The sequence below is a fragment of the Diadema setosum genome, chromosome 4, assembly GCF_964275005.1.
Source record: "Diadema setosum chromosome 4, eeDiaSeto1, whole genome shotgun sequence".
NCBI classification, from domain to species: Eukaryota; Metazoa; Echinodermata; class Echinoidea; order Diadematoida; family Diadematidae; genus Diadema; species Diadema setosum.
The window spans coordinates 9,525,640-9,658,832 of NC_092688.1; the positions used below are offsets into that span (position 1 = coordinate 9,525,640).

The 133,193-nt window shown below is 38.7% G+C and overlaps 5 protein-coding genes across 5 annotated transcripts; 2 read left to right on the forward strand and 3 right to left on the reverse strand.

Moving 5' to 3' along the window:
* The first annotated feature begins 47,287 nt into the window (after positions 1–47,287).
* On the forward strand, positions 47,288–50,156 carry LOC140227460 (uncharacterized). The gene is made up of 3 exons (XM_072307863.1): positions 47,288–48,389; positions 49,053–49,146; positions 50,042–50,156. Exons 1-3 carry the CDS (start codon positions 47,288–47,290, stop codon positions 50,154–50,156), a joined length of 1,311 nt encoding a protein of 436 aa, XP_072163964.1.
* Positions 50,157–52,128: 1,972 nt separating this feature from the next.
* LOC140227546 (phosphatidylinositol transfer protein alpha isoform-like) lies at positions 52,129–81,353 on the reverse strand. Its single transcript, XM_072307952.1, has 10 exons — positions 81,268–81,353; positions 72,965–72,995; positions 65,212–65,384; positions 64,315–64,414; positions 62,175–62,252; positions 60,997–61,077; positions 59,866–59,943; positions 58,857–58,952; positions 57,865–57,987; positions 52,129–55,787 (listed from the first exon to the last, which is right to left on the reverse strand). Exons 1-10 carry the CDS (start codon positions 81,285–81,287, stop codon positions 55,728–55,730), a joined length of 840 nt encoding a protein of 279 aa, XP_072164053.1. The 5' UTR covers positions 81,288–81,353; the 3' UTR covers positions 52,129–55,727.
* A 10,836-nt stretch (positions 81,354–92,189) lies between these two features.
* Positions 92,190–104,451, reverse strand: LOC140226844 (phosphatidylinositol transfer protein alpha isoform-like). The gene is made up of 10 exons (XM_072307273.1): positions 104,039–104,451; positions 103,279–103,309; positions 101,393–101,580; positions 99,902–100,001; positions 98,454–98,531; positions 97,375–97,455; positions 96,141–96,218; positions 94,785–94,880; positions 94,121–94,243; positions 92,190–92,823 (listed from the first exon to the last, which is right to left on the reverse strand). Exons 1-10 carry the CDS (start codon positions 104,182–104,184, stop codon positions 92,782–92,784), a joined length of 963 nt encoding a protein of 320 aa, XP_072163374.1. The 5' UTR covers positions 104,185–104,451; the 3' UTR covers positions 92,190–92,781.
* Positions 104,452–110,555: 6,104 nt separating this feature from the next.
* Positions 110,556–121,858, reverse strand: LOC140226845 (salivary peroxidase/catechol oxidase-like). Its single transcript, XM_072307274.1, has 14 exons — positions 121,634–121,858; positions 120,999–121,153; positions 120,331–120,472; positions 119,131–119,324; positions 118,436–118,606; positions 117,177–117,410; positions 116,262–116,502; positions 115,370–115,622; positions 114,229–114,404; positions 113,680–113,847; positions 112,908–113,077; positions 112,498–112,618; positions 111,518–111,669; positions 110,556–110,742 (listed from the first exon to the last, which is right to left on the reverse strand). Exons 1-14 carry the CDS (start codon positions 121,792–121,794, stop codon positions 110,561–110,563), a joined length of 2,520 nt encoding a protein of 839 aa, XP_072163375.1. The 5' UTR covers positions 121,795–121,858; the 3' UTR covers positions 110,556–110,560.
* A 2,179-nt stretch (positions 121,859–124,037) lies between these two features.
* Positions 124,038–131,087, forward strand: LOC140227547 (elongin-B-like). Its single transcript, XM_072307953.1, has 3 exons — positions 124,038–124,203; positions 125,709–125,949; positions 127,936–131,087. Exons 1-3 carry the CDS (start codon positions 124,201–124,203, stop codon positions 128,052–128,054), a joined length of 363 nt encoding a protein of 120 aa, XP_072164054.1. The 5' UTR covers positions 124,038–124,200; the 3' UTR covers positions 128,055–131,087.
* Positions 131,088–133,193: the final 2,106 nt, after the last annotated feature.

The window sequence follows — 133,193 nt, forward strand, 5'->3', positions numbered from 1 at the left end:
TTTTGCAATTAATCGCCAAATTTGATTACCGAGTTAAGGGACCTTAAATCCTACCTAAAATTACACAAAAAAATGAAAAACTTTAAACATACACAACACAAACAAACAGTTTCACGAAGTTTTACGACATGCATGGTGCCAATTCATCGGTAGGTGGCGAGCTATTTGTGACTAGTTGTATCAACGCTTGCATATCACATACAATCTAAGTTTCATTTCTCCTCTTCGTCAAAATATCGTAATAATTCGATGTTTCTTTACTTCTTGAAGCAAAGATTCAGTATGATAAAAGTGATCACACTGATTCTCACGTTTTGGAGCATTCAACCTCCATTTTCTATAGCTTCAGTCTACAAAATACCTGAGACGCTGGTTACCATGTAGCTCAGATTCGTCAAACTTAAAACATTGTTAAAGGGAACCAAAGCCAAAATAAACAAAGTGAGTGAAAGCAGTAGAACACATCAGTAAAGGGTTGAGGAAAGAAGGATAATCAAGTCAAAAGTTATAAGAAAAGTTTTGGTGTCGTCATCGCTAGACGAGCAGATTACTATTTCCTTCCTTTATTTTATTTATTCATGTCTTAAAATAAATGACAGGGTAGGTGCATTCAGTTTAATAAACTGCTTTACAAAGCACGTACATATAAATACGAAGTAAAATACAATATGACATAGTACATAAGTTTAAAAAAAAATAATTGTATCATTGAAAGTGACAAATGAACAACACAGGAATGGACTACAAAAGGAAAGATTAACCAACAGTAGTACATCTTCACCTCGCCCCAAACATTATATCTCTCTCCCTCACCCCCATCTGAAGTCCATGTACTATAAATTTCATGACGTCACTATGGACAACAATGTATAGAAGGTATAAGGAAAATTCAACATAAATTTCCGCTCTTCTTGCATATCAAAATAGCACGTAACTTACCTCTTTCAGAAAGCAAGAGGAACAGTATTACCCTCAACATAGTCAGTGGCAATTATAAGTTGATTGAATGTGTACTTTTCATGAAAAATGACATTTTGTGGAATACTATTCATATTTTCTTTATTTTTTTTCCAAATTGGCGTCATAAGCTGCAGTAGTATTCTCATCCAGTAATGACGACACTGAAACTTTAAGAATTCCTAACGTTTTCATCAATAATTGTCCAATTTTCCTCAAACTTTCACTGATATATTCTACTAATATTTCTGCTTTCACTCAATCCACATTTATATTTGGGTTATGATTTCCTCTAAATTGGTCCCAATGTCTTTATATGCTTTTTCTCTGCACTGCTTATAAGCAGTATCTAAATGTTTCCCCTTGTCATATCGGCAAGAATACCAATACTAAGTATTCACCCATCCCGGATGCCACTCGATAACTGTCTTGTTTAAGTGCAGGCGCATCCGTAGTTGGTACAGGTATACAGATGGGACTATTAATCCGTCGAGACTGAGCCCTTGCTAAATGATGAACATTTGCGCGTTTCCTATACATGGAGTCGATTGCATTTTGATTTCCGCTTTGCCAAATACTATTACTACTATCACACCAATATCCAGATTTTGGATTCACCTTTTGCTCAAATCACCAGGGACAACATATGAGTTTGGACTACTGTATAATGTACGAGAATCATGAGACAGTAAAATCCCAAACTCACTTTCATCATGCATCCTCCGATGTTCCTCTTGCTTCTGATCGCTCTGTTACCGTGTAGACAATGGAAATCATGAATGTTGATATCGATAGGTTTTTTATCACGGTTTAGACTGTGTATACTGCTTGTTTCACTGGTGAGAAATTTGTATCTGATTAAACAGTGCACGATTTTATTTTGAGGAAATCGTACATGTCGTTATAAGATGGTGGGCAGGAGAAAGCAATTCCCTGTAGCTCTGTTCTGAAAAGGACAATAATGCGACTGAGACAACATTGAATTCATTTTGGATGACAGTCATGATTCCATAATGATTACTTTTGCCCCGTTGCAGCATGTCAAAATATGAACGTTGATATTGGCAATGACATAAAAACATTTCCAAAATCAATTCTTTATGACTACAAACACGACAAAGTCCGCTAATATGTATCACCTGCCAAGATGCTTATAAATTGTAGAATTAACCTTTTTAAGCAACTTTCTTCGTTAGTGAGTAACCACAGGATAATGCGCGCAATTTCCCTGTATTTTCTGCACTTCCGCTCTGTTCGTAGTAGACTATGAGGTCATGATATCTTCACACACCACCTCGACCACACGACGTGAGACGAAACCCCATGATCGATCGATATCTCTAGGCAATATCGGTCATTCATTGCACAATCGGTATATTATACACTGTGAGAGGATGAGGATTTTCGCTATGAGCAAGCAGTCGTCATGAGTGAGTTTCCGTCATCTATTCAAAAGGAATCGACCGATCATGATTTGTTTTGACATGCAGACTCTTGGTGTGTGTGTGTGTGTGTGTGTGTGTGTGTGTGTGTGTGTGTGTGTGTGCGTGTGTGTGTGTGTGTGTGTGTGTGGATGTGTACGTGTAAGTGTGTTGTACCTCTTCAAGACAAGAAGACAAGAAGATTATTCGGCAGTTTGTGTCCTTAATAGCTAACCATATCTTCTCTTGACGGTGGGCTTGTAGACTGTCTGTGAGTAATTGGCTCGTCGCACGGTTGCTTTACATTGTACTTTATCTTCTTCACAGAGAGAGAGAGAGAGAGAGAGAAAAGACCCACAATTTGTTGTCATGGAGAAGAAATGCCTATGTAATGTAAAAGTATGTCATGTACTTCTATTGCACAGAATTTAGCACGCGCGCACACATAAAAACGAAAAATACTTCTGTCTGATGAAAGCAGTCTTTCCGCGTGTATAATGAAGCCAGAAATGATAGGCCTAATAATGAAACGAAAGATAGAAATATTTATACATTTATTTGATATTGCAATATTTCAGCTTAGTAAATACTTGCGTCGAGTTATTTTTAGTGCAACTGAGTGACAAGTCCCTTCATCACCCTAATCTGGTGGATACGATGGTTGTTTAGCAATCAGGAGGTATTTTTTTCTTTTTATAGCTACTACTAAAATAGTGAATAATCGGTGCGTATCAACGTCGCCGAAGGGCAATTTGTCAATCACTGGCAAAATTTCTTTCTGGGCAGTTCGTATGCTGTCTACAAATTCTAATGAAATTCCAATGATTAACAGAACCAACGGAGAGAATATATATATATATATATATATATATATATATATATGTATGTATGTATATATATATATATATATATATATATATATATATATATATATATATGTATGTATATATATATATATATATATATATATATATATATATAGTTGAGAATGTAATCAGCACACACTTACAATTCGACTGTAATGCCAGATTGATAAATCTATAAAAAGATACTTGAAGTTGCTTTGTATTGTGTGTGTCATATACCCTTTTGACGAAAATGAAGGCTCCAATGATGCATAAAACATACTAAAATACAAACACCCGGGACAGACACGCATATCAATACAAACGAATATTAAAATGTTATTCACATACACGAATTTACAAACGGAGACAACGCAGATTTAGGCAGCTCCTTGAATATCCAAGTTGAATATTCAAGATAAGAGTTCGCAGAGGACTTAAAAAACAGCAAAAGAACGAGTAGCTATTTTAGCATTTAGATGTCGCTCTGTCTGACTACTCTCTTTCCCTCTCACATTCGTCTTTCTCTAGGTTGGAATCACAATATCCATGCTGAGGTAAATAAACTCTGAGGGATTGTGCAGACTTAACAGGCGTCGAAAATACTCTGGGTTTTTAAATTTGGTACAGTGGACATTGGTGGACTCTCGTTATAACGAAGTCCTCGGGAACGGCCATTTCTTTTGTTGTATTAAAATCTCGTTATAATCGAACAAATAAACGATAAAAACATAGAGCGGATGATGTTGCGGTCTGAATTTTTCCTTCGTTGTGACCGGAATTTCATTATAACCGTGTTAGTTAAAACGGGAGTCCACTGACTGTATAAGCATGGAAAGATCTGACGGTGAAATGTGAGGTGTGCGCTGAATTTTAGAGGTTGAGAAGGTGAATGGCGTACAACGCCGGTTGTCATTAGCGTGGAGTGAGCCTATACGTCGCCGAGCCTGGCGTTTTCTGCTCTTTTTCTCTCTGTAAATGAATACCACGTGACCTTGTGGAGAGCATTTCAACTCATCGCGGTCGTCCGAAGCATCACAACTGTCAGTCATTCGGTTGTCAGGCGTATTCTTTATCGATGCCGAGAGTTTCCCTTGTATTTATTTTCCCTTCTGGTTTCCCTTGGGCATGTTGCTATTGTTTAGCCTCTGTAAGAAGTCTTAATGATTCTAATGGGGAGACTCATAATACGGCTTTGCGGTCTCTCCGAGTGGTAGAACGCGTGCACGACAAGCTGGCAAGCAAGCATAAGTCAGATATAGTCGTATAGCGCACAGTTGATGCGCTGCATGCTCAGTCGAGAGCAAACACACACACTTGAAAATCCGACTTGGCTCCTGGCATTACAAGTAGGGCCTACACCAATCTGGCATTGGTCTCATTAATAAAATTAATGAATAGAAATATACATAAATAATATTTACTTATCAATCCAGGGCTGTTTTATTGTTGGTGGCAATTGTCTTCCTGATAGCAACATCCATTTTGTAATCTTTGGTTATTCATGTTTGATTAAGTTTTCTGTGTATTTTTTATGTGAAATGGAAAATAAATAAACAAACCAACCAACAAACAAATCGAACAACTTATTTAATATTAGACAGATACCACGTCATGTTACACGTCTCCTTCGCGAGCGGACATTATTATGCAGGCAAAGTCGGGAGTACGGAGTTGTTTAATCAAAGCTCACAGCAACGTAAAAAAAAATGAAAGCACAGACTGCTGTAGAAAAAAAAAAGTATATGTGGAAGAATGTTGACGTCCCTTGAAGAGATTCAGAGCACGGAACATGCAACGTTGACATTTTCCTCTCTCGGCTCTTCTTCTCTTCTTCTTTTCCTCTTTTCCTCACCGTCCACCCACTCCTCTTTCTCTATATCTTCCTCCCTCTTTCAACCCATCTTCCTCCTTCTCTTCATCCTCTCTTCAACCGATCCTGTGACAGTCTCGAAAGTGCTGTCACTTATCCCTCTTTACCTAATGGCGCGTTAGTCAGAGATGGATTGGGCAAAGTGCACTGTTATGATAATACAAATTACGGAATTCATCACTCTGGGCGAGCGGAGGGGAGGACCATCATGTTGGGAAAGGGGTGGGTGGGAGAGGGGGGAAGTTAGCGCCAGCTGCGGACGGCGGAAGGGGGATAAGAGATAGAGGGAGGGAAAATCGATAGCACTGACGTGCCATTTTAGTGTTTGAAATTTGCTGCTTTCTACTTCTAGTTCTTATTCGTCTCCTTCTGGCCAGCCAGGATGGAAGTCGAGCAGCATGGGAAAGGATGGGGGGGGGGGGTGTTATGAATTTCCATATGCAGACATTGATTATGATTGCCTGAGGCTGCAATGTGACATGGCTTGATGTGCAGACGACATCGGTTTTTTTCTTACGTTTAGCAGAGAGAGAATGAAAGGCAAATGCTTTGCGTTGTTAAACTGACAAAAAAGGACTGGTGCTCCTTCGTCTTTATTTTTATGCATGCTGCCTTTCAGCATTTGCGTAAATATGGGAGTTAGCATACAGGGAGCAAAATGGCAGCATGTGAGACATGACAATAAAAAAGACTCAAACTCCCTATACTGAATTGTAACGGACGATGATGTTTCCAGATCATCGGTCTGCCTGAAAAATCGGATAATTCCTTCAATGTTATCAAAATTCATTACCCTATGATACTAAAGAATCTAATCGCTATACAAAATCATGCATGACAACATGCTAAGTACCTAAAGGCTAAAGAGAACGTGTATCTGAAGTATATAAGGAAATTTTTACAGAAATCATCCCCTCGACCAGTCGAAGATATTTTGAATCTCTCGTTTGGAAAAATAGCGGTGGGTGAAATTTAATGGTGCCGCAACGAAAACACCACCACCGCAAACCACGGTCTCCATGGAAACGGTAAAGCCCCGACGATGCCTGAAAGTTGAAAAGTTTAAGAGTCACATATCAATAAGGTCTTATTTCTCATCCAGGACAGCGTTAACCCGTTTCTCATGTGCCAAACATTGTTATTATAAAGCCACTGTCAGACACCAATTTGTGGCCAGGCAATGGTCGAGACTGATGTTGACACGTTTTCACAAAGGCAGATGTAGCTTCTGTCCACCATTATGCATGCAGCTGATAAGAATTTACTCCATTGACGAAAAAGTGGCATAAAATATATGTATTTTGCACATGCGCATTGTACACAATCTTTGGAATAGAATTAAAAACTGTCCTTGTGAATTAACGCCATTAAAGGTTGAACACAACTTTAAAGTTCATCTAAAGTCTTTCGTATTAGGTGAGATAAAGTCGCATTCGCTTAGTCCTTGCCAATGGATCCAGACCTTTTACCACTGCACAACACTGTTACGTTGTCTTTGTTCTTCCTTTCCTTTTCCTTAATTCATGTTTGTGTTCACTGTTTTCGTCAGCAGAGGAATGAACCGGACCTTTTTCCTATCTTTCCGGCGAGTATCGCTCTCTTTAATACAACCACGTTCTGGTTTGTATCACTCATACTTATATCCTTAACTGCCCTCCCCTCCCCCTCCCCTCCAATGGACTCACCCCATCCCATCCAAATGACCTTCCCTTTCTCCTCTCCAAGCCATTTACCCTTGCAGCGAGGGCTACTCCTATTGTGAACGATCCGTGCATCCATCATCTTAATCCAAGGGAACTCTAGACGAAGGATTTAGGATAGTCATTCTGTGTGGTTTTTGCCATCTCTTTTCGAATAATGGGGGAAATATGAATCACATTCAAACAAGAAGACTGGGAATGCCGTCAAATCATGAGTATTACTGGGTAATGTTGAGCAGGATGATAATGGTAATGACCGGATTCCCGCACTTCAATATCACGTAATGTTAAGATCTAAGTTTCTTCCCACATTGTTCGTGTCATTCACATACCAACGCTGGAATTTCCTTTCGAATATCAATATGGCTTCTAGTACGCAGCCTAAGTCCTTCTTCAAGAAAAACAGAAAACCAACACAATAAATAAACCAGCGATCACATGGATGACGTGTTGTCAGCCCTTTGGGATATTCTAGGCATCTGCTATAGGAGCCCGATGTGCTATACATATGAGAAAATACTCCGTTCAAGACGATGTTTGTAATATAAAACACTGCAATGAGGTTTCCGGTGTTCATTGAGTTCTTTCTTATATCTGAAAAAAGGAGTAACGCTAAAATTTTAGAGAAGATATTTACTTTAAGCTATTAAAAGAGCGAAGTCTTAAGCACTTCGTAATTGAAAACATGAATGAAAAATTAGCAACAATCAAAGGTCATGGTTCTAGAATTTTCTGGAAGAGTGAACTTACTGAACTTACTGAAGCGCCGCATCCGTCTTGGTAGAGTACCAATGTGGTGCGGCTGGGGTGAGGGGGCTATTCGCCCTTAGTAACCTATAGATAATCTTAATTCTGTTTTGAAGCCGTTTATTGATGCTGCATGAACTGCTGCTGGGGGATATTGTTCCAATCTTGAATTACCCTTTGGCTGAACGAATACTTCCCAGCGTCAACTCTCATGTGTTGCTTCTGGATTTTGAGTTGGTGTCCTCTTGTGCCCTGGTGTGTTGCAAGTTGGAAGATTCCTGTTGGGTTGATTCTGTCTATGTTGTTGAATATTCTGTAGGTTTGGATTAAGTCTGCTCTTCTGCGTCTATCTTCTTGTGTAGTGAGGTGGAGTTTCTGGAGTCTTTATTCATATGGAAGGTGTTTTATGCTTGGGATGAGTTTGGTAGTTCTTCTTTGCACTCCTTCTAATAGTTTGATGTCCTTTTTTAGGAGTGGTCTCCACACTTGGATACAATAGTCAAGATGGGGCCTAATCAGCGGCTTATAGAGTTGCATGATTATTTCTGGACTTCTGTATTTAAAGGAGAGTTTTACCATGCTAAGCGTTTGGTTTGCTTTCTTGGTTACTTCTGCACATTGTTTTGTAACTTTTAGGTCATCTCTTATCCCTCAAGTCCTTTTCTTCTGTTACACTGTTCAGTGTTTCTCCATTGATTTGGCACTCATGTTACGGATTGTTATGACCAATATGCATTACAGAACACTTGTCAACATTGAACGTCATTTTCCATGTGTCCGACCACCCTGTAAGCTTGTCTAAGTCTTCTTGTAGTCGTTGTCTGTCCTGATCTGTTGCAACTGAGTTGGAGAGCTTGGTATCGTCAGCAAACTTACTGACTGTACAAGTGGTCCCATCCTCCAAGTCATTCATGTATACTACGAAACACAATCAATCCTCGAGAAAAGTCTAATAGGATAATGGCCCAAATTGTAATTTCTTCAGCAAAGTCGTGGAGAAAGTGCTTCTGAAAAATGGCAATCTGTGAAATAGACGTCTTGGTTTCATAACCACCAGAATGCCAAGCCCGTTCACTCTTACTGTTGACAGGAGATTTGTCATTATATTTTTCGCGTTTGCGCAGTCACACTGTGATGGAGGAAGATATTTCCAGTCAGTCAAACAATGTATCTTGATCTTTGCAGCAATAGTATTTTTTTTTATCTATGTCAATCCCAGCAGCTGATTTATCCATCGATCTTGTTCTCAAATATTCTCTAGAGGAAAACAAACAAAAGATATTGTCCGTCATGAGGGTTTTTTTTTGTGTGTGTGTCTGTGTCTGTGTCTGTCTGTGTGTGTGTTATTGATTATCTTTTTAAGTAACGGGTCATTGCTGTTTACGCGCTCCGTTTCTGAGGAAGAATGTTTTACCTTTAGAACGCAGCATCAAGTTCCCTGAGGACGATTAGGATAATTAATGCACACACTTCTTCGTCACGCCACTCCATGCATGTACCGCTGATACGTGAGCAGGTGGTCCCCGGGGAGTGTGTCAAACCCGTATTCCGGTCAGGGAGCCAATATCAATTAGAAGCTATGGGGCGAGTGGTCTTTTTTATGCATGTGTCGCGGTGTGTGCGTGCATGTGAGTGCGTGTGTGTACCTGTGTTAATATGTATGGATTCATGTCATATGTGTGTGTGTCTGTGTGTTTGTGTGTGTGGAGTTCGTGCGTTTTATCGACAGATGGCGATCAGTGTCAGCGCACTTTGAAGGAGGAAACCCAAGATGGGTGGACATCTTTCACGGAAGTGAGTAATTTTAACGACCACCTGAGCACTAGTATCCCGAGTCCAGCACGCTGCTGTGCTCTGATATTGTTGACCTCACCAACTTGTCTTCGGTTTGTCGTTTCTTATAGCCATGCAAAGCAGGCTTGATACACACAGGTTTAAAGACGTTTACAAACGTTTGCTTTCATTTGTATACGTATGTCAAAACACAGATGGCATATAAGGTCATTTTCTACATAACTATAAATCACGGTTGTGTATACCAACAACTACTTAAGAAGCACGAGAAATTACTTGAGAATTTGCCAGACATGGCTTCACTTTAACTTTCATAATTTTTTCATACCCAGCTACATATTCTTTTCTTTTTTTCTCATGGAGGACACACTATGTCCAGTTTGTAACGTCGATTCCAGTAGTTGCTCCTGTCAAGATTGGACAACACTGTTGTTTTGACACCGTGCCTGATGAGATGAACAATTGAATAAAGATGGCGGATCTCCGAAGTTTAATGTAGGCCTATAACTGACAGTCTCACAAGGAGAAATGGTCAGAATTGCAAATCTAAGATTTGTAAAAAAAGAACGATGTCGGAGCGGCGCATTCATGCTTCTACATACGGAGAATGTAATGAGTTCAACGCCAGTCTGGAATGCTGCTCATAAAAGTTGTGTATTCAGGGTTGTCACATTTGAGCAGAACAAATATGCTGCAAGAAATTCAAACCTTCGACCATATTTGGCGTGAAACAGCAAAGCCAAGGATATCAATCTGGCTTTTAAATGCCAAAGTGAAACGCAATATCACGGGCCAGCGGGAACACGCGGTCGCAAACTGTTCGATCGCCAGACGCGTGCGACTTTGCGATATTGCTCACGCGCGGGCTGTTCCCGCCTCGAGTGCCTAACTAAACATCACCGGTGGACATGCAGAGAATAATTTTGTCAGAGGCATACATGACCATTCGTCTTGGTAAAGGCAGTGGTACGACCTGTGTGATGCATGCATGCGTCGATACCTTACATTTAACACACTACCTGATAACATACAGTCCGATATCTCTCCTATCTTGCATCCCTTTATCTGGACCTCTTTCTATCCGGACGCGATATCGTCATGACTCAGGCAAAATTCCTACACAAATTCACATGAATTACATATTACTCCCAACATAATTAACATACATTCACATCAAAGTTTCATCGAAACAACATGTATTCTAGCAAAGAAAGAATTTCAGTGTAGGCTATTACTTTCAATGTGTTACATCCTATCAATGGGTATAGGCAGCTGCGTGTATTAAACATTGAGTCTCTCATATCCGGCCAAATCCCTTATCCGGATGAGCGCCGGGTCCTGACATGTCCGGATAGGAGAGGTCGGACAGTATATTATTACGTCCGCAACGGAGTGGGTAATGGTGCACTATAGACCATTCTTAACTTGAAGGGGGATGCTGTTGTTGTTTTAGTTTTGCCTTCTAAAAATACACCACAGCTTCACTTGATTACAAAACGTGACTCCTTATGTAAATACATGTAGTTATATTGTTATATGATTTGACTGTGTTTCAGTAGTTACCAACTTTCAGTATTATGGTTGCTGTTAATTGCTCGTATAAGTCAATTTTCTTGTCTTCTGGACTTCTGTATTTGTTGCTGTTGTTTCGGGGGTTTTGTGAGAGAGAGAGAGAGAGAGAGAGAGCCAGCTATGTGAAGACGCTCGAAGTTAAAAGTGTGAAGATGATTTCACACTGTCGTATGAATTTTCCCAGTGTTCATATAGTAATGTTCTGCTTCACAGTGTGAATTGATGATCCACGATGTGCTCACTTCAAGTTTTCTTAATGCTTGAATATAACAATGTGAAGAGATTTCAAAGTGTTTTCACATCATGTTTCACATTTGCTATGTTTGTTCACACCGATGGGCACTGTGTTCTTTCCAGCAAGGTACATACGAGCCATGCTTCCCTTATAGGTCTCTTTGTTTTTCTGTGTTTTTTTTTATGTACTTCATACTTTATGATTGTTATACGATATTTGTATTTGAGAAAAGGACAAAGTTCAAATTTCAAAGTTCAAAATTGAAGTAGGATGGCACTCGACAGCACATTGTATCTGTTTTATGTCGGCTTAGACTGCGTATAAACACGTCATAATTTTTTACAATTATGTTTATGGTTTAACATGCATAGAGATAATTATAAAGCCTAAGCAATCTTATTTAGAGATTTCACACAGTTGTGCATCTACGGTGTCAATGTTATGACCCGGATATCAAAATCTCATAATGCTCCTGCCCTACGCATGCGAATAGCAGTGCAAATAACACTTGCAGCAAGTCTCAAGAGGCTGCAGAGGGGCAAATAAGTCCAGTATACTTTATGCCAAACATCAAGTTAAATCAAGGTAAATAAAGGTAAAAATAACTTTATGTTCTGTTAATTTTCACACACACACAAACAAACACACACAAACACACACACACAAACACACACACACAAACAAAAACAAACAAACAATCAAGCACACATTAAATCGCAAAAGCACTTCCGTAGTCTTTAACTGAGATGTATAGGAAGCATGAGAATATACGATTTTGAGTTGCTGACTTGGAACGCAGACAAACTTAATTTGAACGCACTGACATGACTTAATAACCTTAAGCCATCGAGAGGGTGTAAATAATGTAACCAGACAAATCACATTTTAACAATAAAGATATTGTAGGATTTCTCTGAGTATACGTTTAAGATTTACCTATATAATGCAGTCGTGGTTCACACCTTAGTGTGAACAGGTAGTGCTCCATACTGCCGCACTTCTTAAACGTTTTGTTTTGTTTTGTTTTGTTTTGTTTTGTTTTGGGTGTTGTTGTTTTTTTTTAGTATAGTCCACATTTTTTATCTAAACGGAATATCATAAAAGTTGTAAGGTTATAAAGTATCACAACACATATGTATCTCGTGAATTTAGTTGTGTTTATCATTTAGGAGGGACAAAAGTCTTTGAGTGATCTTATCGGTCTTGCTTTTTTTTTGCGTCAAAGAAATCAAAATATAGCACACAAAGGCATTCGATGTCACCTATGAACACACTGCTTAAGTACTAAGAAAGAAGGTTTTCAGTGTATTATCTTTTTTTTTCTAAAATGCCGTCAGCGTTTTTGTCTATTTCTCCGTCACTGATAATGAAAACCATGTCACAGCACGTGACCATATTCTGTTAGGTGTAAATTTCCCGCTTTTTTTCACTCAATTATTTTGTTTGTTTGTGCCTTGCGTTTTCTACTGAATGCATGCATCAAGTGCGACTCATCCGGAAAGAAAAAGAAAAAAAAAATGAAAGCAGACTTTGGTGTGGCATTATTGTCGACAGTTATCACCATTACATCACCATGAATGGCGATAACATCATTACAACAATCAGCAATACTTACGTCTATGTTATATACAGATAATATTTTCATTTCTTTGTTATCCTTATCATTATTATTTTCATTTTCATTATAATTACTATTATTATTTTTACTTTCATCATTATTACTTCTATCATTACCATTATCATCATTATTGCTGCTTAAAGTCGAACGTATGGACGTGCTCCTTTATTTTCAAATTTTGCTGATGACGCTTCGACTACTGTTATAATAGGCATAAGTCAAATGCTATCGCTTCTGTAACTATACTAGTGATAAAACTTGAGGTTATAACAATTCAAGTTCTGTTCTTATCACTTATATCAAAACTTATACCGGTACTCCTTATGTAAGTAGGCCTACACTTCATTAATCCCCCAGAAGCCCAAGAGGGGACATATATAATTTGTACCCCAACCATACGTTCATTTGCAACTCCAACGCCCTCGACAACTCTGTGTCTACCAAATTTCGTGACTTTACCTTAAAATTGCAAACATTTTGATTTAGCTACATTGTGTCCAACATTATTGTTTCCAATGGCAACCATAAAGTGACAACCATGCCAGCCGGATTTTTTTCTGTTTCAATTTCAATTAACCGTGCATGAAATGGGGTTTTCTTGATGTCACTTATTTGCTGCAGGTCCAATATATTATGAAATTACTAGGTTGCGATTATGATTGCTTTTCTTATCATTTACTTTACCTAAGGCATGGAAACAATAGCTTTAATAGAAAGTATATAAGAAACAGTGTTTTTCCAAAGATGTACGTTTTTGTACTACATGTATTTTTAATCTTTCACAAGGGTTTTGCCTGAAGTATCATTTGTTTGTCACATTATCAATTCTAATAAAAGATTCTTATTTCATGAAAATAGATTCTTGCAAATTTTCTATGTATTTTTTTTTTGGATGTAATGGTGAATAACGCCTCGATGGATGACTTTTGAGAAAGTTCGAAGGTATGATCATCCTGGGATAATTTTGCTGCAATAATTAGCACCATGCCCTCCTCAAATTGGCAACGCGGACTCTTACTTAGTATGCGTTATTAGAACAGGAATGGATGGCGTTGATTGCGTTCTTTAAATCCAGATAAAATAAATCAATTCCAATTCGAGGCAAGAGCTTTAACTTCATTTCTAACATGTGTAGTCAAATGTGTGATTAGCTTTTAATTCTGCAATCGAAATAGACAATAGTTTGTGTTGAAAGTAAAGCTCAAATGCAAGATGCTTAGCAATCAATTGTAAAATTATAATGAAGTTCCTTTGCAAGACTACAGAAACTTTATCAAGGCTTGTTTGGTTGTCTCGAACAAAATGAGCAAGTATTCCTGATCATCTACCTCACAATGTAGGCCTACTACTCCTCCTTTCCAGATCCCACTAAAAACTATTGCCCTGACAAAACTAAAAAATTACCAACACTCTCTCCCTTATTATGGTAAGAGACTATCTTTGCAATTCTTGGAAATGTCCAGGAAATGTTGCAAATTGCTGCAGCAGATGCCGAAATCCAGTTGTCAGGTTGAGTTTAATCTTTCATGCCAACGCTAGAGGGCACTACTAGATTAAATCTTCGGCACAAAACGTTCTCACGGGAGTTTACTTGATATCAGCGTCCTGTCGATCATGGTACCAAACCGTCGCATGAATGTCTTGTACTTCAGGATTCCAGTAAAAAACATTTACAAAGGAAGCTTGTTGTTCCATCTAATATATGTGTGAGAGTTTATGCACGTTTATGAGAATCGCTCCTTTCTTCACTTAAATGCTGTAAAAAAAAAAAAAAAAAATCATAAGACCATTGTGGTCGTCGGCCTATTTCAAAATGAATGACGGGATTTCTACACTGTCAGAAACCTCTTCAAACTTAAAATCGCTTAATTTCTCACCATGTTCACGGAGTTCCAATCATATGCTCGTATAGGTGTGAGTTTCTTCAGTTTGTCTCCCTCTACATTTAATTTGTAGAGGGAGACAAACTGAAGAAACTCACACCTAAACCTTCACCCCTCTGAATAATATCTTTCTTTCATTAATATGCTCGTATATAATAATCGCATTATTTGAGATTTTGTTTTTGTTTTATTCCATCACGGCTTACTAAAATGTGAGACAAGAAAAAAAAAAATGATGAAGGTCCCTGTCTCACTTATAAACTGGAGATGCTTGGGATACAGTCGATAGGAAGATGGAAAGATTTTCATATCGCTATGAGTTCCAAACCTTTCAGGGCGGCATTTCGACACAGGACGATACAGCTGAGGGGCGTTATCTTCGATGCCATTACTGTGAATTCCCAACTAGATAATACTTATAGGTAACACGTGTTCTGTCTGAGGTCTATTTTAAGACTTAGCCCATTGGACGACTCCATGTAACTCGTTTGTCCTCCTTGATTCAATATGCCGTTTAGATTGTCCGCCATTTAGATTTCAATGCTTTCACACTTTCAGATAAGAACTCGTTTTGAACGCGTTTAAAAACAAGTTTCTGTTTAAATCACGTGGGTCATACATTATTTTCAAGTCTGAAATCAGGTTTTAAGCCGTTTCACTCCAACAAAATGTACAGATAACGTTTGCCAATGGTAGTCGGGACATGTTCTCGAATATTTGTGATTCTAAGTTCAAGAATGTAAAATGACCTCCCAAACACATTGGAATAGAAGCTTGACTTCTCGGAAACACTTAGGTAGGGAACGCTTCGTAAATCCAAATACGCCTAGAAATGCGTTTCACATAGCTTTAATAAAGCATCGAGTTCCTTTCACAAGTGTGAAATCACTCCACATTCCGTATGATCACTGAAATGCGCTAAAAGCCTATCCAAATAAGAGTCAGCTTGTGCGCCGAGCTAAATGGGCAGTTAGGACATACATACTGCGTCTATTATTGCTGTTGTGTGTGTGCGCGCGCGTGTGTGTGTGTGTGTGTGTGTGTGCGTGTGTGCGTGTGTGCGTGTGTGTGTGTGTGTGTGTGTGTGTGTGTGTGTGTGTGAGTGTGTATGGGTGTGTGTATGTTCATGAAAAATGTTGCTCCAGGGTAGTTATCTTGACGTATTTCTTTCGTATCTGGCGAGTATGTCGTCCGCCCATGTCTTCAGAGGCGATTCCAAGACGAGGAGTTCATGGGAATCATGATGGGCGTTTTGCATCGTCGTCTCACCTCCCTGGTGTGACGAAACCAGAATTTATAGATAGGCAGGGGTTTAATTGTTTTCAAGAACATTTTTGTGCCATTTAGTAATGAAAAATGAAATATAGATGACATTAATCGTCAAATCTATACTCGAAAAAAAAATCACGAAGAAAACGTTTCTCCACATCAAACTGTGAATGCAAAATGTGAATGAATTGAAGGTACAGTGTACGCGCGACTGGCAGTAGGGAAACGATGGTTTAAAGGACGGACGTATACCAGCTTGCATCCCTTTAGTCTGGAGTATAGTAGGCCTACCGGTCTCATCCGGAGCGCAAAAATAGCAATAGCACAATCATCAGCGACGTATATGCATTGAAGATTCAGAAAGAACAATGTGCAGATTTACAGGCGACTGCATAATATATGATCAGCAGATCGCCTTCTCTTCCTCATCTACCGAATATGCCGTCTACCCATGCTCCAGAACCATAGTTTTCTTTTTAAGACCTGAAGAAGCCGACCACGCTGGAAGAAGCATAAGGAGAATTTGAAACACACAGAAACAGCAAAAAATGTTTAGTCTATCATTTCAGCCAACACATTAGGATGATATCTTTATGACTCTCGGTGGCATTCCTTCTTGGAAAAGGGAAAATAGAATATATGGAAATGAAGGGAATGATCATGAGTAAAGCTGAGTATCCCAGTTTGGCTGTTGTGCAAGCAAACGGCGCGAGGCAATGTCAAAAATGCACGGGTTTAATCTGCGATAGACCCCTGCCATGTTTGGACAGATTAACGGCTGCTGACGGTTTGAACATGTGCAAAGAGTTCAAGAGACTGATATTTGGTGTATTGCTGTTACGTCAGGGCCACTGTGAAGTCACATGCGCAGCACTGAATAATGGTTTAATACACATTCTGGTGTCATAATATTATATTTGAAGAGCTTGCTTCCAAAAGGCGGTAAATCCATTGAAAATGATGGATGACGCCTTTCGAAAGCAAGCTCTTCATTAATTTTGAAGAGTTTGATCGAGAAAAAAAAACGGGTAAACGCCATTTTTTAACTTGTTAACCCGTTGAAGCCAAGTCCTGAGTATACTCGTGCAGGTGTCTATGGGAATCGTGTCTTATGTCAAAATCAGCTGGTCCTCAACGGTGCGACGTATTCAGAAACCACTCTATGAGATGTCAAAGAGCATGCAATTCTAAACTTCATTACGTAGGCCTAATATTTTTCACAAAGGAATGATAGCCGTGCTTAATCTATCTGGTTGGATGGCTAAAGGGCAAGACCGTCTTCATTTATAGATATGTGGATTGAGTGAATGCAACGATATTAGTATAGAACACATCAGTGAGAGTTTGAGGAAAATCGGGCAATCTGTTCAAAAGTTATGAATTTCTGAAGTTTCTGCTCAGTCACTGCTGGATGAGAAGACTAATACAGCAGCTGCTTGTATTGTCACATTATATGTGTAGAAGGATATAAAGAAAGTATAATAAAATTCAACATATTTTCACATTTCTCGCATTAAAAAAAAAAGAACCCACTTGACTTGCCTCTTTCAGAAGGTAAGGGGAATAATATTACCCTTAACATACGTCAGTAACAAATCAAAGTAATATGCGGGTTTTTTTTTTCCAAAGAAAAAAAAACTTTGTAAAATTCTCTTTATGTTTTCCATACATGTGACATCATACACATGAGCAACTGCGCATGCAGATACTTAAAAAATTCATAACTTTTGAACGGATTGTCCGATTTTCCCCAAAACTTACACTGATTACCGTGTTCTACTAATATTACTGCATGCTCAATACACTCTAAAGATAGACTTGCTATGCAAGATATCAAATGGTAACGTAAAACAATAAAATCGTAAAAATAAACCTCCTTTTTCTTATTTAATGTAAGTGATATACAGAAACTGGGTAAAGCCCGAAGGTTGAATTTGTCAACGGCCATTCAAAACCATTTGAAACAGTTGTTAGAGGTGTAGAGCATAAAATTGTATTTTATTCTGCAATTAATTTCTTCACATAGTGAGTTAACAACAGCAACAAACAAGGTAAATGACATTTGACGATGTGCAACGTAAGATACATGAATGTTCAAAGCGGAAGATTGTTTGTTTGTTCATTTCCCATGTGAGAAGATGGCTGGATAGCCCATATTCAGCTGTGCTATAAGCTGGTCTTCCATGGGGTCTAGTTGGATGTGAGGCGGATAGCTCAGACCACTCCACCGGGTTAAACACCCTGCTCTTTGCGATGAATGAATGAAGCGGAATCTTTTACGTGCATGAGTTGTGACTCTCTCACACACTGGACCTCCATTTTACGTTCTATATAAATAAGGACAAGAAGATATCAAGAATAGGCCTAAATGCCTTGAAAGGCTGGTCCCTACCAGGTAAATACCAACAGAAAAATGCACAATAAAAATTACAGAATACAATGAATAATTCCGATAATGAATATGATAAACACTTGGATAGCCAAGATATTTAATATTCATTATTTTTTAACTCAGTTACGCATGTCATTTATGTACAATGTACACAAAGTAATTAACCTTTAAACACAGTCTTATATGGTATACCAACACTTATGTTCTGAATTGGAGAAGACTGATCTTTGATCATGACTGTACTATTGCTTACGACTTTGGAGATAGCTATTTCATTGTGAGGTGAAACCTTTCATACCATAATAACTTGATTTCTGTGAGAGCATAATCATGGCAAATGGAAATATTTTAGAAAGATCTGAAAATGCACCAATTAGGCCTATACAACTTTTACCACACTTTACAATACACCCGGTAATTACATTACTTTATACAAGCACGTCTTAAACATTCTTTGAAACATAGTAATGTTTCGTTACTCTTTAATATTCACCAGAAAGATCACAGCTATGACGTGAAGGCGGTGTTCATGTCGATTCAATCTATAGCAAATATGCAAATTCGCTCATGTGCCAAGACATACACACGCACACACGCACACAACATACACCCACACACAGAAACACATATTTTGTATCCTCATAACTTGTACCATTTGAAATATGTATACATAAAACAGACTAAAATTGATTCATCTCCATAGAAAACCCTTCAAAAGCTGTCCTTTTTGTTTTCAGGTTTCTTGCATTGACATTGACAACGTGTTATAATTATATTGATTAGCTGAACATGCTAATTAGGCTGATAACATAATCGACTTATGTTGCCATTAAGAGGGCAACAGAGCTTAGTTTACTACAATACCCATCTAAGACAAAATATGAAGCAACAAAAAACCTACGATACTTGTTCATATACGGTTGATTATGGTATTCAAGATATTTCCATAATTTAAAATCAGAAATTGGAAAGATTTCACTAATGAAAATGGTAGGGATAAGTGAATGACACCAATCTTACATGAAACTTGGTCTGCCGTGCCGATTGACCTCTTTTTAAACCTCTTTACAAGGCAGTTCGCAGTTCCACTTTGCGCATGAGCAGAAGAAAGGTCATTCGTACCAACAAGCATGTTGGTTTTTAAATTCACGGAGATAAGCATCTGTGATACTGTAATCCTTATAAATGCTTCTTGCCAACAAATCCACCTGACAGCAATAGTAGCCATGTTAAGACGTATTTCCAGTCGGAGTAAAATGTTATGGCGCAGCAAAGACTTATAAATACTTATCTTACCACGACCCTGTGTCTATACACGACGGTCGTGGGAAGAAACTCCGACCAATCTACCACGGTCTTCGCGGGGATCACCGAGGAGGGACGGTGTAACTTCCCGAAGTGGTAACGCCGCGCACGTCGACCATACGATTGTTTTTTACCAGCGGCATTTGTCTTCTCCATTTTTGTTGATAAGACTTTGTGAGCGCTAGCTTCGTCGCGATTGACTAGGTTAGAATTGCACTACACGCGCACGTGTACTCGAAAAATGTCAACATTGTGGTTTGACCCCGGAAGTTTTACCTATAGGTCGAAAGGTACGTAAGTTCATAGATACTCCGAGGGCTTGTCCGCACTGGAAATTTACTCCGACCGGCTAGTCGTGGTAGCGAGATACTCCTGAGAAAACTCAGGAGTATCTTGGTCAGAGGAAGAGGTCGTGGTAAATTCCCCCGACTGGAGAAAGTTACCACAACCTTGTTCAGACAGCCACTACTCCGACCTTTCCTCCGACCTTCCTCCGACCAAGCTTCCTCCGACTCTTCCTCCGAAGTTACTCCGAGCAAAACTGCCTTCGTCTGAACGCAGCTAGTGGTATTTGGCAATATCAATAGACAGAGATTTTCAATACATTCAATGCAATATAATGGAATGGATGCTTTCCTAAGTGTTAATTGACGGATCATTCTGGTCATCTGGTCTACGCAAGTTCATTCTTTGTTTGGACAGGTTCAATGAAATCCATAATATTTGTTACGTAAAGCTTACGCAATATGTCCCTAAAAAACGAGTGAAGTGCCCTTATATATTCACTATGGACCTAATATAACACAAGCTGTGTTCAGACGAGGGCAGTTTTGTTCGGACTAACTTCGGAGGAAGGGTCGGAGGAAGCTTGGTCGGAGTAACTTCGGAGGAAAGGTCGGAGTAGTGCCCGTCTGAACAATGTCGTGGTAACTTCCTCCGGTCGGAGGAACTTACCACGACCTCTTCCTCCGACCAAGATACTCCTGAGTTTTCTCAGGAGTATCTTGCTACCACGACTAGCCGATCGGAGTAAATTGCCCGTGCGGACAAGCCCTCGGAGTATCTATGAACTTACATACCTTACGACCTAGGTAAAACTTCCGGGGTCAAATCGCAATGTTGACATTTTGCGAGTACACGTGCGCTTATCTAGTCGATCGCGACGAAGAATCTAGCGCTCAGTCCATCAACAAGAATGGAGAAGACAAATGCCGCTGTGCGCTGGTAAAAAACAACAACAATCGTATGGTCGACGTGCGCGGCGCTACCACTTCCGGAAGTTACACCGACCCTCCACGGTGATCCCCGCGAAAGCCGTGGTAAATTGGTCGGAGTTTCTTTCCACGACCGTCGTGTGGACACAGGGTCGTGGTAAGATAAGTGTAAATTTGAATTTTGATTGCTGCGCCATAACATTTTACTCCGACTAGAAATACGTCTGAACATGGCTATGGACTATTCACGGCAGTCTTTCTTTGGTGTAATGATCGTCACCGACACCTCATTATGTGCATCTTAATGAGTACATTAAGGAGTCTTGACAATCAGTGACAATAACGATTGTGTGATCATGTATCGTCACTAACAAAAGAATCATTTCCCTCATTTCAGTCTTGTTTCGCTGATGTGCTTTTTTCAGACGGAAATGTCTTTGAATAGATACAGATGATGAGGAGCAGCAAACCTGAAATCATTACAAATTTTGTGTCAAAAGATTGGTACTTGCTGATTCGCACATTTTTGCACACGCATAAGACCTTGCCTAATGGCAAGATATATCTGTTCTCAACCATTACCGTCCCTTTTTGCTCTGGAATAAGCTGGAGAAAAGTGAAATGTTGAGATCACAAATGACAATCATTCTGCCAAAATGTTAGCTTTCTTTCAAAAACTGCCTGCTTCTCCCAAGCGAAATTGTTTGAGGTATGATTTCCTAACATACACCACATCTGCACATTCACTTTACTTGATTTTTGTGAGTTATTTTCTTCTGCGCATATAGTTTTAGATTTCTCGAATCTCCGTCTTGTTCTTCTCCCGGCTTGCTGGCGGTGACGATCATGAGATCAAAGCAGTGAAGCATGCTAAAAATGTCTTTGTGGCGCTTTTGAGATGTACAGTTGCATGAATTAATTAACGATACGATGAATGTCCATGTGTATTAGGTCCATGATATAACCGACTGAAAAAGAAAGGTCATTCGGACCAATGTGCCCATGAACTAACTCCGAACTGGCTTATTAGGGGAATGTACAAGAATACAATACTACCGCCAGTACTGGGACTACTAGAAATAGAAGTAGCAGAAGAAGTAGCAATAGTTGATTGTCGTTATTCCGGAAGCTCGATAGTACAAAAGTGAAAAAGGTTCGTTCAGCCAGGGAGGTGAGATTCACCTCCAAAAAGTTCATCTGGAAAAAAAAAAATGCGCACTGACTAGCCTTCGGAACTGCGGGTACTCCGTTTAATTGGGTTGTAATGTCAGAGTCAGTTCCAATGCACATTAAAATTACTTGATAATCGGGTTGCCTCTCCGCATAAATGGGTAAATAATTTTTTTCTAATCGAATTTCTACCCACATTTCATCGCAGATAAGACACTTAAAGAAATCATGCATGTCAAATTTCTGCTTAATTTGCAAAGAAAACCGATCATTTGGGGAGTGATTAAACATGAAAACACATGTACACGTACCGATTTGCCACACAAAAACGAACATTACTATTGTGGCTGGCACTCACAATTGCATATAGATAGACAGGAGTTGAACACACTTACGCTCCTCCCTTGCTCCGCAACAACATTCACAATACGAGAAGTTTGCAACGAAAATCAGGGCCCCGTTGCTAGAAACTTTGCGTTTAAACGCAACTTGCAACTGATTGTCACTGACCATTCTGATTGGCTCAGGGTCTGCCCTATTAAGAAGACATGCATGCAACAATGATTTTGATTGGCCAGTGACAATCAGTTGCAAGTTGCGTTTAAACGCAAAGTTTCTAGCAACGGGGCCCTGGTCATGCACCAGCTCCATAATTTTGCTTTGCCCCAGTCACTTCTCGAAATGTAACCCGACATTCTACGTGACTAGTGCACGCAAAGAGACGTGTTCATTTCGGGAAACGCCTGCGTGTTAGCGAGGAGTCTATAGTCAGACGACAAAGTTTTCTAAAGACATATTTGTCCATAGAATTAGTGTAAATTATTGCCGTGACTAAGCAAGTGTAAGGTATGTACAATGTATAATGTGCCATGCAAGCATACAGTGTAGGTGTTTGGTGCAGTGTGCAATGCATGTAAATACACACTGTGAGTGTCAATTGTGAATAAGACGTGTTCTTCATTCCGCTTAATCCGGTAAGAAACGCTCTGCCCGAGCCTACCCGATTATGCGGAGAGTACTGTAGTTGTAGTAGTTGTAGTACAATAGTATAGTAGTAGTCGTAGTAGTAGTCGTAGTAGTAGAAGTAGTAGTAGTAGTAGTAGTAGTAGTAGTAGTAGTAGTAGTAGTAGTAGTAGTAGTAGTATAGAAATAGAAATAGTTGTAGTAGTAGCTCTTGTTGTTGTTGCTATAGAAGTTGTGGTAGAGCTGCAGTAGAAGAAGAAATAGCTGTTGAATTTGGCTATTGCTACATAACATGCGAATAAATGATCTTCTTTAACGCAATTTAGAGATATACAGAGGTTGCACCCGGTGATTTCCTTGGATATGGATTCTGCAAAATTTTAGAGTGACAGCAGTCAAATTTCTTGTCTCAATATCATATTTTCCATACTTCCAGTATACCACTTGATTATGAACAAGAACCCATCGTTTATCCATAAGGTAGTTTGGGTTTCCAGACCCATTTGCCCAAACCTGTAATTTCTTTCCACAGCAAGGTGTCAAGTAGAATATTCCCACCACCGCTCTTTGTCCATTTATCCACCACAGGGCCGTCTTTCCCGGTCCTGTAAATAGTGTAACATAAAAAGAGAATCAACGAATAGACGCATAGACAATTCAGTATATAAAGAGAGAAGCATAAATTCGTGCAGGATGTTCTTGATTCGCTATAATAAAATACTTCATAGACTTATTGAATAGACATATATGAATATATATATATATATATATATATGTATATATATATATATATATACTCAACCAAAAAAGTAAGTTCCCCCTAGCATTTTTGGATATATCTCAAAAAGTATTTTACCCATTTTCATAATCAAATAGGAATGGATAGGGAATTTTGTTACTCATAACATGAATGGCATATCATTGCTACCAGATATCATTATTGGTGTGAAAAAATGCATTTTATGTCAAAATGCATGGAAAAAAAGTTGCACTTTAGTGATTTGCATTGTCACTCTCGGTCGGCCACTTCTTGGCAGATCTTTGACCTCTTCAGTTTCCTGAAACTTTGCTCTAAGTTTCCTTTTGGCATTGAGCGAAACCTCTAGTCTCCTGACCACCTCCTTAACCGCAACCCCAGCTTCAAGAAAAGCTGTAGCTCTCCCTCTTTCAAAAATTTGCAGACGCGCCATGATGCAAAATGGCCATAAGCACATTTATGTGATCAACCCAAATTGGAATTAAAAAGCACATGGCTTCGACCAACATTTTCATTTTAAAAAGGCCTATTGTTCAAAAGAATGCATAACACCTGTTTAATAGGGAAGCACATTGTATCTGAAGAAATTCCTGAGAATTACATAACAATTTAAAAAGTCATTTGCTAACTTGCATAGGAAATGTACACAATATGCTTCATCATGTGTATATAACCTTAAGTGCAACTTTTTTCCCATGCATTTTGACATAAAATGCATTTTCACAACAATAATATCTGGTGGCAATGATATGCCATTCATGTTATGAGTAATAAAATTCCCTGTCCATTTCCCGTTTGAATTATGAAAATCGGTAAAATGCTTTTTGAGATATATCCAAAAATACTAGGGGGAACTTACTTTTTTTGGTTGAGTGTATATATATATATATATATATATATGTAATATATATATATATATATATATATATATATATATATGTAATATATATATATATGTGTATATAATATAATATATATATATCAAGCATTCTGCTCTGCATGAATTTCTATTTAGTATATCAAAGAATTTTATAGTAAAAGTATGTTTAAGGGTAATAAGATGGTTAAAAAAAAAACTTAAAACTTCTTTTCTGCTGTTATTGAAGGAATTTCAGAATTTAAGACGTGTTAAGAAAAAATAAGTTCGGTAAAAAAATTGTCCTAGCCAATGGCAACTGGAATTGAATTGATTTGCGGGATGCACTTGCGTGTGTCTATGTGTGTGTGTGTGTGTTATGGGGGGAGCATAGGGAAATTGTGTTCTGAAAATCCAGGAATACCTTCTGCATCTGTTTAGAATTGTTGGAATTTAATCAATAGTCAAGGAAGGGAAATCATCTTGTGTAAAAACTTTGCAATTTTGGAGCGATCTTCGAAAAATTGGTAGCCATTTTTTTTTTGTTCTTGTTGTTGCTGTTGCTGCTGGTGGTTTTTTTTTTTTAGAACAAAGTTTGGACTTCTCCCAAACAAGGTATCTTCTTGTCAATGTCTGCCAAAATGCTAATAGGATTGTCAGTCTGAAGCACATCAATTCCCTGTTCCATTTCCCTTGTACAGCATGTAGGCATTCTCTTTTTCTTTCTTTCTTTCCTTCCCTTACACTTTCATCTTTCCATCTACATTCTGTCTGTCGTGTAATGTTGTTGTGTTTCTATTGTTTTGTTCCGTCCTGTCTTGAATTATATTTGTGATAAGTATTTGTAAATAGGTATTTCATGATATTTTTTCTGAGTGGTTCACAATATACAAGCTTGCATTTTAGTGGAGCTCTCAATACTTTTTTTTTTCTCCACAGAAGCATAACTTTGTTTTCTGCTAGTATGCATTCTTATCTTTATCTGTATCATTTATCAATTGCAGAGTCGAATGCTTGTTTATGATATAATTCCTTATTTATTCTGAGTTACATTTTGTTGGAAAAAGAAGAATGAAAAGTAAATAAATTGAATTCAATTGAACATTAATGAATTGAATTGAATTGAACTGAATTGAATTGAATTGAATTGAACTGAATTGACTTGAATTAGTGTAAGCAGGGGAAAAGTTTGTTCAATAGGTTTCTACAGCATTTACCAAATCGGTCAAAGACTATTATTTGAGCAGTATAACCGCCGGACCACTCCGGGATGACAGATACGTTCCGCTTGTAGAGATCGACCTCAAAAAGCTTTTGATCTGCACTGCCATACAGGATTCTGAGGAGAAAATAAATGGATAACATTTACAAGTCGGCTTTCGAAAAGAGGATGCGATTTGACTGATGATCAGCAACAAGTGTTGCAAAACTAATTACGACTCAATGCAATGAAGATTTACTTAGAATGACTTACTATTTTCCTAATTATATATACATGTATATATATATATATATATATATATATATATATATATATATGTTTATATACTTTGATAATTTCCTGCATGCTTGTTCTTCCGTGTTCCGTTTTATTATCACCGTCATCATTACTGAATTATCGTGTGCATTAGTTAACATCTTGATAAGCATTATCAATGAATTATCATTGTAAAATAGTATCTACTAGTCAATGTACCCGTGGAGTGTCAGAAATCCTCCATGGGGATTCCCCCAGAAATGGTCAAGGTCACTGGGTCAACAGACGTCAAATATCTGTTTTGCACTACTCCTTGTTCCGATCTTGGCCAAACTTGCTGGAAGCATAAGTAGGCGTACACCAAAGAGATTTTGAGGAGAAACATCTCTTTGGCGTACACCTGGGAATCCCATATAAGTAGGCTTACATAGCGCCCTCTATCGGGTGTCTGAAGTTATTTGACCTTTGACAACAGTGACCTTGACCTTTCCAAAAATGAACCCCTCAAGGGCAATTTCGCGGTCAACCTGCATCCACCCACTAAGTTTGGTGGAGATCGGACCAAGGACCTGGGAGGAGTAGACGAACAAACAGACAAACGTTGCTCGAATTATAGTATGATATAAGTATCAGGGATTTCGGAAACTGAAACACACCTTTCGGAATGGTAAAACGTATGTGTGGGGGCGCTGTGGCATAGTTGTTGTTATTTTAAAGATCGAAAGAAGAGAGAGAGTGGATAAGACTCCCAACTCCCGATCGGAGGAAACCGAGTTTGAATCCCTCCCAGCGTTTACGTCTTCGGACAAGATGTTTTTACCCACCATGTCCCTCTCGACCCAGGTGTATAAATGGGTACCTGACAACGCTAATTATAGGGTAATACTAATGGCAGAGCCGTCTGGTAGAACAGTGGCAAAACTGAAGAGGCTACCCTGGGTAAAACACCTCTTCTTATTATTATTGTAATTATTATAATCACCATTATTATTATTATTTTTTATTATTATTATTATCATTATTGTTATTATTATTATTATTATTGGCAGTAGTAGTAATAGTATTAATTATTATTATCATTATTATTATCATTATTATTATCATTATTATTATTATTATTATTATTATTATTATTATTATCAAGATAACCGAACATTTTAAACATGCGAGTTGGAGTCAGGAATTAAGCAGAAGTTCCATGTTTTATTCACGTACCTTTCATCAGCATCAAATGTAATATCGTGGACTGGCAGTGCAGGAGAAATTGTGGGGAGTTTGATTTGATTGCTTCCATCATAATCGGCGTGCCAAATTTGGGACCCATTCGCAAGGAGCCACAAGAGTTTTGATCCCTTCCGATCTACAATGAATTTCAAAATCTCTGCAAAGTATACAAAGAAAAGAAGCGGGAAAACACGTTTCAAGCAAAAATGACAGTGCTCATTAGAACGCTCATCACGCCCCATCCCTGTATCCCATGGAAGGTTCTTCATTTGTATACGGTACTGTGTGAATGCATGCACAAAATGAATGGGATTAGGTGACTGAATCGATCAACATTTTGTTTACTATAATAGAATAGGAATACAATTTTGAATTACTTGGAATGGAATGCATGGATCCGGCTTTGTGTACTTGTTACCAGATCACTTCAGAGAAAATATCATTGACGTTAGGCTTTTCAGGGGTAAAAGGTGATACACCTAATGGTATTGGCGTACGTAACACCATCCCATAAAGTTTTATGGTGACAGGTCTTTTTCAGTTGTTGCCCCAAGATTGTGGAATTCACTACCACAACATATCCGTCAGTCAGCTTCACTGGGCTCATTCAAATCTTCTTTAAAGACTTATCTATTTGTGAATTGATATTTCCTTTTTTCTTTGTACATGTATGTTTGTATTGAAAGTAAATTGTTGATTACAATATGTTTTATGATGAGATTGTAAAGCGCATAGGGAACATTCATTTGTTATATGTGCTATAAAAATGTCATTATTATTATTATTATTATCCCTGGGCAATCAATATCAAGAAAACGCAAAAAAAAAAAAACACACACACACACATAACGCAGAAGAAGAAATCTAGTGAATGGAAATAATTAATTGTGTGAATTGTATTCTCTCTTCAGGCATGGAACACTTTTTGCCGCACTGGTTTAGAATCTTTAGATATGGGGCCTATACATGATTTTTTTTTTTTTATGTTTTAGTATACAATGTATCTATGTTAACAACATTGACCCACACACCCTCCTCAGTACGAAGAACGTGGCGGTGATCCGTGCCATTCCAACCCACTGATATCACCTCGCGGCGGTTCGTGTGCACCGCAAGTATTCGCCCAGATCTCGGGGAGACTCCGAAACCTGCCGTTGTGCTGATGTTCGATATCGTCGATCGGTGAAAGTCGGTCGCGTCGCAGAGTGCGCCGTTTTCAGGAATGTGTCCTAACAGCATGGTATCTTGCTGTGCTGCGATCAAGATCGTCCCTGTTGCTGTTTTAAACGCAACCAAGGAGCATAGATATAAATAAAGTAAACTTTTCCCTGCTACCGATCAAAAGAATTGTGCAGTATCACGTGGTGACGTCATTTTGCTTGCATCGCTATGATCTACGTGATACGGTGCTGTGAATATTCTCCTCTTTGAATTAAATCATCTCTTATATTCTCTCTTTTCTTCCCTTTTTAAAGACAATTTTCGAATGAAATCCCACAAAATTAAAGCCTGCTGTCTGTAGATGTCCATTATCGTTAAACATAAACAACGAGCCTGGCGAGGGCAGTGTAACGAGTGTAACGAACGGCGAATTGTTATAGCATAGATATTTAACATCATTAAAGTGAAATGTAATTATTGTAGAACAGTGAGAGGAGTTGACTTGTTCTGGTCCTGTTCATGAATATGCCTTCATTGTTGATGTCACAAATTGGCATTAACTTTGCTATATTCCATATCTTATCTATGAAATAATGAGAAAATTGTACATAAGCATTATTGATAAATGTGTCGTGCTTATTGCACCCAACTTTAGTAAACAATTAGGAATAGAAGAGAGTGTATCTATCACTGAAAAACAACATTGTGTATCATAACTAGAATGCAGAGTCATGTACACCGTCGTGTACAACACACACGTGCCGTCAACTAAATATGGTTGATTTTTTTTTCAACGTCAGTATTAACTCGCCGTAGGTGAATGAAGTGGTTATTCGAACGTGATCTTAACTGTTTTTCATAAGCTCAGTTGGTGTTAATAAATTTTCATTTTTGTGTTCATTATGTTGTGTCTTTCCATATCGTATGGCTATCCCGGAAAGAATCAGATGAAAATTCTTTCGTGGTTCAAATCCTTAACAATTCTATTTCGAGCTCCGATTCGTGTGACATTTTAAGCCGACATTGAATTTCACAGATCTTCAAACGTTCGATGTCCAAAAAATACCCACCTAGTTCGCAGTGAATTCCTTCATAGTACTTCAGGCATATGCAGTGGAATCCATCATCAGCGTTCACACAGGTACCTCCATAGTGACAGGGGTTAGAAATGCATGCGTCAAAAGTTGCTTCATTTTGTTCTTCTTCTTCTTCTTGATTCGGTTTGTCTGTTGGGGAAGAGTCAGATATTTCTTGAAATCCGACCAGTTACTTTCGTCAATATTAATCCCTGTATCCTTTGGGAGGAGAATTGACACTTGTAGTTTCGTAAAATCGAAATTGTCGGCAACGTTAACTTTGGACTTAGCAATTTAAATTTATTTACGTAGCATTGATGATAAGTGTTTCAGTCGGGCTGCAAATTTTGATAAATCCAAGAAATCAACATATTAGATACCGAATAATAATTGTAGAATGTGTCTCAGGTTATCAGTTATATGCATGGATGCATTAGCGTGACTTAACAGTGAGTGGTAATCATGGTAATGTAAAGATACCATTTTGTGTTCCTGCATTCAAAACAAATTAAGAGCAGTTTATTGTGCCAGGGCTCCAATAGAAATCAAATCATAGCAGGGCCCCACACGATTTTAGATCATTAGCCATGTTAGCTCCTTATAGAGTATAATATCACGTAGGCCTACAAACATACACGGATGCACACACACGAACATATTAAAAAGGGTTGATAGGCGTTAAATAGATAATACGCACTTATTCTCAAAAATACGACAATTAACGCAGGCGAAGGCAGCTGGAGAGAATGGCGGGAAAACCCTTAAGGCTACCAACGCTTCATGATTTTACACTTTTGATATCAAGCACGCTTCTCGATTGCCAGTCAAATCACTTTTATTTTGTAGTTTTCTCGGTTTTAATGTTTGACAATTCATGATGATAACTTTGACGACGGTCGCGTGAAGCAAAAAGTCATAAAAAAAAACAGAATATAGATACTTCATACCTACGATTTGTGAACATTTTTCCAAGCTTTTTCATTCTTAGCCACTCTGGTTTGTAGTTTTCTTCATAGTCTTGTGCATACCAAAGTATAAAATATGCAATATCATCATGTTCCCAATCACCATGATTATTATGATTATGGTTTACAATTAGGAAAGTTTATATCACACGATGGCCATACATTTCCTTTTATTTAAGTTGGTCTGAACTTTCTCATACGTTGTCCGTTTTTGTTTTTGTTTTTATCCACAACCTCTGATTATTTGGGGCTTGCCGCAAAACAAGCTTGCTTTAAAGGTAAGTCCCGTCACATACACTTCTCCTTGCAGAACCCGAACCGTTGGGTTCTGATAACTGGTCGATGTCGACCATTATATATTATGTATGCATATCTTAATTTGGTCGTTTGTCATTGACAAAGTACAAGAATTTATGCTATCATATTAATTTATGTAACCTGATATGAAAAGAATAAGATAAACAGACTTACTGAAATTGAAATGAGACAAACAGACCAACAAACCAAAACAGAGTGAAGAACGTGAACTGTGTGGAAATCTCACAGAGCATATGTGTGGTCTGTTCAATGTTGTGGATGCACATAAAGGTGTGCTGAAGGACCATGTCAATTTATGGTCTGTGGTGCTGATATATTATGTTGAATACATCTACTCAACGTACTGGTTGTCTCTGCTTTTCGGCACACGAAGTAACCAGACAGTAACTGGTTACGCCGAGTGCCACAGCCGGCCGCCACCCTCGGCAGCCGTACGAACGCCGGCTCCGTCTGTATCAGAGATCCGTTCTTCAGCTGCAGCAGACCACACCTGGCTGCTGAAAAGTGACTTGAGGGTACTGCTGTTGTATTGATGCTTTTTCTGCACGACGTCTCATACATGCGACCAAAGGAGACTAGTGTGTTAGACAAATAATAGATATCACAAAGGTAAATCAAACACTGGCCCACTACAGTGCGTATCAAAAAAAAAAAAAAAGGTAATCCAATTTAGGAGGGATGCTATTAATTGTCAGCTATGGAGAGCGCAATGTTTGTTGTGAGGGAAGGAGAATTCTTCCTCTTTTCATTGGTTCTTAATTATGTTGACAAACATCGTACATGCATGACTGAGTATACATGAACTTTAAAGGCAACAATGACAAATTCCAACTTTGAGTTTTATCGGGAGAAACAATGAATGTTTCACTGAATGGATGAGATGGGTCAACAAAAGTGGTCAAATTAACAGGCAAGCCATATTGCTCATGGCCACAAATATTAACTTTTCATCAGTCGTGGGCAAAACGTTAGATCAGTGGGCAAAATGTTTAGATAATTAAGGACTCTGAGATGTGTCTAATTTCATAACCAAGAATGCTATCACTGTGATATACCATAATAGTCAGTCAATGAAATTTTGTTTTAACTTTGCTCTTTAGCTTATTCAAGCACGTATCCCGATGGCAGGTATAGCTTAGGCTGTGTCTATATTCAATCACATTTGTAATGTATAATACTAATAATAACAATAATCAATAATTAGGTCTTCTTATCCAGAGTAGTCTCTTCAGTGTTACCACTGTTCTACCAGAGGACCCTGCCATTACCACTAGCCTAGCGTTGAAAGGTACCCATTTATACACCTGGGCCGGGAGGGACGTGGTGGGTAAAAACATCTTATCCAAGGACGTAAGCACTGGGCCGGATTTGAACTCGGGTCCTCCGATTGGGAATCGGGAGTCTCATCCACTATGCCACAGCGTTCCCAAGCTAGGGAAATCGTAACATAATTTTACTTCTGTGCAGGCCTATTTTGTTCTAAAAGAATTTCATGCACCTTTACAACCTGGAATTTAAAGGTCTGGTCACACAGTCAAAAGTCGCGTAACCGCATGAATCACACACGAAATTCGAGTCTTACGCTATACATGCGCGATTTGCGCATTTCAACAGTTTGTCGGACGTGGAACCTTCGTAGTTGTCCGTCGATGTTCGCCGGATCGGCGCTTTACGCGATTCCAGGTTTTGAGCAGCTCAAAACTCGGCTTCGCGTAGGTCTGATTTCACGGAGCACGCGAATGGCAAAAATCCAACATTCCGAAAAGTTTTTCTCCGAATGTGTACCGATAATGAAGCTGAAAACCATTCTTGCTCAATTTGTGCGAAAGTTCTCACGACGCATGTGCGAATGCCGTGTGTACCATTGCCAAAGTACAGCATGTTACGTACACGAAGAACACGCGACGGAAACGCGAACGCAAATTTTTCAATAATCATGGGAGAAATGTTTCCATTGAGATGATAGCTGTCTTGAGTTTTCTCTTTCTTCTATTTCTCGTTTTTTCCCTTTCATTTCTTTGTTTTGTGAGTATGCCTCATAGAGCTCTATTCCGTACTAGAGTGCGGACTCGTCATTCGCGCGCACGTTGAGGCTCTGTGATCGCGTGGAGCACGATCCGCCATTACTAAGAGTGGCAAAACTTCAGTACAGCGCGAATCGCTTGTGTATTAGCAATGTACCGTTGCGTTGACAACCGCGATGAAAATCAACGATTTGAGTGATAATTTGATAATCTCATTCACAAAACCACGCGTTACGCAATATAATTGCTATTTTTAATGTAAATTAAAGCTAAATAATTATCTCCTCAGTAGTGTATCAATTTTCATACGCTGAGCGCTGATTGTTCATCGCGGACATTCAAGTGCAGTCTCTACGCAGCTAAATTAGCTCTGATTGATCGAGTGGTGAACGCGACTTGGAGATAACCCCTGGGCGGGAATCAGTGGCATAGCTAGGATTTCTCCAGTAGGGGGCACTGGGGGGCTCGCAATTTTGTAGGGGGCACCCTGAACTGCTACTGTGATTATCTTTTTATTCAGCATATTTTTTTTTTCTTCAGGGGGTGGGGGTGGGAGGCACATGGTGGCATACAATTTTTTTTTTTTTTTTTTTTTTTGGGGGGGGGGGGGGCAGGTCTCCAATAGCTCCAGCCCTGGGGACACTGCCATTACAATTCCTGTATTAAACAATGCGTGTAAAAGGGGTTGTTTTTCACGGACGGGCGATGTACGCGCGTATGTGAAAAGGGTAGCAAAATCGCTGAAATCAGAGGAAAAGGCCATACTTTTACAGAAGTAGCTAGGCTACTTGAGAAAAAGGTAGCTTAAGAGTGAATTTGGTGTATTTTTAGATCAAAGGATCATTACTTGTACACACACACACACACACATACCTAACAAACATAAATACACACACATACACATCCATAACACATCCATAACAAACACAAGTAGGCCTACACACACACATACACATCCATAACAAACACAAATGCACACACACACACACACACACTTACTGAAAGCCCCCACCTCAACCTTAATTAGGAATACAATAATTTGAATGGGACATAGTGAATATACCTGCACACACAAACACACACACACACACACTTACTGAAAGCCCCCACCTCAACCTTAATTAGGAATACAATAATTTGAATGGGACATAGTGAATATGCCTGCACACACAAACACACACACACACACACACACACACACTCTCTCTCTCACACACAAAGTCCTGAACATATCACACAAATGAATACATGTACTACAGAGTATGTATTCTATGCATTTAATCTTGTCATGGGATATTAATTCTCAAATTATTCGACATAAATCATAAATGGCTGTTAGAAAATCTATAATACAAAATACAAAATTATTTAAATCCCAAGTACGCACTGGCAATATCGTCTGCATGCACATTTTGGGCAGATGCAGTGTGCGTGCATATGCACTTGCCACTCTCACTTGCCACTCTTAGTAATGGCGGCGAGCTCTCCGTGCGATCACAGCGATTTAAATGAGTACGCCCTCTAGCGATATGTAAATACAGCTCTATGGTGTGCCTACAGTTTTTCTGAGGACTTACCTCCACTAGTAAATGATATGATTTTTTTTTGGCAGTTTCTCCCACACATAATCTCTAGTTTCAAATGTAATTTTGGCATACTTCAGGATCATTTTAAGTATATATTTCGTGATTTTTTTTTCTGTATATCAAACATTTCATTCTCTTTGCTGGTCTCTATTTTATTTCTTTTAACTATATAGTTGTTAATAGTTGCTTGATTTGTTGATGTATGCTACGATTTTTATTTGTAGAAAACGTAGAGCTTTAAAGAGGTCGTACATCCCCCGAACATGCGTAAACGTTCGTGAGAATGTCTCAAAGGGTACGCGAACAGTTTGCGGTTACGTCGTAAAATGATCGAAAAATCTTCGCAGATTTCGCGAAACATACGCGAGACATTCTCCAAAGTTTCGGGGTCTGCTTAGGGTTTCACGAATATTTTGCGAACATCGCGCGTGTCTTGCGAAGGTCGTGCGCATATGACGAGGCTTTAAAGACATTTTCGAGAACAAATTACGAGCAAATCACGATCAAGTGTGCGGAAAAGGTTCGCAAAAAAAAAAAAAAAAATTTGTTGAAATTCTCGCCGAAGTAAAAGCGATATCCGCGAACAACTGGATAACGGCGCTTCTGACCCCCCGCGTTCATTTGGCGATCTTTTGCAGACTGAAATACGATTGCTGGATTTTGCCATTCGCGTCCTTCGCAAATCGTTCGCGTGCTCCGTGAAATCAGCCCTTTAAGCCCTGTTCACACCGACGCCGAATGTTGCGCTTTAAATCGGCGATCAATTCGGCGTCATTTTTGTTTACTTTTCAAAAAATCTCACGATCTCCTCAGATATGTTATGCTCTGATAAGCTCTGATACGCTCTGATACGAAGTTCGTTCCCGCTTTGGGCGACAAATTATTTCCCGAATCGCTACGGCTTCTCACGCTTTGATGCCGATTGATCAGGAATTGTTACGCTTAAAATCACGCTTTGATATGCTTTAATACTCTTTGATAAGCTTTGATGGGCTTATCACGCTTTAAATAACGCTCTGATACGATTATCAAGCTCTCTTGTGCATTGATAGGCTCTGTTAAGCTCTGTTACGCAATGGAAAATTTCGAGATCCCGATTGCATCCCGCCTCTGATCCAGAGCATATATAAAGATGCAGCAGATACACGAAATCATTGCATCTTTGGCAGAAGAACAAGATATGGAAGTTCAAGATGTACCAGAGTATGAACCATCTTATGAAGTAGACATGACTTTTGTCTCCCTGCTCTATAACTACATCCTAGCCCTCGAGGCGGAGGAGAGAGAGGAAGAACAGCAAAGACAAGAGGAGGTTGAACTATACCAGCAGGAGGGAGAAGACCATTCATCAGGAGCTGCTGGACCAGGCCATGGCTCACTGAAGAAAGAAAGCATAATAATATGGCTTATTCTTACGCTTTTTGCGGGCTGCTGGAACTGGTGGGATTTCTGGAAGATCTTCCCCAGACTGTATGATAGGCTGTGGCTGCTCTGGCACCAGTATGTCTTCTTCTGGCTGCGGTGGAGTTGGAGATCTATCCCTCTGAATCTCAACGACATGGCCTCTGCGTCCCCCTCTCTGGTTCTTCCTGGTTGTGTCTCGACCTCTCTTGGGTCCCATATTTTACTTTATAGTAGATTTAGGGTTCACCAGATTTAGAACTTCTTTCACTGGGACAATTGGAATTAGAAGAACTCGAGTCCCAGCGGTACTTATAGGGATGGTGACAGAGCGTGTGTGTCGTGGGAGAGCGTGAGAGAGCGTGAAAGAGCTTGCCAATCGTAACAAAGCGTGATAGAGCCTAAGAAAGCGTGTCAATCCTTGATGAAAGCGCGGAAAATCGTGTCAATCCTTGGTGAAAGCGTGGGAAAACGTGTCAATCCTCGGTGAAAGTGTGGGAAAGCGTGTCAGGTCTTGATGACAGATCTAATCAAATCTTGAGACATCTTAACAAAGCGTGTCAATTGGTGACAGAGCGTACAAAGTGGGGTCACCGCTTTGAACCAAGCTCTGTTAAACTCTGTTAAGCTTTCCTAAGCTTTGAGAAAAACTTTAATAAGTTTTGTGACGCTTTGATAAGCTTTAATACGCTCTCCCCGCTTTACGCAATTCGTGACAGATCGCCTCAACAGTTTAAATTTTTTTGGCGCTCTTGCCGAATGTCCCGAATTGCTCAAAGCTTTCTCACGCTCTATTACGGTCTTTACGCTTTAATTAAGCTTTGTTACGCTTTGCCGCCGCTTTGCTCGCCGATTTGATTCGCCATCAATTCGGCGTCGGTGTGAACTAGGTATTATGAGTTTACGTAGTATTGCCCTGTTTAACGTAATTTTTGCGTAGGTTGCGTAGTTCTTACGCGGACAATACGCGAAATATGCGTGGAATATCAGTGATCGTTGGCGAAAATGTTCCCGCTATCGCGTTCATGCGCGAATCATGCGTGAATCATGCGCGATTCATACGCAGTTCATTAGTGATAATGCGCAGATTATGCGTGGTTTTCCGTGGACCTTTCGTCGCGCACAACCACATATTCGACCTGTTCGGGGCCTTTGCGTGCCTATGCGCTGAAAGTGCGTGATTTGTTAATGATTTTTATAATTATGATCTTTCCGTAGTTCTTGCGCAATTCATCGGTGATTTCCATCGCGTAAATCAACGAAAATTCTCGCCGGACAAAGCACGCACAACCAAGTTTCATGCTTGATTCATGCGTTTACGCGACTTTTGGGCTGTGTGACCAGGCCTTAACGAGCCCCTTCAAATATTTACAAATGTCTATTGTAAATCTTAAAATCCCACCACTCGTCTGACGTACAAAATAAAAACAGCACATAATTGACTCACCGAATAACAGAAAGTGCAAGCTCAGAATAAAAAGCTTCCTCTTCATTGTCTTGTGGAAAGTGAAATATAAAATGTTGTTGACAAAGCCTGTGAATGACATTTGGTCTATGCACAAATGAGCAACGATCCAGACCGGGGTTGGGGATGATTGTGATGGATTTCAAAAATTGAGGCAGTGGGAGTGGTTTCTCTTATTCGTCTTCTTCTTTCGCTTGTGTCGTGTTGCTCGTAAGGGGAGAATGTTATAGCGCGAATCAGCTCGGTTTAAAAAATAATGAAGTCTATGATCCAAGTCTTGTAGGGGAATCATCGCTCTGGTTTATTCCATTAATTTGCTCATCTGTACTTTGCAACATTAAATAATTTGTGAACAAGCTCTATAGTGGCAGATAACTTCGTCGAACTACAGCCATTAGTCACGTCTTCAGTCCGTGACGCTCTCCGCAAACTGAACGTGAAGCTTAAAAAGGGACTAAATAATGAAGTTCACCTAGGCGGCAAAAGGCTATGTAAGTTACTTTAAAGGGACTGTACAGTACTGGTTGAGGTAAGGGATTCATGTTTTGAACATTTCTAAGTGAGATAATGAGAAACCTCTTATGAAATTTGAGAGAGCATGTAATTTTAAGAAGGATTCAACGTTTATTTGATGAAAATTGGTTTTGAAATGGCTGAGATATCCAAAAAAGTGATAATAATAAAAGGCGACAGGCCACAACTTTATTAGGATCTCTTTGTTTCACCTTGTTTTTGGATATCTCAGCCATTTCAAAACCTATTTTCATCAAATAAACTTTTGATACCATTTAGAATTGCATGCTCTTTGACATCTCATAGAGTGGTTTCTGAATATCTCGCAAAACGTTAAAAGCTAAATCCTCACCTCGACCAGAACTGTACACACCCTTTAAGGTTCATGAAGTTCTTACAGTACCATGACCCAGTCTGTTTTTATGATCCCACATCAGAACTTTGTTAATCAATTATTGACAGGAATACTGTTTGCTTAAAAGGATTCTCCCTGTCATAATACTCATATAGAGATACTTTACCCTTTCACTAGCACTTACGCTTTGATTTTATGAGAATCCTTCCCGAATATCACATTAGTCGGATATCTTATAAGCCTGTACAGTCACTTTTGAAGACGCCATGCATGGGTAAAAAAAAAAGACCCTACCCTTCCTCCTCCCCTCCTCTTCCTCCTCCTCCACCTCTGTGTTCTACGAACATGATGATGGGTTATGGAGATCTGCTGCTGTGTGTGTGTGTGTGTGGGGGGGGGGTGCCATTATGATTACACCTTGACATTTAATGCTCACTGTAGACCATTGTGACAGAAATGGAATTAAAGCACAATTTCAGTCCAGTTTGGAGTTAGTCTGATAAGGAAGAGTAACATCTTTCGAGTACAACATTGAAAACTGGATCAAAATAGGATGAACATTAGGGAAATTATGAAGTTGGAAAGTTTCGTTAATTCCCGAAGGACAGCTGATGTACAGTCAATATAGATATGCAAATGAGTGAGCTGATGATGTCATCACCTCACAATATTATTTTCCATTGCCTGTGTATCAAAAAAAAATACGGAAATTAAATATTTCTGTTATCAAAGCGTAAGCATGGTGTCATTCCTGGTTGAATAACTAACTAACTAACTAAAAAAAAAAAAAAGTTTCTATAGGATAAACCGTCTTCAGTTATGGTTTACCGAGAAAAAACAGAGATATCTCCTTATACTTCAGCCTTTATTGTCAAATTTGTATGTGATAGGATATTTTGTGATACAACTGACCTACGTTATATGCATCAAAATGTGAGAGCTCGAACATTATCTTAAATCTCTGCTCTCAGTGGTAAACAATTTTCCTTTAATATAACAGTGACAAAGAAATAAAATAAAAGATTGCGCTTTCATATTACGCGTAGAGGAAAGAATTCTAGGGCACAACATGTACTTAGTTACCGACAGAATTTCATTTTGTTTATGATTCCGAAGGGTATAATACTTTCATTCTCATTATTTTCAATCTAACGTATTTATAAATCGGGCCTTTAGACAACGGGAGTTTATATCATCACTTTTAACATGCAGTGTGTCTGAATGTATGCATACGTCACTAATCCGACACCCACGAGTCATAATACAGTCCATGAGTCACACATACGAGCTCGACACTATAGCCTAAGACTTATGAGTCCGACACCATGTAAACAAGGTCCACGAGTCCGTAGGCAAAAAGGGCCCATGAGTCCGACATTAGGCTAACAAGGTCCTCGAGTCCAACAGTAGGCTAAAGGCCCACGAGTCTGACATTGCTTTTGCCTACAGTCTTGGACACATGAACCCTGAATATACGACCACTGTGACTTCAGTGATGACGAAAACTGAAAAAAAAAAGATTCGGAAATATGAAGAAATGGACGGGAATAGGATGAATATCTAGGTAGAATTAACTGGAGTAACAGATATAGATACAGATATAGATTGAATCATATCGATACACGCTGTACATACATATGTACATACATACTTATATACTCATATACACAGGCATACATTGTGAATAAACAGCAAGAAATAGATAGCAAGATAATATGGATGGATAGATAGATAGATAGATAGATAGATAGATAGATAGATAGATAGATAGAGAGTGATATGTATGTAGATATATAGGTAGTTGTCGATACGGCTTCCAAGCGAAAGAGTATGAAAAATAGAGAGAAAATAATAGAAGTCATTGCAATTTAAAATTGTCCACGGGGGAATCTATTTGGACGACTATATAAGTTAATAAAAGTGAACATTTTCTGTCTTTCCTTTTAACGTTACGAAAACGGCTACATCGATATATTATAAAATAACTTACTGATAAATGAGAGATTGTTACAGAGATATTTCATTTTGTAATTCTACAAGTAGTGATGAAAACGATGATACAAAGTAACGCTTGCATACTGAGGTTTGATTTCCTACAAAGATCTACTGAAGAAAAAAGAAATTCAAATTAAAGTCAAATGGTAAGAATGTTCCGCAATGGCTCATTTCTCCTGTTTGATTTCTTATGATCAATGCTATATCTTACTCTAGCAGCAGATGGCTCATGTAAGTTTTATAGCAACAACACGTTGTCACCCCTTAAGATTAAACATCGACATTCTGACATGTACGTCACATCTCACTCAACCAAAATGACAAATATATCCTGAAAGACTGTCATTCTCTCCCCCTCCCCCCCCCCCCCCGTACATCTGCAAAAATAATTCATCTCAGGGCAGTCACGAATATTTTTGTCAGATCCAGTAAACCCGATGGTGTCTTTCAGTTTCCTTAAGGGCATATGAGGACTTCTCATCAGAACAGTCATGTGGTATAAAAGGAAATTGAAGGCGACGATAACAATTGTATAGGGAAGAAAAAGAAAATCAGATAAATTACACAGCAGCACTTGTGACGTCACTTTTGACGATTGAGAAACACTGGTATTGTTGATTGTAGCGCATGCAGTTCCTCTTATTCTACCGCTGACGAACGTAACATGCCTCGTAACAACGACTCATTCGCCGTGAAAACCTGTAACTTTATAGGCTTGTTTTCGACTGACAAAACAACTGAATTTCTCCCGCAGGTTTTTATGATCTCAACATGCCCGTCTACGGCGTCTGCAAATGCCAGCGAATCCGTGTGCGGTGTGCCTATTAAAGCAGATAACTTCTTTCCCTCTCCAACACCTTTCTCTCTCTCTCTCTCTCTCTCTCTCTCTGTCAATTGTAACATCATCATCTTAGGATGTACAAGAGGGATAATTGTGTCATCCTAATAGCTGGGCCGCCGGGCATTTTTAACCTTTTCCCCTCTTCCACGCTGGATTACCAGACGTTATTTTCCGCCATAATCGTTTAATCGACTGCATTATGCGCGCCAAAAATAAGCCTGCATGCCGTCTGATGCTTTACGTGTATTCCAAACGTCAAAAATACCCAGCGTGTATCGTATGCGGAGCGTTTAAAGTTCGACTGCAATCCCGGTGTCTGTAAGTTGGTTACCATCACTAAGAAACGGGTTGTTGAATATAAATAATTTTTTTAGATTTTATTTGCATTCATGCCTCCCCTCCCCCACCCCCTGCCGGCCACTTGGTTGAAATGAAGTGTTCGTAACTCAAACATAATTCGCGTTCTATTTTTCAATCCTGTGAAGAAAGGCCTTTGTAGCAACACATATGAAAATAATTCAAAAACTTTATCTGAAATGGAATTAATCACATATTGAAACATCTTGGGACATTAAGCAGTGAATTTCATTTAAGGTTGTCGTCTATCTTTAATTTCTATCATGTTTGATCTTATTAATATTTGATTTTATTCTAATCGGTCATGAACAATAGGCTGAGGATTTTCAGATTGTACATTTTTTATAACTTCAGCAACAACAAACAGCAAACATAATCATGCGACTAATGCAAATCCGAGTAGGTGATAATCTATTGCTGCAAAAGCCTCGCTCTGACCTGTCCACATAATTATCTTAACTAAACTTTCATGCTTTGCTTAATAAAACTGTGAAGAAAGCCCGTGTATATATATATATATATATATATATATATATATATATATATACATATATATATTTTTTTCTACTTTTGATGACACGTTAGGGAGACACTTTGTATCTTCCTTACGTTTTCTACCATAATAATATTCCATTCAATCTGTGCTTTACTGCTAATGACGCTAAGTACGATTTTTCCAAACACTGTCTTTGAAAAATGGACCACAGAGGTATACATCAGGGGGCGTAGTATGGGTTGAATTCTTAAAAAAAAAAAAACCAAACCAAAACAAAACAAAACAAAACACGATTTCATCACAACTTCCGTGCACACCGGAAGGAGTGATGTAAAAATGATGTCATCATTGTACAACCCGTTTTACTCATAGTGCAAATGGTTGCCAGCACTCTCACGGTTCTGCAAAAGCATGTGGAGTTGGAGAATTTGGTGACTGTCGTATTACAGTTAGATCTTTATGAGACACCTGCCATCTTGTCATTTTGTTTCTTCGTTGTTTTTTGTTGATTTCCTTTTGCTTTTTGCTCTGTTCAATACAACCAAAGTGACATAGAGTGGCATTGCGTTCAGCAAATGTAAAGATATTAAAAGAAAACTATAATGAGCCAATGAGCCGCCATCTCTGAATAAGTTTGTTTGAAAAGATTTTATTTTCTGCATTTCATATTTTCTTTCAGAATAACAAAAATAACAAAGGCAGGTTCAATTACACAAATACAATTCTGAAAATTATTGACATATTACATAGTAAGTCATATTTTGTATGTAAAGACAAATAAAACGTTAAATAACATACAAAATGTTTATATGGCCAATAATGACTTAATTCACAGTACAATATATAATATATACATATGATGCAGAGGGCCGCCGTTATAAGCCGTGCTTGAACAGACGGACAGCCAGAGTTAAATTACCATTTTTTATTGTAGTACTTGAACACTAATACAGATGGGCCATGTTAAAGTGCGTGTAAATCCAGTTTTATACAATTACTTGGTAAACAGGAGTGGTGCCTGTGAGTGCGTGTGCAGGTGATGAAGCGCGAAAGTGTTGATGGTCAGCACTTCTAAGAAAATGATTGGATATGTTATGATATGGGCGAAGGGTCAAGCAGCAAAGTAAAAGAAAAGGAAAAGGGGGTGGACCAAATATTGCCTTGTTGTTGAGTATAAGAGGTATATGTTTAATGATTACTGTACCGTATGATATTGTGCCAAGAAATATTTCTTTGTATTTGCCTTAAAGGAATAGAGAGATGTGCACTGTTTTATGTGGAGAGGGAGTGAATTCCAAATATCAGGCCCGTTATGCCGAATTGATTTTTGAGCTAATAGGAGTTTAGGGTTATTCAAATGGAAATCATTACGATGGCGCGTGGGGTAAGCATGGACGTCCCTGTTAAGGGAAAATGCGTTGTGGAAGAGTGGGAGTAGATTTTGCGTGTATTTGAACATAAATATTGCTGTTTGAAATTTGTGTATATCGTCAACTTTAAGAACTTTTAGTCTAAGGAATAATGGATCAGTATGTTCTAGATAATGTGAGTTGGTACATATTCTTATTGCCTTTTTCTGTAAAAGAAAAATAACATTTACTTTGGTTTTATTAGTGTTAGTTAGTGTACAACAATTCGTGAATATCTCAAGCAGGGGAACGACGCCAATGCGATACAAGAAACTATAAAGGAAGTCAAACATAATTCTTAAATTTTCTAGCATAATGAAAAAAAATAGTCACTTACTTTTCCAGAAGGTAGGGGAATGGCGTCACCTTTATCATAATAATTTTAAGTCAGTAATAAGTTGAAGCAATGTATGTTGTTCACTGGAAGAAAAATGAAGCTTTTGAAACTGTGGTATCATTCATAACTTTTCAACGGATGGTCCCAATTTCGTCAAACGTCATTTATGAGTTAAATTTCTATAGGCATTTTCACATATGATTGTGCTTGAGAATTCAATGCCTCCAATTCTCCCCCCCCCCCACACACACACCCACCCCTCCTCTCCTTTCTACCTCTCCCTCCATTCGAGGACCCTCCTGCACCACACCTCGGTAAAGTGTCTCCCCGGCATCTTCGCCGCGACAACCGCTGGCGTCCCTGGAAGCTCACTTATCGGCCTTTCTCGTCTTGCATCATGCCAACCCGTCTGTTGACAGGTCCCGACAGTGAACGCACTTTCTGAGCCTTTCTTTCCCACGACTAGTCTTCATAGAAGACACGATTGAAATTCGTAGACCCATTTCACTGAACTTCATGTAGAAGTGCTCCCTTCTTCATCGATCTCAGCATCTGATAGTCTTGGTCCAGACGTCTCGCTCAAGCCGAGCTTTTCTTCACGGATATTTGATTTTTCAAACTTTGAAATAAGATAGAAGAGAAAAGTTAAACACGGCATGTCGTCCATATTTCTCAGGAGCTAGTGACTGCAGAATAGTCCATTGAGGTCTCTATCGACAGACTGTGCTGCCACTCAGCTGTACCAATAGTAATTTGGCGGGAACATCACGTTCATGGTTGGGATCGAACAGACCTCAGGGAAATGGGCGACAAAGCGCACATGTGAATAAAATTGGTCCGGTAGGATCATGACTTCGGTACTATACTACATTTTTTTTTCTCTCTCTCTCTCTCATTTGAATATATATTTATTATGTAGGTCTTCGTGCGTGCGTGCTTGTGTGTTTTGTATACATACGAATAAAACTTGTCGACACGAATATGAGCATGTGCAATGTTTTTTTTTTTTTTTGGCGGACACACATGGCACACACACACACACACACACACACACACACAAGACACGATTCATAGAGAGTTCTATTCCGCAGAATACAGAAATACACCCTTGCATGGTGTTGAGCGTCAAGAGTATCCACGGGGGAAAATTTACCTGTTGAAGGGTTAACCTGTTCCATACTGAATTCTGAAATCCCTATAGACATAATACACTGGCCACCAGGGTGACCGTTCCAGTCGATATCGTGCATGTATTATTAGGGAGCTTCAGATTTTAGACGCGCGGACGTTCAAAGGGAAAAAACATGGTTTGTTTGTTTGTTTATTTATTCACCGTATAAGATAAAAAGATAACAAGATAAAGCGTGCGCAGTAACTTGACGTGCGCTACTGCGCACGCTCAGACCATGTTTTTTCCCTTTGAACGTCCGCGCGTCTAAAATCTAAAGCTCCCTATTGTGCATGTGTGACGCAAGTGTGGAGCTACAACGCAACGTAGATCATGAAACTGTGTTTGTGTCAGAATACACTTTTTGTCTGTGTTTGTGTGTCGGTGTGTAGGTGCGTTTCGTGTGTGCATTTCTGCTACTTGTATTGACGATATTCTTATTGGGATGGATTTTGTTCAAAAATGGCACGAAACTGAATCCTTATGATATATCTTGGTCCATTAACCTGGTTGGTATTCATTAGCAGGCATATCTCGAATTTAAAAAGAAAAGCTGAATGAACGTGGACTACTTGTACACAGATGGAAAACGTTGTATAAGATTTAAGTTGAAAAATTAAATTTTGACAGAGTATCATGTTGATGGACGATATCAGCTGCAACCGCTGTAAAATGTGATTAAATAAATTTACAAATATAGCACACATAACGAGGAAATTGCTCTATGAATGGCAATTTCAATCCCAATTTCATGACTAAATATCCTTTTTGTAGTGTATGGTGCAAAAGAAAGTTTGTGATGGTGGCAATCTAATAGATATTTACTCGACATATTCTATATAATCTACAAGTCTGAGTTTTGTTTTGTTTTTAATCTCAAATATATCATACAGGTATATAAATGGCAGTGAAACACTTAGCAAGAGTGAATGGGTCATTACATACCTATAATAGTTATTATCATCGTCCCCTCCCCCCCCCCCCCCGTAAGACAGTGAAGACTTGGGGAACAGTTTAAGATTCATCCATTAACTTGTTCATTTGATTATTTTTTTTTTTTCATGGGAGGTTTCTTCTGACGCATCTGGTTTGTATTTTCTACAACTTTGACATGGTCAGTCGTCTATATGGGACAATGCATTATGTTACCAAGACACATTTATGTCGTGTTGCCGTTGAAGGCTGCTACATCAGGTGCATAGACACAATACTTTGGCTACTGAAACCATGGAGCTATTACACAGAGAGTAGTTGTATAACTCACGCACTCGTCACATCTTGCACAGTGAGCTGGCATGGTTCATATCGTAGATGGCGCTCTTCTTAATGACAGTGCAGTGCTGTGACAGTACACCTGCCAGAGCCGTCATTGCTACTGATCTTTATCTAACCACTGATCTCTATGAAACTATGTGACTAGTCTATAGTCAGAGTTAGGTCAACTGGTTGGTTTCAGATGATCTCATCATGGCGTGTATACCTTCATCAAATGCTTGCCTAATAAAGCATTATGCCCCCACAATGCCGTCTATTACGGCAGCGAAAGCAAGACTCTTATAGATGGCACTATGTGCAGCCCTTCCTAGCTTCACCGACCTCGCCAAAATGATGTAACTTTGGTGAATATGAATATGAAAGACGGAAAGACAGTCAGTGACGATTAGTGTAGAAGCAATTCCTGAGCCCACTTTCACTCTCTTCTTTCGTGATTACTCTAATGCGCAGAAGCAGCAAGTTTTCATACTTTAATATTGAATTCGTAAATACATGTATAAGATTTGGATCCTAGATCTGACATTTGATTGGTTGTTAAAAAAAAATGAAAAAGAATATTGAATAAATGCTATGCTAGGGTTTTTTTTTTCTCATGGACATCCAGCGGTTAACTTCATTATTATGTATTGCTGTCTGTTACCGATTCTCTGCAGTTCGTGTTATGCAACCAAACCTCTAAAACTTATATCAAAATATTGTAATTACATGCAATTTTCTTTGTGTTGATATTCTTATAAAATCTACTGTGTGGATCAATCACTAACCTTTGTTTTATCTTAGCCAGTTTATAATGAAATGATCGAGTGATTCTGTGATGACTTGTTTTGGCCATTATTCAATGTAGATTAAATTTCAATAAGCCATTAATATAGAAAACCATGTTTTCTTTTCTTCCTCTTCTCTTCTTCTTCTTCTGCTTCTTCTTCTCCTTCTTCTGTTTCTTCTTCTTCTTTTCATCGATCATTACACAGATGGTGCGAGTATTTCGGGTCGGGAGTTTATCTTCACATTTGCCGAGAACTACGCCAACGACGAAGACCCTCGTCTGCTGCTGGTCAATGCCTCGCCCGAGCCAGCACACGCCACTGTATCTGTACCGGATCTCAATATCAACCTTCAAGGGTTTCTGCCGCGGGACGCCAGTCAGGTTGTTCCACTGCCAAACGAAGTGTTATTCCAGGGCTCGTATGACGGCCGAAGCGGACATGCCATCGTGGTCAACTCCACGGCCAACATATGCGTCTATGGAGTCAACGACGCCCATGCGAGGTCAATGGACGGATTCACGGCCATACCGGTTTCCACCTTGGGGCGGGAACACATGGTTGTCTCATATCCCGCCGGCTCCCGTTCCCAGATCAGTTTCGTTGCCGTAGAGGACGCTACTCTGGTAACCATCAATCTGAATACTGCCTGGGTGCACACTGGAATCCGCCTGAATCCAGGAGAGAATCTCCGCTTCAACTTAAATCGGCTAGAAACCATACATCTAGAGGGCGCTACTGATCCAACTGGCTCCAGGATCACCTCGAACAAGCCCATCTCAGTCCTAACGGGCAGTCAGTGCGCCTTCGTACCAAATTCTGTCCAGTCGTGTGACCATCTCGTCGAGCAGATTGCACCATTCCACCAATGGGGTCGCACGTTCATTGCTTCTGCCATGATGGGGCGGCAGGCATCGACTGTTTACCGTCTGCTAGCAGGACGAGACAATACTGTCATCGCTTTCTCCGACCCAAACAGAGCGGACGTAATGCTGTCCAGGGGGCACTTCATTGAGTTCGACATTGGCCAGTCCGACACAGTTTTGATTCAGACCTCTATGCCTTGTCTTTTAGTGGCTTTTGCAAAGGGTCACTATGCAGACAACCAGACGGGACCGGGCGATCCCTCGATGACGATGGTGCCCCCTTTAGAACAGGGAGTCCATTCCGTACACTTCCTCACGTACAACCAAACACGAAACCGAAATGTACTATCGTCTTTCCTCAACGTCCTTGGAGAGTGCCTGAGCCTTGAGAATGCGACAATTGATGGTTCCAAGGCCGAATTCGTGGCGGGAAATTCGTTTCGGCGAATAGGGATGAGTCGCTACTGCGCTTTACGACTGCCCATCAGACAAGGCGCGCACAGTCTCGTTGTGAATCGTCATTACGCGCCCGTGGTTGGTTTCCTGTACGGCTTCGCCTCCTTTAACTCGTACGCGTTTCCGGTCGCCATGGCAACTGACCCCTTGACATGTTACACAACGCGGCCCGACCGAGAGCAGGTAGAGCATTTCTGCGTGGAGAGGGTTGTGATCGTTGGAGCAGGGTCCGGAGACAGCGTCCCGGCAGCAGATCTCGAGTGTGACTACTCCGAATGTGTTCATCCAGGTAGGCATAGAAACATCTACATTAAATTTTATTTCCTTGCTCTTTTGACGATGTCGGGCTTCTTTGGCTCTGTTTTTTTCCGCAGATTTATTGAACTTTGTGAATATGACCCGAGGTGTAAAAGGAAAATGTCCTCAACAGAATTACACGAGGACTCAAGAATGCAGACTGACAGTGAGACGCGTAGCGAAAGTCAAAGTTTTAAGAAAGACGAACAATCCACTCAGTGCTGTGATCTTTTTTTTTTTTTCAGTTTTGGGTGATTTCATGTTGCGTCTTTTCTACATGGGAACTCGAAAATTCGAGATGAAAGATTAGGAAAATGATATGAAGAAATTTCCTTTTTTCTATCCTATAAAAAATAAACATTTAGCTTGACCTGTTACGATGATGAGTTCGGGCAAGCGTTACTCTGTCAGTCTGTAAGAGTTAATGGACCAGCTGTTCTTTCTATGAACGAGTTAAAAAAAAAAAAAAAAGGAATTAAGATTCCATAACCGTCTTATGTCACATCCGACCTGATGAAACCTTAAACTGTCCTCTCATTTAGAATAAATACTTTGTGCTCACTAAAGTCACCTTGAACGCGGAGGGGCGTGTATCACTTTTAAACTCAATATGACGTGTGGTTCATTCTCTGTACTTGTCTTTGTTGTTTCCCAGTGCATGTGATACTTATCGCAGTAGCAACGGCAGCAGGGGCGCTCATCATAGAATTCTATATGAGAAGGAAGTTTTCCCAGCGACGTAAGGAGCGGTGAGTGATGCAACTATTTGACGCATGCGCATGTGTATGGCCATCCTGGCTTGTATACCTCCCATTATATAATCAGGACTGCACAATACGCGTGTGTAATCGAGCCCGACCGAGAAGTTTTAGAGATTGCCATTGGTTACAAGTTACCTGCCCTGCCCTAAAAAGGTGACGATGTGTGCGAGAAAGGGACGGGAGAGGCGTGAGGAAGGGGGATGGAGATGAGATTCGGAAACTTTATACTATATCATGGTAGCAGGGAGGTAAAAAAAAAGTCGTCTTCTTCCAACCTCGCTGGAATGGTACTACAGTTTATCATTAGCACTGATTAGTAAACAACAGTATGTAGGACGGCTACTTCCAGTGATTAGACCTAATGACGACAATAGCCGTTCTTCCATCAGGAACTGATAATAGTGGCTGGAGAAAAAAAAAAATCTCCCTTAAGGGTTTTTGAAGAGATAAAACGGAGATGTCGTAAAAAGTTATGAGCTGAGACCGAGAAACTCAGCTCACTGCTATTCCTATTTGTGAGCAGGTGAATTGAAAACTCAAAGGTAAAAAAAAAAATGATCTCTGTGAATTTCGAAAGCGAGCAGTTTGATTGTTCTCGAATATCTATACTGCGATTTTCAAGAATTGAACACTGATATGCCTGCTATACTAGGGCACGCTACCCTTCATACGAAAAATAATGAATATTCATGTCGAAAAGAATTACCGTTTCAGTACAAAATCCAATGTCTTGTCACCATACAACTGGATTCACAAAAACGTGCACCGCAATCAGGAGATTGGTTTCCAATGTAATTCTCCACATCCTATTCGATTTTGTTCCCTGTGTCGTTCTCGATGTTGTTTTCATTGTCTTTTTTTCCACGCCATCCCCTTTACACAGCGAGCGGAGACGCCGGCGATCGCTGATGAAGAACGCCGCCGCTGCCATTTCGTCGTTGTCGTTCTACCGGGAACGTCGTCCTGCTCTGACGGGAGTACCGCCCGAAGAGACTTGAAAGAGTCCCCCTTCACCCTCTCACTGTTACATGTACTTCACATGGGAGTGTTGTGTCAAAATTTGCACCATGAAAGAATATTTAATGACACTTACACGAATCGTTTCGTTTACGAACATGACCATTGTGGATAAGGGCATTTTACAACACATTTTAATGGGGCTAGTGGGATTGTATACGATTAACACGGCTACTAATTATTAAACACAGATGTTTATGCCATTGTTTTATTTGTTATTATGTACATAATTATAACGGCTAATAGTAATTTTGCCATTGATTATTCTTAAAGGTATACAATGTGACTGCAGTGCAAATATCATTGTACGCAAGACTGTTGGTTGAAACTTGTCTGTATCAAGTATATCATAAATATATACATTTTAATCATAATCATATAAAAAGAAGAATCAAGCATGTATCGGCGCAAAGTATCATATGGGAATGCGTCGCTTTTCAAAAATTATGGATTTAGTGTGTTTTTCCTCTAATTTCCTAATTTGTCCGTGTATTACAGACGTATTAATGTCATCGCATTAATATCGTTCGTGTTATTGTTATTGCCACTGAAATTTGAATATGGTTGGGTATGTGGTAATTTATTGAAATAAATCATTGATGCGACAGTACTTAGAAATCATTACTCTGGCGATGAACGGCGTTTAAGGATGCATTAACTCACAGCAACATTCCTTTGTAAAACACGATAGCGCCTCCCGCTTTGTAAAAGACCCGGAACTCTTTAAATATCTCGGGGAAAAACGAAATGAAAAAAGAAATTAGAAAAAATATGTACATGTATGTATATTCTATATATATATATATATATATATATATATATATATATATATATATATATATATATATATATATATATATATATATATATATATATATATATATATATATATATATATATATATGTATATACATATACACATATATTACATATTATTTCTTTTTTCTTTCCGGCGGAGACAAACTTTTCAACTCCTGCACTCTTCCGAAAAGGAGGAACAGTAAAAGGAATATTGATGTCAAAGCTACGCACCGTTTTCTCCTTCCTTTCTCATATCTCACATATTTATACATATTTATGAATACATACATGTGTATATATATATAAATATATATATATATATATATATATATATATATATATATACATACATGTATATGTTATTACAAAATGCTTTTCTGATGTATAAACTACTGTTTGAAATGTTGAGTGTTTGGTAGATATTTAGCAACTGTAAGTGTCTGGAGGGAAACGTCTCGTTGGCATACGTAAATGAACAAATTGTGGAAAAATAAAAAATGGTAAATAAATCATATCATACTACTGTGTGACTATTGTATAAAATATTAGAGCAGCTTGTGTTCATCTTTAGTATGAGCAAGACCCTGTTGCATACGAAAAAGATGCAATCAAACTGCTTTACTCAAAAGAGTTTTAACTCCTTTAGAACATATACCAGCAATCACTTCATTTAAAGGTCGTATACCCCTTTTGCAAAGTCACAAAAATTTGCACGTTTGAAGAATAATGTCTCCTATGAAGTCGTGCAGGAAATCTTATGGTAATACACTTTAAAAAAAAAAAAAAAAAAAGGAGGAAGAAGAAGACAGAAATAAAGAAGTAACAAATGTCACTCCAAAATATGCTCCTTTTTGTACTGAGAAAATCAGGTGGAATTTTTTTCGGGTTATGAATAAATTCATTGGATATCTAAAGAAATGTTTCCCCCTCCACCATAAAGAAACTTCCCGTTTTATCATTATGAGGAAAGACCTGAATTATCTCCGTCTACAATATACCAGCTACGAAAAGATTTTTCTTTTTCAGGGTTGCAAAAGGGACGCACAAACTTTAAAGTACAAACGTACGGTGTACTTTACTGATCAACACGCAATCCACAACTACATTGTATGACTACTGAATAGTCAATAAGAACAACACAAGTTACAAAGATTATCTTCTCTTTTTTTTATCATTCGTCTACTTACAACAGTGGATACATTAGGCATGTTTATTACGGAAAGATTCATTGATATACAAGTGCATGAATTTATACATATATTTTAAATTCTAGACAAGTGCTCCACAAAGAGGTGTAGGCAACCCTTTCATCACTCTTTAATTTACAACGTACGAGATGAAAGATATAAAAGTTTGAGGGGGAACTTTTCCACTATTTCAAATCAAAACAACACAACAAAGTAACCAGCGAGAAAACTGCAGCTCAGTAGACGCGTGAGATCACAATGCTGCTCTTCTCCATCCACCGATAATCACAATACGCCCTAAAGATACTGATAGCCTTTGATAAAAATACACCCTTACATTACCCAAGCTCAAACACAATAATAATCATAATCATAGCGACAATAAGAAGTAGATTTAAAGTCTGACAAAAATCACTACTGCTTCATCTTTTAATCACACAAACACAAAAGGGAGGAAAACAAAATGGAGATGTTTTATGTTCACAATGAAGTCATTTTGAAATACGAGATCAACTAACTTTGAGCGCATTGCTTAAGTATATCTCCAACTTGGCAGACAAGGCCCATTTTATTAGAAGAAGTAAATTTTCTTAGGTGAACGAAGAGGAAATAGTTATGTGTCCCTTGCATCTTAATTGCTAGTGAGGGTCAACAATTAACACGTGTACCCAAAAAGATTTCAGTTTGTGGAGGAGTGGGGCGGGTAGGATAGACTTTGGAAAACTCTGCCCCTATTCAGCAGGACCATTCCACACAATTCCACTCTTGTTCAACACAAGCAACATGATCGGGACTCCACAATGTATTCTGCCATTCCGCACAGATGTCTACAGACACTAGGGGGCGCCCTACATTCCACACTGCCCAGAGTGATTTTAACTCGAAGACTAGTCCCAAGTACGGTGCATATCTGGTTGGTTGTCCAGGAAGAACTGAACCAACTTCCATGTCTGTATCGTGGTTTTGACTTTGAGCCTTCAAGCAATGATTAAAAATCCATCACTACTGCCATTCAGGGCATGTAACTCTTCACAATGAGATTTTAGAAACCATATCTGTAGGTCGGTTTTTTTTTTTTTCACTTTCATTTTTCTTTACATACAGCAACATGGACTACTGCACAGGGAAAAAAATGGTACACTGAATCCACTTCTGGTTGTTTTCTGGTTCATGATTCATGGACGTGTCAATCACATGCTCTACCGCGAGCAATGATCAAGTTATTAGATTGAGATAAACACACTGTTGTTGTTGTTGTTTTTTTAATGGGTGTTGGGGAACAAGAGGAATAAACCCATACAGAAGTTTGTCTGGCCAACTCTCAACTACACATACACCTGCCTACTCAATAAACGTTAGCATGCCTTCCTACCAAGACATGAATAACAAAGAAAAAAAATGAAGCACAGGTAATATAAGCACGAGGTCTCCGGCTGCAAAATTCCTTCATTGCCTCCTTTTTGTAAATCGATGTCATAAATAGCAGAAGTACAGAGTCCTACACGGTACATGCAGTAAAAACATACATTTCACTGATCTAATTTTCACGGGAAATAAGCTAGTCAGGTATAAATTCAAGTTTGTTTGTTTGGAGGGGGGCATGAATTAATTAATTACAATGACAAGGATACTACAACAATGAGAAATTCACTGACTGCTGGGTTCTAAAGCTGCAGGAGAGTCAGTCTTTTACAAACATTCCTTTTCCTTTCCACACCAAATACAAAACAAGAATAAAGGAATGTACTACAAACTTTACAACAGGTAGATTTACAAGAAAAACAAAAATCAACATTTTATTTCCATCCCAGCAGAGAAGGTACTGAACAACAGGGCATAAAATTCTAGAGAGCTTAACTACAAAGTTTCATTAAAATTCTTTACCCTCGAACCTGGCGCAGAACCCTCGAAAGCGGCTATTTGCACTTGAACAAAACTATTCACTGGATTTTTTCAACTGCAGCAAACAAACACGGCGACTACATGATTCAGATCACAGAGACAAGCATCGGTTAATTATATATGGGAGGACTCGACAAATTGGATATACAATTACGTTATTGACCGCTTCCTCACACAAGTTGTGAGAACATCCCCATCCCGTCCACGTTAGAACGTCTCTTGCCCATGCAACGAGTCCCGCTTCCAGCATCTCACATGAAAGACGTCTTTTTGTCAACCTCAGCTGCACTTCGGCCACAGCCACCGATTCAAACTTGCCGGTGGGAACGTTGCAGTCCCACCGCTCACAACCACCCAATGGAGATAACGTTCTGGGACAATTGCAGGAATTTCAGAACTATACCCACATTGCAACGTCAATGTGCATGTAGTGCTATTGCCATTTCACACAAGAGAATCATAGAATAACAAAGAAAAAGAGACAGAAAAGCATTGATTTCTTCATTTACTTGTACACTTGAACTGCGCATCCACCAATGCTAAAAAGTCAAATCTATGGCATGTCTTTGAATATCCTTGCATGCACAAGTTGCTTCTGCACTTTCTTCAATGCTTCCAACAATCTTCGCTGTCTTAAATGAGCATACCATCCAAGGAGAACCACGAAGCAGAGTTCTACAGTCACAACACGTTCATCACCTCCCAGCAAATTTGACTGGAGACGATCTGTTGGAAAATGCACATGCGAAAGAGCCCAGCAACGAGCTAGCCGCAGTCTCCTGCCATTTGGGGATGAGGCTGCTATACAAGAACAAATTGGAGAGGTCTACGGTATGTAGATTTTTGCATTGGGTCAACAGACTTATACAATGGATATGATAGGGTAAGTACTCCTGCTGTGATCAGGCGCTGAAACGTGTCACTACGCACTCCCTACCCCACGTTCTTGCTTCCTCACAGTACTGACGTGATGATAAAACCATAGCACAGGAGTAATCATAATCATACGATAACCATAACCGACCATCCTCTGGCTAGAATTACGCAGCATGACTGCGGCATGTGCTGCTGCTGGTCGGTAACCGCTCACCACAAACTACTCAGCAGTAAGCTACAGAACTCACACAGGTCAGGTCGGCGAAAGTCAAGTCTTAAATTGTGGCCCCAGCAGTTAAAATGCACACACAACAAAACAAAACCAAAAAAGAAGAAGAAAAAAAAAAACACACCTCTGAACCAAATGTCTATCGCATTTTAAATCACAATCTGATAATAAGTAGACACTGAATAGATTGAGGTGCTATGCAAAAATATTCCAATTCACATTTCCATGAGAGGAAACAAGTAAAGAAGCAAAGTACATTTGCACACTTACTCAAGACTCTCCATCATACAAAGTCTCTGCCTAAAATTCACAATTTGAGAAGAAGGCAGCTCTACTGGTGACATGGACATGATTGCTTGTTCTTAGGGGTCTCTGGAATCTCAACAACAAAGAAAAAAAAAAATACAGATTTTTCTCCCTCTCTTGATTACCGAGAAGATAATCATGGCATACATGAAAACAACTACAGGGATACTGGGCAGACGCAGACTGTAGAATGTCACTTCACATTCCATCCTTAGAGGGGAGGGCACTTGTCTCCATGGCGACAGCATCATTTATGACTCGTCTTTATCCTTGGCGGCCGAGAAGCCCCGGACTTCACCTTCACATCGGCCCTGCAGAGAGTAGCAAGTGTTATTAAAACAGTGAGAGCAGAACAAGGTTCATCTGCTCAGGGTGCATTTCATGCTTAACTTTTTTTTTTTTTTTTTTTTTTTGGGGGGGGGGGGGAGTGCAATTAGGCTTTTGAAATATGTTTAGTACATAACATGGTTGCATCACGACCCAAACTGACATAAATGCCATTTCATCACGACCAAAATTGCAAAATAGCAATTCACAATATACAAAGAGGTGCCTTTACAATTGGTAATTCTTCCAAACGTAGATCCTGGAGAATCATAAACATAGCAAGCACATGTGCAGTGCATGTTCGCATAATGGGCTCTTTCTTGAGCTTGAAAAAATTAAGCATAAACAGGTATAAAGGTATCCTTCGATATGGCGTTTCAAAACACTGATTCTGCCTTTGCAAACTAAGCATAAAACCGCACCCGAAGACAACAAATTTATTGGCCTCGTTTAGGAAGGGCTAATGATATGGCATAAGCGTAAACACGCTACGGGCCTAGTACACCTTTAAGACTGACCTTCACCTGTTGATTACCCACTACATACCGTACTGTAAAGCAAGACATTTCCACAGCATGAAATTTTCATGAATAGGAGCCGACGGCCTTTTATTGCGGCATGAAATTTTTTGCAAATTGCCACTGGCATTCAATGCATATAGTGTAGAGAAGAACTTCAGCATGCATTTTAATTTGGTAAATCTTGCCTCTCACATAATTCTTGAAATTGAAATACACACAGATATTTTTTGTTTTTACAACATGTGACAATCAAAAGGGGAAAATTCCTATTGAATTACTCCATGACTCTCTTCCACAAGCTTTTAATCCAAATGGTTGCAAAGTGCCACAAAAAACTAGAAATGTCGCTACAGCGACTGGTTATACCCCCGCCAAACAACATTTCATAAGCTTTGGTCAAAAAACTGAGGAAGTAGTTAAATCCGCAAGATCTTTCCTTGATCTTCTGCCATTAATATGCCGTTACCATGGCAACGTACTTTCGGGTACTGTCGAAAAATGCGTCTTGCACATCTACAACCAAAGGCACACATCTGTACCAAGTTTCATGGAAATTGGGCAAAAACTGAGGAAGTAGTTTGCAACACAAAATTTTCCATCATTTTGGCTCATAATATGTGAGCTGTTACCATGGCAACATACTTTTTGTCACTGTCAAGAAATGTGTCATGCTGACCTATATCCTAAGACAAACATTCAATATGAATTCCATGAGAATTGGAAGAACACTGATGAAGCAGTTTTGCCATGAAGCATTTTGCCCTATATTTTACCAATAACATGCCGTTACCATGGCAACGCACTTTTTGCCACTGCGGAAATATGTGTCTTGCACATTAACATATTCAGATGAACATCTGTACCTAATTTCATAAAAATTGATCAAAAACTGTGGGAGGAGTTCGCGACGCAAGATTTGTACCCATTTTTGCCCATAATATGCCGTTACCATGGCAACGTACTTTTGGGTACTGTCAAAAAATACGTCTTGCACATCTACAACCCAAGGCACACATCTGTGCCAAGTTTTATGGGAATCGGTTGAAACCTGAGGAAGTAGTTCGCGACGCAAGATTTGCAACGGACCGACCGCCCGACCGACCGCCCGACCGACCGCCCGACCGTCCGCTGATTCCTATATACCCCCTTCAAACTTCGTTTGGCGGGGGTATAATAATCACTGCTGCCAAAGTGCGAACTGTCTGACATACACTAGCCCTGTGGCAGTGCCTTGCCAAACACCAGCACAGTGTTTCAACAGTTGCTCATCGATGGGAAGTTCTACACCAGAGTCAAACATTTGATTTCCCATTACTAATACTTAGACATCATCCTGAAGGGTAGCTTTTGCTAAAATTTGAACTGATGCTTCCTCAATGTTCAAGTAAGTTTTGGGAAAGACATTTCCATGAAAACAGAAAATTAAAATTTCCTCAAAGTCTCACAATTTTCCATTTTAACAAATGCACAAATGCTGCAAACGTTCTTCCCAATTCACACAAGCCCACCATGCCACTGGAAGAACACGTTCTTCACCCACCTTATCTAGCTCAGCTTTGGTTTGGTCTTCAATGGCCCTGATATCCTCCATCGTCATGCCGTGGTACCTGTCTATTGAGCAGAAGACTTGGCGATGGAATAATGTGAACAGACGCCTCTCTTGCTGTTGGTAGAAAGGGGGATAAGAGTCCGAAGGTACATGTAGGTATGAACAGGCAGGTCAGTGCTTTCTTACCCAATGAAGACAACCAGTATGAGGGCTATCACGCAAAATGTCCAAAACACTTCAAGAAACACAAAATATACACGGATCTATGGCACAAATAGCCATTAATGTTGAAAGGTACAGAACTAGAGCTAAGAAGAATATACTATCTGCAGATTTTGGTTCATATTTGGTTTCTGGGTTTCTTCACGGTTATTTTCTTCTTCTTCTTTTTTTTTTAGGGGGGGGGTACTGTACGAGCTGGAATTTTTTGCGGTGGTTTTATTGTCGCGAATTTCGGGAATCGCCTTTGAACCGCGAAAATAACAACATGCAAAAATAACAACGTGCGAATAAGTAAGTTCAGTTAGACCCTCACAACCGCGAAATTAACGACACACGAAAATGTCCGCCAAGTAGTAATTCGCGAAATTATCTGTACGCGAAAATTTCAGTTCGTACAGTAACCTTTTCTCCCTAAATATTATGAAAACAAGTTGATGTGAGCAATCACAGTTCGGGGTGAACAAAGGAGTACTGAACAAGTTACAATGTATACCACAACCAGGTCACTATCCTCAAACACATTCTTTAACTTATATATAAAATACAATCTTTGCACACTAGCTACTATCAATGTGGTAAAATTCCTACATTTCTTTTTTCTGATTTCACTCTACGATTGGCAGTCATGCATGGTCAACAGCACTGGTGTTCAAAAGCCTCAATGGGTAAACATACATGTGACACAAAATTAGTTTGCATTCACTGTTAACGCTACTTTCTCTTTCTTTTTAAGATATGGTACAGGCATAAAGGAAACTTACCCTCATTACAAAGGATTCAACACGCCTCTGTAGACCCCACCACTGGAAATTAAAGGTTACTAGCTTGTAGCAACACATGAGTGGCTTCGTGGTTTCCTGCATCATCAAAGAGCATACATATTCATGATTAGAAGTAATGCATATTCACAACAATACAAATTAGCTAAAATTGTATTCAAATTAGCTAGAGACTAATCATAAAAGCATTTACACAAATTAGCCAAAACATATTCATTGATCACATACACAAGCATTCAAATTTAACATGTGCTGCCATTTCTACTGATTACCGTTTCTTCATATGGTAACCAATACATGAAAACAACTGGACTAAAAAATTTGGTGGTCACTAGGAAAGCATGAGTTTCATACCACACAGTATGCACTCAAACAACTTTCTCAACAGCAGTATGAGAGTCTAACAGACATGAGTTTGCACATTACTGCAATGATAGAAAAAGTAGACATTCCCTGGACTTGTTACTGACATATGTCAAGGGTAATATTATTTCTCGTGCTTTCTGAAAGAGGAAAGTGGAGTGTTCTTTCATCAAAGAACAAAAATTGAAAAACTGTTTAATTTTCCTTTATATGTATATATCTTTTTTACTATGTTAGCGCAATTGTGATGTCATGATCTGTAGTAGTCTTCAGATCCAGGAGTCTCATCACCGTAACTTCAAAAATTCAGAACAGATTATCCAATTTTGCTCAAACTTTCACAGATGTATTCCACTATTTATAAATATTGCTGCATTTACTCAATCAACATTTATATTTGGGATTAATTTCCCTTTTTAAACCTTTGAGGATGAGTCCCGAGAACACTTGGGCAAGTGTCTATGGGGAATGGGTGTTGTAGCAAGATCAGTCCCTCCTCAACGGGTTTAACCCATTGAGGATGAGTCCCGAGTATACTTGGGCAGGCATCTATGGGAAATGCGTGTTGTAGCAAAATCAAACCGTTCTCACCGGGTTTAAGGGAACATCACATGACCCCTCATCTTACCTTCCAGTCTTTGCCGAGAGGACCTCGTCCAGTCTTCTCTGACTTGAATTTACTGGGATCCTCAGATTCCTTGTAGTCCTGGTAGACAAAGGGGGATAAGAACAAACATTGCAAATTATTACATACAAGTAACATTGAAACTTGCTTGCATTTAAGCATGAAATAATCACTACATCTGAATAACCCACCTTCTTCAATGCAGAAAGAACAGTAATAACACACAACTTGTCAAATGCATAGTGCAAATAAGACTATGCACTGCAAAGTCCTACATGAATTTAGAACAGGAATTTAAACACTTAAACAATGTAACAAAGCTTTGCCAGACTTTCGATAGTTCAGTGTTGATGGTATATAGACCTAAGCAAAAAATATAAAATTTCATTTTTCAGGACTTCTCAAAAGCCTCTCCAGAGGGGGGGCTTGTATCAGGGAAAGCGGGAAGACAATCTGTACAGAAAAAGCTATGGCACTGAAAGTGTATTTTACATAGCACCTTGTTTTAATCATTGGGTTCCATAAAAGACGTAGCAATAGAAGCAGTATAAGCAATATTGCCAAGTCAAATCAGGTTTGAAAAGTGGTTAATTCCAACATTGTTTCTACCAAAGATCCCAAAAAAATCCCCACGCCGCCACACGATTCTTTTGGGTGGCTACCAAGGACATTCAAGAGCCACGGATGAAGTAACAGTAAGAGTCTCCACATGCAGTCTTATGGTCAGGTTCAAGTCATTTCCAGAAGAAAGAGTGAAAACAAACAGCTCGCCTGCACACATGTGCAGACCTTGAGCGTGAATTTACTGTGCGAATCCACGAGGTGATACAGACGACACAATACGACATTCACGAACTTGGTCTGTCAGCGTTCAAAATCCTCGATCCACCATTCTTTTCCATAATTTGTCAATCAACAAAATTTCTTGTGGCTATCAGAAATATTAAGATGGACAATATCTGACGGTTTCATCGAATTTCAAAACCAATTACAGAAGAAAAGTAGATAATTTCGTCTAAAAGTACGCGGATCAACCGACTGTATGGGTTTGCTTTCACTCCAGCCGTCACTCTCCGTGACTCCATGTCACATATAAATACCTGGCTGTCCAACCACGAGAATACTTGCACTTACCGAAGAGGAGATATGATCATTGGCTATGTCGATCACCTGTACATCCCTATCCTTCAACTTCTCTGGAGGTAATTGATGGACCTGTACAGAAAAGATCAAGACAGGACTTGTGAATGTGACATACACAAATTTCAGTTTGACACAAACACACATACATACACACATACACACACATTCATATACAGTATTTATACATTCATACATAAATGCAACTACATTCATACATACACACACACATATACACATGAATTCACACATACACACACACACATCATTACATACTCATACTTTATGACGGAAGTTGATCCGATACCACAAAAAGACATCAGACACTAACATATGAGACTGTCTGAGATTTTCTTTAAAAAGATAACTTGAAAAGTAAGGAAGACCATGGACCTACTACACATGGACATTCATGGCCCGTTAATTCATGCACCTGTTTCCATCAAAAGCGTCACAAAAACATTTCGAACATGCTTTCCTGCTTTGATCCAGTCTTGTCCACCAACAGCCAGCCTGGATAAAAACAAGACGCCACTTTGAGAAATCTAAAAACTACACGCGCAGAAGATAATAACTCTCTTAAAATCAAGAAAAATGCAAGTGCAGTTGTAGTGTACATTGCGAAATCATTGCTAAAGCAATTTCATTTACGAAATACAAGTACTTTACAAGAAAAAGCAAATAATTAGGCAGGTTGACTGTGCTTTGCAGTCTATTTTTCCCCATTTAACGCACATTGTAAACATGGACAGTAACAGTAGATGACATGCTTGTCTAACTATTCCAGGACGTTGCATGCGTGGCTGCAAGTGTCCGCTTCAGTAATTACCAATTTTGTGACGCAAATTTGTCCTTGTTTGAGGTTTGCTGCTCCCCAGCATTGGTGTTTATTAAAAGGCAGTCGAGTCTGAAAAGGCACCTCAGCCAAATAGGACCGAAATCAGGGAAACGGTTCTTTTGTCAGTGACGATGCATGGTCACACAATCGTCATTATCCAAACATCTGAATGTACTCACTAAGATGCACATAATCAGGTGGCAGTGGTGAAGATTGGATCAAAGAAAGACCCTCTGTTCATAGTCCATATGTGTAGCAGGTCCATGGGAAGACAAAATGTGAAAGTTCAGACTCGAAAACTGAATGATTGTTTTGTGTCGCACATGATACTTACATTTTCTTGCTTGCCATCATCTTGTATGTGCCACGTTTCAATTCGTAGTTCCATCTTATCCTTCATGTAGCCAGGATTCTGAAATACAGAGGGACACACAGCATTTGGATTATTCTGCCATAATCTTCTTTTGGATAAGATGCATTATGGATGGTCACATGATACTCTTAATAAAAATCGAATACATTAAAACTATTTCACTATTACGAAGTCAACTGGAATTCCTCTGCATCTCATGCAATCACTTCATCAGCCACCAAGTACATGGCCTTTCATTTACATCTGATGAAATTCAATGATCTAGACTATCGATCAAAGATCATTTCTATCTATTACACTAAACAGCAAAGCTATTACATCTTCTGAATAGAATTTACGGCCACAAATGGCATTTCAGCCAAATTTGGGTCGCCTTTGACCTTGACCTTTGAACCCCCTGCCATTGCAGATAACTAATTTATAGTTTGATTCCATCCTACTAGACATTCCTTGTTTATAATGTTCTGGCTGGATGTCGTAATTTTTTGGCATGAAAATACAAGATACACAATGTTACATAATCACTAAATACTCAATAATAGACAAAAATACACATAAAAACAAACAGAACATACATAAATACAACACAAAACAGAATGTCATGAATATATAATGTTCCATTACCTTGATAGAAATGTAATTAATCATAAGATTCAAAAAGATATTGTTTCAATTTCAACTTAAAATGATTTAAACTCATAATGCACGTAAGATTATATTCTAATGAATTCCATATTTTTGCACCTTTATATTGCACTGAGTTCCTATATTTCATCTTAGATCAACATAATGGCAAGACAAAGTTTTGTTTATAACGTGTATTAAAATTATGACTCATAGAATGCATTTAAAATAATCATCAAAAATACACAGCAATATCGAATGTACATATTTAAACATAAAAATACTCGTTCTATAAAAGATCCTATCTTTGAGGGATAAACGGCCTACGTCTTTGAAAGGGGGAGATGTGTGAGCAAGATAATGAGAGTTTGTACACAATCGAATAGCTTTTTTCTGAAGAACAGTAAGACGATTTAAGTCACGCTCAGTGGCTCCAGACCAAACCAAGTTACAGTAGTCTACATAAGGCAAGACAAGGGGGTTGTGTAACATCAATAGGGTTTTCCTTGGTAATATCACGCGAAGCTTATAAATCATCCCAATGAATACGCTGATCTTGCCATGAATGTGATTGATGTGATTCTTCCAGGATAATCTTTCATCTATAATAACCCCAAGAAAATTAATTGAATCAACTCTGGAAATAACATTACAATCTGCATATATCATCATATCATCATGTGACAGCTTCATTCCAGGACTGAAATATCATTTATTTTGTTTTACTTGCATTCATTTGTAATCTGTTAGCTTTAAACCAATCACAGACTTTTTGTAATTCATCGTTCGTCATTTTGTTCAATATTGTTTTGTCAGAATGAGAAGCCAAAATGTTTACATCATCCGCATACAGTACAAAACGAAGTACATTGGACGCATTGATGATGTCATTCACGTATACCAAAAACAAAAGTGGTCCCAATATGCTCCCTTGTGGTACCCCACACGTTATGGGTAGAATGTCTGAGTTGGTGCCCTTAAAACCAGTATACTGACTTCGACCACTGAGATAGCTTTCGAACCAGCGAAGAAGTACACCTCGAATGCCGTAGTGTTCTAATTTGTGTAGCAGAATACCATGGTCTAATGAGTCGAATGCTTTGGACAAGTCAACGTAAATGGCCAAAGGAATTTCTTTTCTCTCTAAAGCAGCTGTAATCTGCTCCATGACATGTAAAATGGCTGTTTCAATCTTAACCAAACTTTGGTGGCCTTTCACACAATATGAGTGTCACGACACACTTTTTATCAAAGTTTGCACATTACCTATTAACAAAGTTTAATAAAAAAATGCCAATAAAATGAAGAGGCTAAAATTGGCATGCATGTTGGACCAGGTATTCTGGGGGGCTAGACTTAAGCCAAAGGCTTACTGGCACTGGCTGTCCTGTGCTATAACGTTCTAAAAATTACAATATCTTTACTAGAAGGGACAGCTCTCCCAGGAGTGCTATCCATCGAAGCGTGTGTCCCTTACCTTGATGACAGTACAGCAGTAGGGATACGCATTGTAGGCCTCCTCATCTACCTCCAGTGATCCTTTAGGGGCCAGGGCCCGGATGAAACCCGGAACTTTGCTGGAGAGAGATCAAGAAGACTGATGCATTGATACCACACTCTTTCCACAATTTACTGAAATAAATCTCTCTGGAATGTTGAAGTTTTACATGTGCCTACTTTCTCTCATCAACATGGATTTCTCACATTTCCTCAAACCTGAAGAAAGTACAATCCAACAAATTGATGAAAAAAAATCAAGTTTGTTTGTGTCTGATACCAAGAAATAGAGTAGACAAAAAAAAAATAATAATAATAATCACAACATTTATGTTTACATAATGCAAATGAGCAGTTTTGATCTCTCAACATATAGAGTATCTAATCATTTTTACCACTGCATTTACACATATTGTTAAACTGTCAGACATTTAATTCAACCTGTCCTGCACTAATCAAACTTGCACTGAGTTTTGTTACAAAACTTCTAACGCTGCTTGCACTAATAAACAGAACTACTTCTTTGCAGTAAATTCCATGCACAGTCAAAGACAAATGTACACCATGCACAGTCAATGACAAATGTACACCATGTTTTGCCTGCAGTGGTTTGTTATTGCAAAACTGCAAATCAACTTCACATGCCAAAGTGACAACACACCACAACTTTACCTATCAAATGTGATGAATTATCATATTGATGGTGGTATATCAGTAAATTTGCTGTGAAAGCAAAGGATGGTGCTTATAAATTTCCAATTCCACCACCATGGATCTCCATATTGGGAATTTTTATCACTTGCAACATTCTGATTTGTGAAATTAAGTGCAAAAAAAAAAATACTGTGTGTATACAGTACTGTATGTTTAAACTTACTGTTCTAAATGATATTTCTTGTAGGTGTATTGCCCAGACTCTTCGACCATCTCCCCACTGGGGCCACGCTTCTGTCTTGTGTAGGGTTTGTTCTCCAGAACTTCCACCCCATCTCCACCTCCTGTCACCTCTTTACTCGTTTCTGCTACAGAGTACAGCTGGCCGATTTTATACTGCAGCAAAAACAAATGCACAACATCAAGAAACAGACTGTTAAAGCATGCAATAAAAGCTTAAAATCAGCATTATGAGAAAATTCACAGATGCTTGCCAAGGGGGTCGTGACTATCTCTTCACACTGTCAACTCAAACTTACTGTATCAAATTTGCAGGCTATACCAACACTTGCAAAAACACTAAAAATCATAGCGATACAGCACCATCTCTCTATTCATAATGTCAGGTTTCAGAGCATCCTTTAATCAGGTATGATGTACATAAACTTGCATGGATGTACAGTAATTTAAATGTGAAACAAACTAGGGGAATGAATCAATAACACAGTAGGCTACTGAGACATTACAGTGTAAATCAATACAGTCTGCTTGCAATGGAGGGTCACTAATGGATGCATGACAGTTTACATGTACATTCTATGAGCAGTGATGTACTAAGTACTCTATTCAGGTTTGTAATTACAGTTGAACCTCTCGTATCTGGACAAGTCGGGACCGGGGCTCATCCGGATAAGGGATTTGGCCGGATACGGGAGACTCAATGCTTTATACATGTACATATACATACACATGTACTGATGTAGCCCATTGTAGTACCACATGTAGTAATGTGTATACTGCAACCTTTTCATTGTTACACTCAGTAACAGACCCCAAAATAGAGGTGTATGTGAATGTTGGAAGTAATATGTAATTCATGTGTGTTTGTGTAGGAGTTCTCAAGGAGTTGGGAATCCCCCTTTCCTCCCTTAATTATTAAAAAAACAAAAAATCACGGCGAGATTGCGTCCGTATAATAGAGAGATCCGGATAAAGGGAGGCCGGATAAGAGAAGTTCAACGTACATCCTACATGTATGTAACAAGCAGTGCATCACACATGAAACTTGGACAGAGTGCACAAGAGCATCAAAATATTTTGACATGCATCCATTAATAAGTTGTTATATTATGTGTGTGTGTTTTGACAAGCCTGAATGAATAATCTGCTATTGTGGCCATGCATGACAAACTACAGTGTATACGTATTGGTTTACACAATATATTGCACATCAGATTGTACATGTATAATGTAAGCCGAACTGTACAACCTGTACATTGTATGGACTGACGTTGTAATGATGAGTCCTCTGATGCACTTTAGGAACTACAATAGTGTACATACACATATGTAGACTAAGAGTAACATTCCTGTAATACCTTGCACATACACGTATGTACACTGTGGGACAATTTACAATGTACTTGATGAAGTGTTTAATAGTGAAAACCGTTGATTATTGCACCACAGACAGAAACGTTCAAGAAGAGGGGCTACTACTGTATGAAGCTGTGTATAAGTACATTGTAGGAAAAAGCTGCATGGGATCAATGGTGGCATGTGTAACCATTTTGAAGAGTACATGTAGGGCATTTCATTTTGCCCCTTTTCAATTTGGACCAACTTCATTGTATGTGAGAGGGGGCACAGGGCATGCGTATCGTTAATACCAGTGGCAAATCCGCAACCACAGTTTGTCTGTCAAATGCAGAGGGCACTCTACTGATTGCCTGCCTGAAACGTGGTGGGTTTTACGCAAAGTCTGTGGAGGAAAGGGTGTAAGAAGAAATCCAAGGCTGCCAACTCTCACTCATTGAGAGTGAGAATCACTCATTTTGGTCCTTTCTCACTCTAAAACTTTATTTCATTTGCATGCATTTCTATTGATCTCACTCATTTTGACTCCTTAATTATAGCATTGGCCTATGGGAGTCTCACTCTCAACTAGTTTCCAATGTTGGCAGCGCTGGAAATCACATCTAAGTAGCTGGGATTGCACAATAACTTGGTAATAATCAGTAAGCCTTCTCTCTACGCATTGAGCACTATACAGCTGTAAAGCATATTTAAGCATATCATGTATCATGCATGCACAGTGTTCATCAGTGGCAAACACTCTCTGGCAGTACCATACCATACAAGTACGTCATCCTTTCAGAATTTCCCCAACGCCTACACTGTACCCCAAAAATAGGCCGCCCTGCATTCTATGATTGCATAGTCAATGACTTTTTACAATAACACAAATTTCTGAAAAAGAGCTCTCAGTTATTTTTATTGTAATACAAAGAATTAAATGACCACACTGGAAGAACCCTAGATCATAATGCAATGCAAGTGAACAGTGAACCATAGAGCACGAAGTCCCATTCAACTCTACACATGGCTGTGTTGCTATTTTAACAGTTGCATGGTACAATATTACACCTGTACATACACTGTATGTACATGTACAACTGTACAGTAAAAAGACAGAAACCTTGTAGTCTACCAGTCTTGCTTTTAAAATATACTGGTACATTTATACATTATTTCAGAAGGTTGCAAATCACTACATTGTACAAGCATTTGAGTGAACACAGTTTACAGCTGTCTGCAGCAGCAGGTCTCTCAATATTTGAAATGGTGAAGAGCTGAGGTCATTCTGCACAAAAAGATTTAAATACAAATCGCATGAAACCATGAAATAAAATGTTGATATATGTGCAACAGTTTTTTTTTTTTTTTTTTTTGTGTGGTTTTTTTTTTTTTTTACTCTGGAGGATAGGGAGCCCATTTTTATGTCCCATTCTCTTGCTTGGTTTCAACTGAAAGCTGCATGTATAGATTGCTTTTTCTGGGTTTTTCTTTAGTGTCATTAATGTTTAAATGTCTTAATTCCAGATGTATAAAATCTGGAAAATATCTTTAAAATCTGGTTAGCGCCCTTAAGTTACATGTACATTATACATACAACGTACATGTACATGTACTTTCACCAAAATCTTCATCACATATGAACAGAATCACTGGGATACACGATACAGTGTGTACACGTACAATGTACAAATGTAATTGAAAAAAGAATGCAAATTGTATGTTTTCAAGAAAGGGCAGTTTTATAGTACAGCCAGGGAAAAAAAGTATTACAGTTGTACATTGAGGTACATTGTAAAAAACCACAGCATGCATTGACATTTTGAACAGGTGCCATAGCATTTTGCATGGCTAATAAGCATGCACATTGTGGTCTCAACACAGGAGATGCATGGCACATGAATAGCTACACAATGTATAACATTCAGCAGTACAATCCTTATATTCCGTAGTATTTATAAATCAAGTCTGAAAACGTTCTTCAACATACAAAGTACTTATTTTGTAGCTGGGTGCAGTCAGTCTAATAATAATTTTAAGTTTTAAATTTCAGTTGAACATGTACAATGTACATTTGTAGACATACACTGTACTGTAATACAGTGTATGCATCACTATCTTCTATCACTGGTTGTATCTTTCATGTACAGTGTACCTTCATGGTTTTGTATAAATCCATATCCCACTTATACATTTAAAACACTATACAAGATGTCCCATTTTATCGACATCAACAGTGATACACTTTCATGCACTACTAATCAAATGTACAGTGTATCAGCAAATATACTGTACATCCCATCATGTACATGTAATTATTGCACATAATGCCTAGAAACACATTATTTTTCCTATTTGCCGTGTTGGCTATTTAAAGAAGGCAAAATAATGTATCCAGTGTGGCTACTAATCACCTTCTCTGCTACATTATCCTGGAATTAACAGTGCAACTTGGCCACTACAAGGAGAAGGGCTGCAACACGGTTTGCAGCAAATTTCTAAAACTGATTTTTTTTTTCTTTGTGTGAGTGTATGGATGTTTGTGTGTGTGTGTGTATGCATGGGCGAGCAAGGGGTACATTGTGGGGGTTCCATCTTATGTTTCACTTTATTTAGTCAGGCACTGTGGGGGTAAAAATGACATTTGGGGAGTGCTTCCTCTATTATGGGAGAAAACAACGGGGCACTCCCACAAGTACCTATTGCTAGTTTGTGTGTAGGGCCTACAAAACTGTATGTGTGTGTATGTGTGCATGCATATGTGTGTATGTGTGCATGCATATGTGTGTATGTGTGTGTTGGTTTTTTTTTTTGTGTGTGTGTGTATGATGTGTGTAAGGATTCACACCAGAACCTGGTGCAAATCTCACAGCTGTACAGCAATCAATGCAATGTATTGATTTGCTACTAAGTATCAAACCGGCAAAGAATGTACATTTGTACCACTGACTCAGTATAAACCTGGGAAATAATACCAGTCAAGTTCTCACAATACTGAGTTTAATATGAACACTTGATTGAAGCATGCTGAATCAGTTCTGCAAACAACATTATACATGTAAGGTGCGGTCATACTGACAAAAGATTGAGAAGTTTAAGATCACAATCTCTAAGATCTCGATCTTTTGCCAGTGTGACTGCACCTATTGCGATGCTGGTATTAAATTATGTAGTCTATGCTCACTGCACCCAGACTCAGTGTTCATGCCCATACAGTATTTGTGAAAGATGAGTAGGGCCTACATACTGTAGTACCTAACGTAAGGAAAATAGTCCAAAGCCAAAGGCAAACATTCTGTCCTGGCATTGATTACAGCCAACACATCTCACATTGTATTCAAATCACTTCAAGGTTGCACTCATGAGTAATCCAGATATCTTCATATACCCATATCTGCCAAATGAATTACAACAGGCCCACATGCATATCTGGAGATCCTCCCACACTTCTCCCACCCCCACTCCCTTTCTGGCCAGACTGAGGGCTACGTAGGCCACCCGTTACTGAGTATACTGAAAACACACACACACACACACACACACACACATACAAACACAAATACCCTACATCTCACCCTGTACAAAATGTGTTTATAAATGCATTCACCTAAAAAACTATTGTACACTGTACAATGAACCTGTACAAATTTCTCTGTTTGATCAGACTCAACATACAAATCACATAAGCAAATGTGATTTTTTTTTTTTTTGATACAGATGAAAAGTGCAGGGCACAACATGTACATACAGTAATTATGTCAGACATACATGTAGTGTACAAACATGTACATAATAGTAAAGTGTAGATCCTACACTGTTAACCTGTTATGAATGAGCTGATTTTGCTACAACAAGCATAAATTCCTATGGACACTTGCCCAAGTACTGCACATTGTATACTCAGAACTCGTCCTCAATGGGTTAAGATGGCCCTATGACCTGTTGCAATCACTATAAAACGAGATTTTTGCATGCATGAAATTATTGCGAATTCCACGAAGAGCCAAGATTCACGCAATTGCCCTGAAAAGGCCTTCCACTCCAATTTGTCAAGATTTTATGCCAAAAACATTTCTGGTTTAACAGGATACATCTGATGTGTGTACAAAATAAGTCTGAGGGATGACCTTGACCTTGACTGCACTTTGTGAACACTTTATAAAATGTACGGTCTACACTGTAGGCCTACATGTACTGTATTTGATTGCCAATAGTATATCACATTTGATTGCTTTGGGTGTAACATGTTTATTTATCCATCGCTTCAGCGGTCACTAAAATTCCTGATTACAACAGCTAATCGTAACTGATACATTATCTCGTAATGATGTAAGCGAGGGTCTATCTAACAGTAACCACTCAATAGGGGTGTGTTGTATGTACATGTAGGAGCAAAGGTAATCTACATCATAAAAAAAAAAAAAAAAAGAATAGGAGTCGTACCAGTTGGGTCATGCTATCAGACACTTGCATACACAGTCACAATGCAGTCACCACAACTAACCAAAGACTGAGATATCCAGAGATACAATTGTAAGACTGGTCTACGTCAGTGGGGGTAAACATTCAATTCTGCACCACTCCGGCCAAATATTGCAGAGATATTGTTCACTTGCCTGTGATGTTATTCCTTAAAATGCACTAAACTTCTTTTTACAATTACTTTTTTCTTTAGGAGAATTTTCAAATACTTATATTAACTATAAAAGGGAAAGTTTCCCAAACCCTATGAAAATTACCAAATGTAGGAAGATTAGTGAAACACTCAGCTTGAGGAATCAGAGAATTGTTCATGAGTTATTTATATTTCCAGCTCAGAATGTGACAAAGTCTAAAATTTGAAGCATACACATATCTAATTCTACCTAAATGCACACCGAAAATGCTTCAATTCTGTGTAAACTTTTGGTTGTTATTGGGTTGGGTTTTTTTTTTTTATTTGGTTTGATATACATTATATAAATATGAAAAAGAGCAAAAATAAGAACATTTTAGGAAATGTTAAGTCTGATTTCCCTGAAATATACGTTTGTTTGCATCCAAGAGAATTACATGTAGGGCACTTGCATTCTAATAGTCATATTGTTGCTGGGGCAATTTCTATCTGACTGAATTTTTCATCACAAGATTTATACTGATCCTTCTAAGCTCTCCACCAAGGCTAAGAAGCCAATCGGCACAGAGCCAAGATCTCTTGTTGTGGCATGAAACCTAAGTAGTGCATTTCCTCTGGATGGAAAGCCGGCAGGTTGCAAATTACTTGCAACTTGCAAAATACCATCTTCCTCTTCCACCTGCTCTTACTAGAAGCTAAGTAACACTATTAGAAAAAAAAAAAAAAACATTACAAAATGAACATATCAAATTGAGAAGGACATCACTGGCAAAAGGCATTTTGAGTACAACCAGGCATGGACTTTGAACCCTCTCGCTACCTTTAATCTCTGCGTCCAATGGCTAATCAATTGTTCAAGAACCATGCCTCACTTGGCGATCTTTCCGTGCTTGACAAGTGTAATCCACATGCAAACACTGCAGCCCTCCACTGCGCATGCCATGTTCACATCAAAACCTTGATCATTTATGATCGAGTCTGTCCCTTGCACCATGATCCATGGTGTACGTTACAAATACATTTTTATTTACTGTGCCCCAATCCCTACCCTCCCCACAAAAAAAGACTTCAAGTCACTGAATGAAAATCAGAGAAGATTATGATCTCTTAAAGACCAAATCCATCCCCCCCCCCAAAAAAAAAAAAAACACAATTTCATAAGAAAAAGAAAAGTATTCCCTACAGAATGCGACAAAAATGACAAAAATCAAATGAGAAATAAGAAAGTTATGACATTTTGAAATTTCACCTTTTTTCAGAAAACATTTCGTGACCAGTCCGTATGAATATTTAAACCAGCAAGTTGATGATGTCATGCTCTCACAATTTCTTATTCATTTCATATACAGTAATGACAAAGATTTCATATTTCAGCTGTATTAATGTAAAACTTGTCTTAAAACCACCCAAAATACAAGAGAATGAATTACATGTTAACTCTGATATATCTTGGTACGGGAAAATGTTTTTACTTGTATTAGCTAAAAATAAAAATAAAAAATTCTGAACTTCATATACAGTATACAACTTTATAGTGAAAGTATGACATTATCACTCAGTTATTTGAATACACTGTATTCATAAGGACTAGTCTATCCAATTTTCCAAAAACAAATGTGAAATTTCAAAATGTCATATCTTCTTTATTCCCGATTTTTGTGGATTCTTTTTCTGTATCGTTTTGTAGGGAATATTTTTCTCTTTCTCTTTCTTTTGAAGTTTTATTTATTTTGGGGTGGGATAAAATCTTTATGAAAGTATGGAGCAGGTGTCACGACATACTCACCTCCTCTACTGTCATTGGGAGTAGAACCCGACTGCAAAAGAACAAAGAAAAAGATTACTTGCCATGGTGTACACATGAATGTACTGCACAAAATACACTGAAAAAAAAAAACATGTATACAGTGGAAACTCAGTACAACGAGATCCTTGGGACTAAAACAATTTGTTCTTTATAAGACATAATTTTGTTATTTCAGTGGTCAATGAACAATTCAAAGCAAATGAAATAAATACATTGGGACCAGAGAAATTAGCTTGTTATATCAGGTACAATATGTATTTTGTTACATCAGATCTTTTTACATCGAGTTTCCACTGTACAATGTACCTCATAATTTCACGTTTATATCCAGACAAACGTACATGTAATTAATTACATATAACAAGTAAAAACAAAAACAAAATTGTATACCTACATGTGATAGTTTCTTGTACAAGAAAGATAATTATCTTTCCAGCACAATAGACTATTGGGCAATTCCGTAAAATAGTAAACCTCAACGTCAAAATTTCAAAATCGTCAAATCACTGCAAGTAACATACCATATCAATTGTCAGAGATTATATTTTCAGGGAATTTTGTTGATTTCAATTTGTTATGCGTATTGTAAGAATTATGGGTATTGAAGTAATAGGCTAATTTTCCTCTCATTTTGAGTTAAAAATTTGCCAAAATATACTTTTGATTTATCTCCTAAAAATTTCAAACCTACACAACATTTATATCTTGCCAAGAAGCTTAACAGGTATACTTTTCATTTATTAATCCAAGAAAACTCCAAGGCTTTTCATTTTTTAATGACAGTTTTCCCCGGTTCGACCACTTTGGTGATGTACGTCCGACACCGTAAACATACATTTTTTAATATTCACATTAATCTGAAGCGAGATAAATCATATCACTTAGGATGCAAAGCACATTTGTCATAGGCAATGTAACCATCATCAAAGGTCACTTGTATGGTTTGTAAAAACTGAGATATTGTGGTGTTGGACGTACACTTTGAATGTACGTCCGACACAGTGTACGTCCGACACCATATTGTCTCTCCCGTAACTCCAACAATTTCAGTTAATCAGACATGGCACAGCTAAGTTTTAACTTTTCTTTTAATATGGGATATTCTACTGATAAATTCATCATGAAATCAAAGCAAATGATCACACTGTATAAATCTTATGTGGAATTTTAGAACAATCAAAGTAGAAAACAGATCTGGAGCATGCAGTTCTATACAGTTACCGCATGCCTGGCAACAAGGGTCTGTGCTGCTAAAAATAGATTAAGCTGAACTAGGTTACTTTAATTTTTTAAACTGTAGTACCCCAATTAAGGGCACAGTATTCAACAAGAAGCAGAATACAGGATCTTATTTGCAGAGAAGCTTGAATTGTTGAAGCAAATTATTTTTGGATAATGATACAGAAATATTGTTACTGCCAGCTGGCCCCTTAAATCCAGCTCATTTTTTTTTTCTAAGTTTGATGGAGATTTGAAAATGATTCATTACAGTGCTCTATTCTGTAAAAGACAAGTTCATCTTTATTTACATGTAAATTGAGTGAAAGCAGCAATATTCAATAGTTGAACACATCAGTAAAACTTTGAGGAAAATCAGACAATCCACTCAAAAGTTATGGATTTTTGAAGTTTCTACACAGTCACAGCTGGATGAGAAGACTACTTCAGGTTATGATGTCACATGCCTAGAACAAGGAAAATATAAAGAGAATGTCACAAAATCTCTCCCTTTTTTTAAACATTACACATTCCCATGACTTGTCACTGATCACATATTAAAGGGATGATAGTTTTGGTTGAGAGGGCGGAGTAAGATTTTAACTTTTTGAGAGGTGGGTAATTAGAAACCACTTATGAAATATTAAAGAGCATACAAATCTGAGAGAAATTTTATTTGATGAAAATTGGTTTTTAAATGGCGGAGATTTTATATAAAAATGAAATAAAAGAAAGTGGTCCTACTAAAAGGTGAGTCCCACCTTTTATTTCAAAACCAATTTTCATCAGATAAAGTTTTTTTTTCATAGACTTGTATGCTCTTTAATATTTCAAGGGTTTTCTCATTATCTCTCTCTCACACACACACACACACACACACAAATGGAAACCAAAACCCTATCTCAACCAAAACTATACCATCCCTTTAAGGGTAACATTATTCCCCCTGACTTCTGAAAACGACAAGTCAAATGCTCTTTTTTATTATGAGAGAAAGGTGAAAATAGATTAATTTTCTTTGATTTTCTCTTTTATTGACTTGTTACACATCACAAGCTGTAGTACACTGTAGTCTTCTCATCCAGTGATGGTGGCACTGGCACTTCAAACCTTCATAACTTTTGAATGGATTTTCTGATTTTCATCAAACTTTCACTAATACGTATTGTATCAATATTGCTGCATTCTCTCAATGCACATGACTGTAGAGAAGGTAAACTGGTCCTTTGGTAGTGCTGAGTACTGGTGCCCTTGAAACACAGACTGATATGTAGGTTAATACAAGTTATATTTTGTAACTATCCGCTATTGAAATTTGGCCTGATTATTAAATTGATTTACATAGTATATGCATTTAGATGTTATTGGACAGGAAAGAAAAGGACATGATGCACTAATTAATTATCATATCAATATCTTTTTCTTCACGATTGGTGTAAATGAAGAGCATGTGCGCAATGTTACAAAAATGTGTCAATAAAGATTGACATTTGCGTATACTCAGCCTTGTTCTTACTTGTATAATTCTTCATACACTGTAATTGTTTGTTTAGACCACATGTAACCTTTCAAGTAGGTATAATGTGATAATTGCATATTCTGGAAATTCTTTCACATTTACTAACTTACAGTATCTTAATTTTAAACAAATATGGAGATTGAAATCTTACATGTATGTACAATATATCTCTGTACACACTTCAGTGATCTGGTCGCAAATTCAAATACTGCTCTAAACTGAGTTTTATCATTCGTTGGACTATTTATATAAAGGAAGTGCTTGTTACATTGTAATCTCTCCTATAGATAGGCTAAACAGTTATTTCTATAAAATTCCAACATCACATTGATCGTGTAGTATCTCTATTACATTGAATAGTATATTTACATTACAATTTGCATGTTTTCCAGCAACTTCTAGAATTTACATTTTTAGAGTTCAGAATAAATTGAAGTAATTTTCTGAAGCCTGGATAAGTAGAATTTGTCTGTACATGGAGTTTATCTTTAGAGGTCTTTGCATGTTATAATAATGTACATTGTGTGATGTACATTCAGTGACATTCATCCCAAATAACTTACTGCTATCGTTGTATTTGGGCATTTTAAACATATAAGGTCAGAAGCTTTATTTTGAATGCTGTGCTCTAATTTCTATTTGATATAGATTTTGCAGTTAGTTTGTCAATATCAAATTAGACTGATTCTCTTGTTCCATGATGTTTTGATCATAGTTACTCATTGATAATGCTAGTAAATTTTTGAAATTGTGGATTTTTAAAACTTTTTTTGGGCTATTTAGATCAATGTGCATTTGGAAAAAGAAGTAAGAATTAACAAATAGAAGAGTTCATCATTGCTTTTGAATGTATTCAACTGATTATGTGTTAAAATGCTTTGGATAAAAGGAAAATTTGATCAATTTTTCCACAAAATAAAAAATTACATTTTGGTGTTGGACGTACACTTCTGATTTTCTCAATTTTGTGCACTGGTTGAAATTAAGATAGTAAATTCCTGTGAATGTTAAACATATATGTCTGCATAGAATATTACCTCATGTGTCTGAAACATAAATCATTACTCAAATATTCTTTGTACTTAAGAAAATACAGAGTGCCAGATTGGTGTCGGACGTACCGTCTGAAAATTTCACACGGGTACGTCCGACACCGTAAAATGTACGTCCGACACCGACAAACTTTGATGATTTACACAACTTTCGGAACAGATTTACACATAATGCTGGTATGTGTTATAAAGCTCAATCCTTCATTCAACCAAAACTGGTATCAGTTCTACTATAAGCCCTCACACATCACAGAGTTTTGACCATGAATCTTCAAGGTTGAAAAAGTCAATTCGTGCGCGTACGTCCGACACCATGGTATTTTTAGCACATTACTCCTTAATGAAATGAGGTGCCACTATAATAATAAGTGGGTTTATAGTACTAGCACCTTTACACATCTTGCACACTTAAAAACAGATATGCCCCCATTGGCAATAAAAATCCAGGCCTTCAAAGTGTCCGAAATGTACGTCCGACTTTACGGAACTGCCCTATTAAAGACCATGTGTCAAATTTTGATTGAACATCATAAAGGGCCACTTTAGTGACAGCAAAATAAACATGACAGTTGGATATAAAATTTCCATTAGCAAAACCATGACTCAGGTGAGTAAACACACCATGATAAATTCTCTCAGTTTTTTTTTTTTTTTTTTTTTTTTTTTTTTTTTTTTTTTTTTTTTTTATTATATGTACATATTTTGTAACATGTCACCCATGGTAGAAATTGAACTTTGTACTTTTATAATCACTGAAGATGACTGGGGGGAAAAAAAATCCTTCAGTCAGTGACGTTGAGCAGGAAAATGTCTCCTGCAAGACAAGAAATTTCCATGGGTATGAAATTTTGCAAATTTTGGGAGGAGCCAAGATACACTATGTAAGTGAAAGTATCCAAAATGTATGCAAAAGTTGTTCTTGTTTTTTCCACACAATGCATTGAATGTCAGTGGCCATTCACATAAGATTCATGACGTGAATGTTTCTCTTTTTACAGTATAATATGCCCAAATTTGGCAAGAGGTTCAACATGCAACGTAGGTCATGCTGTTTGGATTGCTGTACAAATACCCACATACATTGTATGTCCCATTCAAGTGAAAAGTAGTAGTAGTAACCTTATTTAGGGGATAAGAACTTGATGTGCCAGCTCAGTCTAACACGGTTGTACACTTGTACACAGTGTACTATCAATAATCAATGATGAAGGATACAATGTAATTATTAGCTGGTCCCTGGGTTGGTACAGGATTTACAAGTGAGGTTGTTTGACGATTTACTTTCAAAGTTTTATCATTTATACAAATAGACAGTACAGGTGTTGTGAACTCCCTTGCATTTGCATCAACTTGGCTGAAGTTAGTTCCAATCTGATGCAAATCGCCGAGGGATCAGTAATGAGATTTGTATGAACTACAAGACCCATGTATAGTTATCCTTAACTATATCAGTATACAGGAGAAAAAGTATACTATTCATAAAATGAAATTTTGTGGAATAATCCTCTTCATATATTTTGATTCTATTTCCCTGTAAAGTTTGAGAATGGATGAGGCCACAACTAAAGACAGGTCTTTATCTAGAATCTAGACAAATGCCCCGTCACTGACCAGGCACGCTAACCTGGAAACATTAAACTGCACATTACTTGAATATGAGACCATTCTGTAGCAAATAATTTTCACACAACAATAGATATATAATGTACTCATAAATGAATCCCACAAGGATTGGAACAATCATCCTCCAGCATTCCCACTGATTCCCACTGATCAGTTACTAGCCATCCCCTTTAAAGATTCTTTTTCTTTTTTCGATTGTATATCTATGTAATCTGCTTCCTTCAATCATGAAAGACTCACAGTGATCAGCCATGTGTGTGTGTGTGTGTGCATTTACCCACTTCTCCAGGATCTCACCCCACTCTTTACGAGACAAGTGGAATGGGCTCTTTTACAAACATAGTTGGGTTTAGCTCTCCTACCCAAACATGGGACCGAAAGGTTTTATAAGTTTCCTCCAAAAGACTTGGCAATGAGGACAGTGCCTTGCCAGGGCCAAGTAAAGGGCACTATATGTGTACTGCCAGGCTGAACCAGACTCGAACCTCACAAACTCACAGAAGCCGGCCATGGCAATGGTTGATAATACTAGTGCTTCACTCAGCCCTATTGGCAAATTCAGGTCGTGTTTAGGGGTCACAAACTGGTTTAACCTGACAAATGGTACACATTTTTTTTTTTCTTCATTTAGATCAAAACGCAAAGTACGTTGTTAAAAGAGCATTTGATTTTGTACGGCACACGCAAACATCACATGCAACTTTACATTTGATTCTTATCAAAAGCATTTATTGCATTTGACGTGGAGTTGTGTCTAACCGCAAGTCAAGTTGCTACCTGTAGCAACACGGCCCTGCGTGAGGCCCAGAAAGCGTTACAGAAGACAGAACACCTCAGTGGTGGCAATCATCACACTAATTTCAGCAAAACATGTGCCTACACCAAGTACACGCCCATACGCATACAATGAGTAAATTTAGTGAGCGAATCTGGAACTGGTATTGGTACTATTGTACTATATTAAACATCTATAGATCCACAATGTTAAAAAAAACTCACACCATCACAAACCAAGGTCAAGGTTTGACCTCCTGAGCCAAAATTCAACCACACGCAAAAGCATAGCCAGGGCTCCACACTAACTTTTATTTTTGGTGGCCCAACGACAAACATCTGACCTTTTTTGGTGGCCCGATCAGGCCACCAAATTCTTCATTTCTGAAATTTTGGTGGCCCGACTTGCGTTTTTGGAGGCCCCGGGCCACCGGGCCACCGGGCCACCGTTAGTGTTGAGCCCTGGCATAGCCATCATAGGTTGTACACGTACGTAGCCGGTGGTTGAGTTTTGGACGACGTTATGGTCGAATGATGGGCGGCTTGCTTTACTTATTTCTGCATGTACTCGGGAATAGAATGCTTATTGCAATAATTTTACAAGAAAGTTGCCCTGCAATTTGTAATGGCATCATAGAGAAGCTGAAACACGTAAGAATACAGCAACCCAAAATATATCAGAGTAAAACCACCAGTTTTTGGACAGAGAAGCTTTTCTGCAATATTTGTTCAACTCAAATAATACAAAAAAAAAATTATATCAACAACAATGCATGTTAAATATAATGTACATGTATATCAAACTACTTTTATCTCAATGTTTATTTTGTTTGAATACAACGTGGAATTCAACAAAATCCTAAAACATTAGTCCGGACACGTGCTATTGTTGTATGCACCTTCAATTTCAGATTATCAGTGTGCAGTTCTAAAAGGCCACTGAAAAATGAGCCACACCATACATGTACTTTGCTGGCGCAAAGCCAGGTTACATTCATTGGGGACATTGCAGTGCCTATTGCAGTGTTGGTGTCTAAATTCTGGCGAGTTGGCACTTGCAAAATTAACCCTTGAACATCTAGTCACTGCATCGGCACAGATGGAAATTTTGATTTTCTTTTGTGTATTTGAGGATACCATCACACCCAAGCCTGCAAGAAGTGAAATAATAGTAATACACTGCATCTCAGGATGCCCATCTCGCGACAGAACGGCGGAGGTTCTATTTCTCAATTTTTAGCCCTTTTTCGGCAACCCTGATTCTTTCCTGTTGTGAACGACAATGCCAGTGGCAGTCAGGCAGTAGACTATGTATGTGAAATGATATGATATGTGTCAGTGTGCCCCGTGTTTTGACAATAGAATTTGCTGACTTGTAAATTGTGATATCCGGTATTCAGCTGGTATGTTGAAAGTGTCCGGTTTCTGGAGGGTGGCCAGCAGACTACTCTAATCCAAGTTTTCAATAACAAACTGAGAGTCATTGTTCCTTTGCTTGGTCAACACTGTCAACTGTGTAGATCTAGAGGTCTAGATCAACAATGCAATGGCCCATTAAAACCTCTGCTCTACATACACTACTCTCTAACGGTTACAACTCAGATTGCCGTAAATTTTGGTCGATGATCACGATACGATCAGTTTCAGACGTTTCCATTCCCGCCCCATTCATTCCTCATTTGACATTGAGAATGCCATGCCATGGTAACAACAATGTTAGACAATGCCTCTTTCACAGTCCAGATCTATAACCTATTTCTAATCAGGCCTACTTACGTAGACTTCTACGTACATTTTATGTATCGTTCGTGGTAGATTATACGTCCAGATCGCTACGCTATATCACAGTTTTGACCCATTCTTTCTGTCAATGACAATGCACACCGCCGGCCGGCCAGTTCAATGACATTGGATAGGCAATGCACACCGGCGGCTATGTGCATAACTGCGCGGATACAACGTCCGATCGTCACGAAAGTCGGGTGTGTTCGCCTATCATGGTACTTTCCCCAAGACCATAGACTTTGAAAGACAAGTGATATGGTGAGATGCCTTTGTTAAGACGAAATCATAAGGATATTGGGCTAGAAACTTACAATTCCCTTATGAGAACCATTGCACCGGTTGATCCCTTTCCCTTCTTCGAGACTGTCTCCAACTATGATACAGCTGTACTGGATTCGCCGACTGCATGTATGCACCATACACACATACAGCAAGTATTGCACATGGGACAGTGGCGTAAAGTGCATGTTTGTGCCTAACCTCCTAAGCGATACTTGGTAGCCTCTATCATATCGTCACCTATTAATATTTTTGTTATTCATTCATTCGCATTCACGTTTTTATAGCCTATAGGTTACAGTCAAACCTGTCTTAGCGAATACTTGTCTGTAGCGACCATCTGCTGCCGTATACGACCACTAAAAGAGAAAAAAAAAACATTCTAGAGAACCTGTCTACAGTGGCCACCTGTCTGTAACGGTCACTTTTTGGGTGGCCGCTATAGACAGATTTGACTGGGGGTAGGTATGATGTATACAAAGAGATTTTCCCCAGTGGTGTGGAGGAGAAAAATCTCTTTGGATATATACTAGTATATCAGATACACGTTAGTATGCCTGTGTGTATATATAGAGACACACACTTTCTATAGAAAATAATTATTGGGTCTGACTCGTTTTGTGTTTTGTTTTTGCTACTTCTGAGGCGATGCTGGTAAGAAATGTATAGAAGCAAAAACTATAAAGACCTTTATTGTTTATCTTTTGTTTTTGTTTCTTGCTTTTTGTTTGTTTGTTTGTTTGATTGTTTGTACGTTTGTTTTTTATCAGCCTATTTTGGGAGGAAAGTGGCAGCCAAAATGAAAAGACTTTTTGTTTAGTTTTTTTTTGTTTCGTTGTTGTTTTGTTTTTGTTGCTATTTTTGTTTTGCTTATCAGCCGATTTCGGAGCAAAATGCCCCACCCCCCCCCCCCCCCCCTTCCTGAAAACAAATCGACGTCCTTATTCCCACACTGAGAGTCGGCTCTCTCATACTTTGAAAAACGGATAGCGCCATCCCTGTTTAATGTGTATATGTGTTTGGAAAGTATGTATGTATATATCTAAATATAATATTTCATATGTGCATATTATGTATAATGTATGAATCAGGGAGGTGGGAAGAGACTTCTTGATCTCAATTTTTATGCAACCATGGCAGCAGGGCCCTGCTTTTTCAAAAAGTCGCCTTCTCGTATATACCACTCAAAGTATTATAGTAAAGAAACAAAAAGCGCATTCAAATCCAGTCCAAATATAAGTCAGTCTGACAAAAAAAAAAGAGAGATTAAAATCTCACGAGTTAAACGGTACAAATTTGACTGAAATCGGATGAAAAATAGGAAGTTATGAAATTTTTGAAGTTTTGCTAATTTCTGCAAAACAGTTCCCGTACATTGGATATGAATGTGCAAATGAGTGAGCTGACCATGACATAACCTCACAACTTTCCATTGATCGTGTGCAAAAAAAAAAAAAAAAAAATGACGAAATTCAATGTTTCTGTTGTTGAAGTCTGAAACATGACGTCACTCCTGGTTGAATAACTTTAGAATAGTGGCCAGTTAGATATACCAGGATGTTGGCCTTGGGTATTGTGTTTGAATGAAAAACTGGAAATTTCAAAATTGTATGTACAATAAATAGTTCTTGTATGGCAATTTGTAAGGGAATGACAAGGTCACTTTGCCATTTGCATATCCATATTGACTGTTCAAGGACTGTTTCCTGAAAAACTATATATATAGCGAAACTTCAAATTTTCATAACTTCCTTATTTTTCACTCGATTTCAATCAAAATTTTAGTGAACTCGTAATATCATTCATAATCAAGTATATCATTCAAATAGGTCTTTTAATATTTTTATGAAAACAACGAACAGAATTGATACTCCTCATCTTATCACGATAATCACGAATAGTTCTGATCATGATACTAATAAGTCTAACCATTATCATTGTCAATCGCAATCATCATTTTATCCTTAATACTACCATAAATTGTTGTAATGATTATCGTTATCCTTTTGAATACTCAAACAATCGTTGTTTACCTCCTAATCCACGCAAGAAAATGAAGGAATAAAGTTTGCCCACATACATAGACATCAACAATATTGTACACCAGCGTACTTTTTTTTTTTTGTTCTAAATATCTTTCTTTTTTCCTTCCTCTTGACATGCTTTCACAATACACAAAATTCAATTATATTAATTGGGGGTTTTTAGCACTAAAAGGAAATGCATAATACAAGGTGATACATACCGATTCAACTTTTAAACAATTTGGAAAGACAAATCATTAGATATATATTGCAAAATAATTTGTACGAATTGAATTGATACATAGACCTACCTGTCCTTTTTTTTTCTGTTTATCAATATTGAGTCATATTATCCGACTATTCTTCATGTAACCTATACTCGTACCAGGGTATGTTAATAACTTTCTGAATGTATTCCAGGTGTAGGGTTACAACGATGGTCCGGATATAAAGGATTGTATAGATCAAGGAGGTACTAGGCGAGTCTATAGTACCTCCTTGATTAGATTAACCGGACCAAATGATCGCATTATAATGGAATTCTCCTATATCCTCTATTTTACACTCTTCACGCAATATTCAGTCACAAAGTTGGCACGGCTATATTGCCGTGAAGCTGCCATTTAATGCCAGATTGTCGAGCTATTGCCGTAAAGCTTGAATTTTATTCAGTGACAAAGAAGATGACGCAGACTTCCCAGTTATCACAGGCTCTACAATTACAAATTATCCGCTGCTGGAAATCTTCAATTAGAATGTGAAATTTCAATTTGTAACGCGAAACTCGAAACTCGATACGCGATTATACTCGAAGTTTAGTATACACACCCAGGGAATAGTTTCAGTGATAACCATTACCAATATGATCGTGTGATCGTCGTTTCATAGTACAGTGAGAGAAGTAACAGAAGTAGAACTTCACGTATTATTATTATTATCATTATTATTGTTGTTGTTATTATTATTGTTATCATTATTATTATTATTGTCATCATCATTATAATCATTATTATTGTTATTATTAGTAGTAGTAGTAGTAGTAGTAAGTAGTAGTAGGTGGTATAGTATAGTAGTATAGTAGCAATAGTCGTATTCGTATAGTAGTCGTAGTGATAGTAGCAGTAGTTATAGGCCAAAACATATAGTACTACTGTAGTTGGAGTATACCAGCAGTAGTAAAAGTAGTAAGTAAGTAGGCTTGTAATAGTGAGTAGAAGTAGTAGTGGTGGTGGTGTAGTAGTAGCGCGAACAACAGTTGATATAGCAGTAGCGGAGTAGGACTAGTTGTTGTTGTAGCAGTAGAATATAGTATTTGACAGTATAGTGGTATATATAGTAGAGTAGTAGTAGAATTCATATCTATGGCTTTAATAGATTTTCATCGCTGTTGTATATGGTAAGAGTAGTAGTAAACAGTATAGTCGTGGTAGTAAAGCAGTGACAGTAGGATAGAAGTGTAGTATTATGACTTTATTTTCATCACTATAATGTCATCAATTATGCTATATAGTATTGATAGATCATGATCGTACTATATATACTTGCAGTAACATGCTGTTGTCTGTCGTGTAACGATGTCCATGCTAAAACAGAACCGTCACATTCTGAAGTTTGTAAGACAAGAAATGACTGCAATTATCACACAGGGGGGAATAATCCACGTAACTCACAATACACAACCTATAAGTAGGCCTATATACCTTATGGTTTGGTAATGATGATAAAAATTAGCATATATAGCCCTAATTACGTTTTGTTTCACTAGATCGAGAGAAAATTTTTACTTTGCCCATCGTACAGCCCTACTTTTTCGCACGTCAGTAAAGATAATGTTTATATTCTCACAATATGGATTTATTCTTATAGTGCTTTGAAGTTGTCGAAGAAATCAAGGGTAATTTGTTTTGTCTTCATTTCATTTTGGCAAGCACGCAACTGATGACAAAAGATCGATTACAGCACTAAAATGTTGCAGTCCAATATGAATGTGGTTATTACATAGACAGGACCTACATTCTTACTGAATCCAATCGCATGATATAGCCAATCGATCAAGGCTATTCCCCCCCCCCCCCCCCTCCGTGCACTGGGATATGTACTCTCGGAGCTGAGCCAAACCAAACTGAGCTAGACAAAAAGAATAGCGGAAAGGCGACTTTGAAGAACCATGAGAATGGATAAATATCAGAGCCTCTTTCACTGATGAAAGTGAGACTAACCCTATGATATCAGCTATAGTGGGCTGAAATAAGGTTTTATGATGACCTTAGTAATATACTGCTATAGTAAAGACTGTCAGTTTTTCTAAGCAAATAACGTATCAAGTGTATATTCTTAATAGCTATTGGAGTACGTGCACTGAAAGAAATGACCGTGTCACTTCTACACTTCAAAACCTCACTCATTCCACTGCGCGCGCATTAGTTTGACTCCATAATTTATTTGCCACTGAAGGAAACACAACTAGATTTCATTTGTATTCAAGCAAGAATAATAGCTGTTTCACTTCCATTTGTCTCATGTATTTTCAATGAAATCAATTTAGTGTATCGATAGTTGTTTGGATGATTTTCTTGTTCTTTCACATTCCCCCTCATTAATTTTCACTCAATCCCACATGTCTTTTGAATTGATTTGAAGGAGTTAAGTTTAATTTTGTGCACAAATCATTCCGGAGCTGTAATGAATTAGAATGTTGTTGTTGTTGTTGTTGTTGTTGTTGTTGTTGTTGTTGTTGTTGTTGTTGTTGTTGTTTGTTGTTCTTGTTGCTCTTGTTCTTGTTCTTGTTGTTACTTGTTACTTGTTTTTGGGGTGACTGTTGGATAGACGTGCTATACAGGCGCGGTGGAGCACCCCAATTTGCATCTCATTATCGCCCCGTTCTATTTGAATTTCCAACGGGCATCCACGGCTGCCCGAAACTGCATGCATGAAAAAGTCAAATCTTTACCTTCTCCTTGTGCCGCTATGCGTGCCGCTAGTAAACTCAAACTTCCCACACTATCTAAGTTTTTAAAAACCTTCCTTTTGATGAAAAAATTATGAAATTTGCTGCACTAGAACTTGAGATATTAAAGCGTTTTGAAAATCACCTCCGCCAAACATGCTCTCTGTTTTTTCCGACTGGACTATGGCCGGGCTCCAATGTGTCCGAAATTGGCAACATAAGTTTATCAGGTCTCAATCCATATATGGTGAAAGTTTTCGCTTGGTTCCACCTGTACTTTTTGAGAAATCAACATGTTTCTACAGGGTTTGGAATAGAAAATTGTAGTAAGCGAAACAATTGAAAATGACGTCATTTCTTTTCCCGTAATATTGGGCATGCGTGGTACGTGAGATTCAGGATTTCGTGCTCATTGTTGGTTTGCATGGAGTAGCTTCTCTGAAAGACATCCAAGGGAAGATACACTCAGATAGCACCAAGAAGGCCAACATTCTCAATCAACAATTCACATCAGTGTTCAACAATGATGAGGATTTGTCAACCATGAAAGACAAGGGACCAAGTCCATTTCCAGACATGAACAACATTCAGATATCTCAAGCTGGTGTCTTCAAGCTACTTTCTACCCTCCAGATACATAAGGCTACTGGACCAGACAGACTCCCTGCTCGAAGGAGCTATCTTCGGAAATAACAACGGTTTTGAGTTTGTTATTCCAGGCATCTCTAACTCAGGGAGACGTTCCTGAGGACTGGAAGAAAGCTGATGTCGTTCCAATATTCAAAAAGGATGAGAGGTGCAAAGCAGTCAATTACCGTCCAGTGTCACTTACCTCTTGGAACACATTGTCTGCAGCAGTATTTTAGATCACCTTGACAGCCACCAGATTCTTTCTGAAACTCAACATGGTTTCCGGAAGAGGCGATCTTGCACATGTCAGCTGCTTCTCACCATTCATGACCTCTCCAGTGGCATTGATTCAAGGAACCAGATAGACGTGATCCTGTTAGATCTCTCGAAGGCTTTTGACATGGTCCCGCATGGAAGACTCCTACACAAGATCCAGTTCTATGGAATCCGAGGCAACATCCACAACTGGATTAAGGAATTCCTTACTGGCCGATCACAAAGGGTAGTGCTAGATGGATGCACATCCCATACCTCTTCTGTGCCATCAGGCGTCCCGCAAGGGAGTGTCATTGGACCCCTCCTCTTCCTACTGTACATCAATGATCTTCCCGATTGCATATCATCTGGGTCAACGGTAAGATTATTTGCTGACGACTGCATCTTGTACAGGAAGGTGGCAAGTAAGGAGGATTGCTTGCAAAAGGATTTAGAGGCAATTCAAGAATGGGAGGCAGACTGGCTAATGCAACTTCACCCGCAAAAGTGCCAGGTCATGCATGTCTCCAATAAAAGAGCATCATCCAGAACCTCCTTTCCATACTTCATTCATGGAGAGCGTCTGCAAGTCTCGGAAACTGCAAAGTACTTGGGGGTTAACATCCAAAACAACATGAAATGGAATCACCATGTAAATGCCACCACCAAGAAAGCCAACTCAGTACGGGGCTTCTTGCAGAGAAATGTGAGAGCCTGCCCACCAAAGACAAAGGCATTACTATACAAGACCCTAGTTCGCCCTGTGTTGGAATATGCCTCGGCAGTCTGGGACCCATCCTCATAAGAGGACATCAGGAAACTGGAGATGGTGCAACGCCGATGTGCACGTTTCGTCCTAGGTGACTACCACAGAGAAAGTAATGTTACTGCCATGCTCAATAAACTACAGTGGGGCACTCTTCAAGAAAGGAGAGCACAGCAAAGAGTCTACATGATGTATAGCATTCTTAATGGTCTGGTAGATCTTCCAGTCACCTACTTCATACCAGTTGCAGGACCGTCAACACGCGGAAACCCATATAAGCTTCAAGTTCCATTTGCCAGAACTCACTTGTTTCAGTCCACGTTCTATCCAGATGCTATTCGTCTGTGGAATTCCCTACCACCTTCCACCATTAGCTGCACCTCCTTGGAGAGCTTCAAGAAGGAGGTGCAACTTGTAAAGCTCCGATGAGCTCTCATCTTGTTTTTTAGCTGCACATAGAAATTTTTGGAGAGGATTTTAACCTGCACACTGTACACCCAGCACTTGACAAGCACAAGGTACGATAATACGCCAGAGGCGGACTGTACCAGACTGGAAGAAGAAGAAGAAGCATGTGACGCAGTCAATTTTGCTGAGTGTCGCACGGCGGTGACTACTGAGCTGCCGCCGCGCACGCTGCATGCAGCAAAGCGTTGTGTGTGCTGTGACATGCAACGCTATTCATACAGTCACGCGATTATATATACATGGGACCGACCTGTACGCTTTGCGTTCCTGTCATTTTTGACATCACCTTCTGTTTTTTTTCGACACAACCATGGCCGGGAATATTACGGTATGACATTTAAAATGCAAGCAGATAAATAAATTTCGGTGTACTTTGTTCGAATGGCGCTTTGGTTCCGCAATCACACTTCGTGAATTTTAGGATGATTTTCGAGGCATATTTTTGGTAATTTTGCTCGCCAGGTTTTCGCTAAAATTTAACATTTTATCATTGTCAAATCCTTTAATATGTTATATGTGCATATTCGGACATGTTTTCAAATTCAAACTAACTCAATCTTAATCCGAAAATAGGTTTCCTTAAATTGTTATTAGCTTGAGAAGTTGTTTACTTTTTCTCAACTACGCGAGTACATGTTGTTTACTTTATGCAAATGAGGCTCGGCTGCCGATGGATTTCTGCGAGATATTTGGGGTGCTCCACCGCGCCTGCTATAGATCAACGAACATATCCGTAGCCTATAGGCCCATTATACATGTATAAGCCTAATAATGATACTGAGTAGGCCTGATGTTTGTTAACATGAGTGCATTTAAATAGGCTACTGAAAGTAATATGAATAAAGTTTTTCAGCTTTCTAACCCCCTCCCCTTCTACACACCCATAAGGTCTATGTGCCTATTTCAGAGAGCCTGTCTCCGCCACTTGGTCAAACCATGGACCTATATACGTGTGATGGTCAAACCATCGACCCTACAAACCGAGCTCACGTCCCCCATCCCCCCCCCCCTTTCCCCTCTAGCTTTCTCTCATAAAAACATACTACAGTAATGTCTCACCATTACGTCATCGACAGAGTTTCTTTCGCTGATGATCGCGCTGTACTGTGTACTTATTCCCGATAGGGAACAATGCGACGAAAGAGTGCCTGTACAGCAGCGCGAAGGAACTACCCACACGGTATTTCGCGGAAGACGAAGAACTACGATCACCTTGTAACCGAGAAACATAGTCTCGCGTTTAGTACACCGTTGTCCCATTCCCAAGAGCCCGAATTACGGCGTATCTAGGTTTTGCGGTCTATTTCGAAAGTTCGCCACTCAAGTCATATTGCGATCTATAGTTTAGAAGGGTTTTGTCACACGCGGTAGTTTTGTTTTTCGAATTAACTTTCGATCAGTATTAAGCAAAGAAGTAATTGTGTATTGTGTAAATGATACGAGTGTAATAAAAGCTTTGAATGGCATGATGCGTGAAGAGTTACATTGCAGAATGGATTAAAAAGTCATTTTCAAACATTTTGATCAAGTCCAATATCAGATAGAGTAATTTAAAACATTTCCAGTGATACCTCACTTGTTACATAAAAAAGCCTATTCTTGAAGTTATGACAAAATATGAAGAGTTTGTTTGCAAAAACCGATAAGTCCATATTTGCCAAATGGAGATATTTGCGATTAAAGGTCAAGAAAAATAAAGAGAATAATAAGAAAATGTTTGCTTCTTTTGACCAGAACTTCAAAAATGTGCCTTTATATGTAGTGACCAACATATCATTTGAAAGGTATTATTTTTTACTTTATAACAAAGACGGTACTTCAAAATCTTCAAAAATGGACTTATCGGTTTTTGCGAACAAGCTCTTCATATATTTCCTTTAATTTTCCGTTTTTAGCAGCTTTAATTGCGAATATCTCAAGTAAACAAGAAATGAGTTAACGTGAATCGTTTTGCGCTCAAACTCCTCATAATGGTGTATATACTCCCCCCCCCCCCTCTCTCTCTCTCTCTCTCTCTCTATATATATATATATATATATATAATACGTACACACATACATACATACTTGTATGTATACTGTATGTTTATAACTACTTTATTATAGGGATTTGCAACTGTATATACCAAAGCGACATGTCACTTTTGGTTATAATTATGCATTTTTGCTTATCCAGAACAGTCTGAGAGACTGCTAAAGAAATATAAAATTCAGAGGTTAAATTCTTTTATTCCATTGTAATGATAGGCGGGTTGGTTGCTGCGCTTTATAGGTAAACGTATGAAGCGTTTTATGGCAAACGAACTAACTCTGGAATTAGAGCTGCTAAAAAAACCACACACACACAAATATGGGATATGTTTAATCATAACTTCTAGAATATTCCTTGTTATGCTACGGATTACCGAAAAGGTTTTTTTTTTTTTTTTTTTTTTTTTTTTTTTTTTGCTCTATCTGACATAGACATATGTTAAAATGTTTTAAAATGGCGCTTAGCTCATTTTGGCATTAAACTCTGTATGTTTATCAGCTCATGCCACAATCACTTACAATTCGAGAAAAATAAATTTCCCTCAGGCACCAGAATAACACTCAAAAATTACACAGCGGTGTCCTTTAACCTTTAAAATGAAAACTTTATGAAACATAGTTAGCGTTAGCTTTACAGTGGTATCTACTTGTACGAGCATTAATTCTTATTGGCCTATCAAAATCTAGATGAAACAGATATCGATATCATAATATTACATGGATAGTAATAACGTATTTTACTCTAAAACTGCGCGGACGTGTAATACATGCACTCATACTAATAAGTTGTGAATACAATTTTCTATTGGGTTTTGTTGGGCGTTATATATATATATATATATATATATATATATATATATATATATAGATATATAGATCCACTGGAGAGACTTTAAAAGACATTTAAACCGCATTAAAACTACAGTGCAAAAAAAAATGGAGTAATGAATAACACATCGTGCTTAAAGAAACAAGTCTAACATGTCTAATGACAAACGAGTGTTACAAAATGGAACACATAAACGTTTGATTTTACTGTTCTCCGTCTAGTACTGTGAAAATTATCTTCCTTAGCAACACATACATAAACATAACTACAATGAAAAACTATTTGCACTATGTAAATACTCGTATTTTTTATCCATTAAGCATTGTATAATATCCAATAAATATGAATCACGCGTTGTTATGAAATACGTTTATGACAGGTTTGTGCGGGCTATTCCAATCATTAGTGTCTACTTAGAGCAGCAAAAGGACTGGGATATGGACGTAAATACAGATTTACAAACAGAACAGGTCAAGTATACTGAATGTCTATAATACAGTGTAGGAATTCATCATTCCAGTACACTGTTATACAGTAGTATATCATGATTGTTAACATGCCGTTCACCTGCTCATGAAACGACAAGAATGCGAATACTATGGACATAACTAACCGACAAAACGTTCCCACAGAGCTTACCTTACGTTACTATCATAATATTGCCTACAATATTCAATTAATAATAATCAAGGCCAATGTAATTTCCAACTTTTACTTCAGACCCGACACCAAGAGAATAACTAATCTCCACATAGAGACGAGTGTTGAAAGGCAAAACATAAACAGGAGAACACGAGTAAGATTCAGTTGTTGTTGTTGTTGTTGTTGTTGTTGTTGTTGTTATTATTATTATTATTGTTGTTGTTGTTGGTTGTTGGTTGTTGTTGTTGGTTGTTGGTTGTTGTTGTTGTTTTTTGGAATTTTTTGCTTGTTGAAATAATGTCATTCTTGCAATACACAGAAAACAAAAATATGAAATACAACTCCTCTAAATTCGACAGCTTCGTCAGTCTGAAAATGAAATAAGGTCCGTTTATCCGAACATGGAAGAAAAGAGAGTGTTCAAAAGAACATTATTTCATTTTCAGATTAACAAACCTTTTTTTTTTTTAAGATTAACAAGCCTTCGGAATAATGAGCCTTATTTCATTTTTGCAAGTACGAACCTTCGGAATAACCATGATAACGAATAACTGAGTTTCGGAATAGCAAATTGCAACTGTTTTATCTGTATAGGTGTGAAACCTTCTCTCTTCCCCTTCCAAGAGCAATGACATAAATGGGGGCAGGGGGTCAAACTAACGCGAATGATAACCTCGACGATGTCACAAGCAAGAATACGGATGTATTGCAAATCAATCGACGACGACGAAGTTTCTCCGAGCTTGCGCGACGTTGGTCGTTGTCATGCATTACAGCCACTACCTTTGTGCCTGCCTAATAATGTGAAAGGTCAAACTTGCAATAAACCCCAAATTTGTGAACTGCAGATATTCTTGTGTCAACTTATTCTTGTCGCGTGTCGGAAAGGACATTTTATACCATCGTACCATCGTAAAGCTCGATGAAACTTTCCGGATGGAGCCGAACCCTTCGCCTATTTTTCCACCATGCCTCTGACATCCCCCTTCTGTAGCATCTATAATATAGGAGACAAAACCAAGCGATGGAATAGATATATCAATGTCACGTACAACTCTTACATCTGTGAATTATTTCTTATGGAGGTATGTGTGTAAAATGAAACGTCAAATCTCGAAACATGAAAGCGCTGTGTTTTGCGTGTCCAAACAAAACATCTTGATGCACTCAATAAGCTTATTGTATATACTGAAAGTAGTATATACACCTTATTTTTCGAATAAATTACTGTGCGTCATTTGCATGTTTAATACAGAAAAATGTCACTAATTTAAAATCTATCTGAAAAATATTTCAATTCCACAATTTGCGAGGGGGTGGGTGTTGTTTTAATCCACCCACTTGTTTGTTGTTGGTTTTTGTGTTGTTGTTTTTTTTTCATTAAAACAAAAGCAATATAACATTCCCGAACAGTTGGGGTGAGAAATATATTGAGGAATTTGCCCTCATCAGCCACAATGATGTTTATGCATTCTAAGCTGGTATTCCTATCAATTGTCCCTTATTTTTTTCCCCAACATCTTTGCTACAACAAAGTGATGCGGCACATGAATGTCCATTCTAAGTATATGCAGGTGTGTGGTTCTTTTATACTGGGAGGGATGTGGTGATCTATAGTCTACAAACCTTTCTTCATGAGTGCATGAATAATCTGAATCCTAATGGCCGACAACCTACATGACCTATATATAATATTATGGCCTACGAAGTCTACTTCCCACAATAAAAAAAGGGGGAGGCACAGGCCTTTCAAAAGAGCTATGACATCTTTGTGGTCATCTATTTTGTGACGGTTACGTGGTTCGATTGTGCGTATCAATGTGACCTTAATAACAAAAATCCTATAAATACATAGAACTATTAGGGATAGGTGGCCGACTTTAAACTCGAGCCTATAGAAAGAAAGCATAAAAAGCTGAAAACCACCGTAGCTGCAACCACAAACTGCGCAAAAGTTGTAACAAGTATCGAATTGACATCTTTCAGTTGTTATTCATATCAACAGAAGATAATATCAGATGTACTGACCATGACACGACACGTATGATAACAATTATTATTAATCATTTTATCATGCCGCACTCCCACTAAATAATTTATGCACCGAACGCGATGAAAGCACGATGACGTCATATGGCCTCACAGCTCTATACCAAGGTTTGTATAAGAGACACCCCACATGAAATCTGTCTATTTATTCACAAACTATTAACCCTCTTTTTACAATTCCTAGACAAGCACTCAGATATTGATTGGGTATCCTCTCTTTAAGCGTTTAAGGTGTGGTCTGGTACCTTTTGCAAGTCTTCCTTGGTCTTCTCTTCCATCGCGCGAATGTCCTCAATCGTCATCCCATGCCATTTGTCCATACGACAGAAAAGTTTGCGATGAAGGTTTAACAATATGCGCCTCTCCGCCTGTGTACATTAAAAAGAAAATCAACGAAAAAAGGGCGAATCCAGGAATTCAAGAAAGGTGGGAGCGAAAAAATATGTCTGGTCCCACTTCCGGGTTTAATCAGCTGAAAAGAATAAAGGGGGGGGGGGGGCTACGCGCAATATCTCGTGCCACTTCCGGGTTTCATCGCCTGACAAGCCAAAAAAAGGGGGGGGTTAGGGAAGCGCACGCGCCCCTTTCATTTCCTTTTTTTATTTCTTTTATTTTAAGAAAAATGACATGAGGGAGCGCCCGGTGCGCTCCTCCAACCCCCCCCCCCCCCCTCCGACTCACCACTGACCTGACACTGTACAGAACATCATTGTATAATATAGTCGTGTGTTGGACAATGACACAACATCTGTACACTGCTCAGCGAGTGAGAATATGTCTGCACTTTATGGAGTGATAAAATTTGTAATATCTCTTCTTTTTTTTCTTTTTCTTTATTCACCCCAGAAAAGTCTTAGATATTAGTATTTTGTGTTATATTTCATCCTTGTCGTTACGAGAAATACGTACCCTTTTCATCACACCCTCGACTTTCGTTTGGAGACCCCACCACATGAACTCGAAGGAGACGAGTTTGTAGCAGCACATTATTGGATTCTGCGTCTCCTGTACGGTAAACACAGAAAGCATGCAGGCCATTACAATAAGAGTGAGATTATGAAGCCGCCATTGACAATGGTGGCATTAAGTGAAATCTTACACGTCCTATACATAAATTAACAAGAATTCGTCGTCGTATAGTGGACCCTGCAGTGATCTGACGGACAATGACTAAGAGTAATGTATGTGTGATTGTATTTGCCTCAGGAAACCTCTTCAGCGTGACAAGGCAAGTGCCATAATGTGTCTCGCCCATTCGCGTACAAGAAATTGTACGGGAATTGGATAGAAGAGATTAAAAAAAAAGATATAACAGATTAAAAAAAAGAGATATAACAGGCAAAAAGAGATATAAAAGGGTAAAAAATAATGGCCTAAAAGAAACGTGCCATAAAAACTTAACATTGGGCCCTTAAAGTTCGTTGACCCCTGCCTGTGACCTTTGACCTTGTGGTGACCATCCACTCCCCAAGGGACATCTACCATCCAAGTTTGGTCACAAACGGACCTATGGATCAAAAGTTATGACCCATAATAGAAACGCGCCATAGAAACATAACATTGGGCTCTAAAAGTTCGTTGACCCCTGCTTGTGACCTTTGACCTTGTGGTGATGATCCACTCCCCAAGGGACATCTACCATCCAAGTTTAGTCACAAACGGACCTATGGATCAAAAGTTATGACCCATAATAGAAACGCGCCATAAAAACTTAACATTGGTCTCTAAAAGTTCATTGACCCCTGCCTGTGAGCTTTGACCTTGAGGTGACCGTCATATATGGTAAAATGTGAAACTTTGTATGACCCCTCTTCCCTCAAAGTTTGATTGCAATTGAAGCCCAGAGTAAAGAGTTATTGAAGTTTTTGTAGCGTTACGGACAGACGACTGACGGACGGACGACGGACGGACAGACGCCGCAGGCGATCCCTTAGTCTCCCCTCACCTCCGGTGGGCTCGACAAAAACGAATACTCTAGGGGAAACCTTTACGTTATTGTTAGTCCAGTATTTATACACACGTACCAGGTATATTCATTTGTATCAAAGGGAGAGGGCAAGTATAGGCCTTCTTGCTGAAGCACAATTTATGTATTTCATATTTTGATATTGTACTGTATTTGTAATTTTGATTATCTGGATCCCATCGACGACCAGCAATGTCAAGTTGGAATCGCACAAAAAAAAAAAAAAAAATCAATCAATCAATTAATGTATTATCGCAAAGTTGTAAGTTATTCCTCTCAGAGTTTTTGCCCTCACTCACCTTCCAGTCTCCAACTAGCGGACCACGCCCAGTCTTCTCAGATGTGAACTTTGTCGGATCTTCGTCTTCTTTGTAGTCCTACAGCACAAGATATTGAGGAATATTAACATGATTTTATATCACAGCGTGAATTTACCACAATCGAGGACAGTTTTGTGTAAACAATATGGCGAAAGATATCCCACCGACTATACCGATGATCAAGTTTTATATATCACATATTGATCATGTTGATGAAATAATTTCTTATTCTGTACAGCACTTATATGCAGTGCTAAAAATTGAGAAATCAATAATTTTTCCACGGGGTATGAAAATGTGTGTACATGTATTAGGTAAGCAATGCGTGCAGTATTGTTGAATACGTAGTACACGTGCAAGATCGTCACCAATAACCATATACCACTGCGCATTTTTACGGACTGGTTGGTGATACGGTACTACGAAAATGGAAGCAGCTGGAAATGACAGCTATAGAGCACGTATGCCTTCTCAAAGTAGGCCCACTTAATTTTGTCCTAAGCTGACAAAAGCAGATAACGAAATGCTAATTCAGGTAATTCATAAATCTCTATAGACTTGGTGTCGAAAGTGCGTTTTCAAAGCTTTTAGATGGAATATTCTTGTATGTTCGTTCCCTACCCTGCTAGTCACCATCAATATCCAGTGAATTCAATACAAAGCAGCATCTCAGAATATAAATTTACCTTGAATATGAATATACCCTTTTTCTTTGGTTCTGCGCTAAACGCGATTTCCACTGGATTGCGCGATAGTGTTGATGCAAAGAGAGTTTTCTCACTCGACTCATAAGCTCCTTGTGTTGATATCAAAATTTTGCCTGACGATCGCACCTCATGTGGGTTGCGCGAAACTCTGAGTAACAAGAGTGCTGATGAACCTCTAGTCAACTATTTATCCCTGTGCTAATATTATCATCATTATTCCACGCTCTACCTTCACAACATCGAACACTCTGTACTGAAATGGCCTTCACAAAGTGAAAGTATGTATTACATAAATATTTATAATAAATTAAAGTATATCATATCATATTATAATATATTATATATTATATATAATATATAATATTTATATAGATATATAATATAAAATATATAAGGTATAAGATATAACATAAATATGATCTATAACACATTTGTCATAGATAGACAGAGCGAAAGGGGGTGGAGAGAGAAAGAGAGAGGGGAGTTTTGCAGAGTTGGCTTCTTACCGCCTGACTGACTGCATCTTTGGCGATGTCAATGAAGTCGATCTGTCTCTGACACAGTAAATCCGGGGGTAGTTCGTGAATCTAAACGCACATTTGAATTGAAAATAGTTATAAATATTGTACAACCGCGTGCCGACAAAGGAAAAGAGAAAACCTCCAATACGCAAACAAAAACAAAAACAGAAACAGAAACAAAACCCCACGACAGTTACTACGTTCCATTGCCTTTTGGCATGTTATGTCAATGAAGCTTGCAACATCTGTACGATGCTCTCGTCTACGTGTAAATGCTTATCTTTCTCCGTACATCAATGGCCCCAAAAATGCGAGAAATAATTTGTTGAACTACACATCAAATCTCATAAAATATCTTTTGGTTATACGTTGAGCGGAACCCATTGTAAAAGTCTTCATCGCATAGCTCAGTTCTGTTGAGTTACTGGAACAGCTGGTCAGGTAAGGCAGTAAGGCTAATATGCTACCTCAACAATGCTGGAGATTCATACACCTATTTCATATCATATTTCGCTCTTAGTGCAATTTATCATTACCAATTGATTTGTGAGTATATAAACCACCAACGATTTCCCATTCAAAGTCTTGATAGACATGTGAAGTTATCTAACTATTGTAAATGTCTTTTTGAGCAATAATTAGCACTCTTTGTCATCCTTTTTTCATTCTCTAATTAGTTGATAACTAATGGAAATTACCCATATACCATTGCGTGTCAATAGCTATAGCTGCTTGGAATTACTAAAAAAAAAAAAAAAAAAAAAAAAAAAAAAAAAAAAAAAAAAAATCTCCACAATACAATTTTTCTCAGTGATTAAACATTGATCTGTAATCATGATTATAGATAGCTCTACGCTATTTCGGATCCGATGAATGCAACAAGCAAGTCAAGCGGGGTCAATGCTATGACGTATGAGGATATAAAGCGCCTTGCCAAAAGGGGCAAACCGCTGCCGCTCATAGGGGACTCGAACCCGGGAACTCTTGGTGGATACTCCGTTATGTCGTCCACTGATCCACAACATGCCCTTGTGATGCGCGGAACAGCTTTGTGGCATACTTACGTTCTCCTCTTCCCCTTTGCCCTCTGCGTAGATTGTATCAATCGTGAATTTCATACCGTCCTTCATGTAATCGGGGTTCTGTATCGCAGAACAGAATTCAGTAACAACAAGTTCGTGATGATGTTGTCATTGATAAAGAAATATTAACGATACAGCAAAGAGAATAAAATTACAGATGGTGGTGGTGTTGAAATTCAGGAATAATGAAGAATACATCACAAACGACAAAAATAATCCAAAAATGATAGGAAAATTGATACTGCAGTCGATATAGCCCGATTCCTTCCAATATCCACTGACACCCCTCCTCCATCTCAACCTATTATTAATTTCTAGAATATCATGATGATAATAATAATGATAATAACCACAGTAATAATAATGATAATGTTGATAGCCATAATGATAATAATAATAATAATAATAATAATAATAATAATAATAATAATAATAATAATAATGATAATAATAATAATAATGATAATAATAATAATAACAATGATAATAATAATAATAATAATAATAATAATAATAATAATAATAATGATAATAATAATAATAATGATAATAATAATAATAATGATAATAATAACAATAGTGGTTATAATAATAATAATAAGTTCTTATCTATCCAGGGTAGCCTCTTCAGTGTTGCCACTTCTCGATACCAGAGGGCCCTGCTATTATTACCCCAGCGATGCCATGGTTGCCAGGTACCCATTAAACACGTGGGTAGAGAGGGACATAGTGGGTAAAAACATCTTGTCCAAGGACGTAAACACTAGGCGGGAATCGAACTCGGGTCCTCCGACAGGGAGTCGAGAGTCTTATCCACTATGCCACAGCGCCCCCACTAATTAAATAATAATTGTTTAATGTATACTTTGTTTTGTTTTTTTACTTACTTTATTTTTTGAACGAATGGAAATATATCTCAATTAAACTGATTTTTAAACTGAAATTTGATGAATCAGACCATATTCTTGTCCCTGTCATTATGAGTATATCATTATTATCATTATCATATAACATCATCACTATCTAGTGGCTGGCTTGTTAATCAATAATTGTCACCATCTTTATCTGTATTTGTAAGATCGCAGCTGCTGATCTACATTTGAACAAACATGCCACAAAAAGGAACCATACAGTGGGAATCGAACCTGTCATCCGATCAGCGGCACTATACCACCAAGCCATGCCCGCAGGGTGCCTGCAGTGTCACGATGAACTTAGAACAAATAAACTAAGGCTCCAAAATGCCGACATCTCCTTCTTTCATCATCATCATCATCATCATCATCATCATCATCATCACCATCATCATCATCATCATCATCATCATTACAGCATCATCATCATCATCATCATCATCATCACCATCATCATCATTATCACTGTGATTTTTTCTATGTTATTCCCAAGGAAGACTTTGCATGTTTGCTTACCGATATTTCGGTGCGGACGAATGGAAAACAGTTCCAAGACTTCTCATGAATCTCGAGTGAACCTTTCGGGGCCAGAAGGCGAATGAAGGCGGGAACCTTACTGTGATGATGATAAATGACGAGTTAATCTTACATTGTATACAGTGAAAATATTCAATCATTTTTGTGAATATCGTTATCCTTCAAGTGGTACCTATGAGTCTTTGTTCAAGCAACAGTAATTTTGTTTATTTGTTTGATTTAAAAAGATACTGTAATAAAATTGCTATATTTTTCGAATGAATGCTTTAGCGGCGACCTCAAGATAAACACATTGTGTAGAGAAGGTCCCAACGGCAAAAAAAAAAAAGAATAAATAAATTCACTACTGATTAAACTTCAGGTCTTTAATTTCACGCAAAATTGCAAGCATCCTCTTAACTCTGTTAACATAATATCGTGGCGCAAGGCGTCATTAACACGGGCCCTGGAAGTGGGAGGGGCGGGGTTGACGTCCATAACATTTGGCATGCCTGAGTTCCACCATGGAGCTACTACAGCAGCTCCATGCTTCTACCGTCCCTGCGTTCACATTAGTCCCTGCATCGCGGGGAAAGTCAATTATTGAATAGTATAATGCAATCGCTTTGAGTCTTGAGAAATGAGTACGTGGGTACCAAGTTTAGTATTACAGTATCGCTTGATAGAGAAATAATGATCTGATTATTATTATTATTATTATTCTTTTTTTGGTCACAAATTTTCATTCTCTATATACCTTCAACAGATGAATTCTGTCAAGTTTGATATAAGAAGGACCCCAATTAAGGTTGAGGCTTGAAAAGTTTTCAGGTCGAGGCTTGAAAAGTTTGCGCATGAAGAAAAAAAAACCTGCAGATGATGAATGACGGATAAAAATCATGAGATTTTGATAGGTCATCATAGGTAGGGTGAGCTGGTAATCACGCCCGCAGCCGTTGCTGATTACGTTTTCTAAAGTCTTATACAGGGGATCATACAGCTTAGTAAATAAGAAAATATATTTATTGCTAATGATCTATTGGAACGACAGGTTTAAAAGCAAAGATGAGGTGGTTCTCAAGGAATTACTATCCTCAATAATGTTGCTTTGGGGGATGCTGTTCTTCGTGTGAGATACTCAATAACCCATCGAAAAACTTTTCTCTCTCAGTCTCAGCTCTAACAGCTCTCAATTTAAACATTTTTGCCGTTTTTTTTTTTATTTTATGTGTGCAACTCCTTGCACATGCATCTTTTTGAGATGTTCACACGAATCGGGCAAAATAGCGCTCGCAGAAAGACATAAAAAAATCACATCAAGGGGTTATGGAATATTGTTTTCCAACTTTAGGACCGTGCGTCTAACAAATTAATCATTTATTTACAACATAACTTCAATCGAGGGAAAAATAACGTATAGAGGTGTTAAAAACTTTTGACTGGACTTCATAATTCACACAGCACAAGACATGGACAGGGTGTGGAATTCACCTTGCAACGTGGTAGATCTTATGAGTGTACTGCCCTTTCGTTATCTTTTTTGGTTGACCACTGAGTGTGTTGACGACGGGGAAACGTGTTGCATCAAAAGGCACATTCTCCACTATCTCTACGCCTTCTCCACCTCCTGTCTCATCCCGGCTCGCTTCGTCAATGGCATAGAGATGACCAATACGACACTACAGAGAGATGTAGAATTATACTTGTATAATATACAAGTATGTAGTATACATATATATATATATATATATATATATATATATATATATATATATATATATATATATATATTATATATACTACATATTATGTATTACATAGTATATATTATGTAGTATATTCAATCGTGATTATATATATGTAATATATATATATATATATATATATATATTATATATACTACATATTATGTATTACATAGTATATATTATGTAGTATATTCAATCGTGATTATATATATGTAATATATATATATTTATCACCTACGTCCTCTATTTCATTCAAATAATATACGACAAATATTATTCCTTTGCCCAAATCACTGTGCAGCTATAATGCTTATGTAAGGATTATTTCTAAAAGTGGCACAAGTCTACACTTAAGACAGCATCTAACAACCACACCACCGTGTAAAGATGGTCACAGGGGACATAATATCATAAAGACAAAGATAAACTCACCATTTCTTTATGCTGAAATAGGCCTACAGTTAACCCTCATAGGTTACAACTGTCAGCAACTAGATTAGCTTGATCACGTGAACATGTAACATTTGCAAACAAGCAACAACAAAAAAAAAGCCTCTGTTTTCCCATGCACGTGTACACAAATATGTTTAGGGTAATTGTTATACCTAAAAAGTGTGCATATATTAGTAATCTCTATTATGCTATGGAACCCAGAGTGCTTGACAAACCCAACGTCGAGGTTCAGGCGAATTCTCATGACGTATAACTTCCCAAGGTAGCATTTCAAACTTTTTTCGATTTACATTCTGTATATGTCCCCTTCCTCGTTATCGGCCAGTCAGCCTAACTGACTTGAAAATTAATCTTTTTATGGGTCTTATTTTCTACACCCGGGGTAATCACTTTCATACAAACACACAATAACGCACACAAACATAACTACGCAATACCTTTGGGTAAGAAGGTATAATTATACATACAATTTATAGACGCACATAACGAATAACATCCAAACATAATCATACTCATACATTATTTTCATTATACTTTTTGCATTTTTACTTTATCATGTTTATACTGTGCAATACGGTCCGGATGTTACGCCACTACAAATTATGATTATTTGTTATAGTGAGATACATAAATTCAGGGCGGTGAGTTGGCTCAGTCGGTATAGCGCGTCTGCCTCACGATCCTAAGGGCCCGGGTTCGAACCTGAGTCTGGACTGAGCAATGTTGTGTGTAAGCTACCGTCCCCTCTAGCAAGAGGCAAAACGCTCTGTCCCTCGGATAGGACATAAGATGCAGGTCCCATGTATGAGAGAGTAGCAACTCATGCACGTAAAAGATCCCGCTTCACTCATTCATCGCAAAGAGCAGGGTGTTTAACCCGGTGAAGTGGTCTCACCTCACATCAACTGGACCCCATGGAAGACCTGAATATGGGCTATCCAGCCATCTTCTCAGATGGAAATGAACAAACAAACAAACAAACAAACACACAAACATGTATTGATTTCATGGGGAAGAAACCTGAAGTTATACCAAAGATTGTAAGTTCATCTGGAGAGCTTTCCTAGGTAAAGTTAAAAAAAAAGAAGAAAAAACGATAACATTCATTATGTATGATTTATTTTAAGACATCACGTTGTTCAGTGTTTGTTAAGGGAATGATCGCAGCAAACCTACCTCATCTGGCGTCATAGGAAGCAATATCCGACTGCAACAAGAAAAGAGAGAGAAATAACAGAGCATTGCCCAATACTATACATACCCAATTCAATATATACCACTTGTGTACTATACACTGTATAATTTGATGTTTTATTGTATCACACTGCCCTATATAACCTTCTAGACGTGATACAATTAGCATATACAATATAGTGTACTGTATGTATAATGGTCCCTGCGAGGATATCTGTCATTATTGAGAAATAAGAGATTTTCTCTTTGATATCTTTTCTCTTTCGTATTGTATATGAAAATGAAAATTGAATGGTACAGAGCATTTTGCTTTGAATAGGTGCTTGCTATGAACAAACAAACAAACGTATAGGGGGGGGGGGGGGCGGGTCCGCAAACATAACAAAGGTAGAGTATATCAGGCGCCAGTGGATTTTACACCCGAGTCCCTCAGTCTGTCCTTCGATCCGCTTTTACGGCACACACTGAAATTGTCTCCAATGCAATATTGGAGGACATACTGCTTTACAACATTTTATACACTTATCAGTAGTAGTGTTGTTGTCATATCGGTACAAACGCATTGCCACCATGTTTATTATTATTGCTAAGATCTGCAGTGGTCGGGGTCATTTGCAGCAGCAACAATTAAATTTTGAAGTGAGCTTTATGGGTTATGTTAAACACATCTATATTAAATAGATCTTGTAACTATACAATAATCATATAGAAATCATTATATACAGTCTAATGCTGGACTCACAATTCTGTGATGAAAACCATAGTGCTGGATTTACAGACAAGAAGTGCTTGATTCTCCAAACGATCCCGGTTGCAATGCGGTTGACACCTGAAACGCCCCTCCTTTTGAATCTCCGTCTCACCGTTTTGCCTGAAAGTTGAAAGCATTCGAAAGAGCTATCAGCTCACTGATCCTTAGAAGAAATCACAGCACGGTGAGTGGATCGAGCCTTCTGTCGACACTGTACAATAGCTCCATCAGAAAGATGTCACGCTCCTTCAGGTTGTGTTTTTGTTAATTTTTTTTTTATCCCGAAGCTCCCATAATAACAAGCAAGCAACCTAAACGTTGAGGAACTATAGTGGTGTTCATTCATTCGTTCACTCGCTTTCCTTGAGCTATCATTTGATTGTTAAAGGGATGATCCAGTATTGGTGGAGATGAGAATTGGGCTTTTAACTTTTTTGCGAGCTACCAAGAAAACATATATGAAATAGTACAGAGCATATCATTTCAAGAGGAATTCAAAGTTTATTCGAGGAAAATCCGGTTTGGAATGACTGAAACATCCAAAACAAAGTAAAAGAAAGCGATCGTAATAAAAGGTGGGTCCCACACTTTATTAGAATCGCTTTGTTTTGGATATCTCAGTCAATTCAAAACCAATTTTCATCTAATAAACGTTGAATTCGTCATGGAATTACATGCTCTTTCATATTTCATAAGATGTTTCTCATTATCTCATTTAAAAAAAAAATGTTAGAAACATGAAATTAGGTCTCAACCAAAACTATACGATCCCTTTAAAATCTAACTAACGGATCCTCTGAGGTAAAGGTACTTATACTTTGCCACACAATACCACATGGTGAAACTTAGCAGGATCAACAAACACTGTATAATCATCTCCAATAATGAACCCCTCCTAACTTCAGTTTCTCGATGATTTAAATTTCCTTTGCAAAAGTTTTCCAGCTCTTTTATTTTAGTTTGATTTCATTTATTGATTCCTGTATCATCATTGTACATGAACATACATGTACATCCTATGCATATATTGTTGGAGCCATACATTATTATACATAAACATGTTAACAAAATATTTTTTATTCAGGGCCTTGCAGTAGAAACGTATCAGCAATACAATCGTACTGTGAATGATACAGTAGAGATAAGCGTGGCTTAGATTACGTGCAGCCCTCGTACACAATACACATAGAAAAAGTAGGAGGGAGGGATGACTTGCGTAGAGATAGGATAGTAGAAAGGAGAAAGGGAAAGGAGAGGTCTGTCTGCTTTCACTAAAGGCTTACACAAAGTTAGTTCACCTGGATCACTGATCAGTAAGGCATGACGAAATATTTCTCACCGAGGTACAGGTGAACAGTTACATTTCATGGTTGGTTACATGATTACATAATAGATGAAATGCGGCGATATTTCTACGAAAGAATTTCGTTTATTATACACTAACAATGACAACGACTCTACTGATATCGAGAGTAACATTGTTTTTACAGCTTTCCTAAAAGAATACATGGACTTTAAACTTCGAATTTCAGCAAACATCGGGTCCAGTGTTTCAGAGCTCTCTTTTTTTTTTCTTTTTTTTTTTTGCGGGTAGGCCTAATAATTTGATCAACACACCACCTCCCGAAATGGCTTTATGTACTAGTATTATGAAAACAAAATCCAAAAACCTATACTGCTTGGAATCCCCTCCCATGGGCATTTTTTTTAAATGAGACTGTTAAATACACTTATCTAGTTTATATACATCTAGGTATTTTGAGTGCAGTATACTTCAGTGCTCTTGTTGTGAAAAATTTCGTGCCTCCTGTATGACGGTCTCGACAAGTCCTTAAGTAAATCACAACATTACGCTAATCCTGATGACACTGTACAATCGTTTTTACTTTAATCGATACCTAGGGACAGTACACCCTTTAATAAAAATCACTGGTGCGACGTTAGTGATGGATAAAGCGTGGTAGCTCTTTAATGTATTAAGGAGTTGGATGCCATGCTAGTTTTCGATGATTTTGTTCGTCATCATATAGGGCTTGCTTAATGGTGATACTTAAAGTGGCAGTATACTCTTAGTGAAAAACGCAGAAGTTCAAAAGGTAAACAGAACACAGGAGACGCGTCACCAGCACTATTCAGGCTCCTTGGTGGCTCTGCCTCCATGCCTACTTTTCTATATATCTTTTTAATTTTCTCTCCAGAAAAAGTTTTCCTTAGACCTATTCTGGGTATGATGATGGATAATCCGTTTTAATTGCGTGTCGTCAACCCATGGATAAGTTCTGTCTATGTCCAGAAGTATAAAAGAAACAACTTACTTACACTAAAATTGGTTGCAATTTGAGTATAACAGGTCAAGAGAGCTGTTCATCACCTACACGGAGTTGCACAATTATCTGTGACTTTTAACGTACGCACTTCACAAATTTTGTTATGCGTCTGGTTTTTTGTTGTTGTTGTTGTTGTTGTTAGTGTTACCCGAATGTTGACTGATTTAATTCTCTGATATTTATGTGTATTATATACAAAGCAACATAATAATCAGGATCAGATTTCCCTTTAAAGAGATGGTATAGTTTTGGTTGCGACCTGACTTCAGGTTTCTAACTTTTTTGTGAGATAATGAGAAACATCTTATGATTCCATAAAATATGAAAAAGCATGTAATTCCAAGAGGAATTCAACGTTCATTTGATGAAAATTGGTTTTGAAATGGCTCTATGGCTGAGATATCCAAAACAAGCGATACTAATAAAAGGTGGGACCTAACTTTTATTAGGATCGCTTTGTTGTAGGCCCTACTTTGTTTTTGGATTTCTCAGCCATTTCAAATCCGATTTTCATCAAATAAACTTTGAATTCCTCTTAGAATTGTATGTTTTACAACTTTTCATGCAGTGGTTTGTAAGTATCTCGCAAAAAAAAAAAAGTTAAAGCTGAACGCTCACCTCAACCAATACTATACCATCCCTTTAACTTACTGCTGTTATACGTGGACAGTGAGCGATACGGCTCTCCTCTGAACAGCTTCCTCAGTTGTGTCGGTGTACGACTTATAGCAAGTGCATACATTTTTGTGGCTATAAAGTCATTCTTCTCCATACTAACATCTACGACAAAACGCATATAGGTTTAACGAAAACAGAGATCCGAGACAAAAGCCACAGGGTTACATTTTGCCGGCCAGGGAGCTTCTCGTGCCGCTCACAAAAAAACAACAACAAAACAAAAACAAAAACCAAACCAAACCAAACCACACACACTAGTCAGGCACTGTCTTGTCAAGGTGAGGTCATTCTGTTGTCCACATTTATTCATGGATAATATATCTCCTGCAAACACACACACACACACACACACACACACACACACACACACACACACACACACACACACACAAAATGAAGTAGAAAAAAATTGGCAAAGGAAACAACCAGTCCATTCTCGCACGTTCATTTGGCATAAACCAAAAAAAAAAAACCCGATGAGATCATAGTCCAAATCTATCCATTCATATCTCGTTAGCTCATCCATTCACGTGCGAACCAACAAAAGAAGAGTCAGAGTGAAAATCATATTTTGTGTTATAGTAAATGAAGCAAAAAGAACATTCCCCTGGTTTGCTTCTTAGCTTAGAATAGGAAAACAACTCGAGGCACAAAGAGGCAGATTAGATTAGGCATCTACAACACTCATTTCTAAGTTATCAGAGAAATCCGAGTTATGAATATTAAAAGGGATGGCTAGTACACTGTAAAAACATGGGTGTTAGATTTAACACCACGGGTGTTAAATCTAACACCGATCAAACTTCAATAAAGGACCACACCCACAGGTGTTAAAAATGCACTGTGATGGTGTTGAAAAGTGTTCACCTGACACTTCGTGGTGTTAATTTGACACTGTACCTGGTGTTATTTTGACACTGTACTGGTGTTAATTAAAAAATGACACCACATGGTGTTGATTTGATACTTGTTGGTGTTAATATCAATGGTTTAACACCCGTCCAGCTTCAATAACGACCACACCAGCTGGTGTTACTTTGGTGTAAAATTATTTTCACATTTTTTCAAAAATCTAGTATTTTAATGTAAAATTCTTGATCGTCTTGTTTAAATTAAAAATCAACAAGAAGTGCAGTTACTAAGAAACTCTTCAAAAAACAGTTTAAAATTTGGAAATGACACCCGGGGGTGTTAATTTAACACCATAAATGAGCACCGAAAATTTAACACCAGCTCGGTGTTCACTATTTAACACCGGACTTTTTGCAGTGTAACTGATCAGTGGGAATCAGTGGGAATGCTGGGGATGATTGTTCCGATTCTTGTGGGATTCATTTAAGAGTACATTATATATCTATTGTTGTGTGAAAATTATTTGTGTCAGAACCGTCTCGTATTCAAGTAATGTGCAGTTTAATGCCCCGTCACTGTAAAGGCATGCTAACCTGGAAACATTAAACTGCACATTACTTGAATATGAGACCATTCTGAAGCAAAAATTTTCACACAACAATAGATATATCCAATGAATCCCACAAGGATTAGAACAATCATCCCCCAGCATTCCCACTGATCAGTTACTAGCCATTCCCTTTAAGATTGTGTAGCTATAAAGATAGTCTTCGTAGTGTTCTCCATCTCCTAATAATGATTTCCCCAAGTGTGTATCATCAGAGTTCCCCCGTGGTTTCTGTCTATAATCCCTCACGGGTAATGCCAATAAAATAATACTGGACAGCCCAAGCCCCTTTGCTTTGTCACTTTGTCAAAGATATTCGAGCAAATCAGGTAAATCTATAACAGGTATGCAGTACCACCATGGAGCCCAGTCTTATAAGAGTTGCGATATTGATTTGAATCAATCGTAAGTCTCCTAGCCAATCGCATCTTTGCGACTGATTTATATCCATCTTATAAAGAAGGTTGCAATGCCAGTCGCAACTTTTTGGACTGAACAACTGATGGCAAATCTCCCGAAAGTTGGGATTGATTCGAAATTAATCACAGCAAATTAACAAAAAGCAACACTTCACCCTGGAGGTTACCATTCAAAATCAACCAGTTATCCTTGACATCAAAATCATGAATAGAGTATCATTATGATAGAAGAAGGAATAAATTGATGACAATGTAAAATGAAACTAATTTCAAGGTTGCTGGGAAAGTATATTCGTAACACAAAGATATCAAAGGGAGGCCTATACTGTTTGAGTCATATTCAATTCATTACAGATTGCTCGCAATTTGAATTTGATTTTTGTATCAGGAAAGACATAAGTTATAAATCGCAAGTTAAAAATAATCTCAAGTTTCGTGATAACTGAAATTGATTTCAATAGAAGCTTTAATACCACGACACCATGATGAAAAAAAAAATCAGTCCATCTATGTCTCTCCCCCTCCCTCTTGTTCTCTCTCCCTCTTTCTCTCAGACGTATACATAAACAGGAAGTAACATTTTAGTGTCTGGTAGAATTTAATTTCAAAGTGATAAAATTCTACAATTATTGGGTCCATTTTCATTTTTTCAATAGAGGATATCTCTCCAGAAATACAGAAGTTTATTTAGAATACTGAATAAGCGTATTTATACATGTAAATACGAAACGACAGAAATATTATACAAGTGATGATAACGACGTTTTGTCCAAACGCTATCCTATGTGAAGTGTTTTATTCTCTTATTGGGCATTCCAGTTTTCTCGTGAATATACTAGATGCAAATTACATTTTTGCATGTGACATTTGGCCTAAAATAAGGGCTTTAAAAATTAATTTCGTGTAAGCAGAGAGTTTATCACACTGTCCTTACAACTGTTTGGAAATTCCTCTCTTTCTCTTAACGTGGAAATCATGCTCCATTGAACAACGTTGAATTCAGAATAAACATTAATTTTCGCTTTGTAAAGATTATAAACTCATCAGAATACTTTGAATTTTTCAGCAATTAAAACACCCAAGCAATTAAAAATCACGGGAACAAACACAAACACTTTCAATAGATTAACAATTATAATAATATCAAAGAACGAATCGATCTATAATTTGGTAAACTTTGTAAATTAACAAATCTACAAACATTAAAGGCCTTTTGCTCGACCCGCATCTGACAGTTACGTGTATATACCACCTTTGATCTATCTGGTATTAAGATTGCCAACAAAGTTGAAAGTTGCCTCTTTGCTGGGATTAATACCATCCGAATATAGACAGTAAAAAAAGTATTCTACCACCAACCCATCAATCAATATTACGATTTTGAAGAAAAAAAAGTTAAAAAAACAACACAGTATCGGTGTGTCAATCTACCAATAAAACTGATACGTTCTGGCATAACAATTTCAGCCTGACTTTCCCTTGAAATAGATGCACTTGTAACACATCCGCCCTTCGGCTATTTTGCGTGACCGTGTTTTCACTCTGAAAAAAAGTCAACCGTCTTTGTTGTTGTTGTTGTTGTTGTTGTTGTTGTTGTTGTTGTTGTTGTTGTTGTTGTTGGCGGCGAAGTTTAGGGCGACCTCTTCCGAGCCCCTTGACGAGAGCGTAATTTCTTTAGGAGGTCTAGCGCCCTCTGATTATCCGGTCCAGGTTTCCGATACCACCACGGCGCCTTCTTTGGTTCCACACGGGGCGTGTCCTTGGTGTCTGGGGTATCATTGAGCACCCTCTCAACAAGTTCGTCACGTTTGCCTGGACATTAACAAACAGAGGTCAGTGTTACTTGCATGAAGCATAAAATGAAACTAGCAAGCAACACCAATTATTCGTGTGTGTGTGTGGGGGGGGGGGGGGTTTGTTTTTGGGGTTTTTTTTAGCAATCATCAAGCAGGGTATGAAATGAATGATGCTGTGCTGTTACTTCACAGAGGTTTACATCGGCAGAAGATCAAGACCAAGACAGAACAAAATGGCTGCATGCCTTATGGACTCTGTGAGGACAAAATCAAGGTCGCTTTCATCATCACTACATTGAGCACCATCATATCGCAGCAGATATCATCATTTGTTGCTGTTGTTCTCTCATCAGCACTCAAATCCTTTTCTATACCGAAAGATGACATTGACAAGGTCTAAATGCGCTCTCTGACTGTATTAATAAATTGATGAAGTAGCACCTTTGTATATATACAGTCAAAACTGCATATAGCGGCCATCCAATTTAGGGATACGAAAAGAGTGGTCGTTAAGGCAGGTTTGACTACATAATGATTTATAGTCAATTTCTTGAATGCTCCAAGATATTACCATCAGGACCGGAGTCCCGTTCATCTCATTGGAACAGGTCTTTGGGATTTTAATTCTGTAACTATAGCGTTTCTTTGTTGCTGTATCTGAATCATTACATGCATGTAAATGGCACAGTAGGTTGATTGATATTTGCGCTACACAAATCACAATTATTATGATTATCATTATTATTATCATTTTTAATATAGTATGTCTGAGACGCTACGTCTGTTGCTACCTTGCTCTCCTTCTCGCCACGGTTCGAGACTCATGTTTGGTATGACGTCTTCGTTCCGACAAGACACCCGGATGTTGGCAAAGCCCGGCAGGGTGCCGTCAATGTCAGGAAACTTGTGCTGTCGGGTTAACTTGTAGAAGGATGTCTCCGCTCTTTGCATGTAAAACAAATTTGCCAGAGGAATTGAAGATGCCTCATACCATTATACAACCATGAATGACTAGGATTTGCGTGAAATGCATTTTAAAGGACAACTGATGCTTTATAATTATGCACAATATATACCAAAACAAAGGCATAACTAATCCAAGTGAAACATCATCAAATGCATAGTACACATGGTACAATATTTATTGTACCATGTTTACTATGTTGATGATGTTCCACTTATTGTACCATGTGTACTATGCATTTGATGATGCTCCCATTGGTTTAGTTTTGCCTTTATTTTGCTATGACATGACTTAATTGTATGATGGTAACTTATTTCTATTCACGTCCCTTGGTCCGCTTGATTTAAAGATATTGGATCGTGTAAAATCTATCATATGATTTTAAAACGAAAACAACAAAAGAAAAGCAAGTATATTTTCCTCGAAACTGAATTAGTACATTGCAGCCGATATCATCTGGCATCATTTTCACCTTATACTTGGGGAATGCAACCTGACAACGACAACAGTTGAGGATTGTCTCGTATACCTATATTGTTCCCAAGTTTTTTAAGGCATTTTAAGATAACAATGTTCAGCTCCAAAAAGGCTCAAATAATTTGCTTTACCACTCATCTGCCACCACACACTGTATACAGAGACATAATTATCAATCCGTAAATAATCCCTTTCAGTCGCAGTTCCTGAACCTTTATCATAGCACTGATTTTCAATCTTTGGGGTAAAATGTTGTTTAACTGTAATTTAACTATACGAGTCGGGCTTGATAGCATACAGCTCGGACGCCAGGTCGAATACTTGACTAACCCTGAAGGTGCTGGGCGCTGGTCAGGTGACCTGAAGACCAGGGGTTGGATGGTACGCATCCCGTTGGCATATTTACAGATGATGCGAGCCATGGTAACCTTACGTATCTCCTGCAACTGGTCTGTGGTTCAGTGCAGAGAGGGGAAATATCATGACATCTACTCGATTTTTTTCTTTTTCCTTTGGTTCGTGAATAAGTTAATTTGCAATAGATAACTTAGATTAAAGAGTCAAGTCTTTAATGTTAAACTGATTTTTTTTTTACACTGAATTGGTGTCATCCAGATCTGATTAATGTTACTCCTCGCTCTTATAAATTGAACTGAATCGAACTGAAAATGGATAAGATTAGATTAGATCGCATTGAACTTGCAATTAATCCCAAGACAGAGATGAATGGAATCACTTGCCCGGCGTGAAGGCCTGCTCTCCGTTGGCGTTCTCGTACCAGAAGCGATCACCGAACTTGAGTCGCTGAAACTGACGACCGATGATGCAGGAAAGGGTGGGGCCCATCAGCCCGCCGCGGACGGGTCTCTCCGATATGGCAGCCACGAACAGATCAATGTCGTCCACGTGTCTGCAGTACAACCGTAATTGTGAAAGAGTAAAACAATTACAGAATGTACATGGATTCGCACATTATGGGTTAGGAAAGAGACAATCGCCACTGAGTGTCTGCTTATTTACCGTCAAACCCCCAAAGGTTCAACAAATAGTTATTTTTTGTTTTCTTCATCGCAGCACAATCAATAACACGCATGCACAGTGTACATGAATTTCAACATAAGTCATGTAAGTAGTAAATAAAAAGGGGATACATTATACCTCAGAAGGGGCTAATATACATAATAATAAAAAAAAAATAAGCATTATAATGATAACTCAATCAGAGGATGGAGATGGGGGACCCATTGAAAAGCGAAGCTTTTATAGATTGTGGGCCCCTGTACTGTCTGTGTATTCATTTTTTCTTCTTTTGATACAAAAGTCTCATCTGCCACTAACTTCACTGAAATTTTCATGAATCTTGGTAATCAGTACTATTTCGTCAATGCCATGGCGCAACTTAGAAGTGTTCCTAGAGCCACGGAGGAGAGAAAAAAACACCGGCCTCCAAATGTTCTTGTTTGGTCCCTACAGAGTTTGACGTTACAGAATGTTACGTCCGTCTGGTCTCACCTGTAAGTCCGCTGAAATTTGACCAGGGCACCTGCCTCGAACTCGTTGGCGAGATCGTTGAAGCTCCGCGCCCGCCGCAGTCCGCACCACTGTCGCCATGCGTTGTAGGCTGGGATGCCGTGGTCGCGCCCTCGCTGGACGTTAACGGCTCCGAGATCGAGTCCCTCTCTGACCGATGGAGAATGGGTCAAAGGATCCATCACGAATTGAAGCGACAAAGTGAGGGAATATAACGTCAACAACAAATTAACAAAATTAGATTTAAGATTAATAACATTGCCCCTTCAAGAAAATTTTAAAAGTTATGATCTCTTCGAATAATGTGTTGATTAATAGTACCTAAAATTGCGCATTTCTCAGTAGCTGTTATAGCGTTGCACGCGACCAGTGTTATAAGAAATGTAGCGAGAGATGAAGTGAGAAGAAGTGACGTTGATGCTCTTTCATTTTTCTCCCTCGCCGCGCACTCCTTCCATCACCTTCCCTCACCCTACCCCCCCCCCCCCCCCCGCCTCCACCCCTTCTCTGTATCTTTAGAGCGCCACTTACGATCCCGCTGGGTCAGCAAAGAGATGTCGCGTGAGGAAGACGGTGATGTAGCCGTCGACCTTGGCAACCAGCTGCTGCGTCATGCCCCTGATCAGCGAGTCCATGCCTCCGTTGGCGACGTCGTAAACGTGCGAGGCGTTGAAGAAGACCTCACCAGTCGGTATCGGCGGGAAAACCTAACAACATGGGTCGGAAATTTATAAGCTTCAAAATAGGATGAGGCGCATGGTGTGAGAATGCGATGAATTAAAAAAGGGGTACTAGGAAGGAAAATAAAGGAAAGCAGAAAGAATTACCAAGTCTGTGGCTATTTCTTCTACACACATTTAGACTGGAGAATTCGGATGGAAGGACGTACTATACGCTGACGTACTAGTACTCTTACAAACTTGATTCGGAAATCAAAGGTTCGGAAATCATACCACGTGAGTCGTGAGGTTGGTCTTTCCACCATCGTGGCGCCTAAACAGACTGATCATCCATGGCGATCTTCCCGGAGGAGAGCCGGTCCCATCTTGGTGATGGGCGCATTTCGTAACGATGCATGGTTAAACTAGCCTAAGTGGAATTTACCACCTGGCCTTGAATGAAAGCATGACCGCTTTTGAGGGAAAGGGAGAAAACTTGAGGGACAAGCTAGATTAAACGAGCTAATAAACAGAAATTAGAATGTGATAACGATGTAAAAGAAATGAAAGAGGAAATAAAAACGAATAAGAAGTTGTTGAACAGAGTTAGTTGTTGTTGACATCCTTCGACAAGGTATTATGACGCCCGGCTTGACCCTGGTGTATAAAACGATTATAATATCAATGATCGTGTGATTTTGGGGTAATGAATGGTAATCGTTGGGTCCTCTTGGAGAAAAGTGCTAATTTTATAGGCCTGCTCATAATAGGCTATACTGTGGACTCCCAATATAACGAACACGGTTATAACGAAATTCCGGTTACAATGAAATAAACATTCAGACCGCAACATTATCGGCTCTCTTTCTTTTATCGTTTATTTGTTCAGTTGTTACTAAATTTCGATATAACGAAAGAAAACTGCCGGTCCCGATAGGACTTTGTTATGATGGGAGTCCACTGTCGTGACTGACCACCCTCAGTAAGATGGACAAAGTTAAGTCTGTGACTACCTCTCGATAGTTTGCGTCCAGTCGGGTGAAGTTTGGCGGAACCTGGCTGTGGCCCATGCGGAACGCGCTACTAGTAAACCCATTGGAGACGGACGGATTGACGTCGACATCATACCCGAAGAACTGGGCCGTTGGGTGGACCCTGATGCCGTTGGCGATGAGGGCGCTCCGACCTAGCAGCGTCGGGAGGTACTCGTTGTAGACAATGTGCTGCCACGATGCGACTACGATGCGACGAGCCTCCTGGTAGAGTCTGCGATTTAGAGGGGAGCACTTTGGGTTTGTTCGGGTTTTTTTTTTTCTGGACAAATGATCACTAAAGGGAACATTTTTATGTCGAATGGAAGCTGAAATTTCAAAAGGAAACAGTTTATTATCATATGGTATGGAATATTTGAATACTGAAGGAATAATGCGTTGTTGTGTTGTGTTCTATTGTATTGTATTGGAGTGGCTGATGCAGGGGGGGGGGGCGCAACCGGTGCACCCCCTTTATTTTTCGTTAAAAACAAAAGAAACAAAAAGAAAAAATGAAATGAAACCCGGAAGTGGCACCAGAAACATTAGTTGCGCCCCCCCCCCCTTACAGAATTCCTGGATCCGCCCCTGGCATTGCATTGCATTGCATTACATTGCATCGCATTACATAGTATTGTATCGTATGAAAAGTCGCCGTCATGAAAAGATATACAAACAAATGGATACACAAATTGATACTATACTTCATCGGAGGGATTAACCAACTCAGCGCTGCTGGTATCGCAACAGCGCTGTTTTACAGAGGGGGCCCCCTACTGAGGAATAATATACACGAAGTAGTATAATACAACTACATGAAGATGTGGAATAGGAACATTTGCATGTTGAACACGTTGGGCGAGGGAAAACTTACCTCTCGTCATCCCAAGACGGGTTCATGTTCGCCAGCCGAGAGGCGACGTCATTGTGCATTCGCAGAAACATCGTGTGCAGGGCGGTTAGGACGGGCTGCTCTGCCGCTCGCTCGTCACCCGATAAACCGCACTTTCGATCGACGCGCTCGAAGATGCAGTCCCGATGCTCTTCATCCAGTGGGAGGAGGGGGAGATTACCCGGGGAGATGGGGTCGCTGAGTGAGCGCAGCTGACCTCGACCTGATAAACCACAAAATAATCTTGCATGGTTTGTTATTCAAATACAGGAATTATAATGACTCGACAATGACCATTATATGGATTGTATGTCTCTAAATTTCCCTGGATAACCCACCAAGAGAACATGTAGATCATTTTACTGAGGATCCTCGACGCCCTGTTAAGGACAATCAAGAGTAGAAATAGGGCCTATATAGCGGGCGTTTGTTCCTTCGTGCAATCCACTACGCACGCCACGATTGGTTATTAGTAGCTGATCGTGGAATTTCTGCTTTATGTCGATCACACCATGATTGAAATCGTAGTCTGGACAGTGAGGTAGTCGTGGTGACCGTATCAATCATGAAGTCAGTCGTGCCCACACACTAGTACGCTGATACACATTTAGTGGACTGTACTAGTCATGGAAGAAGAAGAAGAAGTGTCAATCGCGTTGATCGTATACGATCATAGCGATAGCCACGACTGAGCTCAAGATTGGGTGCGAACACGATTCCTCCATGATTCAGACCACGATCGAATGCATGTCTATAGCCGAGATGTCAACACAATTCTCTAGTTAATCCTCTCACAACTACACACACCAAAATTCTATCTTTGACATCGAATATCAATAGGTTTTGACAATGGTTCTTACAGAGCTCATAAAGAAATAAGCTCGGCTAAGATCTTACCGCGCGTTTTATCTCTGAGAAAATCGGCCTCGGCCTTGGACGAGCCGTAGATCTGAGAGCCATCGACGTACGAAGTGACTTGATTCAGCTGCTGTCGGGGTCCCGGCTGGCAGTCGACCCCCGGGCTGGGAACCGAGCGGACAAACGAGATGCACCGGCGAGAGAAGAACGTGTCGGGTTCCTCCATCATGATAGGCATGCAGAAATCCGATTCCTGACATTCATCGCATTCTCCTACGTTTTGAATGATTTGAATATCATACATTTGAATAATGCATAATCAGAAAGGTAGCATACTTGATTATCTATATTATGCACAAATATACAGATGCACAAAATTGGTCCAAGTGCCATGCTACTTTACTGTAACTCTGCCCGTTTTATCGAAGCCAAAAGGCGAGCTCCGCATTATTCTGCAAGGGCTCATCTACCCAGTAAGCTTATAGGCCTACACATTACTTTTAGAGTGGCGTCACAATGTCCAGAAATAGACATAATGCAGCTGTACGAATTTAATAGAATTTCAGTTTCGTGCGAAGTTAGCACGAACATGGCAGTGCACTGGCATTACACATTCCTAGTTTCGCTCATGTTCAGTTTTCCAAGTTATCATTAAACATTCAATTCATATTCAATGTACATAGAAAATATTTATATTCTCTAACTAAATAGGAGCCGGTAAAGCTTCAAAATATCCCACCCGAAATAGTCCAAGTTGTAGGCATATTAAAGCAATGAAGAGCCCATTATGAGGTAATGGACGTGTCAAAACGGCGAGACTGAGCCCCTGTGATAAACGTTTATCATGTTTATGGTTCCTGCTTTTAAACGTCTACACAAAGTTTTGGCCGCGGCTCGAGCTTTGGTGTCAATGCGGTCCTAAGTCCGTCGTTCATCCCCTCAAGCAACGTCAAGCACACATTCAAAGTATAGTAAAAGAGTTGCCTATCACGTAACGGTAATTTCTCTTACATTAAATCATAAACAATTCACTTTTCTTCTAAAATTTCCATGAAATTCCGAAATCTCACATGAACTGTTTGTTAATTGAGTATATCATATTCCCAGTTCTAGTAGACGTTTTTGCCGTCTGGTTTCAAACTCAATCGTCTTCAGTATGTAGGCCATATGGTGTTTTGCCATGCATGTGACACAGTTGACGTAAAACTATAAAATAAGAAAACAAAACAAAAAATACTCAAACGACCGAAGCAAAGCAATCATTTTAGATTAAATGAACCGTGGTCTTGGAGCTTTACTTGTGTCCGTTCCCGAGTGGCCGACATCGTGGTCGAGAAACTGTCCGAAGTGGGCGATGATCGCGGTGTAGTCGGGAACGAAGACATGAACGAAATGAATGATGTTGGACGAAACGGTTCGCGCACCCGGGAGCGAAGCACCGGTTACGCTGCGCCTGATCGTTTTGATGCCTGGTCACGTGATTATACAGAGCAAGAAGGGAATAGAAAAGAGTTATAAAGTACATATTAATCAGAGTGATGCAACTGGGCACTGACCTATTTGCACATCACTATCATGGACTGCTATAGAATGTATCACCTACTGAATTTGTACATCGTGACGATAACTTTGACAACCTTTCTGATCTTCACACATAAGCTTTAATTAACATGATTAATGGGAAGTTTAGTATGGATCAAGTTTGAATCTGGGATGGTAGTCATCTGTCTGGTTTTACGAGGAGCTTTTTATTATAATCCCTATCGTACGTAGGACTTCGAAATGCTTGCAACAATCCGTGCATTAGGGTCCATTTTTACAGTTATAGTGTGCACGTAATACTTGCAATTGAACAAAAATAGATCACACAGAGCGTCACGCAATAACATTTTTTTTTTTCTGAAAGGGATCGCAATTAATTATGATCGCTCCTTATATACTATAGCTAAAAATGAGTTTCATGTTGTATACGTCGAACGAGTAGTAAAAGTACCATCGGCAAAGTCTGGCGGAAGAAATCTCTGGAACGGCGAGAAGGCTTTCCCCACGTTCACGTGGACCAGGTTGTTGCAGGCGCCGTCGAACGTGCGTAGTCTGGTCGACCTCGGGCAGTCCTTGAACGTGTAGTTGAAGCCAGCCATGCGGCAGAGCTCGGGCAGGGAGTTGGGCGCCACGGACGTTATCTGCCTGTAGTAGTAGAGTCGAAGTGATACACTTCGTGAAAGCATGCTGGAAAGTTCTTCGATGGTGTCTATGTACCGTATGCCCCCCCCCCCCGAAATCATAATGGAACCCTCCGCAATGATAACTTCAAAAACAGCGCATCTATCCAAATACAATTTCAGTGTATGAAACTATAACTTATTACCCACATCTAGTAGAAAACCCCATCCGATTTGCTTCAATAGTCAAAGAGAAATGAGGAGTTTAATGTCAGGATTCCCTTCCCTCCGAGTTGTATTCACACACTATGCAGTTCCAAGAGCATCCAAGTGCTAAACCTGTAAGAACCAGACCCATGACATGTAGGTTACAACGATCCACATTTCTCTGTGACCGCTTAACGAAATTGAATGGGGTTTTCTGCAAAATGTAGCTACGATGTTATATTTTAAGACTCTGAGGTAGCATTTAGACAGTTTAATCATATTGGAAGTTATCAATGCGAAAATCTGATTGCAATTTTGGGTGGACATATATTGCATCTCCATCATCTCTACTTTTGCGGCCACCATACTACTCAAGATGTTAAAGAGAAGTCTTTTTGAAGTCACTTCCACGAAAATAATGTTTAATGAGGTGAACAATTTGTTTTCTTGACCCAACGTTACTATTGATATGAAAAACGGCCACATTGTGACTAAATCTACTCTTTCCATGTCATTGAAATTTCGTATAAACCATTCCGTCAGTATAATGTTGTCATTTGCTTTATGTTTGTACTTATATGAAATAACGAAAAGAATAAAAGAAAAATAGGTACATTAAACATCACATAAAGACAAAAATTGTCATAAATTTTTCAGACTAAACGTTGGTTATTTTAAATGTCGATTTACAGATAACCTGTCAATTGCCAAAAGTTATATTTTATGAATTACACAGCAATAAAGAATGGAAAGCTGAATCCTTTTCATCGCTGATTATATCAGTTGTTGATCAGAATCGGGATTGACAACACTGTGGCATTTACCGTTTCCCGAAGATTTCCGTAATATTCTCCGCGATCCGGGCAACCATGGCGAAGCGCTTGCTCCGTTTGTTCATCTTGCTGAACTTTTGATGAAGATACTCGGGAGTTCGTTTGTATTCTTGGCTTCTCTGCCTCGCCACATCTGTCAGGAAGCAACCAGGGAGCAAGAATTGATAGAGAAAACAACAACAACAACAACAACAACAACAACAGCAACAACGTAATGTGCAGATTTTCATGCAACAGACAAAATGGTGAGACCATTTGATACTCGATTTACTTGAATTATTCACATTCGTTGTTACCGTTTTATCATAAGCCGATGAAAGATGTGCATTTTGCTTCAACTGAAGAGGAAAGCGTGATGTTACAATGAGAAAGTGTTGAAACCGCTTGTGCGTTATGATGGGCTAAAACAAAAAATGCCCAGTTTATAGCATCATCTACACCTCCGTACAGCAACATTATCTAAATATAAACCAAACATTTTCAAGAGTACCTTTCCTCATTCAAGAAAATAGAGAATAGAATAGACCGGTTCACTAAATCATATTGTAGGAACATTTTTTTCAAAGAATAAGCTGTGTCGAGCTTGTCAGCCCGAAAGCTTGCTCGAGACGTTTAACGTTTGTAATCTTCCTTTTCTATAGGAATTGGTCTATCTGTACCTCTGAGGTAAATCTTCTCCCTCAGCTCCACCCATTTGGTCGAATGCTCGATCTGCCGAGTGATTTCGTCAAGCGATGGCTCGCCGAAGCTGTCCGAAGTTGGCCGGTGGTGAACGAATGATAAACTCCGTCCGACAAGACAAACCGAGAAAAATCTGATAAATGCAAAACGAGAAGAAAAGGGGAAAATGGGGCTCTTATTGCTTGACAACTTCCAAAGTATATCTATAGGACCTACATGAATGCATTTAAAACACAATACACAGCCCACGCAGAGAGGATGCATTCTTACAGATCAGTTATTATAATCTAGACACCGCCAACAACATGAGCGAAAAGGAAAGAAAAAATAATTCATATGATAATACTCATGTCACTGATATCAGTATGAAACCATGATAATCTTATGAAAAGGCTTATCATGATATAAAGAGGCTTAATCTATTCTAACGTTCAAGTCATTTAATCTGATTATTGCAGGCAAAAGTATGGTATAGATGTCTACATGCAGACCTAGTCACAACAGAGGTGAGACGCCCTCCAGGAAAACCATAAGTTTCCTAAAAGCACAGGGAACACCCACTTCAACCTCTCACAACAGCTAGACCTATCCTTGGGGTTTAAAGCCAACTTACATGCATATTGCAACATGGAGTATTCTCCTCGTCGCCAGACTCGCAACCAACAAAGTTAGGTCCATGATAATTCCTGACCAGCGGGGGAAATGCAGACAAGGTTTACACTGGAAAGAACGCCACAGAACTAAATTCCCGAAGGCTTCGAAGACCCTCTGCATTCTATGCGGTCTGTAGAATAAGTGCGATGATTAACCGCCCTGCGGAATATTCATGGAGCATTCTTATGCCGGGAAATGATTTTCATACCAATCCAGCGATAAAAGAACGCAGGCCACACGTGTCAGTACTGAGCCCTGTATGATATTATCATAAAGAATTTTACCCCATCAACAGTGGCCGATCCAGAGAGGGGGGGGGGGGGAGGGCGCAAGAGGCATACGCCCCCCTTTATTTATCGTTAAAAACAAAAGAAATAAAAAGAAAATAATGAAATTAAACCCGGATGTGGCACCAAAAATAATAGTTACACCCCCTCCCCCTTTACAGAATTCCTGGATCCGCCCCTGCATCAATGATGTTTATGCGAGCTTAAAGGCTGAATGCCCCCCCCCCCCAAAAAAAAAAAAAAAAAACCACGTTTTCAATAGGCCTATCAATCAGTATTGCTGATAACACTAGTTTGCTATAGCTGTATATTATAGCTGAGTATCATAAGCACATTTTTTTTTCGCTGCTTAATTTAGCTCTGTAATACATGTACAGGGCCCTGGCCTCAAATCAACAAAATGCTATAGTAACACATTCCACATGGGTCGCATTGACACAGGTGCGCAAATGGATCCTAAATAGTCCCGCCAACAATATCTCGAATTGCCTGTATTTACGGAATGTCCATTTCACCTTAACCGTCTGATTCATGACGTCATTCGTCATACGATTCTAGCAATCCTTAGTAGCTGCATGCCAACGACATCCTCATATTAGCATGTTCATTGGTATGTCTGCATGGCTAAAAAGACAATAAGGTATACATCACGCGTTAAAGTATCATCATGTTTTGAGAGTTCCAAACGGCCCAAATGGGCCGCGGGACATGTTTTATTATTTCTTTTTTCTTTTTTCTTTTTTTCTTTTTTTTTTTTGGGGGGGGGGGTCTCAGGAACGGGGCGGGGCAGGTTGAGTCCTTAAGAAGAATCTAAGGACGGAACCTTAAAACATTCATGGATGCACAATTTTTTTTTTTTTTTTTGGGGGGGGGGATTTTTTTTTTCGGTTACAGCTCGTTATTCCGAAGGTTCGTTATTCCGAAGGCTCTTTATTCCTATAAGATTCGTTATTCCGAAGGTTCATTGTTCCGAATTTCATTTTCGGATTAACCAATCTTCGGAGTAACGAACCTTTGGAATAACGCCACAAATTTTCGAATTAACGAACCATTTTTCATTTTCGGATTGACGAACCTCTAGGTATAGGGAATTCGCGTGTTTCGGATTAACGACCCTTCGGAATAGCGAACCTTCGGAATAACGAACAGCACCCTTTTTTTCAATAAAAAACTTTGACCCCTATAAATATTATGATAGGGTAAACTCAAGAGTATAGCCACACGGTGGAAAAGCAGTCAGTGCATTGTAACCATGTACACTTGTACATGCCAGGTAACTGAAGACGACGCAAAATTTAGAAGGCGATGACGCCCATTCAAAATGAAATTCAGCAATTCCATACTCAACACGTTCAAGTTGACTCTGGCACTTTAATCATAGTAAAATCAGACGAACAAAATTAAAGATTAAAAATTCTACATCTCAATCACATAATATACAATAACAAAAAGTTGTGGAATATCAAAGTTAACGTGTTTGCTCATAATACATTCACATTGGAAGGGATGGAAGAAATTGGAAGTTTTGATGGCATCCCTTCCAAAAGTTCTTGATAAGGGGTCAAATTCCTCACCCCAGTCTCTATGAATCTGGAACAAGCGATAGGCCCTACTAGTATGGTTGAGTATAAGTGGAGATTCATTATGTATTTTAGAAAATGATGTTTTGCTTTACTATTATTATTGCATCCATCAACAATGTGAAGCACAATATTGACTTTGCTCCCTTCTTCATTTCCTTCCGTTTTTTCACGTGGTGTTTTGCACAAAGTGAATTAATACATAATTAAGTACTAACATTTCATATTATTGAACATGGACCCTTTGTGCTTTGGGTGCCGATTGATACCGAAATCCCCAAAGCGTTTTAAATACTAGTACTAGGACAAAGAGGGTTAATTGAAGTCTCATGCTACATTACGTCCAGCCAAGCGTCCAGCTAAATGCTGCCCTCAATGTTCGATTTCGAACGGCTCGGTCGGTCGCTCTCGATCTCGGATCCATTGAATGAGCTGCATGCACAGTCCATAGGATACCATACCAACACACATGTGTACACAATAGACAGTGTACGATCTACGAACGTAAAACAGGGAAGCGAGTTGTTGACTGTCTGCAAGTACCAACGAGAACACGATTTCCTGAGTTTCATCGTTTGAATGATCCTGTGGGCTCCTAGGATACATCGTGTACAAGAGGATTTTATTGCTTTATTTGAATATCACTGCATAGTGACAGAATGGTGAGAATGCGTTCTGTATAGTCTAGGCTGTGTGAGTGAGTCATAGATTCGAAATTATTTTGTCTCAACAACGCTGGTGCTCGACAGCACGCATTGCATTGCCAAGACCATGAAGAGTAGGGAATTGGGAAGTAGGCCTACACATTGTACTTAGTAAGGATTGCATTTGGATGCATTGTTAGCGCAAGTTGCATTAGTGTCAAACTCACAACCAGATTCTAGGAATTTAAGGTTGTTCACGACTGCTTTGTCGTGTGATCATACAACAGTAACAAGAGTAAAAATGAGATTAAAGGTAATGGACAAACTTTATCCTAAACGACATGGAGTTCTAACGTTAGAGACAATCAAATAGGTTTCTATTGATAGTATTTGATTAATACTGGTCCAGAGCTACCAAGTCTCACGCACGCATTCTGCGTGAGACTCAAGCATTTAGGGGCCATCTCAAGATCTCACGCATGGCACCCATTTTTCTCACGCATCGGGCGAAGTCTGCAACTTGGGCCTATAATAATGAGCATAGCTCAAAAGATTAAAGTGATAGTTGCAATTGAAGGTATATTTCCCTTTTGTCTTTCAAAGGTAGTAAAAAATAGTCATAAGTATGCACTTGATAGCACCATTAAGAGCTAAAAATTGAAAACCGTGGGAGGCCACAGGGGGAAAAACCCCTCCCACACCCTTGCTCGCGCGCACATTCGCGCGCCAAGATGCCGAGTCATGAAAATCTCACTCATAAAAATGTTTTGAACTTGACATCCCTGCTGGTCAATAGCAGTACAATGTATTGTATTTAGGGCCTATGCTCCTAATTTGCCTCACACTGAGTCACAGTTAAGTTAAACAGTGCAATTCCATGAAAATGTGACTGCATGTGGCTGCAGTCACACAGCCAAATTCCTGAAGTTTCAGTTTTTGAAGTTAGGGTCGAGTCACTGGTGGTGTGCATGTGTGACAGTCAATGTTACAAATGTATGTTAAATTTACTTGTCAAATGCAAATGTTCAGAATGCAGGGGAAAATGTTTGGAAAATTTGCCTAGTGTGAGTGGGAAATTTCGAGAAATTTTTTTTGGGGAATGTTTGCAGCCGTACTGGCAAACCTTTGAGAACTAGAACTTCATGAAGTTTTGCCTTTGTGACGATGGCTAGTCAAAAAAGTAGATGATTCTTAAGATGTTGGGGGGGGGGGGGGCGTTGCGGTGGTTGTCCAGGTCAAGACAAAACCCCCGCATAGATTGGGCCGGGAAGAATCTATTGGGGGGATCTTTGCAAATTGAAATTCCTGGGTGTTGTGATTTTATTTCTGATTCCCCGCCCCTTTTTTTTTTTTTTTTTTTTTTTTTGCTGACAAGCCAAAAGTGTGTTTGTGTTTGTGTGTGTGTGTGCTGGGGGGGGGGGGGGGTTGCTGCAGCCCCATGTTGCAGTCAGTGCCATTATGAATGGTGTATCTCTGTGACTCAATTCAATATTATTTGACCTCTCTGTGCTCCATGCCTGCAGGATGTCTTCTTGATGATCAAGCGTCAGAAGACTACCATCTTCACTGATGCCAAGGAGACGAACACCGTCTTCGAGCTGAAGCGGATCATCGAGGGCATCACAAAGCGCTCGCCGGAAGACCAGCAGCTGTTCAAGGATGGAGAAACGCTGGACGACACAAAGACCTTGGGTGACTGCGGTCTGACCAGCAATACAGCCAAGGCCCAGGCACCAGCCATGCTGGGTCTGGCCTTCAGGGAAAGTGAGTGCTCCTTTAAAGCTTACCATTATTGCTCCTGTTTTGGGGACTCTGTCAAAGTCAGTCACAGTTTCTCCAAAGATGGCACTTTGTGTGTAGCTAGCATACATCAGAGTTTGCCTTACAGCTTCCTCCGCTTTGTACATCGATAGTAAGAAAGGGAGATTCTCCCCTCAAGTCCCTCTGTTTCGTTTTGATGCCCACTTCCGTGCATCAGTACCGTATGTCCCAACAAAAAATTACAACGGGGCCCTGCGCAATGATATCTTTAAAAATAGTGATTCAATCTAAATACAAGTTCAGGGTATGAAACTATAACTCAGTGGCCACGTCTTACAGAAAACCCCATTCGATTTGCTTCAGTGGTCAAAGAGAACTGAGGAATTTTGTAGAGGATGTCGGGAATCTCTTCTGTCCAAATTCTGTCTATTATTCACACACAAGAGCATTGAATTGCTAAAATTGGAAGAATCAGACTCATGACATGCTTTACAACAATCCACATTTCTCTGTGACCGCTTATCCAAATTGAATGAGGTTTTCTGCAAACTAGAGCTAAGATGTTATATTTCAAGACCCGGAAGTAGCACTTAGACAGGTCGATCATATTGGGTGTTATCAATTCGAAAATCTAATTGTAATTTTTGGGGCGACTTACTGCAGTATGTCCCCAAAAAATTACCATCAGATTTTCACATTGATAACATCCAATAAGATTAATTCTTTTAACTGCTACTTCAGGGTCTTAAGATATAATATTTGAGCTCTATTTTGCAGAAAACCCCATTCAATTTGGTTAAGCGGTCACAGAGAAATGTGGATTGTTGTAAAGCATGTCATGAGTCTGATTCTTTCAATTTTAGCAATTCAATGCTCTTGTGTGTGAATAATAGACAGAATTTGGACAGAAGAGATTCCCGACATCCTCTACAAAATTCCTCATTTCTCTTTGACCACTGAAGCAAATTGAATGGAATTTTCTGTAAGATGTGGGCAATGAGTTATAGTTTCATACTTTGAATTTGTATTAAAAGATTGATTCACAATTTTTAAAGATATCATTGCGGAGGGCCCTGTTGTAATTTTTTTTTTTGGGGACATACTGTACTATTCATTTAGAGCACTTTGCATTAGTTTGCATGCATCATGAGCTGGGATGAATGCAACAATTATGCAACTGGAATGCAGCAGATTGTTGTTTGTTTTGTTTTTAATCTACCTGCAACCATGGAAACCACATATGAAATACATTGTGTAGACATTGCACATCAATGACATGTTGTTGCAGAACAGAATGAGGTATTTTGATCCATAAAGATGCTCTCATTAATGGTATTGAATTGCAATCTCAGATCATAAATTTGTAATCAGTGTACAAAGCAATATTCGTTTGAATGTAAACCGTTTGAGAAGTTTCCTTCATTTTACCTTGCAAGTGCAAGTTGCTCACCCAGCCGTTATGAAGCCATGAAGTTTTGGAATGTAGGGCCCAAACAGTGAACATTTTTATTTTATCTTTCATTAAATTTGGTCTTATTATCTCTACAACACGGTAGTAGTTACATGTACATCTCTTTCAGTGAATTTTGCTTTGGGGCAAGTCTTATTGTGCAATCTGCACAATTTTTCACCATACGGCAAACTGCATAGTGTCTAGCATTTGGACTCAGTAAGTCATGAAAGTTACCAAACTGTCATTCTTATGGGGACAAATACTGTAAATGAAAAAGTGTTGAAAATCAACCTGAGCTGGCATGATTTGAAATAATGGTTGCCAGAAATTATTTGACATTTTGATCATAGTGATACAAGTGAATATGATTGATTAAGGTGGTGAAATAATTATTGTCATTATGCACATTCAGTGCAGCAAGGTTGCTAGAAATGCAGAGATACATGTATATCACATTTTTCCTTTCGTATGCATAGATGGTGTACAATGGTGAATATATCACTTTGTTATTTTCCCCCATCTCTGATAACTGCTAGGTGAAGGAGCAGACTTTGAACAATTGACGATTAGTCCCTATTCCAACCCACCAGAGCTACCGGATGTCATGAAGCCGACTGACTCAACAACAAACACGGTCGACCAGCCAGTTCAATAAAGGAGTAGTAACCCCTGAAAAAAAAAAAAAAATATATTATTAGCAATGTTTTGAAAAATGTTGAGCGTGGAGCCCCGCCCCTTGTTAACATATGATGCCTTTCACAATATTATGATCAATCATTCTGCTGGTTAATGCAAGCACCACGTGGGCATTAGACAGCAATCACTGGATTTTTTTTTCTAATCCCCTGCGTTGTCCCATCTGTATGTTTAGGCAAATCTAAAAGAGCAGGGTCCTATTTCGTAGGTAGGTTCTTTACAACAAATGCAACATACAGTTAACCACTGTTGCTATGACAATAGCAGCAGCTGTGCCACAACCAATCGGCCTTGACTATATCAGTCATTGCCATAGTAACTGCAAGCGTAATGCGAGTCACATGAATTGCAAACTTGTGTATGAAATGTGGCATGGGACCCAACCCGTGTTGCAAGATGTTCTTTTCATGTTAATGTATGTGTGTGTGTATTTACATTTTGTACATACATATACAGTTCGACCTCGATTATCCGGCCATGTCGGGACCGGCGCTCATTCGGATAAGCGAATTGGCCGGATATGGGAGACACAATGTTAATGTATATAGCTGCTGTCCAAGCTGCCGTCCCAGTGCACTGGCAGCTAGGCAGGTAGTGTACCCCGCAACAGTGGTGTAATGTATGCTAGCCTGCGCAAAATTGTAGTCCCTTCTTCACAAAAATAAAGTATATCTTTATGTGAAAATCGTACATGTTTTACCTCATTAGATATTGAGAAACCTATCATGCACATCTTATGAAATTAGTGAAATAGATCCATGAAAGTCACTGTTTTTTCTCAATTTTTGGATGAAAAAAAAAATCCTTCACTGCGTGAACGTTTCCAGATAATGGAGATTTCCGGATAAAAGGAGGCCGGATAATCGAGGTCGAACTGTATACAAAAATTATATATATTTTATAGGTCCATTTTCTCATAATAATTTTCATCTTTCCTCGGCAAATCTGGATATTTATTTGGTGGGCTCAGAGAGATCGCAATGATAGCAACGTGGTATTTATCGGACGTTTCTGTTGTTTGTGGATATAGAGCTGCAGTATTACATTTTGCTGGCATAAATTGAAGTGTGGTAGATATTGATAAATCAAGGGAAATTCAAATATTACCCAAGTCTAATAGTGGGTAGTATTTTGCCCTTGGTAGAGGTGCTTATTGACATATATTTTTTCGTCTTCTTTTCATTAAACTTATGGCAAGAATTTTGGTCACATTTGTTATTGCAATTGAGCAGAATTTCTAATAGTAACCTACTACACGCTGCTTACCTCTTGTTTAATTTTGCTTTGCTACCCCTGATTATGTGTCATCTCAAAATGCAACACAATGGTGACATGCAGTGGAGATGGATATTTATATTATATTGGATGACTGTGAATGGGATACAAGGGAATATTGCACGAGTTAGGGCCAATATTGTACGAATCGAAGATGAGTGCAATATTGGCCCTAACTCATGCAATATTCCCTGGTATTCCATAAATTGATGCCATTCAATATAATTATTATCACCTACAATCAAGTAGAGCAAGCATAAACTGCACAAAATACTGGGCTTCTACTCGTACTTGAAGTTAACTCGGCAGTCACATACCAGCGCTGAAAAGGGGAAGCCCCTAAAACTGCGTAGATATTTGCACGCTTGTGAATTGTAACAAAGTGACGTGCGCTAGTAGCAAGCATTTGCGCACTCAGCAAGCGCTCGCGCAACAGATGGGACAGAATACGGTGTGATCTTGAACAGCCAGTAACAATGGTAGCCTATGGGAAATTAATACGTTGGCCTATGCGTTTCGTTCAATATGCTCTGATATTGAACGGTAAAAAATGAGCGGAAACAATACGTGTTTTTAATGCGCCGCTGAAACGTCCTCTATAGATGATAATTCTTTTTCTTTGTTTTATGCTTCAGCAGTTTTGTGTTAGCAGTACATTTGTATTAATTTCTGTATGGTTTAGATGCGTTGGGCAAAACAGCATTGAGCCTATGGCAAAGCAGGGCTGCACTTGGCTACTGCGTATCAGTTGTTCATCCATTCACTAAAACAGTCGTATACAGGGCAGAGATGATCCAACATGTATAATTCAGCTGCTAATGAATCCATGCAAAATGAATGAGGAAGGTATGGGAATGAGGAAGGTATGGCATGTAGAAAAGTCATGTAGTCTCAGTAAAGATTATGTGTATACTATGTATTTCTTTTGTTGTTTTTTTTTCTCATGTTTCAACTGTACACATGTGTTTTTGTGCTCTTAGATTTTGTCTTTGGTTTGTGTCATCTCGTGTTGCCAATTGTATATTGCCCTACTGATCTAATTGTATATGTGATATTCCATTAAAAGAAAAAAAAAAAAAAAGATCTGTTGTAGATATTTCTTGCAGCTATCGTCTGATTACCTTCAAAGTGCTGAAGTTGAAATAGACATGTACATGTTCCTGAAAATAACTAACTTTTCAAATGTACAGACTCCTGTAATATTGCAACATTTTTTTTCTTCATTCAAAAGAATCAATGCTTAATGGCTGCCATTGTTTTAGTTACCAGTATCTTTTTAGCACGATTCCAAAATATTGTATCATAACTCTTCCCAATTAACTATATACACATGAATTGTGTCCATTCATAGCCATTAGTTCGATTTAGGTGTCACTTAGATACAGTGTACATTGTTTGTTGTACAACTTTGCATTCCTTCATTTAGAGCTTGATGAAATAACAACAGAGTCCCCATACTCCACATACAACATATCTAATCCAAAGTAAAGCAATATATCCCTAAGATATACATGTACCATGTACAAGTATGTGAGTTTGATATACAACGTACCCGGTACTACACGTTATCTAGATAACTACCGGTAGTAGTATGCTTTTTGTACACCAAGTAATTTGAAATGATTGTCTTCATGATATATGAAGGGGAATTATAATCATATATATGTATTAAAAAAAAGCGGCATTTGATGTGTACGTAAATGCTTGGATTAATACAGTCCAGTCTTATTCCACGTTGTGATATATCTGAGTCTCTGGTATGATAAGGTGTAAAGTCAAGGTGTCTGGAGACTGAATTGTTTTGGATTTGATTTTAAGTCGACCATGCGTAAAGCCTTCATTACCGAAAAGACATACCGTCTCTGTTGCCATGCAGGAGTGTGTTCAGAAATGTATGCCCCACACATTTATAGAAATTCAGACCCCGATGCGTGTAGGTCAAACTATAGATACACAGATAATTCCCATACTTGAGTATAGCCTCTGAAGTGTCAACACAATATGAATGTACTGCTAAAGAACCCTCATTCTGGAAAATCCAGCGATGTTCATTTTGTCTGTGTTATTGCAAGCACTTGTCACAGGGAATGCAAAAATCATTCCATGTGCATGGCGGGTTCTGAACCAAGAGGGCGCTCGGCTGTTTGCTCGTGATTTGTGTGTTTTGCATGTTTGTTGTTGTTTTTTTATTGAGGTAAGTAGCCTGGTAGTCGGTTACCAACATCGGGATTTTGACTGTACATATTTCATGACACATTACTGTCTAAGCTGTTATTTTCGCGAGATTTTTTTTCGCGAATCGACGCAAACGCTTACGGTAATGCTCTATTAACAAAGCGAATGGAGACATTTTCACGTGTGTTAAATTCGCGATCTGACTGCGATTCGCAAAATTTGCAAATATTAAACCCTTGCGAAAATAACAGCTTATACAGTATCAGACTCCACTTGTTGGCTATGTAGTTGCCTGTTCTCTTGATGTGTGTACAAGGTATATGCCAAGCTGTTACTGAGTGAAGTGCTAATACTAAACAAGGAATACTCCAGCCCTGGTAAATTACTTCATGTCACAAACACCACAAGGAAAGAAAATGCACATGCTCACTGTATAAAACCAAATCGCTTATTTCCTATTACACATGACATTCAAATGCAAGTGCGGTTGTACAGTGTACTTTTTTTTTTTCAGTATATTACGTGGTGTAGACTGTGATAGAAGCATTGTAGATGGTAGACAGAAAGATCCGTCTGTCCAGAGGAGTCTTTTATTTTTTGACGTTATTGCCGAGGGATTACGTGAAGCCAGACACAGTCTCCGCAGAACATATCCCCGACAACCAGATACAGACGGATCTTTCGGTCAACGTAGATGGCAAAGTTGTCTGTCCTTTTGATTCCTAGGGTAGAATTATCGTGTAAGTACACTCATTCAGTTTCTCAGATCTACAAATCGAGTCCAAGTGATCTGATCTAGTACACAGAGCCCATGATATTCTGTAGATTTAGATTTATGATTTCAGATTTTTTTTTTTCTCAAGTCTGTACACATTTTGCTATTTTCATGTATCAAAATCACCTGAAAATTTTGATTTCTGATTTTTTCAAAAAACCTTAATATCATCCCTGAGTACAGTGTGTGACAAGATGAAGAGGTGACAAGGGGTTTATCTCTTTGTTTTTAAGAGAGGTTTACTAATTTGCTGCCTTTACAGAGACTCCAACTCTCCCGCCGAAAACCTATTGTCACAAAATCTCCTGTTCTCCCGCTTGAGATTTAATTTCTCCCGCCCCGGCTCTGTGTCTCCCGCTTGTATGGTTTTGTAGATGCTAATCAATTTCATAATACACATGCATGTATAGCATCTGCACATGATATATGAAATGGAAGTTTTATTAAGCCAAAATATATGATTTGATTCATTGAATTATTACTTGCTTTATAGTGCCAACCTATGTTGAAAATAAGCCTGAGATAGCACGAGAGAGCATCTAGAACCCTATAATGACCCAAGGGACTTCGCGCACATCAAGTTGGAGTCTCTCGTTTGCGAGGGGTTCAGGCGGGAGAATCTCCAGATCAGAAGGTGCTTGGGGTTGGAGTCTCTGCCTTTATTGTGTTTTGAAAATTGCAGAGAATGCTATGCCAATCCGTCATCATCATTACTGGTGGTATACCAAGTATGCCATCAGCGCAGTATTGAATGTTGGGTCACATAGATATGATTGATGTGGAATTAGGGCACAATGTCTGTGTGCCAATATCCAAAGACTGAACAAGCTACGGTGGAAAAAAAAAATGGAAATACAGAATGTAGTGTTTGAA

Excerpts from the sequence above, each read along its gene's own strand:
- LOC140227460 (XM_072307863.1), top strand. The coding sequence starts at position 47,288 with ATGGACGGATTCACGGCCATACCGGTTTCCACCTTGGGGCGGGAACAC. Across the intron at positions 48,390-49,052 it reads CTCCGAATGTGTTCATCCAG|TGCATGTGATACTTATCGCA; the intron begins GTAGGCATAGAA and ends GTTGTTTCCCAG. Across the intron at positions 49,147-50,041 it reads TCCCAGCGACGTAAGGAGCG|CGAGCGGAGACGCCGGCGAT; the intron begins GTGAGTGATGCA and ends CCCTTTACACAG.
- LOC140227546 (XM_072307952.1), bottom strand. The coding sequence starts at position 81,287 with ATGGTTCTCATAAGGGAATT. Across the intron at positions 62,253-64,314 it reads ACTGCTGTACTGTCATCAAG|AATCCTGGCTACATGAAGGA; the intron begins GTAAGGGACACA and ends TCTGTATTTCAG. Across the intron at positions 57,988-58,856 it reads TTGAATCCTTTGTAATGAGG|CAAGAGAGGCGTCTGTTCAC; the intron begins GTAAGTTTCCTT and ends TTCTACCAACAG.
- LOC140226844 (XM_072307273.1), bottom strand. The coding sequence starts at position 104,184 with ATGCTTTCAACTTTCAGGCAAAACGGTGAGACGGAGATTCAAAAGGAG. Across the intron at positions 98,532-99,901 it reads TCGTCCGCACCGAAATATCG|AACCCCGATTACATGAAGGA; the intron begins GTAAGCAAACAT and ends TCTGCGATACAG. Across the intron at positions 94,881-96,140 it reads CGCTAGTTGGAGACTGGAAG|GAGACGCAGAATCCAATAAT; the intron begins GTGAGTGAGGGC and ends TTTACCGTACAG.
- LOC140226845 (XM_072307274.1), bottom strand. The coding sequence starts at position 121,794 with ATGCAGAGGGTCTTCGAAGCCTTCGGGAATTTAGTTCTGTGGCGTTCT. Across the intron at positions 118,607-119,130 it reads TCCGCCAGACTTTGCCGATG|GCATCAAAACGATCAGGCGC; the intron begins GTACTTTTACTA and ends TCACGTGACCAG. Across the intron at positions 110,743-111,517 it reads GTGGCGAGAAGGAGAGCAAG|GCAAACGTGACGAACTTGTT; the intron begins GTAGCAACAGAC and ends GTTAATGTCCAG.
- LOC140227547 (XM_072307953.1), top strand. Across the intron at positions 125,950-127,935 it reads GGGTCTGGCCTTCAGGGAAA|GTGAAGGAGCAGACTTTGAA; the intron begins GTGAGTGCTCCT and ends GATAACTGCTAG.